This window comes from Ailuropoda melanoleuca, chromosome 11 (assembly GCF_002007445.2).
Source record: "Ailuropoda melanoleuca isolate Jingjing chromosome 11, ASM200744v2, whole genome shotgun sequence".
Taxonomy (NCBI): Eukaryota; Metazoa; Chordata; class Mammalia; order Carnivora; family Ursidae; genus Ailuropoda; species Ailuropoda melanoleuca.
Window position 1 is genome coordinate 55,519,159 of NC_048228.1, and position 121,705 is coordinate 55,640,863.

The 121,705-nt window shown below is 38.1% G+C and overlaps 3 protein-coding genes and 1 pseudogene across 4 annotated transcripts; 1 reads left to right on the top strand and 3 right to left on the bottom strand.

Annotated features, from left to right (window-relative positions):
* Nucleotides 1–10,048: 10,048 nt before the first annotated feature.
* LOC109489682 lies at nt 10,049–14,722 on the bottom strand (annotated as a pseudogene).
* An 8,065-nt stretch (nt 14,723–22,787) lies between these two features.
* On the top strand, nt 22,788–29,460 carry JCHAIN (joining chain of multimeric IgA and IgM). Its single transcript, XM_011225355.3, has 4 exons — nt 22,788–22,948; nt 26,524–26,650; nt 27,805–27,885; nt 28,549–29,460. Exons 1-4 carry the CDS (start codon nt 22,885–22,887, stop codon nt 28,751–28,753), a joined length of 477 nt encoding a protein of 158 aa, XP_011223657.1. The 5' UTR covers nt 22,788–22,884; the 3' UTR covers nt 28,754–29,460.
* A 10,920-nt stretch (nt 29,461–40,380) lies between these two features.
* On the bottom strand, nt 40,381–53,376 carry ENAM (enamelin). The gene is made up of 8 exons (XM_002919505.4): nt 53,323–53,376; nt 51,473–51,541; nt 51,306–51,350; nt 50,567–50,608; nt 48,731–49,003; nt 47,498–47,578; nt 46,002–46,052; nt 40,381–43,294 (listed from the first exon to the last, which is right to left on the bottom strand). The coding sequence occupies exons 1-8, from the start codon at nt 53,374–53,376 to the stop codon at nt 40,451–40,453; spliced, it is 3,459 nt and encodes a 1,152-aa protein (XP_002919551.2). The 3' UTR covers nt 40,381–40,450.
* A 19,059-nt stretch (nt 53,377–72,435) lies between these two features.
* AMBN (ameloblastin) lies at nt 72,436–85,100 on the bottom strand. Of its 2 annotated transcripts, none has more exons than XM_034671453.1 (11): nt 84,990–85,100; nt 83,747–83,815; nt 81,197–81,247; nt 79,643–79,690; nt 79,045–79,155; nt 77,420–77,611; nt 76,489–76,527; nt 76,199–76,258; nt 76,058–76,102; nt 75,601–75,645; nt 72,436–73,496 (listed from the first exon to the last, which is right to left on the bottom strand). In XM_034671453.1, the coding sequence occupies exons 1-11, from the start codon at nt 85,002–85,004 to the stop codon at nt 72,960–72,962; spliced, it is 1,212 nt and encodes a 403-aa protein (XP_034527344.1). In that variant the 5' UTR covers nt 85,005–85,100; the 3' UTR covers nt 72,436–72,959. The 2 variants fall into 2 exon arrangements, with proteins under 2 accessions (XP_034527344.1, XP_011223656.1); XM_011225354.3 differs by having other exon boundaries at nt 77,420–77,656.
* Nucleotides 85,101–121,705: the final 36,605 nt, after the last annotated feature.

The window sequence follows — 121,705 nt, forward strand, 5'->3', positions numbered from 1 at the left end:
AGTGCGTTATACTCTGGGAAAACAGTGGTGTGCAAAAGCACACGCCGTTCCTCAATTAAGGAACTTGTCTAGCGAGGGACACGCGTTAATCAAATCATCACACAAAACGTGCCAAATTTTAATTGGGATAAGTACTGTGAACATTTCTCCCATGTAACCCAGCCTTCGGCTGCAGAAAACACTCGTCGTGCCTTTTACATCGCTGCTTTTGTACACACCATCCCTTTTACTTAAGGGCTTAGTACTCCTACCCAAACTTGGGGAAATTTTTGCTGTATTGAAGAGAGCTTAAGCATTGTTTCTCTGATCTCTTTACTCAGTTCTTCTATATTACCTAGCAGATCTCTGCAAACACTGATATTGCAAGCACCCAGTACAGTGTCTGGCACAAAGTAAGTGTTCAAACAATATTCGTTTAATAAGTATTGAAATTACAGTATTTGATTACCTATCTCAGATGCTTCATAAAACTGAATGAATGATGCGTAAGGCTGCAAACATTCCTAGGGGCGATAATCTGGGCTGGAATGGATTTTAGGAATCATTAATTCTAACTACTTTCATTTTATACATGTGGAAACAGAGACTTGGGGAGGGAGATTACATTAGCATACCTGGCACAGAAACCAGGGACAGGGCTCCCACACCAGGCTTTCACACTGAGCTGTTAATCTGTCCTTTGCCTTGTCAGTGTAAATTAGTTTCAGACCTTTTCCAGAGGGTAGGTTTTGCTGGATGGATGCCAGAAATCAAGAGCATAAATTAAAATATTTGAAGGAGAGAGTGGTAATAGGGAAGAATTCATCAAACTTGTCTTTAGAAGTATTATTAAGGCTAGAGGTATGAAAGTACTGCCCTATAATCTTAGAATAATAGTTCAAGGTTTAAGTTTTCAGACATTACATATGATAGATTGAGAGTATCAATGACACCTTCGAATGTAGGGGCTTAGACTCTGAACTTTCAATATGATGCTAAAATTAAGGGTGACATTCAATTTATTTGCAGAACAAATAATGTCATTTAGAAAAATCATACAAATTTTTAGAAAAGTAATATTTTGAACTAAATATTTTTAAAATGCTAGAGGTTATCTTAAGCATTTTAAAACCTTTATAAGACTTTAGAAAATACAATTTAATGAATTAAAAAGGTGTGGGTAAAAGTCCTATGTTCTGATGGTAAGCGCAGAATTCATTTTTGAATGTAAATTTTAATTAATTTTATTTTTAAACAAATATTAACTGCTTATTAACTGTAGCACCATACTACATGCTGTAGTAGATCCAAAGGTGAATTAGCCAGAGTCTCTTCCCTCAAAGAGCTTATAATCGGATATAAAAGAAAACATGCCTACAGATTACTAAAATACAAAGCAGTGTGTGATGTAAACCCCGTGCTGTGAGAGATCAGAGGAGTGAGAGATTGCCTCTAGATTGTTATTCTGAAATAGTGCTTCAAAAATGTTGCATCTAAGTGGGACTGTAATTATATCCTTGCTTTAAATATATTAAATTTTCATTATACATAAAAATTAAGCTTTATTTAGGCCCGCAAATCCCAATTTTTCTGCTTAATTTTATTGCAAATTATTTGAGAATTTATGGCTATACTTCAGGACCAGAATGCATATATTTTTATAGAGAAGTTAGAAAAATATTTTTGATATTTCTAATGGGAATGATCACGTTGCTCTAATATTATTTATACTAAAGATTACATTTCCTAAGTATTTAGAAAAGAGTTGCAATATCCAATGTGTGTCGAGAGAGTGCTGTAGTCCAACATTCTCAGATCTTTTTGTTAAAGAACCATTCAGAAGCCAGTTTTTCAATTCCAGCAACTCTCATAGTCTGATCTTCCATGGCTTAATCTTAGAATTATTTACCATTTAGGCGAGGAAATTTTTTTCCTCAAAAATCTGTATTTCTGAAAAGACAGCTTAATAGTTTTGTTATGAGCCTATGCCGATTAAAGTGAAAAACAGGGTTCCTGGGTGGCTCAGTCAGTTATGCATCTGACTTGGTTTCAGCTCAGGTCATGATCTCAGGGTCAGGAGATAGCGTCTCACGTGCGTCTTGTGCTCAGTGCGGTGTCTGCTTGTCCCTCTCCCTCTGCTTGTCCCTCTCCCTCTGCTTCTCCCCCCACTCACACACACACACACACACTCTCTCTCTCTCTCTCTCTCTCTCTCAAATAAATTTAAAAAATCTTTAAAAAAAAATAAAGTGAAAAACAGTCCCCAGAGAAAATGAACAAATACTGAATAACATTTGACATTTAACTGTTATATTTGTGGCAACTATAATTTATCATCAACTTGAATATTTATTACATTACTGTGATGCCTGGCTTAGGTGTTAGCAAACTACACGTAATGAGGGCCAACAGGTTTTTGTTTGTTTGTTTGTTTTAGAACACCCTTTTGCCCTATTCTAGGACCTTTGGGGGATTTTCCTAATGTGGAAGGTAGGGGTTTGTGAATGACAGACTAGATGATATTAGGATACTTTATTCCGAGCATGAGTTCTGGGTGTTGAAGGTATTCTACCACCAAATTTGCTTAAATTGATCTCAATTATGGACTATGCAGCAATAGCAATAATAGTAGCAACAACAATAATAGCTAACATTGAGAGCAGTTATTATGTGCTAAGACTGTTATAAGCTTTTGACATTCAACTATATGCGGAAGGTACTATAATAATCTCTAGTGGAAGAAACTGAGATACATAGAACTTCAATGAGGTCATAAGGCTAGTAAGTAGTAGAACTAGATTGGAACCCAGATGGTCTGGCTTCAGAATCCACACTGTACTATAGCTAACTATTTAACTAGTACTGGCTTTCAAATATTCCCTTTATAAATCTCATTTCCAATCTCTGCTGTATATTTGATTCAGAATCATCAGATATAACCTCCTAGAATATCATTTCTATCATCCTACATCCTTGTTTAAAAACTTCCAGTGACTCTCAGTTACTATCAAGATAAAGTTCATAGCATATGGGACCCTTCTTCAGTTTTGCCAAAAAGTAACATTTCCAGCCATACCTTTGATCACTGTCCTACTAAAATGTTTTATTCTAACTTACGTGCTCTGCTACTCTATTTCCCTCCACTAAATCTATGACCCTATTAAGTCTTGATCCATGTAGTCATTTTTTAATTCCCCAGAATCTAGGTCAGTACTTGAGTAAATATGTTTCTATACTCAGTGTCTGCATATCAAAATGGTAGCCTTTAACAATGAATTGCAGTGTCTTTCGTGCTTCTCTAGTCATCAGCAGTTTTTTTTTTAATTTAAAAGTAACATTTGAAATATGAAATACTTATGATATGGCTTTGTGTACTTCAGCTAATAGGGTTAACTGTGTTTTTACTTTTAATGCCAGTGTCACAGACTAGGTTGTGATGACTGAAGTTTTCAAAAGTAGCTTGTTTGTTTGTTTGTTTTTAATGCTCAAAGTAGTAATGGTGAAAATAATTTTTATATGTTAGTAATACTGGGAAAACGCATCCTTGATGTTAATGCTGCCAACTTCTTTAGATAGTTTGATATAATCACAGAAACTCCTTGAACTATTTTTGGGTGCAGAAAAGAAAGAAGGATTATTTTTAACTGTAAAAAAGAAAATGGAAGAGATGAAATACAGTTGCCATCTGCTTTCATTTCTCTTAGAAACCACTTACCCTGAAACCAGTAGGTTGTAGATTCTTCTTGCAGCTAAGGTCTGTATCTATTTAAAGGCACAAAAATCCTAAAAGTGATCCGGAAGTAAAATATAGAACTTGTACTGAAATATGGGATAAACATATGAACATGTCTAAGCTTTTAACTGACGATGACTTGGTTTGGAGACCTCAATTACGAAATGAAGAATTTAATGAGATTGCAACACCACTTCCCCTTCCAAACTCTAATATAACTAAATACAGCATAATTGTTTTCCAAACATTATTTTAATCCTTTTTTATTTTTCTTTATCATGAGGATCTTTGTAGATACAATTATTTATATATTAGCTATTGATTCAATGAAAATTATAGCTTTCTTTGATGGCGAAGGTATCTGAAACATGGCTCAGATAAAATATTTTTCTGTAAGCCATTCCTGTTTCTCTGTAGAATAAAGGCCTTAGCTCTTAGCCTGATATTCAGGGTTTGCCTTTATCTGGCACAAACTTGTTTTTCCAGCTACTTTCCTACTATTTTTCTTGAAGAATTCTACAGTCCAGCCAAACTAAAATACTCATTGTTCTTTTTCTCTTTTTGAGATTTCTTTATCTTGGCCTTTGCTTATGCTGCCCTCTATCTCAATTCGTAGATGGCCTTCAAGGCCTACCTAAAATCATATTTTTTCCAGGCTGTATCCTCTGATATGTTTCCTTCCATTAGCATCTGATAGCCCTTTAACTCCTCCTATGCTGGGATTTTAAAACATTTTCTCCATTGTGTTAAGAATATTTATATACTTGTCTCATCTTTCCTCCCAGATATATCACTGTTAATCTCTAACCCTTACAATATCTAATACAATTACTGTTACTGTACATAGTAAGTACTGATAAATAGCTAATCAAATAATGAGAGTTAAATTGAGCTCTGTTAAATTTCAGTAACATGTTAGAAGTTATTAAAAACAACCTAAGAATTTAATAAGCTTCTGCAAATGGGACATTGATCTATATCTATTTGTGGTATTAAGAGGTAACTTAGACTCTATGCTAAGAGCAAAGGGAAACCATTGGAGGGTTTTAAATAGGGCAGAATTGATGGGAAGAGGTTAAGGTTATAGGCAGGATGTTTGTGCCAAGGTTGTTAGTCATTTAAGTGATGAATTTTAATGTCTAAACTAGGGCCCTGGGACTAAGGATATAAACAGTGGGCAGATTAAGAGCTATATGGGAGATGGTATTAGGGGATTTACTGTCTGATTAAATGTCAGGGGCAAGGAGTTACAGTGACTCCCAGGTTTTCTTGGGCAAAGAGTAGATGATAGTACCCCCCACTAAGATAGAAAACTTAGGAGGAAAGAGGTTAGCAGGGTGAAGGAAACAGGGGAAAATAAATTTTGGACTTCAAAACTGCTGCATTTGAGGTGTCTGTGAAGAAGTTCAAGTGTTTAATGTCTATTGACGGCAGAATATATGAGACTGAAGCTTAGGAGAAATATTTAAACTAGAAAAGACATTTGGGTGTCCTCAACATTCAGTTGGAACATGGAACTATATTTGATATTTAATTGAAAACAGGCAAAATAAGGTTTGATTGTTTTTACCTAAGTAGCTAGCACGCATGAACTAGACCAGAAGGAATATGCTATTTGCTTGCCACTACAGTTACAGGACTGTCTATCTATCTCTCATCACGTGTCAGACTTAAAAGGTTTAGGTTAATAAATGAGCTATAGGCAGTTAAATATATAATTTAAACCCATTAAAGTTTAAGACCTCTACATGTACCCTGTGAAACATACCACCACCACCACCACCAAGAAAATACATCTGAATAAACCTCCATGTGTGCTCAACTTGAATTTTTATCCTGTCCTACTGTTTTAATACTGGTCTGGGCTTTCTCCACGAGCTATTATCAGTAACATTGAATATTTTGGGAGATACTAATTATGTATCAGGCACTGCGTTAGGTATTTTAAGTACATTATCTTACTACAGTTTATCAACGAGAAGGGTACCATTATTATCATAATCTCTTTTCACGGATGAGGCTCAGAAATGTGAAGTAATTTGCCCAAGGTTAAACACAAGTCTGTCTCACACTGAAGCTTTTTTTTTTAAATCATTTTATTGTACTGGTCCCTAATCTATATTTTATCACTAATGAAAAACTTGTAGAACCCAGAGACCTATGCATTTCTGCTTCAATGTGTAATGAAAAACTTGGACCCTCAGATTTATACGCTAAGATTGCTCAGAGATATAGTATCAAATTCAACCAACATAATGGCAGAAAAATATGAGAATTAGGAGGCATCATCCATATTTCATCCCTCCAGTTTTGTTTTGGCATAAATAGAGTAGATGTGTTCAGAGTCTAGGCAAATATTCATACAACATAATAGAAGTTATTCAGGGATTGGTCTGCTGTTTCCTCATTGATTAATTTTGGGCAGATTTATTCTTTTTTTTCTTCTGTGATTTTGGTAAGATTGTTTATTTGCTGTAAATTATTTTCCTTCATCTTCTTTCTGTCTCTACACTGATTGCCATATCGGAGCATTACTTCACACTGTGACTACTAGCTACTACAATTAATGTTCTATACAATATTTAAAATAATAGTGAACACATTGTATAAATGTAAACAACTAATATTCTCATTATATTTGAAAACTCGTTTCATGTTGTTAAGGAACTGAAGATATTTAATAATCAAGTATGATATAATTGTCTATACAAAATCACTATAACCAAATCATACAATAATGCTAAATTTACATCCACGTAAAATATTTTGATTTTGTACAGCATACAACATTGTACTAGATACTTAAGGGAAGATATGTTGAAACATATAAAACACAGTCTCTGGATTTCTGTTGCCATATTGAACATTCATTTCCTTGAATAGCCACATTTTCTCTCAACTTCAAATGGTCAGTGTTATATTTTATCCTAAACCATATTCATCCCTTTTTTGCCTGACTTCTACTCATCTTTCAATCTCACCATAGACATGACCTCCTCTTGGAAGCTTTTCTTGACACTGCCTACCCTCTCCCACAACATCTGTGCTCCTATGGCATGTTGTACTTTGTCATCATGTAAATATATGTTATCATTACCCAATAGACTGTTTACCCATCTGATCGAAGGTCAAACTTTACTTGTTCCCTTGTATCCCTGCCATGTAGAGTAGATGTCAAGAGATTTGTTGAAAGAAAGAATCTTTTAAAAAATCTTTTTAAAAAGATTTTTATTTTTAAGTAATTTTATTTTTATTTTTATTTTTAAGTAATCTCTCCACCCAGTATGGGGCTCAAATTCACAACCCCAAGATCAAAAGTCACATGCTTCATTGATGGAGCCAGCCAGGTGCCTCTAAAGAGAAGTTTTTTTGAAAATAAAAATACATGGTTGCCTTAATTATACTAGGATATTATGAGCCAATATGATACCTATATTAATTTCTGATCGGTGCTATAGTAAATTACCACAAACTTAGTGGCTTGTAACAATAAACATTTATTATCCTTATGGTTCTGTAGGTTAGAATTCTGACATGGTTTCCTTGGGCCAAAATCAAGGTGTCAGCAGGGCTGTGTTCCTTCTGGAGGCTCTAGGGGAAAACTTTCCTTGCCTTTTCCAGCTTCTAGATGCTACCTGCATTCCCTGGCACATGGCTCTTTCCTTTAACTTCAAAGCCAGCAGTGCAGGATCTTCAATCCTCTCTTTCACTCTTTCTCTGACTGTCCTACCTTCCTCTTTCCCTTATAAGGACCCATGTGATTTCATTGGACCCACCTGGATAATCTAGGCTAGTCTCCTCATCTGAAGGTTAGCTGATTAGCAGCCAAAATTCCACCTGCAACTTATATTCCTCCTTGCTATGTAATGTAACATATTCATAGGTTCTGAGAATTAAGACATAGACATATCTTAGATGGGCCACTATTCTGCCAACCATTATACCTTAGTATTTATGTAATTCTGAAAGAAGATGCTATGTTTTCTCAATATAAAATAATAATAAAAATAGTTGCTAAAATAATTGAGTGTTTATATGTTGCAGGCATGTTCTAGGTGTTTTACAACCGTTGATTCTGTCAATCCCATGAAGTATGTACTACAGCTATGCCCATTTTTTAGATAAGTGGAGGAAAATCGAGGTTAAATAACTTACCAAAGTCCCATTTGAACCCAGGCAGTCTGACTCCAGAGTCTTTGCTTTGTTCAGTAGGAAGACGGTAGATAGAGTAGTGTATCTCTTAAAACATATGTTTACAGTGCAAAGTATTATGTTGTTTTAGGTATTATATAGATCATTAAAATTGAAACATTTATAATATTGCAAAATTGGTTGGGAAATAATCAGTTATTGCATACCTTTTGGGCCAAAGCAGCTTATTTGAAACTCTGAGAAATACAAAATATTACTATGATTGTCTTGAAAGAATGCATTAGGTATTTTAAAAATAGTTGACTTAATATTCTCCATCATGAATTTATGCTTCTTATTATTAAGGAAAACAGAATTAGTGTGGAACTTATATATGATGTAAAAACTTACTTTCTCATCCATTTTTCTAACAGATTCTTTATAATTCTTTTTCGGTGTTTCCTCATATCCTGTTCTTTGGTGCTACTGTTCTTTATGAACCCCCCCCTGCATCTAGAAAGCATTAATTTAGTATAAGAGGTAAATTATACACATATGAAGAGAAGTGATAAAAATGTAAAGTAATATACTAACTCATGTAAAATGATATAAAGAGATTTAAGATGAGCAATGAAGTACAGAGAGTAGTGGAGTGAGCAAAATGGGATGACATGATGGGGGAAGACTTATGAGAATTAATTTTGAAGATTTTAGGATATTTGAAAAGAACCGGCAGAAAAGAAGAAGAAATTTATGGTGAGGAAAATGACAGAGTAAAAAAGATTCTGAAACAGGAATTAGCAAATCATATATAGGAAAAGGAAGGCAGACATATTTGAATAGAGCAGAGGCCTCCTCTGAAAATAGATTAGAATTTCCTTAAAGCAGCAAGGGATCAGACCACTGGAATTCATGAATTGAAAGGAGCATTTTATTGTTTGAGGAGTTTCCTGGAAATTACCATGAAATATAAACTGTTGGCTTTTTTAAAAAATGGATTTTTGGAAATAGGCTGTTTATAAACTAGGACCTGCCCAGAAAGTAGTGTGGTAAGAGGAAAGAGCTCTGCATAATAGTCAAACGACTGACATGTAATATCCCAAATAGCAGTTCTATGAAAAGCCACTGCAGGTGCAAGTTTATTTAAAAACAGACCACAGCACAGGTGCAATTCTCCTTATAAACATTTAACCACAAAAGATTACCCTAAAGTCTCTGTGGAAAGCCGTTGGAAAAAAGAGAGTTCAGTTTTTTGTCTTAATTTTTATTTTAAAAAGAATTTGGGATGAAGTTTCTTCCTCATATTTTGTGTTCTTTTTAAACTTAGTTTTTGCCTCCTGATATCTAAATATAAATTTTACATATACGTGATTAGATATAGATCAATATTAAGAAATTCTGTATGCAGGAAGCAAAAATGTTTAGGATTAAAAAATGTCAATTAGAAGAAATTTCTCCATATAGATATGAAAAAAATAAGATCAATGACTTGTAGTTTTGTGGAAGGTGAGTTGGACTGGAAGTTAGGAGGCCCACAATCCACCTTTAGCTTTAGGATGACTTAATTCTAAGATTCAAAATAGAGTCTAAATTTATACAATTCAAATGGGAAAACATGTTACTCCTTATAAAGAAGTGCATGGTATCATCTACTGCAGTCCTCCCCTTCACTCTGCTACAGTTCTAGATACTTCCTCCCTGCTACTTAACCTGTCCAAGCTCTTTCCCTTCTTGGGCCTTTTACTTGCTGTTTCCTTTCTTTTTGGAGCAGTGTTTGTCTGCTTCTGTGGTAGGCAGAATAATGTCCCCCACAAACACCCCTGCAAGTGCGTGCCCTAATCCCTAGAACCTGTGAATATGTTAACTGTTACATAGCAAAAGAGATTTTGCAGTTGTGGCTAAGGGTATGGGCCTTAAAGTGGGGGAGTTTATCCTCAATTATCTGAATGGGCCCAATGTAATCACATGAGATCCTAAAAGCAGAGAACTTTCCCTAGCTGGAAGCAGGAGAGATGAGGCAAAAGCAGAGATCAAAGTAGGACTTGACCCACTATTGCTACCTTTAAAGATCAAGGAGGCCACTAGCCAGGGAATGCTGTCATCTTCTAGAAGCTGAAAACAACCTCCACTGACAGCAGGGAAGGGAATGGGGACATCACCTCTAAAGCTTAAGGGACTGAATTTCTGCCAAAAACCTGAATGAGCTTAGAAGTAGATTCTCTGCCAGAACCTCAAGATAAGAGTCAGGCTCTCTCTCTTGGCAATCTGTTCCCGGCGTTTTTCTTTGGCCTCCTTCATTGTCTTGGCCAAAAGTTTAGCATATTCTGCAGGCCCGTCCTTACTTTTCTTAGTACGCTCCTTCTTCAGAGCAATATGCCGATGTTTGTGTTGGAGGGCACGTGTAGTAACAAGACCCTGAATTTTGGGCGCTGTAGTTCTAGGTTTCTCATCTTCTTTGTTTAGGGGCTTTATCACAACATACTGGCGGACAGCATCTTTTTAAGAGATTGAAAAGTTTGTGGGTTCTTCTAGCTATTTTGGGCTCCAGGCAATGAGGCACAGTCATCTCAGTGAGTCTAGAAATACCCTTCTCCCCCTTTTTTACAATGATGAAGTTGAGAGCACTGAGACTGGCGTCCACAATGCAACCCCAAACAGATTTGCCCTTTCTTTCTCTAGTCCTCCTTGGTTTGTAGCAGGAATTCCCCTTACTCAGCTGCAGGTGGACACAGCCATGGGTCAGGACACCCTGCTTCATGGGGAAGCCTTGTTTGTCATTACCACCACCCACTCAGACCATGTAAGCCTTCCATTCTTCATCCAGAGTGTTAGCCCCAACTTCCGTGGCCATATCGCCTTGTAGTGGGTACAAAGCTTACATTCACTGTCCACTTCAATAAGTTTCTGACAGCCAGTGGCTGGGAAAGAGATGTTCAGCTTCAACCTAAAGTAGCCTACCACTTCCAATGCGCCATGAAAAAGAGCTGCTAATGGTTCTTGATAAGTTAACCTGCTCTTATGGAATTGAAGATCATTTTTTGTCAGCTTGTCTTGGCTGAAGTCCCTTCCTCTGGTGCTAATACGATCTTCTTTATGTTTCTGGGTGATTCAAAAGTTACTTTTGTATTGTCTAGTGTGCCAAAGGTCTAGAAAGGGGAGATATGGTACATATAGATAAAGTATAAAGGCTGTGTTCCTGATGACCCTGTGATGTGCTTGAAATGCTGTGCTTTTGGAGCTGATTTGGACAATACTATTCATTACCAAAATTTGTTTTTCATATATAAAGTTCAAGGACAAATGGGAACAATGATTTGTTACACTGAATGCAGAATTTAATCCATTAAAAGGAAAATAGAGTCCAGCTACATCTTGGATTTAAAGCCAAGAAGGCTATTAAAAAATATCATCATCCCTTTTAAGTGTTTAAATGGCAAGATGCCAGGATATCAAGGATCTTTTATATTATGAAAAACTTTCAAGGGGAGAAATCACATAATATTAACGATAGAGGCTAAGGAGAGATTGATTACTTAAGTATTCTTACTATCCTTATGGATGGCATGGAGAATTATAGTCTGTGTGATGGTATAGTATTATATGAATTAGCTTGAAATGAAGTGCTATACCCAAAATGTGCTTATTAATGGACTGGTGTTAGCTTAGAGGTGAGACTTCTGATGTATGCCAAAGAAGTCTGTCTTCAGAAGCCCTCAGTTTGTTTCCCAGAGTCCACAGTCTCTCATGGTTCATTCCCCCTTCTGTTTAGAGGGTGGGGGGTATTGGGATAGACCGGTGATGGGTATTAAGGAGAGCACATATTGCATGGTGCACTGGGTGTTATACGCAAATAATGAATCATGGAACATTGCATCAAAAACTGGGGATGTACTGTGTGGTGACTAATATAACAAAATAAAAATTATTAAAAAAAAAGAAGTCTGTCTTCAGCACCAGCCCATTTAAAGTTTTTCTGAACAACTTAAATAAGGATTGTGATGGCGTGTGTATCAAGTTTGTAGATGCTGTGAAGCTGAGAGAATTAACTAATGTGCTAGGTTTCAGAATCTGGACTTAAAAATAATCTAATAAGTTGTAATGTTGGTCTGAGTTTAGTAAGATAAATCTTAAGGACCAATGCTAAATCTCATACCCAAATCCCAACTGTTTAAGTATTAAATTTGGGGAAGTTATTACTTTATAGAAGCGCTTATTTTTTAAAAGGGGAATTTAGTTGACTATAAAGTTGTTAGAAGCCAATACTGTAACATAGCTGCCAAAAGTGAGATACTGTTATCTTAAGTGGCATTTATTGAAAAATATTACTGTTCTGCTGTTTTATACCTGGTCAGATAACACTTGGACTACGGTATGCCTATCTGGAAACAACACTTAAAAAAGCAATATAAAACCTGTTCAAAAAAGAGACTAACATTGCTGGGGACAGTTAAAATTAGAGACAGTTTTCAACTCCTTATGAAAATGTTCTCCATTCATCCTTTATTNAAAAAAAAAAAGTGAGATACTGTTATCTTAAGTGGCATTTATTGAAAAATATTACTGTTCTGCTGTTTTATACCTGGTCAGATAACACTTGGACTACGGTATGCCTATCTGGAAACAACACTTAAAAAAGCAATATAAAACCTGTTCAAAAAAGAGACTAACATTGCTGGGGACAGTTAAAATTAGAGACAGTTTTCAACTCCTTATGAAAATGTTCTCCATTCATCCTTTATTCAATCAATATATGTTAGGTATTCTTGTGCTTTGATCTTGGAAACCAGAAGTGAGCAACAAGACAATGCCGTTCTCAAGGAGCTTTTATTCTAATGAGGAGGATACAGATACTAAAACTAAATAAGAAATTCAAACTATGATAAATAGTATGAAGAAAATAAAAGGGTAATATGACAGTGACTGGTGATTGGTTAGGATGATTTGCAACCAGGGAAATTCTCTCTGAGGCAATGACCCTTAACTTGAGACTTGAATGATTATGAGGGACCAGCCATGCAAAGATATGAAAAGTGTTTCATTCAGAGGGACCAAAAAGTCCAAAGGCCCTGAGTAAGTAGCTGAAGAGTGATAAGTGAAGAAGAGAGTTACGGGAAATCAGGCAAGATAATGAGTTTGAATTTATTCTAAGTGTAGTGAGAAGCCAGTAGAGGTTTTGAATCAGATATAATCTAATTTATATTTTGAAAAGATCACCATCTGCTGGGTAGATGATGAGTAATGGGCGTAAGACTGGATGTAGAGAAGAGTTTGAAGCAGTGAATAGTTTAATGAGTTATAAACATGAAATCATTTTTTCTCCAAATTATTGCTTCCAAATTACCATGATTAAATTTTTCTTTGCCTTTCCTTGACAATGTCTTAAGAAGATTCAATAATTTTTGAAATTTTCTATCATTAAATGTCTAATTTATTTTCTATCATTAAATGTCTAATTTATTTTTTGAACCTAAAACAGGTCTAAAGAGTAGTCTATTAAAAAAAAAGTCTAGTTCAGTGTAAAAACTTATATCCCAAATTCACTTTTAATTTCAAATCTCCAATATTCAATTTGAAACAAGATGGAGTAATAGAGACCAGATTTACCCTCCCACCAGAAACAACTAAAAGAACCTGACAATCTTATGAAACAATGATTTTTAAGAGATTGGACATTAGGTAACAAAAGGTGTAATCCCTGAGAAACAGAAAAAAATGTGAAGATCTCTGCAATTGCCCCAGGTTCTTGGCTTGAGAGAGTTTCCAGGCCCTGGCTTCACTGGTGAAATCTGCCGCACTTTGAAAGAAAAAAATAATACTAATCTACACAAACTCCTCCAGCAAACTGGAGAGGAAAAGATACTTCTAAACTTAATCTATTTGGGTCAGGATTGTCTTGATAATAAAACCAGGCAAAGACATTATAAGAACAATTTCAGACCAATATCCTTTATGAGCATAAATGCAGAAATTCAAAGCAAAATTTTAATAAATTAAATCCATCAATATAAAAAGAATATTATATCATGAGTAAGTGGGGTTACCCCAGAAAGGCCAGGTAAATTTAACATTTAAAATAATTTTAATTCACTGTATTAACAAACTACAAAATGAAAATCATGTGGTCATTTCAATAATCAGAGAAAAGCCATTATAAAAAGTTCATTATCCATTTCTGAAAAAAAAAAAAAAACCCAACAAACTAGGAATAGGAAGGAACTTCCTGAACTTGATAAAGAACATTCAAAGAAAACCTAACATCATACTTAAAAACTGAATCCTGAAGATGTGAACTTTTAATAGCCTTATTGAGATGTAATAGATACACAATGAAATGCACACATTTAAACTGTACGATAAATTTTGACATGTATGTACAGTCAGAAATTTGTAACTACCATCAAGATAATGAACATATATATCCTCCCCAAAAGTTTCCTTAGGCACCCTTGTAATCCTTTTCCTCTCCTCTCTCCCTGTCCCTACTTTCCAAACAATCACTGATCTGCTTTCTGTCACTGTAGGTTTGTTTTCATTTTCTAGAATTATTTGTATTAAAACAATCATTTTTATTAAATTATAATTTTATTATAATTATTTAAATTAAATAATGTAATATATTATTTAATATAACACAAAATTTAATATAAATATATTAAGATATGATTTAAAATAATGTTTAAAATATACTACTATATATTTTTATAATATATATTCAAATTTTTTTCTTTCAAGATTTTATTTAAGTTCAGGTTAGTTAGCATAGTGCAGCATTTGTTTCAGGGGTAGAATTTTGTGATTCACTACATGCATATAACACCCACTGCTTATTACAAGTGCCCTCCTTAATCCCCATCACCTGTTTACTCCATACTCACCCATCGCCCCTTCAGCAATCCTCAGATTTTTCCCTATAATTAAGAGTCTCTTATGGTTTGCCTCCTTCTCTGTTTTTTTTGTCTTATTTTATTTTTCCTTCCCTTCCCCTATGTTCATCTGTTTTTCTTCTTAAATATCACGTATGAGTGAAATCATATGGTATTTGTCTTTCTCTGACTGACTTATTTTGCTTATCATAATACTCTCTAGCTCCATCCACGTCATTGCAAATGGCAAGATTTCATACTTTTTGATGGCCGAGTAATATTCTATTGTATATATACATCTTCTTTTTCCATTCATCTGTCAATGGACATTTGGGCTCTTTCCATAATTTGGCTACTGTGGATAGTGCTGCTATAAACATTGGGATGCATGTCCCCCCTCAAATCACTATTTTTGTGTCTTTCGGATAAATAACTAGTAGTGCAATTTCTGGGTCATAGGGTAGTTCTATTTTTAAATTTTGAGGAACCTCTGTACTGTTTTCCAGAGTGGCTGCACCAGCTTGCATTCCCACCAACAGTTTAAGAGGGTTCCCCTTTCTCTGCATCCTCACCAACATCTGTTGTTTCCTGACTTGCTAATTTTAGGCATTCTGACTGGTGTGAGGTGGTATCTCATTGTGGTTTTGATTTGTATTTCCCTGATGCCGAGTGATGTTGCACATTTTTTCATGTGTCAGTTAGCCATTTGTATATCTTCTTTGGGGAAATGTCTATTCATGCTTTTCTGCCCATTTCTTAACTGGATTTTTTATTTTTTGGGTGTTGAGTTTGCTAAGTTCTTTATAGATTTTGGGTACTAACTCTTTATCTGATATGTCATTTGCAAATACCTTCTCCCATTCTGTAGGCTGCTTTTTAGGATTTTTTAAAAAGATTTAATTAATTAATTAATTTAGAGAGCCTCGTGAGCAAAGGGAGGAACAGAGGGAGAGGGACAAGCAGGCTCTGTGCTCAGGCAGGAGCCTGATGTGGGGCTTGATTCCACAACCCTGAAATCAGGACCCGAGCGGAAACCAAGAGTCAGATGCCCAACCGAGTCACCCAGGTGCCCTGGCTGGCTTTTAGTTTTGCTGATTGTTTCCTTTGCTGTGCAGAAGCTTTTTATCTTGATGAAGTCCCTATATTCAAACTCTCTCTCTCTCTCTCTCTCTCTCTCTATATATATATATATATATATACATATATATATAATATATAGAATCATACAGTATGGATATTTAGGTTGCTTCCACTTTTAGGCTATTACAAATAAAGCTAACAGTCCTTCCAAGTTTAGTCTTCCTTCCCCAAGTTAGTAAAACTCTGGTTGTATTTTTCTTTTCCAGCTTTATTAAGAAATAATTGGCATGTAACTGTTTAAGGTGTAAAATGTGATGATTTGATACAAATATATTGTGAAATGGTTACCACAGGAAGGTTAGTTAACATATCCTTCACCTCACATAATTATCGTTGTTATTGTTGTTGTTATGGTAAGAACATTAAAGTTCTCTAATAGCTACTTTTAAGTATACAATACCGTATTATTAACTATGGTCACCATGCTATACCTTACAGCTCCAGAGCTTATTCATCTTATAACTGGAAGTTTGTTTTTGTTTTTAATTTAAATTCAACTAGCCAACATATAGAACATTATTAGTTTCAGATGTAGAGTTCAGTAATTCATCAGCTGCATATAACACCCAGTGCTCATCACATCATGTCCCCTCCTTAATGCCCATCACCCAGTTACCCCATCCCCCCACCTATCTCCCCTCCAGCAACCCTCAGTTTCTTTCCCATAGTCTCTCATGGTTTGTCTCACTCTGATTTCTTCCCATTCCATTTTTCCCTCCCTTCCCCATGATCCTCCGGGCTGTTTCTTATATTCCTCACATGAGTGAAACAATATGATAATTGTCTTTCTCTGATTGACTTATTTCGATCAGCATAATACCCTCCAGTTCCATCCAGTTCAATTTATAAATGGTAAGATTTCATCCTTTCTGTTGGCTGAGTAATATTCCATTATACACACACACACACACACACACACACACACACACACACACAACCATAGCTTCTTTATCCATTCATCCGCTGATGGACAGCTTGGCTCTTTCCATAGTTTGGCTATTGTGGACATTGCTGGTATAAACATTGGGGTGCAGGTGCCCCTTTGGATCACTGCATTTGTATCTTTGAGGTAAATACCTAGTAGTGCAATTGCTGGGTCATAGGGTAGCTCTGTGGGACTTCATCACAATAAAAAACTTTTGTACAACAAAAGAAACAGTCAACGAAACTGAAAGGCAACCTATGGAATGGGAGAAGAAATTTGCAAATGACATATCAGATAAAGGGCTAGTATCCAAGATCTATAAATAACTGGAAGTTTGTACCCTTTGCCCAATATCTTCTCATTTTTTCCACCCCACCACCCCTGGAAACCAGTAATTCTACTCTCTGCTTCTATGAGATCAATGTTTTTAAATTCCACATATAAGTGAAATCAGTAAATGTTTTTGTCTGTCTAACTTATTTCACTTAGCACAATGCCCTTAAGGTCCATCTGTGTTGTCATAAATGGCAGGATTTTCCTCTTTTTTATGGCCAAAAAATATTCCATCATATATATCACATTTTCTTGGTTCATTCCTGTGGTTATGGACACTTGGGTTATTTTCTTGTCTTGGCTATCACAAATAATGCTGTAATGAACTTGGTGTGCAGATATCTTTTTGAGATAGTGGTTTAATTTCCTTTGGTATTCTTTTGGATATTACCTAGAAGTGGGGTTGCTGGATCATATTGTAGTTATATTTTAAACTTTTTGAAGAACATTCATACTGTTTTCCATAGTGGCTATACCAATTAACATTCCTGCTGACAGTGCACAAGGGCTCCCTTTACTCCACATCCTCACCAGCATTTGTTATTTCTTGTCTTTTTGGTAATAGCTATTCCAACAGGTGTGAGGTAATATCTTATTGTGGTTTTGATTTGCATTTCCCTGATGATTAGTGATGTTGAGCACCTTTCATGTACATGTCAACCATTTGAATGTCTTCTTTGGAGAAATGTCTGTTCAAGTCCTCTGCCTATTTTTAAATTGGATTGTTTGGGTTTTTTGCTATGTGGTTGTATGAGTTCCTTGTATCTTCTATAATGTTAATTTCTTATCAGATATATGGTTTGCAAATATTTTCTCCCATTCTGTAAATTGCATTTTAATTTTATTCATTATTCCTTTTCCTGTGCAGAAGATTTTAGCTTGATGTAGTTCTAGTTGTTGATTTTTGCTTTTGTTGTTTATGCTTTTGGTGTCATATCCAAAAACTCATTGCCAAGGCTAATGTCAAGGAGCTTTTTCCACTATGCTTTTGTCTAGGAGTTTTATGGTTTCAGGTGTTATGCTTATGTCCTTAATCCATTTCAGTTTAATTTTTGTGAATGGTGGAAGATAGGGGTCCAGTTTCATTCTTTTGCATGTGAATATTCAGTTTTTTCAAAGAAATTTATTGAAAAGACTCCTTTTGACATTGAATATTCTCGTCTCCCTTGTCAAGTAATAATTAACCCTGTGTGTGTGAATTTATTTCTCAGCTCTAGATTCTGTTCCATTGGTCTATGTATTTGTTTTTGTTTGTTTGTTTATTTGTTTTTTATTTTATATGGGTCTGTTTTTATGCCAGTACCATACTGTTTTGGTTATAATAGCTTTTTTTTAGATGTTTTCATTCATACCTTATAAGGGTCATATAGCATGAACACATATCAGTTGCTATGTTCCTACATGCCCACAACCCAAGGAGAAATGTCCAGTTCTCCCATGAATGCTTTCCTCAAAGTAGACAGCTCCAGGTTGGGTTTGCATTTTCTGCAACTCAACAGGGAGTGACCAACATAATGATGATGGTTCTGATGATAATAATCACTACTAATGGAGTGCTTACCGTATGCCAAGATCTTTTCTAACTTCTTTATATGTCATAATACATGTTAAGCTCCACAACAATCTTAAGAAATATGTATTGTTATTGTCCCCATTTTACAGACAGAGGTTAAATGAGTGTTCAAGGTTTGCCCATTTCACAGAGCTAGTAAATGATGAATTGGGAAATAAGCTCAAGCAGTCAGACTCAGAATCCTTTCTCTTAACTATTACGCTCTATTGCTTCTCAATTTCCCTTTTTTTCAGGGTCCCTGATTTCTTCGAATTATTTTCTTGAATCTCTCCCTCACTTGAATTTGGGGAGAGAAAAGCAACCTGTCCTTCCCTCCCCAAGAGTAAAGGGGGAAAGTCTCTTGCCATAAACACTACTATTTCCACAAAGCCAAGAGCTCCAGGGTTGTCATTTCCCCTTTCCCTCCAAAGTCCTCTAAAGACTAGAGGAGAAAGCTCAGGAATGGGGGCGGGGAGTGGTTGATGGCCATAAGTTGAGTTCTGTTCTTCCTCCTGATAAGCCTTGTAGGAAATGTCTGACTCTCTTTAGAATTTGGGGTACTTAGCCATTCTTGTTTGTTAGTTGTGAGCCCTACTAGCCAATTCTGGGGCAAAAGAAAAATAACTTTATGACTGAGGCTATTGTAGTAATCTAGGCTAGAGGATAGAGACTTGGACCAGGTGGCAGTGAAAATGGAGAAAATCAGATAAATTTGGGATATATTCTTGAAATAAAACCAACAGGATATGGTGGTAAACTGAATATGGGGGAGAAGAAAAAAAAGGAATCAAAGAAGAGGATTTGGTTTGAACAACTAAGTGGATATACTGAGATAAGGAAGACTAGAGATAGGAAAAGATCAGATTGGAAGTGAGAGGGTGGCTTGATTGTCAAGAGTACTGTTTTGCCTGGTTAAGTTTTGGAAACCTGTTAAACAGACAAGTGGAGATATCAAATAGAAAGTTGGATGTAGGAGTTTGGAGCTCACCAGGCAAGGTAAAGTCTAGAATTTTGCACTTGAAAGTCACAGCATGTCCTGTAGTCAAAGCCATGGGATCAGATAAAATTAATTAAGATAAGGATGAGAGAAAAGAGAAGGTTGAGGATCAAACCTCAATATTCACGGGAAAATTCAGCAAGAGACTGAGGAGGAGTCACCAATGAGGTAGGAGCAAAACAAGGAGAGCATCTTTTGTGTCCCAAGAGAATAAAGTCTTTGTCATGATTTGAATATCCCAAGTATATAATAAGCTGTGTCCAGAGGAAGTGAAGCATTGACCTGTTTCAGGTGGTTTTTAAGCAAATGCTGAACTCAGACTGTCTGCTGTATAGGAAATTGAAACAAAACTTGAGTGGGAGTAAAGAAGGTGAGACTAAATTACCTTAGGATTTCTTTTATCCGGATGAGTCTATCACTGAAACTTTTACTGTAAGAATCTTATTATATATGAATGTAGAAAAATAAACCATTTGGGGAAGAATTTAGAACAATGTGGCTAAGCTCCCAGTAACTTAACTAACTTGCATAGTAGAAAGTGTTCTACTATTCACATTTTACAGTTTTTGGTGGGAAGAACATAACTAAAACTTGAGATGAAATGGTTTTAAAGGTTAAACCAGGACCTGTTATTTATATATAATTGATTAGTGCTAAAAAGATAATGAAACAATTTGCCTATAGCACAGAATTATAAAAATAGAAGCTTCAGCTAAGTTGTTTTCAATGTAAGCCTATTTATTTTTTAAAAATTACCTTTATTAACCTCTTGCTCTTCTGTAAATAGATAATACTGCTAGTTATCACCCTCCCCCCACCATGCTTCTAGTCTATGAATTTTCGAACTTTACTGCACATTAGACTCAACTGGAAGGCTTTCTATAAATACACGTTCCAAGGTCACGTCTGCAGAAATTCTGATTGGGTGTAGCCAGGAAATCCATATTTTGGCTAGTACTCCAGATGGTTCTAGGGAAAATAATCCCTGGACCACACTGGGCAATACACTGGTCCTGATCCTATATTGCAGGTATAGGTAACTCTCTTCTGGTGGCAAAGGTGCCACTTGGGTCTCTACCCCTTATTTTTATTGAGTAATCTATTTTATTTTATTTTATTTTATTTATTTATTTCTTTTAGATGCATAGTTTACATAATAGAAATACAAAACTGTAAGATTGAAAGGATAGAAACATCAAATATAGAGATTTTCTTTAGCTTAGTAATTACGAATCAACTTAATATTTGCTTTTATAAAAATTAAGCTTTGGGGGAAACTTCTTGTCCCCAAGGATTTATCCAACTTGCTTTGGGGAGGAAATCTAGACTTGAGTTTATTTTCAAGGAAATAATGACTTAAAAAAAAAAGTATCCAGAGGTGCCTGGGTGGCTCAGTTGTTAAGCGTCTGCCTTGGGCTCAGGGCGTGATCCCCGAGTCCTGGGATTGAGCCCCACATGGGGCTCCTTCGCTGGGAGCCTGCTTCTTCCTCTCCCACTCCCCCTGCTGTGTTCCCTCCTCGCTGGCTGTCTTTCTCTCTGTCAAATAAATAAATAAAATCTTAAAAAAAAAAAAGTATCCAGCTAACTTCTAATTACTGTTTTGGAGTGAATGAATAAATCAGTTATTTAGAAACTACAGTTAGAGGTGAGGAGCTCTTAAGTGTTGATACTTGTTTTGACATCCTGACCATACACTAAAATAATGTGTTTTCAGATTTGTTTTCTTTCCCCCAATAGATACAATTGTTCATGTGAATCTAGTATGTTTTTCTTTTTCTTTTTTTTTTAGATTTTATTTATTTATTTGACACAGAGAGAGAGACAGCCACCGAGAGAGGGAACACAAGCAGGGGGAGAGGGAGAGGAAGAAGCAGGCTCCCAGCGGAGCAGGGAGCCCGATGCCAGGCTCTATCCCAGGACCCTGGGATCACGCCCTGAGCCGAAGGCAGACGCTTAACGACTGAGCCACCCAGTCACCCCATCTAGAATGTTTTTCTTAACCCCAAGTAGTTTCTAAGTCCTATGATAGTAGAAATTAAAATGAGAGTAAAGTTTAATAGTACAGTAATATTATATGTTCTAGTGTCTGGCACTTTGTTCATGTTAGACATTCAGTTATGTGCCAGCCCTTAATAAATTAGTTTTCATTCTGCCCCCTTCTGCTGTTAGCTATGAAATCTGCTTGCCTACTTATGATCCTGAAGCATTTCTTTAGTGCCTCTCAAAATTCTAGGAGACCCTTAAAAAATTAGAGAACTGAGAACCAAAAGTAACATATTTGATGTTGTGTATATATATATATGTACACATGTTCTTGGAACCAACCCTGACTAAGAGACAGGAAATTCTAACATGTTGTGGCAGAGGGTAGGGGGATGCCCTGTCCAAAAGCTCAGGGTTTTGTTTACTTTTTTGTTTGTTTGTTTGCTTTTTGACACTAATTAATGACAAAAACTTACAGAAATACTGCAGTGATCCAGTTTTCTGTTGAGGCATCTCAAATAAAAATCATTTCATGGGTTTATAATTCCGAAAGCTGTTATAGATTATCAAACACAAGGTCTGCCTTAATGCTATCAAATTAAACCATGGCAACTTATACATCTAATCTCTGTCTGTTTCAAATTCCAATTTAATGTTTGAGTTTATAAAATAACTGAAAGCAATCGGATTATGTATATATTATGTATGTGATGTATAATATGTATATTTAAATCTGGTAACTTGGTTAATTAAGGACTAGGAGAAAAAGTTGACTTAAGGTACAGTTGGGACCTTGAAAGGCTTTAATTAATTTCTCTTCCTTCTCTTCCCTTTATTTACTGCTCTAGGCAAACAAATGTCACATATTTGATTTGAAAACTTTATTATCTAGGAAATAAAGTTGAGAACCCCTATTTAAACATTCTTAACGTACTCCTGACTTGAAGTTGTTTTTAATCTTCATGTTTAATTTTATAGAGTAAATGTAAAATACAGAGTTACTGCATCAAAGCATGGCTTTTGGGGGGATACTTTGGAGGAAAATACAGAAATCTGAGACATACATCTCTGTCCAGTGCAGCATTTAAATTTCTGACTCCAACCGCAGTTGTGATTGTTTTTAGTTTGTTAGCTGCCTGGAGTGTTATTTTAAGAAAGCAGAAGCACCATCATTTGCACACTCCTTACAGATCACACACCTTAACCCTGACTTTTTAGCTCCAGTTTCTCAAAAGACGTGAAGTCAAGATGAAGAACCATTTGCTTTTCTGGGGAGTCCTAGCCATTTTTGTTAAAGCTGTTCTTGTGACAGGTATGTGGTATCCTGAAAATTAACCCACGTAGAAGGAAAAATGTAATACAGATCTGCTCTTCAGATGTAAATGTTTATGTTTGTGCTTTGGTTAGCTAGTTAGCTGGCTACATTTTCTAACAGGCCTTAATCTTTATATGGGCAGTGATCTTTATGCAGAGAAAACTCGTTGTAATTCTTTTTATTCTTTTTTTTCCTCTTATTTGTTTGCATTCTATAACTTAGAGAATAAAAAAAAATATAATTTCTGGATAAGTATTGATAGCTATACTTATATAAATATAAATACTCATTTTGAATCTTGAAAATCAGTAATCCTCTCCTTGAGTATCTTAAATGAATAATCTGGAGAAATGAAGTAATAATTACTATAACTACAATATGGGATGCATTGGGATTTTACTTCCCCAGAGAGACTGATGTTAGTTCTAACGTTCCTGGATCTGAGCCTACAGATTTAGTATGACACTTTAACAATGTTTGATATTATACAGGTTGCCTATGACTTGATGGCATAACTTTGATTATTTTGTTTATTAACCTTTCAAACTACTGTAGAAAATGGAATACGCTCTGAATATAGATGTAATAATTTTCATCTAGAAGGGTAATGAGTTAGAAGTGATAGAATTTGGCCTGATGGTTTCTGACACTTACTGAGCTGCTGCTTATTTCAGAACAGGGTATGATGTAATTAAGAGTAGTCATTTTACATATACTTTTATACTAATTTAGCATTAGAAATAATGCATTTCTAATAATATTTAAACACAAAGATAGTAGTATTAAAACATGTACAGTATATGTATCTCTCTATATATAAATAGATATTTATGAACATGTTTATATACCTGTAAACATACATGAAAACATATATAAAAGATCTATCACTGAGTACATACTATTTTCCAGGCATTATGCTGACTGCTTTACGCATACTATTCCATTTAATTCTCACAGTAACCACTTGAGGATAGATACTATTAATACTTCTAACATATAGTTGAGTCCGCTGAGATTTAGAGAGGCAAAATAACTTACCTACAGTCACATAGCAAACCTGTAGAACCCAGGCCATCTGACCCTATACCCCACACTCCTCACTTCTCTTGTATTCTGCCAGTATTAGAGAATCACCTTTTAGTATACTCACTATGTCCATATCTAGTATGTGTTGTTAAGTATATTTTCTTATTTGTTTGAACTGAATTAAATTGAACAAATATTTATTAAGCACCTGCTATGTCTCAGGTATTCTTGGAATAAAGCAAGGCACAATCTATAACACAGGTTTATTTGGAAAAATATTACCTGTAAGTGAGAATGTTAGAAGCTTTTAAGTCTTGGTGAATTGCCTGTGTTTGTACATTTTCTGGTAGATATATTAGACTGCCTAATATTTTTATATAATAACAGTAAATGGTAATTAAAATTAATAGTTTTTTCCTAGGTTTCCAGTAAGAAAATAAATTATATACTATAAATAAAATATAGAAATTTTTTATTTAAGACTTTAATAGTCAAATCACTCAACTCAATCTGTATTTTTGATCAAGCATTACACATCCATTTGCATTCTATTTAGAAAAACATTTAATAAAATAAGACAAAATCAGAGAGGGAGACAAACCATAAGAGACTCTTAACTATAGGAAACAAACTGAAGGTTGCTGAAGGGGTGGTGGGTAGGGGGATGGGGTAACTGAGTGATGGGCGTTAAGGAGGGCACTTGAAGTAATGAACGCTGGGTGTTATAAGCAACTGATGAATCACGAAACTCTATCTCTGAAACTAATAATTCACTATATGTTAATTAATTGAATTTAAATTAAAAAAGAAAAAAGAAAGACATTTAAGAGTCATGAATATAGGAGCAGGGGAGAGGACACATTTAAGTCATCTTATTCTTTTCAAAATGTTAAGAAGAGTTATATTATTATCTTGAATTCATAATGTTTCTTCTCCAATACTATACAGACTTTTATCAGAAGATGTATTAAGAAGTTATGAATAATGTCATAATAATGCATTGTAAAGTACTTCTAACAATTAGAAGTACAAAACAATGGTCTCAAATGTTTTTGTAATGACTGTTATCATCAACACTAAAATACAATTATGTCCTCTCTGCTTTGGGACACCTCTGAAATAATTAGGCTTCCAGTTACAATTATATTTATCCTAACCATTTAACCTTTGTAACTTGAATTAATGTGCTAAATATTTTTTTCAAGTTGAGGCTTGATGGGAGGAAATTTTAAAGGTCATTAGTTAACATTATAGAAATAAAAACCATATTTAATGAGGTAATTTTATGGTAGTGGGTTATAAGTTTGTTTGTTTTAAGTACCCTACATTAAGTAAAAGCTAATACTGGTAAATTCTATCAAATTCGGTATTCTGGTTGGGAAATTGTACTATAGTTTTGCAGGATGTTACCACTGGGACAAACTGGGTAAAATGTACATGGATTCTCTCTCTAGTATTTATTATGACTGTATGTGAATTTATAATGATCTAAAAATGTTTAATTTAAAAACAAGACAAAACAAAAACATATCAAACATCATTATTATTTAATTAGCACTATTAAATAAAGTTGTTATTGATTCTTCAAATGCCTGTTAACTGACCTAAGTCCAGATAATAAGAAATTTTCTTTGTTTATTTCTTGCAACACTTACCAGACCTCTTTGTCCAATATTCAGATTAGACAATAAATGTTGATACTCAGAGTTAAGGCTTTAATGGTCATCTGTGTATCCATTCACTTACTATTTTTTCTATAAACGGTATATTATATTAAATAGAGCTTATATCTCACAATATTTTCTAAATTGTTTTTGCAAATTCATAGCATTTTACATCTATATATGCCATATCTTTTAAAATAATTCTTATAAGAATTTTAATAAATATAACACTTATTTTATTTGATTGAATCATATGCCATGATAACCTGATTGTTATAAGAAGAAGAATATAATTAAGTTTTTGAAAATTATAGTAGAGAATATTCAAAAGTCTCACAAAATAGGGTTATCTTGGGGAAAATGTGCCTGTTCTTAACTCTAATCCAATCTAAAGGAGAAAAAAATATATATAAATAGGTGTTCAGGAAGGATGTGACACTTCAAACCAGGACTTATAAAGCCCAATGTTATTTTTTGTTCACTTTTGAATAATTACTTTGGTCTGAGAGAAATCTAGTCTAGATTTTTGATTTCTGTATCATTTAGTCATTTGGCACTGATTTTTACAAGGCTACATTATTCAGAGAGCTGTGCCTCTATTAGTTTTCAATGAAAACTAGAGTTCTTTAGCCCAGGTTCCCACAGACTGGGCCGAGGGAAAAAGAAAACAATTTGGAATGCATTTGGATTTTGGATTTCCTTCACGATGCTGTGAGATTCCACTTAGCGTTTTAGACTAGGAAAGACGACAAAAATGGAGAAAGCTGAAACTGATCAACCATAAAACTTAGTTTTTCTACTGGAGAATAGATAAATTAACTCAATAAAAGTATAGAAACAGAATTTCCCCCCTTTCCTTCTTAATATGTTTTATCTTTCAAGCCCAAGATGAAGATGGAAGGACTGTTCTTGTTGACAACAAATGTCAGTGTGCCCGGATTACTTCCAGGATCATCCCTTCTCCAGAAGATCCTAATGAAGACATTGTGGAGAGAAACATCAGAATTATGTATGTGGCACTTTCAATTTCTTTTTTTTTTCATGTTGTAAGCAAAGATACTTTCTGATATTAGCCATTGTTTGAGTGTATTGACTGTAGTACCTATGTCTCTACTCCCATTTTTTTTTTTTAAGAGAGAGAGAGAGAGAGCAGGGTGCAGAGAGGGGCAGAGGGAGAGAGAGAATCTCCATGCTGGGCATGGAGCCTGATGCAGGGTTCTATCTCACAAACCTAAAATCATGACCTGAGCGGAAATCAAGAGTTGGTCACTTAACCAATGGAGCCACACAGCGCCCCCCCCCACTCCTCTTTTTGATGTGTAGCACTTACATGAATCTGTTTCCATAGATAATTATGTATGTATGTATATATACACATTGACTTTATGTGAGGATTAAATATGCTAAGTGGACAAAATTAAGTATGCTAATGGACAAAAGCATTTAAGATAGTGTTTGAAAACCCACAGTAGATACTCATACATGTTTATTATCTTTCTCATTATTTAAAGCTTTCTCTGATATTACTAGAGCCTTCACAATCTAATAAAGAATAGATTCATTCATTTGGCAAACATTTATTGAGGGCTACTAAATGCCATTGAGGACTGGAGCTGGAGATACAACAATTTATATAAGACACAGTCCATGCCATCAAATAATTTACAGTCTAGTAGGGAACTTTAAACTATTTAAAGGCAATTACAATACAGTATTGTAAATGCTGTGACAGGAATAAGCACAAGATGGGAAATGGTTTTGTTTTTTCTTTAATGATTTTTATTTATTTATTTGACAGAGACAGCCAGTGAGAGAGGGAACACAAGCAGGGGGAGTGGGAGAGGAAGAAGCAGGCTCCTCGTGGAGGAGCCTGATGTGGGGCTCGATCCCAGAACACTGGGATCACGCCCTGAGCCAAAGGCAGATGCTTAACGACTGAGCCACCCAGGCGCCCCAAGATGGGAAATGTTTAAAATATAGCAAATTACTGTGAAATCTGAGTGAAGAGTATTACTGTAGAGTGATTCTAGAGTGTTATAGAGTGCTAAATGTACTAAATTCCTGATGAAATAGTAAGTACCGTCCCAGCAATATGCCTATTACCAAAAATAGCAATATCTGCTAGTGTCATTATTTTGATTTATTTTCTTTCTTTTTTTTTAGTGTTCCTCTGAACAACCGGGAGAATATCTCTGATCCCACCTCACCAGTGAGAACCAAATTTGTGTACCATTTGTCTGACCTGTAAGAGATTTTCTTTCATGCTACTATAGATATGGAAGTTAATAACTTTAAACTTGTTAGTAGGAATGTTTCTGAAAATATGGGGTATAAATATTTACCAATATAATTTGAGCTTTTGAATACATTATTTTCTATGTTAGTTATTAGATATCATAAATTTATAAAACTTTATCACAGATAAAATTTAGCTATGAATTCATTTTAAATAAGAAATTACTACCATTAGTACAGAAGGGCCAATTTGTCTTAATGGTTAAATAATTGGATTTCAGACATACTAACATGGAGGTGTTTCTTTGGAAGCTATGGAATCCAACATCAAACAATCTCTTTTTCTTAAAAATACTCTGCCTTCCTTGTCACTATAAAGAACTTGTTTAATCCCAGTATAGAGGTGGGAATAAACCTAAGAGAGTAGAAGTTGCTGTATGGTATAGACAAAACAATCATATTATCATATCGTTAATTGTATTGTTCACTTTCAACTAATTTTTATATATTAAAGGTTGAAAAATCCCATTAACTATCCTGTATTGTAGAGTAGCTGAGGTCTGAAAGGAGTTACAAGCAAGAGCTAGCTAATTTTGGACAGAAACTAATAGTCACTCAGATTCTGAGACAATATTTGATGGGGATTGTCTAATGAATATATTTATTTTTCAGCTGTAAAAAATGTGATCCTGTAGAAGTGGAGCTGGGTAATCAAATAGTTATTGCCTCCCAGAGCAATCTCTGTGATGAAGACAGTGAGACCTGCTACACCTATGACAGAAACAAGTGCTATACAAATCGGGTGCCATTTACATATGGCGGTCAGACCAGAATGGTGGAAACAGCCTTGACCCCGGATTCCTGCTACCCCGACTAGTTAAGTCATTCCTGACTGCACAGCTCCTTTTCTTGAAAGGCTCTTCATTTTGATCCGGAAAGTTAATATATTTACTACCAATGAATTTGAAATAGTGATTTTTTTTGTTAATATAAAACTACCCACAAATAGAAATAGTAACATTATTTTTATTGAAATTATTTTTCAACTCTATGTTCTCAAAGTATTGAAATCTCTCCTAATCCTTGCCCGAAGGGGTATACTACCTTAAGAATACAATTCCTAGCATTTAAAAATAGACAAGAGGAGAAAATTTCACTTTTTTTTTTTTTTTGGTCTTGCCTTGGAGAGCCAGAGCTTTTGCACCTTCTGCCCTATTCTCTTTTTAAAAAGTATTACTGTGCAGAGAAAATTTATATGTAAACATAGGTCAGTTACATGTCTTCACTAGAAAATTGGAAAACATGTTTTGGAAATATTTGCAAAAATAATTTAAAATGGGATCTCCATTTATGAGACCAATGAGCCGAAAGTGACATAATTAAATGCATAATTGAAAAATATATTTTGACATAGTACAGATTTGGTGGCAGATGATACAGACTTTTTTTTTTTTTTGATAATCAAGATAGTGTAAGAAATGCCCATTGGAAATCATCTATGTTGTAACTGAATCTAATGAAATATGTATCCAAAATATGTATTCTCTAGCACAGCTTGTACAATTAAATAGATTCATAAGCATATACCTGTGTGAGATAATTTATTGAAAAGTTTACCCGTGTTAACTTTGCTGCATGTAAGGTAAAATATAATTTATTACTGATGAGTAGTTTATAAGTATGGTATAATTATGCATTAATTGCTGAATTCATACATGTACATATTTGAAATAGCTTTGTCATTTAAAGCTAAAATTAAATTAAGAGGCAAGGTCTCTCTTGACAAACATGATGTTTATCATGGCGCATAAAACTTCTTATGGCGGAAAGCCAAGGCCAACAGACATACATATCCAAGGGTTCTGTGGAAAGTACATGCTGACTCTGGATTTAAAACAATGGGAGGCTGATTAGTAAAAGTCAGTTTCCTGAAGAGGCATTTTTCTGTTTGTTTTTTTTTAATGGTAACAGTAATTTTTCATAACTTCCACAGTGTTCATACTGATTATTCAGTGTTGGTTTGTTGTTGTTGTTTTTTGTCAGAGGATAAAGCTGGGACATGCTCATGCTTCAGTAAGAATCAGTTTTGATGCACTAAAGACATATTATTCTTGACTAATCTAGTGCGTGGTTTTAGCCAAGTTTTTGAATTTTATCTAATCAGTAAACATTTATTAAATATTTATCACATGTGAGGAACTGTGCTACATTTGTTGGTGATTCAGCTGTGATAAGTGCCCTCAAAACAGTCAACACCACTCACTCCCTAGACATCTGGTCAGTTGTCATCTTCTCATGAAGCTCACCCCTGTTTTTAAAAAGTGCAAACTCTAGGGACACCTGGGTGGCTCAGTTGGTTAAGCGTCTGCCTTTGGCTCAGGTCATGCTGGATCAAGCCCCATGCCGGGCTCCTTGCTCAGTGGGGAGCCTGCTTCTCCCTCTGCCTCTGTCGCTCCCCCTGCTTGTGCTCTCTCTCTTTGCAAATAAATAAATTAAAATTAAAAAAAACCACTGCAAACTGTATTTCCTTATCCTGGTTCATTTCTCCTCGTGTACTTATCACCCTCTAGTAGACTATATAATTTACTTATTTATCATTCTATGGTTTCTCTCCCACACTATAGTATAAAGTCTACAAGGGCGGGCATTTTTATTTTGCCCAGTGATGTATCCCCAGCACCCAGAACAGTCCCGGGCACATTGAGGTGCTCAATTCATATTTGTTGAATGCATGAACATGAATCCGGCTTACTTGAGGAGACAAGACATATGCATAAATAATGACAATCATTTGACAGAATCTAATAAAAGCAAACAAATAGGGTCCAAAGTGTTACGAGAATTTATGGGGGACTTCCTGTTGGGGAACGTGATCAAAAAAGATGTGACCACTGATTGACCCATGAGCTGGACCTGGGCACTTAGAGGTTTCTCTCCCCCTCCCCTGTCTTTGGAATGTGGGTTCTGCTAGCCTTTCTCGCTCCTGGAGGCTGCTGTAAGGACATCTCCTTGAGATAGTGATGTGGTGTTGAAAACACCTGCATGGTATACATGCTTGAGCCCAGTTAAGGCCTCTTTATAAGATTTTAAGATTTGGTAGGCAGGTGCGGGGATCCATTTGTCCTGTTGCTGCCCAAGACAAGCCTCGTATGTAAGTTCCCTTTGCTATTATAAAAATTGCCACCTACCAGCATGGAGTGGCCTGCTTTTTTGGTCTCTCCCTGACCTCTCTGTCAAGGGGCTAGTTTCAGATTATACCAGGGAAGTTCCTAAGAGGCCTGTGAAACTACATTTCTGCCCTCCCCCGCCCCCAGTTCTATTGAGATATAATTGACATATAACACTGTATAAGTTAAGATGTACAGCGTAATGACTTTGCATATGTATCTATTGTGAAAAGATTACTACGACAAGTTTAGTTAACATCCGTCACCTCATACAGTCACAAAAATTTTTTTTCCTCTATGATGAGAACTTTTAGGGGAAGACTCTTTCTGAAGAGGGTCCTCTGCTCTTTCCGCATCCTTGCTTTAGTTTTTCTGCATACCCAATAGAGAACATTTTTGGGGGACACCGGGGTTGCTCAGTCGGTTAAGCATCTGTCTTATGCTCAGGTCATGATCCCAGGGTCATGGGATTGAGTCCTGCAATGGGCCCCTTCCTCAGCGGGGAGCCTGCTTCTCCCTCTGCCTGCCACTCCCCCTGCTTGTGCTCTCTCTTTCTTTCTGACAAATAAATAAATACAATCTTAAAAAAAAAAAAAGCAAGCATTTTTGGCTATTGTGGACATTGCTGCCATAAGAGACTCTTAACCAAAGGAAACAAACTGAGGGTTGCTGGAGGGGAGGGGAGGTGGGGGATGGGGGAACTGGGTGATGGGCGTTAAGAAGGGCACGTGATGTAATAAGTACTGGATGTTATGTAAGACTGATGAATGGCTGAACTCTACCTCTGAAACTAATGACAGACTATATGTCTATATGTTAATTAATTGAATTTAAGTAAAAAGAAAACATTTTTGTTATGTTGCAGACTCTTGTAAGAAAGACCCTTATTCCAGTGTTAGCCTCATTAAATGACAGCTGAAAGAGGACTGCAAACTTACAGTTCTGTAGGTCTTCATTCTTTCAGCAGTTCAGTTAAACTCTAAGACGCAGCATATTTTTTAATGTTTTTTTATTATATTATGTTAGTCACCATACAGTACATCCCTGGTTTTTGATGTAAAGTTCGATGATTCATTAGTTGCGTATAACACCCGGTGCACCATGTAATACATGCCCTCCTTACTACCCATCACCGGCCTATCCCATTCCCCCATCCCCCTTCCCTCTGAAGCCCTCAGTTTGTTTCTCAGAGTCCATAGTCTCTCATGCTTCATTCCCCCTTCTGATTACCCCCCCTTTCTTTATCCCTTTCTTCCCCTACCGATCTTCCTAGTTCTTATGTTCCATAGATGAGAGAAATCATATGATAATTGTCTTTCTCTGCTTGACTTATTTCACTTAGCATTATCTCCTCCAGTGCCGTCCATGTTGCAGCAAATGTTGAGAATTCGTTCTTTCTGATAGCTGAGTAATATTCCATTGTATATATGGACCACAGCTTCTTAATCCAGTCATCTGTTGAAGGGCATCTCGGCTCCTTCCATGATTTGGCTATTGTGGACAATGCAGCTATGAACATTGGGGTGCATATGGCCCTTCTCTTTACTACGTCTGTATCTTTGGGGTAAACACCCAGTAGTGCAATGGCTGGGTCATAGGGTAGTTCAATTTTTAACTTTTTAAGGGACCTCCACACTGTTTTCCAGAGTGGCTGTACCAACTTGCATTCCCACCAACAATGTAGGAGGGATCCCCTTTCTCCACATCCTCTCCAACAATTGTTGTGTCTTTCCTCGTCAATTTTTGCCATTCTAACTGGTGTAAGGTGGTATCTTAGTGTGGTTTTGATTTGAATTTCCCTGATGGCTAATGATTTTGAACATTTTTTCATGTGTCTGTTAGCCATTTGTATGTCTTCATTGGAAAAGTGTCTGTTCATATCTTCTGCCCATTTTATGATTTGTTTATTTGTTTCTCGTGTATTGAGTTTGAGAAGTTCTTTGTAGATCTTGGATACCAGTCCTTTATCTGTGGTGTCCTTTGCAAATATATTCTCCCATTCCGTGGGCTGTCTCTTAGTTTTTTTGACTGTTTCCTTGGCTGTGCAGAAGCTCTTTATCCTGATAAAGTCCCATAAGTTCATTTTATCTTTTATTTCTCTTGCCTTTGGAGATGTGTCGTGAAAAAGGTTGCTCTGGCCGATGTCATAGAAGTTGTTGCCTATGTTCTCCTCTAGAATTTTGATGGATTCCTGTCTCACATTGAGGTCTTTCATCCATTTGGAGTTTATTTTTGTGTATGGTGTGAGAGAGTGGTCAAGTTTCATTCTTTTGCATGTAGCTGTCCAATTTTCCCAGCACCATTTATTGAAGAGACTGTCTTTTTTCCACCGGATGTTTTTTCCTGCTTTATCAAAGATTAGTTGCCCAANAACATTAACTCATTCAGTATAAATACAGAGCAGCTGCTGGCTCTTAAATGAGAGTTGTTGAAGAAAGATTGAAATTCTTTCATACGTTTGCTTGTATCAGTGGACAATTTAGCAGGGGAACACTAAGGAATCAGCATAGGAGAGGCCGCTTGGAAAAGAAGACTCTTGGCTCTTTGCGGGAAGCTCATTTGACTGACGGCCCTAGTATGAATCGCTGTGTTTGTGCGAGAGGTCCAGGAGCTCCTGCTCCCAGCCAATAATGATCGAGTGTGGCAAGAATACCAAGACAGGCTCATTTCTGGGAGACACAGGACTCCCCTGTTGGGTGACTGACTTGGCTCCCCAATCAACTTCACTAAAGATTTCTTGGTACTGCACCACCATTAGCTATTACCTATACAACCTTCCTTCCTATCCTCTTTCCTCCACATGGGCCAGGCCTGCATCAGGGTCTGATAGTTCTCCCAGTCTTCCTGGGCTCCCACCCATATCCTCTTACAGGTGTTTTTCCTAATAAATCTCTTGCACCTTTAATCTCGGATTCTGCTTCTGCAGGGCCTAAATTAAATTAATAAAGCCAATTATGAGGTATCTGATTTAATGATGGTGATATTGAGCATTCTTCACGTGCCAGGCATTTCACCTATGCCATCTCATTTAATCCTCACAATAACGCTGTGGGTGTTACTTTTATATTGTAAAAGAGAAAACCAACGTCGTGGGTAATTAACGATTTGATCAGTTCATTAGTCTAGTAAATGGCAATGAAACTGAATCACTGCTATAGTCTTAACAAATATTAATAGAAGCTCTTTGGTGATCATTTATCCCTTCTATAACATTTCTCACAACTCATGAAGCATTTTGAGGTTAATGTGACCAACCTGTCAAAAAAGTCAATTATGTTTGTACTTTTTGTCCTTTCTTTTTAGTTTGAATTAAATAGATATTTTTACAAGACAGCCATAAGTGGGTATTGTTGGTGAGAATGTTTTCTTTCTGTAGAGTTCTTGACAAGTTGGCCATTTACCTAAGTGAGAACACTCAGCACCAGTAGAGAAAAATTATGTTAATTAACAGTGGGAGTAATGCTTTTTTGTACCAAGCCCTTAGAAACCAGTAGACCCAAGCCAAGTGTTCAGTTTTCACTTTAAGACTATTGTCATTTCTAATTGTTTTATATAACTTGATATTCAAAACGAATCATAATTACAGTACTGCATCATACATACACCAATGAATACACATTCATGGTCAGACGTGCGTGGACTCCCTAACCTAGAAGCAGTGGGATAGGAGAATTAACCTTTGATATATTTCCCAGGTCTTGGCTTTGGGGTGGCATTGTAGTATAGTGGGTAAATCCATGGCCCGGGTTGAAATGCAGGCTATACTTAGTGACTGAATGACAGGTCACTAATGGCAAGTTTGTTGAAGCTAAGATTGAAAAATGGGAGTAAAAATATCTATCTTAAAGCTTTTTAAATATGAAACCCCAATATACATAATGTATGTATATCACTTAGGTCGGCTGGGGTAGCATTCACTAACTTGTAAACTGCAGTGGTTTTTGTGTGTTAATTGTTTTTTGGTTCTTCTTTCTGCCCAGGCAACAAATCAGGGAAATATGTAAACATGTATTAGATCAGTGAGTCTCAAACTTTAGAATGCATGAGACTCACCTGGAGGACTCATTGTAACAGATTGCTGGACCCCACCCCAAGAGATTCTGATTAAGCAGTTCTGGGATGCATCAGGAGAAGTAGCACGTCTCAAAAAAAAATTCCCAGATGCAGCTGCTGTTTGGGAATCGCGTAGGAACCACAGCGTGAACATTCAGACTCTCCATTGCCCCCTGGTGGTTGATTTATGAAATACAACGCATATACATTTTAGTACATCTTTCGTTTAGTGCTCGAAACTGCCCTATGAAATAAGGGCTGCCTTCATTTTACAAATGACAAAACTGAGATACGAAGAGATGAAATAATCTTCTTAAGATTTTCATATAGTATATGGAAAAATTATAATTGGATCTAAGACTCTCAGACTCCAAAGCCAGTGCTCTCATTCATTATGTTATCCTGTCTAAAATACATTTTCAGACCATTTCCCTCAGTAATTCCACTTCTGAGGAAATAATAAAAAATATGAACAAAGAGGCATAAAGATATTTATCACAACGTTATTTATGATAATGAAAATTTATAAGAAACTTTACATCTAGCATCAAAGGGAATGATAGTATAGGTATATTTCTGAATATTTCACAGACAATGAAAATGAAGTGTTAAATATTTTTAATTGTATGGAAATTGCCTATATAATGTGAAGAGGGAAATGTAAGCTATTTCATAAAAGAATTACTTTAAGACTCCCATCCCCTATACACACATATGAAAGAAAATATGACAAAATGTTAACATTAGATGGGAGGACTATGTGTTATTTTTATTTGTTTCTTTTTACTTTTCATTAGTTGCCAAATATTAAACAGTAAGTGTGTATTTTGTAATTAGAAAAATATTAATCATTAATTTTTATTTTATATCAATTACATTAAAATTTGGGAAATTCTGAATTCCTATTCATTTATAACATGTATTTAAAGAATAAGCGATGTTTATTTAGCGTCCATTCTGTGCTCAACACAGTGCCAGGTGTTCTGAAACATATGCAAGAAGGTTGAGAACTGGGCCACACTTTTTAGGAGTTTTCTTTCCCCTTCTATAGGCAGAACTAACACAGGAAAAAAGCAATATTAAATATAAAAGATGATGTGCTGTGAGCCCTCAGGGAAGCTGGGGATGTTGGGGCTGGGGTAGTCTTGGAGGAATATTAATGAAATAGAATGGAAGTAGAACTTTCTAGAAATACAGGAGTCATGCAGAGACAGGATGAAGTATAACATAAATGTAGACTTGGCCTGCTCCTCTTTTGCTTTGTGTTCTCTATTTTAATTACATGCTTTATTTATGCAAATCCTTTCAAGTTGGTAATGTTCAGTTTTTTCAGTGGTCAAGACCTTTCTGTTCCTACCCTGGTGAGTGTGCAGTCGTCCCTTATTTATAGGAAATAGCTTAGCACTTCGCCACTCCGACTTTGGTCTGCCAATTGGCTAATTCATCATGACCAGGGGGTACGTTCATAAAACAGAATCAAAGGTCTCACTGCAGAAAACAAAATCAAAATCTGCATTTTAACAAGATTCAGGTGTACATTAAAGCTTGCGTAATGCTGGTACAGCATGTGACACTGTCAGAAAGAGCCCGAGTCCTCTGTTGGAGAGACAGCCGCCAGCGTGGTTTTATAGCTAAGGGACTGACAAGGTCCTACCCAAATAAAATTTCCTACCATTACCCTATTATCCTTCTGTAAATATGACATGATTAGCATCACTCTTCGAGGGTGTGCTGATTGATTTGGGAGGACTGCATATTAGTCAACATTTGGGAAGGAATCTTTTTGCCAAGTTAGCCACAGCCAACACCTGCTTTGTGCAGTGAAGAAAGGAATGAAGTACGGTTTTTTGGATAAGCTCAGAGGAAATTACTGTCCAAGTTCTGAGGAAGCACAGAAATGGAGGGTGCTGGGTCTTCAGGCAGAGGACCTTGTCCCAGCAGGTGACGGGGCACTGAGGCCCCCCCACTTCATCAATTTCACAATTTTGTCTCGATTGCGTCCCTCTCTATTTGAGGTGTTTTCCGCTGCCAGCATGGAATTTTGTTTGTTACCAGCTGAATCTTGTTTCTAAATGTCATTTGCTATGAATTTAAAGTGAGAGAAAAGGTTCAGTGGCTGTTATTATTGGGTTAAAGGTGAGGCGCAGAGGCAAGGAGGAACAGGTGGCCAAAACCAAAAGCTATATTCTGCTGTGAAGTGGTGATGACCTGCTTTCCATCAAGTGTTGTTTTCTTCTGAGTTTTCATTGGGAAGTTGGCCTGAGTCACAATGAAATCCTTGAGGTTTTGTGAAGGAGGGACAGAGCTGTTGATTTTAAGTCCAACATTTCTAGTTCCCCTTTTGGTTTTTAGAAACGAAGTTTGGTTTCCTGAGGGCAAGATGGACCTTCTTTAGGGTCTTTAGGGTCATGACTGAAAGAGAGGGGGCTAAGCAAAGGCAGAAATGTGCCAAACCCAGCAATAGAAGTAACTCAAAGGTCAGATCTTGTGAATTTTCTTTAAAAATGTATAAAGTTGAGACTCTGATAAGAGTCAAAAGTAAAACATGTTCAGGGGATCTGAAAACCAGAGGAAGAACCTCCATGCTGGTGGCTACTAGGCCAAGTTTTCAGAGGTAGCTGTCCCCACATTTCATCATCTTACTTTGCTTCCTATTTAACGTGAACAAGTGTAAGATCTCCCCCAGCCAACTGGATCTATGGCCAATATCTTCTAGAGAAATCTGTAGGCTGTGAGACAGAAAAGCTTATAAAACAGGTGTGTGTTAGTTTTGCTGGATTATCTTCCCTGTTTGCTATACTCAGGTATTATTTTCTCATTCTCTATTTACTTATTGACTAAAGACCACCAGGCTATATCCAGTCCCATTTTAGAACCAGCAGGTGATGGCCTCTAGACATAGGAACTCGCCATAGCGGTGGGGCTGTGGCGGTGGGGTGTGGGTACTGAGAAGGGGATCACACCCAGAGCCTTGCATCTTCACGTGTGCACCTTGACCTTAGAGCTTATTAATAACTTACCAACGGCACACAGAATAATCACTTTCCTGTAGGAACCTCAGGCCTGGTGTCCAGGATTGTACAAGGATACTCGAGCTGAAGAGACGGAGGGATTTTCTACAAGAACATCCCCCCTCCTTGTTTTCTCACTCTGTATCTCAAATTCAATAGATGTTTTTTTGTCCCACTCTGCTTTTACATTTTACATTATGAAGGTCTTAGTTGATAATTTATACATGGTACCTCATAGATGAAGATGTGTCAATATATCTGCCAAAACAAGTATAAGATTCACATATTTTATGAAATATTGAAGTGAATGCACATTTTACAATGAAAGTATTCATAACTAGATCAAAAATCATTTGGAAAGAAAGTGAAACAAAAATGTAGTTTTATTTTGATGAGGATAATTCTTAAGAGACAGTTTTGTATAGAAAAAGTTAATGACTTTTTAATGTGTGATTAAAATATAAAAGTGTGGGTGGGGGATTTTAGCAACTAGAGAATGGCCTAAATAATCTACCTCTAAGATCCCTTCTTACCCTGAGATTCTATGATCTGCAAATGTCACTGAGTATCTAAAGCTACAGAGTACGACACAGCTAATTCAGTATCCCATATGGCCTACCCACAGGAAAAGCACACCACAGGATTTTCACTGGAGCTTTGAAAGCCATTTTAAAATTGGTCAATCAATAAATATTTATTGGTTATCTACTATGTGCAAGACATTGTGCCAAGAACTTCAGAAGACTCAAAGGACAAGATTCCTTTCCTCTTGAAGTTTTCAACATTGTATATTCTCAAATTTCTGAGATCTTCTTATGAAATCTATCCCAGGAAACTTTCTCCTAAGAAACTCCCTAGAGTTAGAAGTAACTTTCTAGATACTTCCAAGAATTCTTCCCCTCTAGGAATGAATATAGAGATAGTAGGCCAACATACCATTATTAAAAAAAACAAAACAAAACCCCTGAATGTATTCTAGCAAGGCAATACAGAAATATCGACTTTACAAAATAATTTACATTATTTAATCAGGATACAAAGAAAGTATGTGTGCAAGTAATTCTACCAGGACGTGCAAAATAAGACTTTATGTTGGTAGTAGCATACGCTGGTAGAATCACTTATATTATACTATTAAGGAAAACTGACCATTGAGTGTTTCTCTTATTTGATTAGGATAGTGATTCCTAAAATGTACTCTTCAGATCCTGCAGACTATGAATTGGTGATGGGGTGTGGCAAGTCCCACATGTTTTTCCTGGATGCTCAGTTCCAGCCTGGCATTGTTTCCCTTCCCACATTCCTAAGCCTTGTCACCAGGCTGCTAGTTCTGGGTAACTAGCCTATCTTCCCCCACACTTCTTAATGTGTTCCTCTGGCTAAGCAGTATCTACCTGGTAAAGGCCATAAGAAAATTAAAAACAAAAGTAGATACCAGTTGTCTACTATTTCTGAAATATATTCTACAGTGATGGTCAGATCAGGTCAAAAAAACCAGCATAGGATTTGGAGAATAGATACAAAAAGGAAGAGAGATATGTAGTCTTAAGGTATGAAACTGGTGTAGCAGGGAAAAAGAAAAATTGAAGGGAAGAAAGTCAAAGAAAAGGATTGATTGATAAGTGATCCATTAAGAGGGAGAACAGAAAGGTGGGAAGAGCGGGAGACATAATGAAGAAGGTTGAGGTAAAAACAAGTGATGGTTGAAGATAACTTAGGATGTAAAAAGTGACAGAAAGTGGGAAAGATGGGGAAGAAAAAATAGGAAGCTAAATACAGAATAGCTGACAGAAAGAAAACATAGAAGGAAGCAAGGAAATGATAGAGTAAAGAGAGAAGTAGTGGAAGATAAAAGATGTCAAAAGAAAATTGGCTAGGAAAGAAAAAAAATGACAAGGACCAACACAAGAAAAAACTGTGCAATCATCTGGATTATACTGATGTATAGATCTCCATGCATAGAATGGAAAGTTCATCTGCCTTTCTCTCTGGCAAAACTAGAGAATTTTGCAAGTACAGAACTTCGAAAGCAAAGGAAGAATTAGCAAATAAAGGGAAACTAACCCAGACAAGTGGCTTGCAAGTCTCAAGGTGATGGAGGTCATAGCCTTTCTTCTTTTTAGGTCTGTGTTAATTAGTGACAGTACTGAATCTAGCAACCCCCAGAACCCCAACCTCAACAGCATCACCTGGGCCACTACTCCTATTGCTGGAATGGGGAAAAACTTAGGGATCACCAAGAGGATCAGATACTTAATTGAGTTTGGGGGGTGGAATGTTGGGGAACCACTGTGGGATATCAGGTATTTTCCTTCCCCAAAGAATATTTGGTTGCAATAATCCCTAGGCCTGAAGTAGTAAGCAGTCTTGCACATGGTCCTGTGGGTTGGTCCCTAATTGAAGAGAATCAAATGGAGTGTGTTCATCTGTATTAAGTGGGTCTACATTTATACTCTGAAACTCTGCCCCAGTAGCTAATCTAGACATTGAGTTTGGACTTTCAGTAGGCGTAATTGGATCTTCATCAAATGGGCCTTGCCTTCCAATGCTAGATGGAGTTCCTGTGCTGGAGGAGTGATACTTTGCTATTTTGGAGCCAAAGCATGGTAACTGTAGGATGCTTGATGGTCTTTGTTGCTGCCTTTCACCCTCATTTCCTTGCACTTCACTTTGGATTCCTTCTGGCTGTGGGCCTTCATCAGGTGTACCGATAACAAGCTGTTCGGGAGTAAGGTCAACAGTTCTTTCATTGAACTGGTTGTCGTCAAATATTTGTTCTAAAACATTGTTCCCATCTCCTCCAAGATCACTTGTGAGACAAGGCATATTCTTTGATTGAAGGGAAGTGGCTTCAGGAAAGGGCATAATTCCCCTCTGGCTCAGTTGATTCTTCATAGAACATGGTGTGTTCCTTCTCAGAGTGGACACATCATCTCTAAAAGGACTTGGGTTTTGACTTTCCCCAGGCAGTCTTTGCTCTGAGCTGTTTCTTTGGTCAGGCAGGTTGCTTGTAGGGGAGATGGTATGTCTTGCATGTTTAGTATGACTATCTTCTGTGTACAGAGGGCTGGTGTCTTGATTCTCCCCTGATGCAGGACCAAAGGATGGAGTATAGTCCTGGAGAGCAAGTGCATTGTCCTTGTGTCCTGTGGAGCCACCAGCACAGCAAGGGCCTCTCTGGCTAAGGTGAAATACATGTGCTTCTTTTTGACCTGCTGGGTAATTTGGAGGAATTAAGTCCGGGAAAGCCAAATGTTCTCCATCTGGTGAATTTAATCTGGTAATTTGCATGCCATAATTCAAATTCTCACCTTCATGCCATGTTGGATTTTTCTGAAGTCCAGCTGGGGAATTACTAGGATACGGCTGGTTCTCTTTCTGGTGCGGTGGACTAGGGGGTGCTTTGTGTAAAGTTGTAGGCTGATTCCAGAAATTTCTGTTAAAATATGGCTGCCTTTCATTCTGCCCTTGGGTTTGAATCCTGTGGTCCCAGGAGTTCCAAGAAGGAAACAGAGTGCTTTCTTCTTGTCCAACAGCATTATTAGCATAATAGCCCCTGCTCTCCACAGGTGGTGGTACAGTGGGAGCTGTATTATATGATGGAAAAATTTCATCTGGGTTCCAGGGGTAAAATTCACCATAAGGGAAATCCTCCCTGGGTTTTGATGGATTATCTAAGGAATAGGGAAGGTATTCCTTTGGTTGATTTGAGGTATATTGCTCCCCTTCATAGTGCCTAACTGTTGGACCTTCTTTAAAGCTTGTCTCCTCCATACCCCATCTACTTTGTCCTGGGAAAGATTCATCTCCAGTTGCATCAACTGGGTCCTGTTCATTATAAGGCACTGTTTCTTTCAGCTCTGGAGTATTTATAGGGTACAGCGAATTTTTGGGTTGCCCTATAGTATTGGGAGAATCATCTCTTTCATCCCACGTATTGCTTCTAGGGTATGGTGAGTTTTCCCTGGGATCGTAAGAGTTATGGTAGTAAGAGTCGGGGTAGTAAACACCTCCCCTAGAGCCATGAGAAGGATGAGGTAAGTGTTCCTCCTGCCTCCCAGGATCTTCCTTAAAAGATGGAGAGATTTCTTGGTGATTCCAAGTATTTCTTCCAGCAGGAAAATGTTCTCTTGCAGGGGAAGGAATTTCCTCTGGGTATACAGGTTGATATGTACTGTGCTTTAATTCCGGCTGATTAGTTTCTGATTCATATGGGTTTCTTCTTGGCTCCAAAATAATCCCTTTGGGCAAATTCTGGGTTTGGGTTTGTCCATCAGAATTTGGGGCTCTTCTGGAATCTCCTCTTGGGTAATAAGAGTTTTCATGTTGATCAATAGAATTAAAATTTGGGACTAGCATGTTACTCTCAGGGTGAGGCAGTTTATAGTTTGATTTGTTAACTCCATAATCTTGAGAGTTTCTCCAGGGGCCAGATGGATCCCTTGTAGGAATGACTATTCTTTCTTTTGGACCTACTGGTTTCTCTGCTGGATTTTGGATTTTTTCATTGTGGACAACAGTACCCTGTTTGGGACCCAGAGGAGCAACATTGGTTCCCATAGGGTGTTTATTTGGCCCCTGAGGCTTTCTTCTGAAATTGCCCAGATTTCCTGCATGATTGGGAGAATTCCCTCTTGCAGTAGAAGCATAAGCCTTGCGATAAATTGGATTTCCTGGACGAACTGCTTGTTTGCGTTCCAAAGCAAAGGAGTTCCACCGAGGACCCCGTTGAAACTGTTGATTTCGGTAAAAAGGCCCATTCTGTCTGTGCCCCATGATAGTACCAGTGGGACGCCATTGCCTCCCTACAGGAAAATTTCGGTTGTTAGGATTTGGATAATTTTCATGAATATTTGGCTGACTTGGTCCCCACGTGATTTGAGTTCTTGGTACTCCCTGACCTGAAACATTAATGGTAGGGGGTGAGTTAACCCCGTTTTGAGCCATGTTTGGGCCTGTTGGGCTAGTGTCATTTCCACCCTGACTTCCTCCAGGGTTGGGTGCATTTGATTGAGTAGAATTAGTCTCAGGACCTGTAGAATTACCCGAGGGCTCAGCGGCTGGACTCTCTTTTTTAGGAGGATCTTCCTCTTTGGGCTTTTCAAAATCTTGTTCAAACATCTCTTCTGAATAATAAGGAGGACGACCCCCAAATCCCTGATATCCAAAATATCCAAAGTAAGGATTCTGTAGGGAAGAAGATGGAAATCAGTAATTACTCTTTGTTTCCCACCACGCCGTTGCTCGGAATCTTCTAATGTAATAGGGAAATTAGCCACATGCTTCTTTTAAAACTATTAGCTATGCTTTCTTTCTTGAAAGTTAATTCTGCCTTGGTTTCCTTGACCCTACTCCCTTCTGGTTCTCTCTTCGGGTATTCTTTCTGACTGTTACTTCTCAGTTTTCTCTTCCTAGACCTGGATCCTAAATCTGAGGGGTTTTTTTGTTTGTTTTTGTTTTTAAAGGATTCCATTTTCTATCCTTCTCATTCTTCTGTTCTCATTTCACACACTTACCTTGAGCAATCTATTGCAGGCCAATTTTTTCAATACAGATATACACCAGTGACTCCCAAAGCCAAAAGTCTGGCCCATGACACTCTCTCCTGAGGCTGAGGCAGCAAGACTTTGTCACTAAAAATCTCATAGGCACCTCCAACTGCATGTAAATTGGACCTATCACCCCCAAAACTTCCTTCTCCAATATTCTATATCTAAGTAACATTCACTGCTACCTACCCAGTTTTCCAGGTTTCTACTCTCCTCTATTTCCCCTGGACAATCAATAACCAAGTCCGATAAAACCTAAACTTCCATCCTGTCCCTCCTCCTCTGTCCCCAGTACCCTTGAACTATTGCAATAGTTTTCTTACTGGTTACTCTGCTTGTAATTTAACTTTCCTCTAATCTTGTCTCTCCACTCTTCAGAACAGTAGAGATTAGGGGTGGGGGTTGGTAGAACTTCTGTCACTTTCCTCTTTAAATATTATTTAAAGTTGCCCTTACCTTACAGGATAAAACTCTAAACCCCGTAGCATCACATAAAAAGCAAGTCTAAAGAGTGGAGCTCTACACAGATATGGGTTAAAAATCCCTGTTTCATCAGTACTAATACTGTAACTCTGGGCTAACCTCGATTTATGATAACCTCAGTTATTTGTAAACTCAAGATAATAAAATAATACCTACCTTATAGGTTGTCATGAGGGTCAAAAGAGATAACATCTGTGAAGCTCAGTGCCCAGTACTTAGTAAGCACCTAACAAATGTTGTACATTATATAACACTACCACCACCACCACTAATAATTTTTTTATAATCATCTGGCCCATAACTATTCCATCCAGCCTCATTTCCTCCCTCTTGTACTTAATGCAGTTGCAAACCAAAACTACCACTTGCAGCACTGTTCACAATAGAACCTAAATGTCTATCAACAGATGAATGGAAAAGGCAGATGTGGTAAAGACATACCATGGAATATTATTTAGCCTTAAGAAAGAAGGAAACTTCAATATGTGACAGGATAGATGAACCTTGAGGACATTATTCTAAGTGACATCCCAGGAGGAGGAAAACAGACTTTTTCATGCCATGCTAACTGGCCCATTCTGCTTTATTTTCTCATACTATCGTTTTGAAAATTCAAAGTGCCTGTTTTTCGGTTGCATACAATTATCTGAATCATTTTTATCTGGTAATTTCAATCTCAAATGCATATTTTTATTTAATTTTTTAAACTTTTTACATTTTAAAGCATTTTATGTAAGTAATGTCTACATCCAACGTGGGGCTCAGACTCATGACCTTGAGACCAAGAGTTGCATGCTCTTTTGACTGAGCCAGCCAGGCCCACCTTTTTAAAAGCACCTTATGCCATTACTGACATAGTAATTTCCAATGTCATTATTTTTACTCCCTCCTTGCTCCCTTTCCCATCCTCTCATCCCCCTGAGCCGTTTCACTGAGGACATATATATTTAGGGTAAAAAAGGAAGTAAGCTCCTGGCGTGGAGTTCCATACCAGAATCACTGTAATGACTTTTTTGATGACACAGGGTGCTAGAATATTTTCACAGTGTATCACTCTGCAACATGCATTTGGTTCTTCTTTTTCTTTTTTTTTCTTTAAAAACTTTATTTATTTATTCGACAGAGACAGAGACAGCCAGCAAGAGAGGGAACACAAGCAAGGGGAGTGGGAGAGGAAGAAGCAGGCTCACAGCAGAGGAGCCTGATGTGGGGCTCGATACCACAACGCTGGGATCACGCCTGGAGCCGAAGGGCAGACGCGCTTAACCGCTGTGCCACCCAGGCGCCCCGCATTTGGCTCTTCTAGTGTGGTGTGGTAAAGAAGCCATTTGACAGGGTGTCAGAAGAGCTCTAGGTCCAGTTTATCCACTAACTCAGTGATTGAAATTGAATAGTAATGTATCTTTGGGCTTCAGTTTATTTGTACAATGAAGGAGTTAGATGATTACTTAATTCTGCTCTGGGGATAACTTTCTAGGATGCATTTCCTTCCTTCTCTGCTTTTTAGTTGCTCCATCACTGTCCAGAGTCCAGACTCTGGAGCAAATGTTATTAGGTTAGTCTTCTTAGAGAGAGACAGAGAAAAAAAGAGAAAAAGAGGGAGGGAGAGAAGGGAGGGGGAGGGAGGAAGAGAGAGAGAGAGAGAGGGAAGGAGGGAAGGAGGGAGGGAGAGAGTTCAGTAAATGTAAAGGAGAAATGATATATCACATTTATTTTTGTTACTGGCTTTTTTTCTTATATAATGGGCACTTGAACTACAAATTCATGTGTTGAATTTTAACCTTTTTATTAGCTAGTAATCAAAAAGTAGAGGTTAATGGATTGTGATTCCTAATGGGGAATGTAGCTTTGCTTGTACTCACCCCGCCTTCTTCATTGCTGCCTGGTGGACGTCCATAACCTGGTGGTACCCTCTGAAATGTGAAAAGCATAATGAACACAAGGGAAAAACCACGTTCTAGGCTGCCATTTGTTTGCACGACTCACGGCGTCTTAAAATAGTTCAAGTCAATGATTGGGTGTTAGCATTGTTCGTTTTTAGTTTCTGAGTCATTAGCTCTCACAATCTATTAGTTATAATTATTATAGTTATAATCCATCAGTGAATACTGGTAAATACAAAGGCTTCAGCTGGATTCTAGATTATCCTACTCAGAATACCATGTATGGCTGCGTCTCCTAGCATCACCCCCATCACCTCCCCCCCCCCCCCCACACAGAGAGAGAGAGAGAGAGAGAGAGAGAGAGAGAGAGAGAGGGAGATCTGAGTGCTTTAGGATCTAAACATCCTTATTAGAACATAAAATAATGGAGTTGAAATAATGATGCTATTTTTAGAGAGTCTATGTCACGTTTAGGATTACAAACTGACAATTTCTCTTGGATTATTACTATAACTTTTTTATTTGAGCAAGGTTTATTTTCCTAATCAAACTTGGAGGCTGAGTGTTTGCTCAGGGGAGGGTTTAGAAAATTGCTCCAACTCTCACAGACCTTCAGGAAGTTCTATGTGGATGAGTTGAACATGAGAATCATGCTTATCTGCTTTTTGAATCTCCACATGGTACTGCCTTAGTTTCCTGAGTTCAGAACGGCCAGTGAAAGGAAGTCATTCTTTTAAAGAAAAAAAAAGTAAGGGACTCTTACTCCTTGAGTGAATTGTTCCTTATTGATAAGATGGCTTCTTGGTTATAGAGTTATAGCTAAGAAAAACCAATGCCGTAGCTGAATAAAAGGTCATCAAATATTTGCTGCTTCTGTTAGTTTAACAGCAATTGGCCTTTAAACTTTTATTTAGTTCAGATAGTTTATTTTGTGATCCATGTTTTTAATGCCTGTGATGCAATTTCAATAGTATGTTTTATTTTAATGATTTTAAACTTTAAACGATTCTCATAAATATTACTTTGCAAGACTCTTTATAATGAAACATCTGTGGCTAGAAATAATGAGATATCATGGGAAGATCTTAGTCTAATCATAGCTTATCTTATGATTTTCAAACTCCATTTTGTCTCAATTTCCCCATTACATTAAATGAAGATAATCTTTGTATTTTCTAATCTCTTAGGAAAGCACGGAATAGTTGCAAAGTAGCACAGTCCTTTAAAATCAATTCATTAACTAAGTTATTAGTGGTTGTTTAGCAATTTGGACCATTCATGTCACCACTTTGTCCAAGTAAAAAACTCATTAAACCATTTTTTTCCCCTACATGATTCTGATATGATGATTTTTTTTTACATACTCTCCACTGATTGGCATATGGCATTCCATTTAGAGAGTATGAACTCATACTAGTTTGAGACATAACGTGTTAATATTATTTTTCACTTCTAGTATGAAGAAGAAAACTCACATGTGGAACTTGCCAGGGTGGCTGTTGATAGAGCCCATTGCTGAATGGTGGGAATAGCCCATTGCCGAATGGTGGGAATGCCTAAAGAGAAAGAAAGAATCACAGTGGTGTGGAAGTGAGAAGGATAAATGGAAAACAAAACAAACCTATTAAATACAACTGTTTGATACTTAGGAGTCTGCATCTCCCTTTGCATTAAACTGTGATTTCCTTTTTTTAGGGCTGAGATGATAACAACAACAACAACAACAACTGGTGTTAGTATCATTGAACACTTATGTTCTAGGTATTGTGCTGTGCATTTTATTGTAGTAAACTGATTGAATCCTCATCTGAACACAGAAGACATGTGCCAAAGACATTATTTCCTTTTCACAGAAGATTCTGAGGTTCAGAGAAGTTGAGTCATTTGCCCTCAATCTCTTGGCTGGTAAATGATCCAGGAGTGTCTTTTTTTCAATTTCGTATTCTCTACATCTGTAAAGGTGTCTGATAATAAATAAATAGTGTCTGTTAACTGATGAAGAGACAGCATTTTAGAAGCTCTGCACTGGATAATATCTTGAGAAATCATTTGCACATCTTCTTGCTTTAAGTCAGGACTATTTACGCCACATAGAAGTACTGGAAGCAGTGTTACCTTTCAAGTATTTTGGGTCATCAAAGCATAGATCTGGAAGGGACTTAGAGATTGTTTCTTTACTCCTGGGGAACCTGGAGCCCAGAAAGGTAAGGTTACTGCTCAAGATCATTCAACTAATAAGGGCTGGGGATAGAACTTGAATCTCTGTTCCCTGAGTCTTCTGTTAGTGCTCGTGTTACAATACCGTGTTGTCTCAGCATTTTAAAAGGAGCCTCTCTAAGGCAACAGTATTTTGGTAATTTTTTTTTAATAAAAAAGTTTTTTTAAGTAATCTGTACATCGAATGTGGGACTCAAACTCATGATTGTGAGATCAAGAGTCACATGCTCTACCGACTGAGCCAGCCTGGCACCCCTATTTTGGTAATTTTTAATCACACAAAGGCTGGAGGTAACTTGCAAGGCAATTTTCAGTAGGCGGTGCAGCATCACCTGAGAAGAACGTAAAAACTAAAGATTCTATTTCATACATAGCAGTACCTGTACTGAGAAACATTGGAGAAAGTGTGTATGTGGGGATGGTATGGCTCTCCAAATCCCTCTGAGGCCATTTATTCACTCTGGTTTGGAATCTTGCTGGGCAAGCCTTACCTGAGGTGGCTGGGTTTCCTCTTCTGGCTGTGCTGGGGTAGGTGGTGGTTGCTTTAAAGGCTGCTTTGGTGGTGGCTTTTTTGGTTGAGGTTGGTTGGGATTCTGAGTCTCTGGGACTTGATCAGTCTTGCTCTTTTGGCGTTTGGGTGCTGAAGGAGTTGAGGGTTTCTGTGGGTGGCCCATGTTGGGTGGCGGTTGAGGCCACATGGGCATCTGGTACTGTGGGAAGACTGGAGGCATACCATTCCCATACAAGGGGCCCAGCTGTGCCATCTGCAAGGGTAGCAAATAACAGTCAAATAGGAGGAGGGCCAAGATTCCAGTTTTCCTCATCCACTAATGTAAGTCTCTAAACTCAGCCAAGGATCTTAAAAATTCTATGAAACTTAACCATGGAAACCTCAAGATCTTTAGCATTTCTTTAAATGTAGTCTTACAGAAAAATGAATTTCAGTCTTTTAGAAAACCAACTAACCAAACAAAGCAAAAGACAGGATTAGGTGAGAAATTTCATTTTAAGAATCTAGCCGATAATTTTCTAACTCTGAAGCACTGACTCACATAAGAAGTGTATGAGTCAGGTTACAGAGGAGTTGGCATCAAATTTGAAACTCCTATGGCTTGTTACAGGCTGGAAAAGGAGAAAAAGCAACAAAAGGATAAAGGAAGTGAGAGTGACAAATGGGGGGAAAAACAATAAAAGAAAGAGAGAATAAAAATTCCCTTTGTGAACTTCTCTATATGGTGCCTATGGTTTTTGGTTGCTGGTGAATTTTCATTAATTCCGTCTTCATTATCAGAGTCTCCACAATTTCAAGGTTGGCAGGGAAGCAAAAGTAGTTATAATCTGAAGAAGCTAACTTATCAATTGATCTCCTGCAATGTCAGTTCCCATTCAAAAATTCCTGCTCTGGTTTAACACCAGTCTCTATCCCCAGTCTTCATTAATCAGTCTCTCGCTTTCTCTTGGGCGATACACACAAATACAGAACAATTGCCATGTGGATTAATGGAAGGTGAAATTGTGAATCTTGCATTATGATGCAGAATTTCATGACCATTAGCTTGGTGAAAATTTCAAATCACAGGCAAAGTCACTAAAAGCGAGAATGAGAGTTTGAAAGAGTTGAGCCAATCAATAGTTGAAGAGAAAATTGACAAGGAGCATGATGGTAGGTGAGAAGCTTTCAAAGAGAATAACTTGAATAAAGGATTAAGAGAAAATTGAAGTCCTTGATCTTTCCTCACAATGGTTTTTACGATCATCACAAAAGTCAAAAGTGACATATAGTATTGCTGTACCGTCATGTAATTTTGTCAGAAAAATTATGCCAAAAGATCCAACTGATACATGTTTCATTATTAGTTGCTTCTAAGAACTGGCACTAGTGGTAGTCATAACCTGAATTTATTTAAATAAGATAAAGCTTTATTTCATAATTTTAGTGTTATCTTCCAAGATAATCCAAATAAAATTTACTCCCCCCCACACACATACAACTGGAGTATTTACTATGCTATTTTTTGTCCTCATTATTTGTGAATGTATGTTGTGTGATCTTTTCCCAGAACCAATTTCTCTTGCATATAAAGAATGTTAGTAATTAATAAGTTATTTTTATTTGCATAAGAGAACAACAGTATAGAATAAGAAGGAAATTTGGGGTAAGGAGACAGGTGAAATGATTTTTCCCCCTTGAAACTCTTATAATGATTACATTGTAATTAAAACACGTGGATAGCTATTGGTATCTTTACTAGCTATGACGAGCATTATAATGTAATTATCTGTATATAAACAAGAAATTTTCAGAAATAATACAAAGCAGAACTTACATGTGGGGAGTTCATAAAGTTGAATTGACCATATCGCATCATCTGTGACCGAAGGAATCCAAAGATACAAAGTGAAAACTTTTTGTCTAATCAATCTACAAATCACCAGAAATAAGTTGAATTTCTGATTTTAAAATACAACAGTCAAAATGTCTTTTACAAGTTATGCGTGAATTTGAAATAAGTATGCAATTAAAACCTTATGTCACTTTAATTTTTAAGTCAGAATTTTATTTTGAGAAGAATCAATATAGGATAGCAGAAAATAAAAATCTTGTCTTCTTTGAAGTTTTTGAATGTTCTCAATTTTTTTGAAGTTCGGGATTTGAGGATGTGATAATTCTATGAAAAGATGATTCTCCTTTCTGATGTATATTGAATTTGGCTAATGATCTTGGCCATGAGTCATGTAGAAGATACTATATGCTTATGTGTCTACCTTCTAAAAACCCTTGGTACAAATGTCTACCTTTGCTAGCTTGAAAACTTAGCAAAGAAGCTAACATTAACTATATTTGAACCCAAATTCACATTTCCCTTGGAAAAGAATATTGAAGTATGTAAGTGGTATGATACTGGGGAAATTACTACTTTGTCTTGATTTGAGAGTTTAAGTCTTTCAAATTTCCCTCCATCTCTTTCATAAGAAATTTTATATATCATAGAGTTTTCCTTTTTTTAAATGGACTCTCAGGATAAGGCTTAGGAAAACTTCCCCCCAGAGACTTGATATACATACCTCCTCACTTTTACTGCTAAATCCAGGCATTCGGGGCATTTGCATCTGGAAGTGAGAGAATATTGGTGACAACTTCAGAACATCACTTGAAATAAACCCAATAATTATCTCCAAGCTATGCAACAATAAAACACAAAGAAAAGTCTTAAAAAATTTTTGATACTCACTGGCATAGCAACAGAATTACCAAGCAGACCTAGAAAGACCAGGAGAATCTTCATTTTTCCACTTGGTACCTGGAATACAAAACTGGATTTTATTTTTGGACTATGAAATAATTCTGCTGGCGACCCTCTGCCCAGCTGTCTGTCAAGGAGAGCACAGAAATAGACCATGATGGGGGCCTCGGCCTCCATTTTTGCTTTATGTTAAGAAACTACTAGTTATTATCTGGTACTGTTCTAAACTGTGAAAAGGGGTCAGATTAAACAGGAAAGATAAAAGTGAGAGAGAGAGAAGATTGATACTTGAGAAGATGGTAGATTGTTTATAGCAACGGAATATGACATTAGAAACTAGGAGTTTACCTGAACAATATGAATATGGATGATTTTGAGGTGCTGGTTGCTAGGCTGGTTAGGACAGCCTAGTAAAGTCCCATTATAATCGCCATTCAGAATAATCTCAGTTTCAGTGAGGGTGCAATCCAAAGTCAGCCCTTTGAGCTACTTTCTAAGGTGCAGCAGGCAACATTCCATTATATAGAAGCTAATTCAATAAGCTAGAATATTCCATAATCCTACCCTTTTATTCTTTCCTCTATTGTTTTTATTATTATTATTGCTTTTATTATTATTTTATCTTTAAAATATCACCTCTGCTCAAGGGCTGGTCAGAGAAATAGAAAAATGTAGGCAAAGGTATATTTATCTCTTTTTTAGGCACTTTGATTAAACATACAGAGGAAAAGATTGAAGACTGCAGACTTACATGCAAAGTTTGAGAATGTTTTCATGGATTTCATTTATCCCACTCTAGTTAATTATGCAAGCCTTGTGTAATTAAGGCTTGTAGTTACATCTTTGAACAAGGTTTTTTTCCTGAAACATTTACTTGTGTAATTCCTTAAGAAAACTCTGTTCAATTTGTGTATACAATACAGGAAAATGAAGGTTTTAGTCAGAATGAATTATTTTCATGGTACATCAGATACAACACAATTCCTAGCCTTGTAACCAGCATGTAGACACCAGTGGTTGCTCAGTCTTTTTTGTTCCTCTTTCCTTTTTCTGGGCATGAAATGCACCTAGAAGTATTTTGAGCCAATCCCCACCCTTTTGTTTGCTTCCCGTAGGAGCAGTATTATTAAAGGACACTTCAGCATTTTCCTAAATTATAGGTGTAATCAATCACCTTTTATATATCAGAGGAATCAGGAGAGTTTAATTAAACAAACGAAGCAGTAATATATAAATGTCTTTCTTGTTAAAGATTTTCAGAATCATGACATTTAGAAAATTAAATATAGCAACTGAAGCTTGTGTCTTTAGTATAGGCTCATAAGAACACACGAAGCTAATAAAGAGAAAATTGGTGGATGTTTTCCTTTTTAAATCTAGTTTCTAAGATTATGGCCCAAGATTTTGGGGAACTGTTGGATGTTTAATGTCTCTCTTACCTAATCATCCGTTTAATCTCTGTGGCACCTGTCACTGAGATGCTTGATAATGTTACACACTTAAATAAGAAGATGTAGCCTTTTGTTTTGCCAATACAAAATGTCACTCATTTTCTCTTTTGTAAAGTTAATATATTATATTGGATGACTGATAGTTTCCTTCCATTTCTAAATGTTCATGATTGGATGAAAGTCTATGATTAGTTTTTTTTTTAACTGAAAATAACACACGTAATATTTGCTATGGAGTACAAAGACTATGCAAGTTCTTAGTTCTTCATCCCATCCTTGTTTCTTCTGACATATTTAATAGTGTTTTACCCTCTCAAGTGTACTTCTGACTATATTTAGTTGATATGTGACCTTTATGTATTATAAAAAATGAATGAAAATACTCACCAAGTTATCTAGCTTAGGAAGAGAGGCTCCATGCCTGTACTGAAGCAGCAACATTTTTTCACCAAAATTTTGAAAAATACAGATTTGGCATGAGAAGAAACTCAAATATAGAAATGAAACAAATAAATGAAATGAATAGCAAAACTTCAGCTCTAAGGCAGCGCATGTCATGTTAATTATTTTCTCCAATCATAGCCTTATTAGAGGGACTTCAAAATCAAGCCGAGTCTTCTGTAGCTTTAAGAGAAGGATAAAAGCTAAATCAGAGAGAAAATGACCCAGGAACCGTATTTTGAGATATTTCTAATGCAGTGTTGATAAAAATGGACTGCTCAAAGCATAGTATTAAATGAGATCTAAGTAGGTTGGAAGAAAAGTCAGAAGAAAAACAATCCACCAAATAAACTTAGTTTAAAGTTTTATCAGAAGATCAGTATGCAAACAATGACTATATAACCAATATCAAAGAATGCAATAAGGAAGTCAACCAATATCTATGGATTAAGTTCATTTTTTTGCACTATATTATTTATACTGATAATCTCTAATACTTACCCAATGCCAGTTAGTAGCTCCAATATATAACAAATAACTTTCACTTGAACTTTGTTAGCCTGTCTTTGAAATATATTCTTACTGGTCTACAGTGGAAATAACTACAAGATGCTGAAGCCAAGGAGATCTCAAGGAACAAGACAGTTTATTTCTTAATAATAAAACAAAATCCTTCACGAAGATGTCATGTTGTATAACAAAAAGGCTTAAAATAAAAAAATTCCTCCTGTAAGAAAGCTTGGGATAGCAAGGTCACATTTAAGCTCTGTTATAGACCTGCACAACCAATCAGCTTTGAGAAAAATGGTTTTGCCATCACAAGAGTTTAAGGTAAAAAAACACATCCAATGTGAATTTATAATGTGTTATTATAGGAGCTGTCAAATCAAGTCTCTTATTATGTATAATAACAATCCAGGAAAATGAGCTTACAGCTGTAAGTTTTGGAAGATGCTTTCCTTGATGAATTTGGGGTTTTTCAAGTATAGAAACTTGGTTTTTGCAAAGATATTTAGGGAACAAAAGTGAATATTAACTATATCCTACCGTGATAAATCACGGACTATCATCAAAATGCAGGCCAACATATACTATCATTTAATACATTTAATTAATATTTATTTAATACACAATTAAAATGAGCTATAATGTTCTCTCCATGGACAACACAGTGACTTCATTTGATGTGTATTACATAAGGCTATGAGGACACAGTGTTCTTTTTGAAGTCAAATATAGTTGAGTCACTTGGGATTCAGAGTTTGGAACACATAGGCAAAATGATAAATGAACTCTCAGCTATTGGTGATGATACAACCCCATGAAGGTATGAGTTGAGGAATTTACTGAAGGGGTTATATGATGGATGTTTTTTGAAATCTGACTTTTTATAATAAAGATTTCACTTCTAAATGAACGGGAAATTTTTACTTTTCATTCCTAAGAGCAACTTTGCTCTCTTTGCTGTCTTTGGACTCCCCTGTTCTCTTATGGCTCCACAAGAGAAAAAAAATTGTTGTGGTGATCTTTGCTTATGTTCATGTTGGCATTTCAAAATTAAGAATGTTTGAGTTTGATGCCCCAAACTGGCTCCTACTCTCTATGATTGTGCACATCATTTCATCCAGTGGTTCCACGGGGCGCCGCTGTTCTTCCAAGGCACCAGGGGTGCCGTGTCCCTCTTTTGGGCCAGATAACCCTGCATTCCTGAGCATCCCCTTCCCCCCCCACCATCTCCCTGAATTTAGTACCACAAAGAAAAAAATTGCACCAGAATATTTGACTTTCAATTAAATTCTAAAATCTGTCTGTCTCCAAGATGTACAAAGGTCTATCTGCAACAAGTGCCTGTCTGCCTTTGATTTTGTAGGCAATGAGTGCAGCTGTAATGCTCTTTGTATTGTGTGGACATTGAGATGAATTTGCAAGTGGTAGGACACCGAAGGGACAGTGTATTCATGTAGGTGAAACAAGGATCGTGAAGCTGGATGACACTGACCTCTGCCTGGACCCTTCACAGAGAGACTGGAGTTTTGATGTTGGCCTGAGCCATTTAGGTTATTTCGAGTTGCCACTAAACTTCACTTTTTTTTAAAGTAAACTCTAGGCCCAGTGTCGTGTTTGAACTCATGACCCTGAGATCGGGAGTCACATGCTCCCCCCATTGAGCCAGGCAGGTGCCCCTACTTTTGACTGCTTTCTTTATTTACCGTTGTTCCCTCTGCCACAAGGTTGGTTAGTGGTCATGAGGTAACTCATGTTTTAAATATCTAGCTGAGCTACTGAATGGGTAAATTCTTAGTAGTGGTGGGTAGTAGGATCGAGGAAACAATCAAGTCTCTATTTTTCTTTCAAAACACTGAAGAAGTACTTAACTTGATAAAATATTTTGAGACCAGTCCTTTGTGACCCCTCCCTTTGACTCCAGTCATCTCTGCTGATTTTATAAATTTTTTTTTTCTCTCCAATTACTACTACTAGTGACCATATTAAAGATTTGGCTTTTAAAAAAATTTAAGTGTTTCTCCTTTCTTTTTTCCCTGCGTTCCCCCTCTTGTCCATAAGACAAGTCTTCTTAACCTCTTAACTGGGATCTGTAAATGTATGAAATTGTATATAAGAATTTGTGTGTTTGGGTGTAAACGCATTTTTTCCCCTGAGGGAGAGCCCATATCCTTCAATGGTATCTGACCTCCCCTTCCTTTTTTTTTTTGCCTCCAATTATTAAGATTCTCTCATTGTCCTAGATGTGAAGAAGCCATTAGGAACAGAAAAGTCTTTTGGTTTCTTACTGTAGATATGGTGGAAAGAGGCCAGTCTTTGGAGTTGGTAGGCCTGAGTTTCAACCTTCCTCAAATATTCAGTTGTTTGTTTTTCCATTTGGTAAAATGGGGATAATATGTTTCTTCTAAGAAGTAGATTAAATAATGCATGCAAAGGGCCTAGTACCTAGTAGGCATGGAGCGATGATCAGTGACTGATCAGTACATGGTTCCACATTACACCTTGTAATGCTTTATTTTATTTTTATTAATTTTATTTTAATTCTATTATCATTAACATTATTCCTTGTAACGATTTACTAAGGACTTAGGGAATAAAGGCGGTCATAGTTCTCAGAGCACCTAGAGCCTCCTCTAAGTACAACTGTGGAGCTGAAGTTCTATGGATGGCTATTAGTACTATTAGGACACTCTCACACTGCAGGATTACTGAATGAAACACTTGAGATGAGTAGTGCCTTAGGAATTCCTTACTGGTGGCCACGTCATTTCTAAGTCCCCATAACCCTGACTTCTCTCTGGAACCATTCATATAGCATATCCGCAGGCTCTAAACCTGAGACACTCTTCTGTCTTCAAAGAAGAGAAGTAGCTGTTGAACTCTCCAAGATTAAATGGTTGATAGTTTTTTATTCTACAAACACTTCCTGAGTGGCCTCTTCATGTGAAGCCCCAGCTTAGGTGCCCAGTCATCCTGCACGAGATATCAGGAAGGAAGTTTTCTGAGTCAGAACTCAGCGTTGATTTCAAACCTCCTAACTTCCATGACTTTCTTGTCTTAAAAACTTGGTCAAGTGAATTAATCTTTTTAAGCCTCAGTTTCTTCATTTGTAAAGTGGAGGATAATAATAGTATTTCTTCATTGATTTGTTAAGAATTCAATGAGATAATTCATTTAAAGTTCATAGCATAGGGGTACCTGGTTGGCTCAGTCATTAAGCATCTGCCTTGGGCTCAGGTCGTGATCCCAGGGTCCTGGGATCGAGCCCACATTGGGCTCCCTGCTCAGAGGGAAGCCTGCTTCTCCCTCTCACACTCCCCCTGCTTGTGTTCCTTCTTTCACTGTCTCTCTGTCAAATAAATTAAAAAAAAATCTTTAAAGTTCATAGCATATAGCTCAAATCTTATTAGTAAATAGATATATGGATATTACCCATGATTATGATTAGAGCTTGCTTAATAACTGCTTTAATACTGACCACTGATATATTTCCTGAAGACTTTTTGAGAAATGTTTCACCTCATTATGCTTATTCATTAAAAAACAAAACAAAGCAAAAATGGGAAACAAATATACCCCCCCTACCCCCACTGCCCCCAGAGCAACCAAATGTACATAAATAGAATATAGAAAGAAAAGAAGAGGGATGATAAAGTTGATCAGATTTATCCAGTTTAAGTCCAGCTTTTGGCCCACAAACACAAAAGTTATTCTGTGATGTCAGAGACTTCCTGCTGGTGTGCGGTTAGTTATTCGGACCACCCTCAGAGCTAGTGTTTACTTCTTGGAGCTCTGAGTCATAACTCTCTTGTATGTACTCAAGATCAGTTCTCAAATGATGCAGAATCTAGGGAAGACTATCTTGTTCTCCATCTTCCCTCTTCACCCAGAGAAGAAAATGTAACCCAGTGGCTAAGAACACAGGCCTTGGGGTTCAAAATACTGAGTAATGTCTACACTGTGCTTAAGAATAGCACCTGACTCCTGCTAAGTCCTTCGTGTGGGTTAAATGTTTTTCTACTTCTTATACCTCATATAAGCTCGTTGTGATTTCATCTCGTTGTAGAAATAATATCTTTGTTGACCATTTGCTGTGTATATTGAGAGCTGTTTTAAGCACCTTTTATGGATTAACTCATTTATTCCTCACCACAGCCCTATGAGATAGCTTCTATTATTACACACATTTTACTATAAGGAAACCAACACGCAGAAGGATTAAATAGTTTGTTCATGGTTCAGAGCCAGCAGATGGCTAAAGCCACATAGTCTGGCTCCCCCTGTTCTGTCCTCCACTCCATGCTGCCTTGGCCTGAATTGAAGCAATAATGGGAAGATAGAGCTTTTCTAGTTTTTCCTTTCAAAACAATAGTTGCCATTGTCCCTATTTAGGTGGCTCGATGTTAACTGGGAGAAAAGTCACAGGAAGTCAGACTATCTAGCTTCTAATTCTTGATTGATGACTCACCAACCCTGGGACTTTGGGAATGTCATTAGACTTCACAGTGTTTCAGTTTCTTTTACAAAAACCTGTCTATTTGTTTTCCCAAGCATATGACATTGTCAGTAGAGTAGAATATTAGTGGGCTGGAATTTGGGTCTAAGAGAATCATAAAATATTTGCAGTCCAGTTCTGATGAACTGTCTGATTGAGGAAAGTGGTTTTGGAAAAAGGACTATTAAGCCTCCTGGAAATTCCACGATCTGTCCCTGGATCAATCATACTATTGGTAGCCCATACTTTTAGATTAGCTTAGCTCCTTTAAAAAATCACCTTCATTAAGTTTGCACTTACTAAAGCTCACAAATGAGAGATAGAAATAGGAAACCTGCCTTTATTAAGTGTCCGTGTATGTTGGGCACAGTGCAAGTGAGTGGTGTTAGAATGTTGAACACCGTAGATACCTGTGCCATCAAAGAGCCGTTTATCCAACAGTGGATCTAGACATTGCAATATGAGGTGGAATGCTGTGTAGTAAGAAATAAAACTGGAGATGTTCAGAGCACGTAGGAGTGATTTTATGAAAAGCATCCCAGAGGAAGGGAGATATAAGCTATTATCTGATTCTGAGTTGAAGGTAGCCAGAAGAGCATAGAAAAGGATTCAAGGCAGAGAACAGCATTGGTGAAGTCTGGAGGAAGAATGAGAGAGGTGAATCTCAGCAACTTAGAAATATCTAGACTGGCTGGAAAAGAACTCCAGGGCTGAGAGTGGTGAGAGCCAAGGCTGGAGGAGGTAATCGGGGCTGGTCAAACTGATCTCAAGCCTAGCGAAGGATTTTTTCGTAAGATAATGGTGAAAGCCGCACTAAGTCACTTAATACGCATTATATAAAACTCTACAGAGGAAATTTCTTCTACAATTTTATTTCATGAAAAACCTTGCTGTCCTTGATATCTATATTATTTTTCTGGAGTCACATTGCTACTGGGAGAATCCAGACCAGTGACCTTCCATTCCATAGCTTTTTTGACAAACATTGATTTCTTGTCTGACAACTATCATGGTGATTTTTTCCTCTCTTGCCATAATTGTAAGTATGTAATATTCTGGTTACTAGGAAACTCAGGGCTGAATTTGATGTTTAGTTAATGGTGGATCCCAATTATAGGAGACCTAAGCTAGTATAATCTTGGGGGCTTTCTGTGAGGAAAAAGCCCATAAAATTTAGGTAAGAAAGTAAAATGTGTTTAGATAAGAAAAGAAATTGCAACAAATTTCAGATTTTAAAACAGTGACAAATAGTACAAACATCACAAAACCTGGAAACTAACTGCCTGGCCTCTATCATAGCATCTGTATGTTTCAAGACCTGTTTCTCCTTCTCTACATACATATTTCTAGTGTCAGCTGCCAGGGACATATTCCTATCACAATATATTTCTGGTCCTGCATGTTTGGGTCACAGTCAGAATGAGTGGGCATAAGAGGCATGGGAAGTAGAAACATTTCTAGAAGTCATTTCTACGTGAGGGTGGCTAGCAATATTTTAAGTATAAATGAGAGTTGACTGTGGATCACATCTATATGCTGTATAAACCCAGACTAAATATCTCCCTGTCACAAATTTCCCCAAATGTCCATGGCTATTCCAATGCTATTTGAATTCAGGAGAAACATAATTGAGGGACCACAGCAGTCAAAAGAAACACCAGTTTTAGCTAATTATGGACAAATTTTACAAAAACTCATGGTCATATGAACACATGGGCCCCTCTAAGGGGCGGAAGGGTTCTGTGCTTCATAAATGTAATGGTGAATACACCTCGGACCCTATATTGAGCCTGTCTGTACTCCCTTTCTTCTTGTGCCTATACCTTCTAATATTGCTAGCCTTCTTACTATTTCTTGCTGTGTCTGAAGTACCTTTTGAGAAGAGATAGTTATAAAAATTTAACTAATGAAATAAAATAGAGATCATAAACCCTGCCTAGTTACCATTCCTTTATAGTAATAGAACCTTGAAATACAGATAACAGTAATAACTTCACATATTATGTGCTGGGCACTGTGCTAAGTGCTTTAGATGATTTTTCTTTTCACAAAAACCCTATGGGATAGCAACTATGCTCCCCCCCAAAGGTTTACCATTGAAAACATGAAATCTTAATGAAATCAAATAACGGGCCCAAGACTAAGTGTTAGAATGGGGATTTGAACCCGAGTCTGCCTATGGTTAGCCCTGTCACTCTAAATAGTGTAGACTTACACAGTATGCACGTTTCCACCCGTGGTGTCAAGACACTAGGACCAAGATTTTATAAAGGACTTGTCTGCAAAAATTAAGTGGGATGTGAACTTAAATGAAATGGGTTTGTGAAGTTTCATTTCCAAATACCAACACAAATTATGGCTTTTTAAAGTTCAATTGCATGGAAAGTAAAAAAAAAAAATCTTCCTTCTCTTGAAAGCAAGAGGCTGTCTCTTCATTTTGGGACTGTAGTGCATAATGGGCAAGATGAATCAGCTTTTAAATGAACAGTTAGAGCAGACTAGATAATTGAGTAAGTCGAAGCTTGTTGAGTTTATCACATCATTTCTTACCAGACATCATCTAATTACTTTTTCCAGAAAATGCTAGCATGTACACTGACACAGCTACATTAAGACAGTGCACACATTTCAAACTCTTCTCCGTAAACTGGCCCGTGTAACGTGGTGAAGCCCTCTGCTTATGGCTTTTGTATAGCGTGGGTTCCCTTTCCCACCCATCAGCACCCACATTCACCCACCTATTCACAGCCAATGAAATCTCATAAGCCCACCCTCAGGATGTTAGATTAGCTCCTTGGAGTCCAAGGGGCTGCCACCCATTTGTTTAGCATGTGACTTGGGGATAAAGTCATGCACTTCAGATAGATTGTTTTCTGCTCAAACTCTGAGTGGTAGATATTTAAAAATTGTGGGGACTGAGGCACAGGGTGAGTAAGTAACAAACATGGGCTGAGGCTCCACAGACAGAGCGTGGGTTTGCAAGGAGGTCTGTCTGTCCCCGTTTTCCATTTGCCACAAACCATCATCACAGGGCTGGGCAAAGAGCGGCACAAGGGGCACCGCTTGACAGGGGCCACCAGAGTTAGTAAGTGTCCCCTGCAGGCAATTTCCCCATTTCTGGCCTTAGATCCATCTTGGTTCTTTTACTTTCCTCTGCTGATGAGATCATTCTGGGCCCAGCAGCAATTCAATACTTGCCTTATCTACAAGAAATGTAGGGACCCAGCATCATGTAGTGTTCAAAAGATAAGTAACTGGAAAAGATTGGGGTTTTAAACAATGGACATTTTTCTTTCATTATTTTTAAAAAAAGGTTTTGTCATAGACTTTTTTTTATTGTAAAGCTTTCTGGAGAGAAAATGATTTAAAAGAGATATCATATATTCTCAATTTTTTAAGAACTAGTTTCTAATTGAGTAGAAGTTTCCACCACAGAAAAAAGAGAAGAAGCTTCTTCAAATCATAGGGTTTCAGAGTCAGAAGGCACTTTAGAATTAACTGAAGGGATGTGTCTGCACCTTCCTCGTTTCACAGACCTACAACCTTGGGGCCATCTTTGATCCTTCTCCGATTCCTGGACAAATCCCGTCAGCTCTACCTCTAAGATAGATCCAGAATCAGACATTTTGCCCTGCCTGCATCCGCTGTGGTCCAATCTCACCACCTTAGCAGTTGCTCTGCTTCTTCTCCTCTTCAGTTTATTCTCTAATCAACAGCCAGAGTGATACATTCCATATGTAAGTCAGATCTTGACTCTCCTCATCTCGGCCTGCATTAAAGACAGTTCTTACATGGTTACAAGGCCTATGTGTTCTGATCTCACCTGATGTCCATCTCTTCCAGCCTCCTATCCTTCCTCTGTTGCAGCCATGCTGGTCTTGTTACTTTATCATGACACCAGGTGTGCTTCTGCCTCAGGACCTTTGCACTGGCAGTGCCCTTTGGTTGGAATGCTTTTTCCCAGGGTAGACATGGCTCACCGTCTTGCTTCCTTTAGGGCTTCACTCAAATGTTACCTTCTCAGTGATGCTTAACCTAATGAAAATTGTCACCCCATCATCTTCCCTAATTCCCTTTCTGCTTTATTTTTTTCTGTTGCACTTATCATCAATTCACACATATTTTCCTAACTTAAATTTTGTTGTCTGTCCTTCCTTTACAATAAAGGCAGGATTTTTTTCTGTCTTTCCATTATTAAATCCCTAGCACCTAGAATATAGCAGGCACTCAGTAAATACTCGTGGAATTAAATAAAATCTAGTAATTCATCCCCTTTATTGGGCAGATGAGGGAACTAAGGCTGAGAGAGATTAGGTGATTTTTCCAGGGTTTCGTTGCTAGTTGGGCTCGGTGTTTGGGTGAATTGACTTTCAATTTAGTGCCCATTTCACCACATGATATTTTGTTTTGAGCAATTCCTGGCAACTGATACTATATTCTGTGTTTGAGCCTCAATACATCAAATAATGGCAGTGCGAGAGACAAAGAGAGAGATGGGGAGGGAGTTAGAGAGGGAGAGAGAGAATGAGAGAGAGAAAGCAGAGAGCCAAAGAGAGAAAGAGGCAAAGAGAGGTATACACCCCAGGTTTGTACACACACACACACACACACACACACACACAAAGTACACACACACAAGTACACACACACAAGTACACAACCACACAAGCACACATTAGGAAGACAGAGAGACCAGAGATAGGAAGAAAGACTCAGAGGACAGAGACACCCCTAACTGGATTCATGCCTCCAACCATGCCCCATCCAAGGACACCCTCCAGCCCACCATACTGCTATTAGGGTTAATGTGGCTCAAGCCTGTTCCTGTCATATAACCCCCTTCTCTGGGAGCTACAGAACAAAATATAAACTCCTTAGCTTGGCATGAAAGTCACCATCTGCCTTTTCCTGTTTTTCCTAACATAGCACTGCAGAATATTTCCTGACATCATGACACTTCTTACCATATTGTTCTATTTCCCCTCCACAGATTCTCCAGATCTTTCCACAGATTTACCCATCTGCACATGTGCTTTCCAGAGCCTAGAGCTCCCGCTTTCCTTCTTCCACTTGGAAAACTGTATCTTTCCAAAGGCAGCTCAAAAATCCCCTCCTCTGTGAAACTTCCCTCTTCTCTCCCAGCAGAGTCAGCTCTTCTGTCCTTTGAGTCCTTATCTAGATAGGAGCATTTGCCGCAGCATCTGAATGACCTATTCGTCTTGGTGCCGTTGTATCTCTAGGGGTAGACACAGTGCCAGGGCCTAGCAGGTGCTCCAAACATGTGAGCTGAACAGATTTAGAACATTGCAGTGCTTAACTAAGCTTGCTTCTTATGATAAGTGGTTATGGGGAGTGCGAAGTAGGGCCACGCAGACGAAGCTGCTTATGTAAAGTAAAGCCAGGCTACGGCTTACTTGAAGCCCTCTCTTGTGACAACAAATAGCAAGTTCTACATTAAAGCCTCATTAAGTCGGAGTGGGATTTGGCAGTTTTACTGGCAAAAGTCTCATCAGCTTTACTTCCTTTCCAATGACTGTGGTAATTATGCATTTTAAACTCATTAATTTATTCAGTATATGCTTACTGAACACATTCTGAGTGAGGTACTGTTCTAGGGTCTGGGAACACTGAGGGAAACAAGACAAATATAGTCCTGCCATCAGAGAGCTTATCTAGCAGAGAGCTAGCCGGGGAGGCAGATCTTAAACAAAGAGGAAACCCAGAATTAATTGCTATAGTAGTTATGATAGATGATACTATGAACATCAGCAGTTCTAAAAAGCACAGCAATGCCTGGTATTTATTGAGTTCTTAATATGAAAGTCGTTACCTTTTTTAACCTTGAGTGTTTTATTTTGTTTTCAGATAAGGAAGTTGTGGCACAGAGAGGTTCAGTAACCGGGTCACAGCCAGGAAGGACAGATTTGGGATTTAAACTGCTATAGTATTTGTGTAAGAAATAATGTTTCAAGTTCTAATGAAACCCAGGCATAGAGGTAGGGTTAAGTTATGTGTTTTCTTTCATCTGTATAACACCAAAACTAGAAGGTGCCTCAGACTGTGGTAGAAGGTAGCAGAGAACACCAGACTAGAAATGCCTCCTTCAGCCTGGCTTCCAGCTGTGGGTCCCATATTCTTCTCTGTGTCACCTCGAGTAAGTTACTCAACTTATTTGGCATTCAATGTTCTATTTTTAAAAATTTAAAAGTGTGTATATGACTAGTTTTTCTCTAAGGACATTTCAGTTTTGAAACCACTGCATTCAAATGTCACCTCCTCAGGGAGCACTCCCTGACCGCCTTGTGGTCCCTTCTTCCTCTTTCTTCCCTCACCCTGCTCTGACGTTCATCGTTCATCGCAGGGCTTATCATGTTTGACCTTCAGTTCACTGCTGTTTTTCTAATGCCTAGAACAGTGCTTAACGTATGGTGTTCACTTGAATCCTTGTTGAACAAACGTGTTTTCCAGGAGACTGGCATAGGTAATAGTCCTCAGACCCGCCGTGGTATTGTCCACAGAAATGTATGCTTTGTGCTAACGTTTCTAAAACTTGGGGGGGGGGAGACAAATACTGGGTTTTTAAGAATCTGCTGTTAAAGGGAAAACTACATTTCATAAACTTGGCTTGAAAGTTGCTCACTCGGCGTATTTGTGCACTGGGTAGATAAGAAAGAAAGCCTTGGAAATCCAAGACAGAGAGACAATCTCAGTCAGGATTTCTTCTTCCCTCCCTTCCTCCATTCCTTTCCTCCTTTCCTTCTTCTTTCCTTTCCTCCTTCCTTCCTTCCCTCCTTCCTCCCTCCCTCCCTCTCTCCCTTTTTCCTTCCTTTCCCTTTCCTTCCTTCCATCCTTCCTCCCTTATTTCCTTCCTTCTTCCCTCCCTTTTTCCTTCCTTCCCTCTTCCTTCCATCCCTCTTCTTTCTTTCTTTCTTTTCTTTCTTTCTTTCCTTTTTTCTTTCTTTCTTTCTTTCTTTCTTTCTTTCTTTCTTTCTTTCTTTCTTCTTTCTTCTTTCTTCTTTCCCTCTTTCTTTCTTCCTTCGATTTTTGCCAAGGCTCTCTCCTGCAGAGCTGCCGTAGCTTTGGTTCTCTGGTACTCGACCCTCCTAGCTGCACAGAGACAGCATAGTCCTAGACAGTCATATTGAATGATGTTCAACGTGTGCTAGACACTTAACTCTAGGGTTGACCTTTTTTTATGTCAGTTTTTCCAAACCCATCTTTAAATATCACCTGCACATTTCTAGTTTGTGAATAAATTAGAATGTAAATCCCCATCCACTCTGGGAAACCCACAGTCATTTCCTTCCCTGTGCTCACTGCAGCTAATCTTTAAGTCATTATCAAGCCGGTTGTTAGGTGGGTCTCTGGGTAGAAAGCTGCTGAAGCCTGGGGAAAGATGAAAGTGCAGGGGAGAGCTGAAGGCATCAGCAAAGGTGTTATGACCAACGGCCCCATAATGACCATTTCTCAATGCTGGGGATTGTGTTTCTAATGTCTAGCGTCAGTGCCCTGTGGTTGTGTGCGGTACTTCTGGTCTCTCTCCAGTCTCTAATGCTTATGGAAGAAAGGAATTGTCTAAACTTCTGGTTTGGGCTCCTGCTTTGCCAAATGCAGCACCATCTGTGTTGACCTCATTTGGCTGGTTGCCCCACATCGTCTGCATGAGTTAACACTTTAGTGCTGAGCAGTTTCGGGTGAAAGTGGAATATGCTTAGGGATTCAAAGCTTTTATGCGTTTGAGACTTATTTTCCTAAAGAGAAGTATATTCAAGTTCTAATGACATTCAGATTGTGAGTCTGGGTCGGTGGGAATATTTGCTTCAGCTCCTGCACTACCATGCACTGGTGGGTATTTGAATGATTACACTTTAGACCATCTGAGTAATCACTGAATTTTTTTGGCAGAATTTTATGCATTCTCTCCATTTACTTTTTTTTTTTTAAAGGAAAGATGACTCATAGCTTTTGTTAGATTCTCAAATGAATGCTCAACTGCTCTGAGGGGTTGTGTGGGAGAGTACCGAATAGGACACCCGAGGCCCTGGGTTCTTCAGCCTCTAACTGCAACTAGAAATTGAAAGGAAAACTTTACTCTTCTGGGCATTGAGTCTTCTCATCCATAAATGAGAAAATTGAGTTAAATCAGTGTTTTCCCAACTTTATTCATGTACATAGTCATTTACGTACTGCCTCTGAGATTATCTCATTAAAATCTGTACTATTTACTTAATATTTTTATTTGAACACTGAAAAAGATTTTTTTTAAAGGAACCTCATTTTTGCCTCTGTAAATGGGAAATGAGCATCACTTGATATAAGTAAAGATAAAGTTATTTATGTACTACATAAAAATTATTGTCTTTAGGCCATTGGCAGGTGTAAGACACATGGTCATAATGGATCTGTTATGTTTACCACTCCAGATGAGCTCTCCCCTCTTTTCTTCCCAGGAAGGCCCAGAAAACACTTCCTTCACTAAGGCATAACGAAGACCTCTGTGGGTTTTATCCTCTGCAGGGCAGATATGATAATGGGAGATGCTGCTTTGGAGTCTCAATGAGAAATATAGGATTCTGTGATAGGAGAGGCCAGGTGGTGGTTATTCCTCAGAAAAGGAGGTTGTGATTATCACAACAGGCCATGGGATGGAATGGTAATCAGGGTTCTTTGGTCAACAGGGATCTGTAATGATGACTAGTAGATCATGGGTTTCTACATAAAAATAGATGGATAGTCTGTTAAAATGCTGCTTGACATGAAAAGACAAAACAATTCTATTCACTGAGCCTAACTCAAGTCACCTAGTGGGATTCACAGTGTCTTATCTAGTTCCCAGACCTACAACCCCCCAGTTGAGGGGATAACAGGTCCCTGTGAGAAAAGACTACATATGTATGGCATGGAAGTTTCCCTAAGCTTTCTCCAGAGGAACCTGAAGCAGTTTCCTAGGGTGTGTGGGTTGGAGTGGGAGAAGGGAAAATACCCAAACTGCCAACAGGTTATTCAATGGTAGTTCTGAACCTGCAAAACCTTCATAGTTTATCAATTCAAGCTTAAAGAAGTCAGATAACAGATGGAATCTTAGTTCATGTCCCTCTGACAGTGGATCCAATGGATCTATCTTGTAATTATTTTTCCAGTCCCAGAATGTATAGTGAGAATAGGTGTATGTAAGAATTGGCAGAACCTACATAGATTCCTACATCAATGGAATGAAATCTATAATGGTAGGAAAGAAGCTCCTGGAACTGTACCCCTTCTTGCAATGCCCTCAACAAGATAGTAAGTCCTGTAGGGGGAATTGCAGAGATTAGTATTACAACTGAAGACTTGAGGGATACAGGGAAGGCATCTTTCCATATCCTCATTTTACTCACTTGTTTGGCTGTTGCAAAAGGTAGATGGGTCATTGGTAATCATGGTAGATTATTGTAAACTCAGTAATGATGCCAATTATAGCTGGCTGTAGATATGGCACTATCTTTGGAGCAAATCAGCATAATCCATGGCACTAGTATGTAGTTACTGATCCAGCAGTTGCTTTCTTTCTATTCTAATCAGTAAGAAAAATCAGAAGCAGTTTGTTTTTAAAAGGCAGGGACAATATCATAAAAGCCATATACAAACAGCCAACAGAGAATATCATTCTCAATGGGGAAAAACTGAGAACATTTCCCCTAAGGTCAGGAACACAACAGGGATGTCCACTCTCACCACTGTTGTTCAGCATAGTACTAGAAGTCCTAGCCTCAGTGATCAGACAACAAAAAGAAATAAAAGACATCTGAATAGGCAAAGAAGAAGTCAAACTCTCACTCTTCGCAGGTGACATGACACTCTGTGTGGAAAACCCAAAAGACTGCACCCCCAAATTGCTAGAACTCATAGAATTCAGCAAAGTGGCAGGATATAAAATCAATGTACAGAAATCAGTTGCATTTCTATACACTGAGACAGAAGAAAGAGAAATTAAGGAGTCAAACTCATTTACAATTGCACCAAAAACCATAAGACACCTAGGAATAAACCCAACCAAGAGGCAAAGGATCTGTACTCAGAAAACTATAGAGTACTCATGAAAGAATTTGAGGAAGACACAAGGAAATGGAAAAATGTTCCATGCTCATGGATTGGAAGAACAAATATTGTTAAAATGTCTCTGCCTATACCTAGAGCAATCTATGCATTCAGTGCAATCCCTATCAAAATACCATCAACTTTTTTCACAGAGCTGGAACAAATAATCCTCAAATTTGTATGGAACCATAAAAGACCCCAAATAGCCAAAGGAATGTTGAAAAAGAAAACCAAAGCTGGTGGCATCATAATTTTGGACTTCAGGTTCTATTACAAAGTTGTAATCATCAGGACAGTATGGTACTGGCACAAAAACAGACACATTGATCAATAGAACAGAATAGAGAACCCAGAAATGTACTCTCAACTTTATGGTCAACTAATCTTCAACAAAGCAAGAAAGAATATCCAATGGAAAAGAGGCAGTCTCTTCAACAAATGGTGATGGGAAAACTGGACAGCTACATGCAGAAGAATGAAATTAGACCATTTACTTACACCATACACAAAAATAGTCTCAAAATGGATGAAAGACCTAAATGTGAGACAGGATTCCATCAAAATCCTAGAGGAGAACAGAGGCAACAGCAACTTGTTTGACCTCAGCCACAGCAATTTCTTGTTAGGCACATGTCCAAAGGTGAGGGAAGCAAAGGTAAAAATGAACTATTGGGACTTCATCAAGATAAAAAGCTTTTGCACAACAAAGGAAACAGTTGACAAAAACCAGAAGAGAACCGACAGAATGAGAGAAGATATTTGCAAATGACACATCAGATAAAGGGCAGGTATCCAAAATCTATAAAGAACTTATCAAACTCAACACCCAAAGAACAAATAATCTGATCAAGAAATGGGCAGAAGACATGGACAGACATTTCTCCAAAAAAGACATCCAAATGGCCAACAGACACGTGAAAAAGTGCTCAACATCACTTGGCATCAGAGAAATACAAATCAAAACCACAATGAGATACCACCTCACACCAGTCAAAATGGCTAAAATTAACAATTAAGGAAATGACAGATGTTGGCGAGGATTTGGAGAAAGGGGAAACCTCTTACATTGTTGGTGGGAATGCAAGCTGGTGTAGCCACTCTGGAAAACAGTATGGAGTGTCCTTAAAAAGTTGACAATAGAACTACCCTATGACACAGCAATTGTACTACTGGGTATTTACCCCAAAGATACGAACATAGCGATTGGAAGGGACACCTGCACCCCAATGTTTATAGCAGCAATGTCCACAATAGCCAAACTGTGGAAAGAACCCAGATGTCCATCAACAGATGAATAGATAAAGAAAATGTGGTATATATATACAATGGAATACTACTCAGCCATCAAAAAAATGAAATCTTGCCATCTGCAACAATGTGGATGGAACTAGAGGGCATTATGCTAAGTGAAATAAGTTAGAGAAAGACAAATACCACATGATCTCATCATATGTGGAATTTAAGAGACAAAACAGAGGATCATGGGGAAAGGGATTGAAAAATAAAACAAGGCAAAGTTAGAGAGGGAGACAAGCCATAAGAGACTCTTAATCATAGGAAGCAAACTGAAGGCTGCTGGAGGGGAGTTTGGTGGGGGGATGGGTTAACCAGGAGATGGACATTAAAGAGGGCACTTGATGTAATGAGTCCTGGGTGTTACATAAGTCTGATAAATCACTGAACTCTACCTCTGAAACTAGTAATACACTACATGTTAATCAATTGAATTTAAATTTAAAAAATTATACATTTACAAAGCCAAAAAAATGGCAGGGAAAATACGAATTTCTACTGTATTCACTCAGGACTGTGTCACTTTTCTTACAGTCTGTCATAACACAGTCCTAAGGGCGCTGGATCATCTTCACATCCCATAGGAACCATGCCAGTCCCTTACACTGCAGGCACAGTTCATCAGGTTTTGGTTGGCATAAATAGCAAGCCAGAAGGTGGAAGACAAACACGACCCAAGTTCGCGGGGATGCTGACATTTCTAGAGGTCTGGTAGTCTGGAGTATGTCAGGAGAGCTAAAGTGAACGGCAATCTCTGGCTGCTTCACCACCGTGCAAGAAGAGAAAAGCAGGTGCTTGTTGGACTTCTTTGTGTTTTGAAGATAACACATATCACTGCATCACTTGACAGGCTGCTGGTTTTGAGTGGAACTGAGGGCAAGATAGGGGTCTATGCTGTAGCATAAGCTTGGCCACCCCATCGATGACCAGTTAATGAAGAGGAAATAATGTGTCCCTGGTTCACGGATTTCCGTATGGGATCAGCAGGAAGTGCACAGTCAGGACACTACAATCCCACTCAGTGGGCAGGATGTTGAAACTTATGTCTGGTTGTCTATTTTGTTTAGAAGGAGAGATGGCCTGAGATACAGATTTATGCTGACTCAGCATCAGTACCAGATTGGTCAGCTGGTTAGGGACTTGAAAAGAATAAAGTTGGAAAATTGATAATAAGGAGGTCTAGAAGGCAGCCTATCTGCATAGGCCTCCCAGGATGGGATGTACTGTGAAGATACTTTTTCTCATGTAATGGCCAATGGAGGGAAGGCATGGTGGAGGAATTGTCAGTAACTAAGGTGGCTCTTCCTGTGGGTGACACTTAGCCTCTTTCCCTGGCCACCTTGGTGTTTGTTCACTGGACCTGTGTCTGAGGTAGACATGGTGGCAGGGAGAGAGGTTATTCAAAGGCTCAACAACACAGTATCCTGCCTTGTCAAAGTTGGTCTACCTATTAACGCTGTGCAGTGCCCAGCCTGCCAATAGGGAGGAGGCCTTTGAGCTCTTGCTATGACAACATTCACCAGGGAAACCAGCATGTGTGATCTCACAAACGCACGCTCTCAAATGTAAAGAAGAAGCCGAAAGGCAGTGTGTGGAGTGTAAATGGAAAAGCACAATTCATCAGATAAGGGGAACAATTGCATTCTCTTCTCATTGCTGCTGTTTTTCTGGGTTCTCTTTATGAAAAGGATCAGCAGGAAAAGGAGGAAACTGCTGGGACTCAGCGATTTTCTCTGAGAACTTTATGTTCTTCCCACAACAATCTTGGGAGGTGGGTTGGGTTGTAGCTCCATTATAGAAATGAAAACACAGGATCTGAGAGATTAAGTCTCACTTCCAAAGACTCATGGATGAAGGTTGAACCCAGATCGGTCCGTACGTCTTTTACCGTACTGCTTGGTAGGATACCGTCTGGCTGGCTAAGGGGCATCTCAGTGGGCATCTGCTGGATGGCGTGGAGCTCATTCTCCTGCCCTTGCTCTTCTGCCAGAGCCACTACAGGACACACACTGAATTGTAGTCTCCTGCAGGTCTCCTTGGCTCTGGCCACAGAGTGGAGGTGATCAGAGCTCTGCCTGAAAAGAGGGAGACAACAGAGGGTGGCCGCATGCTCCTGTTAGACTCCTGAAGTACCCATGGTCTGGAGGCGTCAGAGCTCCTTTCTTGGGCTGCATCCCCAGAATCTCCATAAGGGATGGAGGGGAGTCTGGTTCCATAGAGTCTGAAAGCTGGCCAGGCAACTGGGGAGGATGTGGACAGAATGGGGCAGGAGGCTACTTTCCACAGGCGACCAGACCTTGTCTCAGAACCTCTTCATTTAGGTGCATAGTCCTGACTGACACATACCTAGCTTTGGTGACAAGTAATGATCATTTTCTGGTTCCCTTTTTACCCAGGGTAGTTCACAAGAATGAGCTAATTTTCATGTGGCACCCACATGACTCTTCTTGGGTTTCTACCTCTTGGAGGCCTTGTGTATGCTTTCAATACAGTTCTGAGAAAACCCTTCTGATCCCTCCCAGACCCTCCAGTGCCTCTTGGGCTGGGTGAGGTGCCTTTTCCCTGTGGCTTCGGGGGACCCGTGTAAGGAATGAGTATGCCTTTCTTAACCATTTGAATATATGTAAATAATGAACATATAATTACTGATATTTTCAATGAGAAAAATTCTTTATTTAAATTAGGCTAAGTGTTTTTACTAGATTAAATAAAATACTCTACAAATGAGAATTTTAAATCCAACATACCAAACCCAGTAATACCAGTCAGGGATTGCTCACCAATCCCTGTTCAATAATGTTTGAATGATATATCTCATAATTCTGAGAATATGTGCCTTTGCTTAGAGAAACATTTCCAAAGCAATGTCACATTTCCTGGATATAACAGTGTCATGCTAGTTAGAGAAATTCTATAATGCCTAAGACAGCTGAGAAACAGTGATTTTCCAATGCAGAGACCCTTAGATTTGCTCTGATGTCATTAATAGTATTTCTAAATCACAGAGACAGTCGACACATTTGATTTCAATAAGAGAGTGAAAACAAGAAGGGGACCTACACTATTTCTAGCCACTTGTATTTATTAATATATGCTTAGCATTTTCAAAGCCTTTGCTGCAGAAGGGTAGTAAGTGTGTTAGCAAAAAGATACACTATGGGGACAAAGCTGGGGAGCTTGTGCATACAGAAGGTAGCTGATAATCTCCAGGCTCTCAGGGCTCTTTGAAATGCCACACATCGTGCATGATCTGGGGCTGCTGAGCCTTGCTTTCTGGCATCAATGTTTGCTGAGTGTCTGGGACCGCTGTGGTATCTGTGGGCGTTTCTTCCAGGGGAGTGGTCACATCAGCACCGTAGGTCTCATAAATATCAGCTAATCCAGGGGTCATCAGTGGGTCAGCGTCTGCTGGGGTGACCCTGGGGGGTCCCCCACTCTGCCCCGCAGGGCCTCTTGCCAGGCCGGGTTCATCGTCCTCTGGATGAGCAAGAAGCCCTCCCAGGGCACCAGGTGCTACCCCTGGAAGGAGATCTGGGTTTTCCAGATTGGCTGGGTCGCCATCGGGCGTAGGGGAGCCTTGTGCACCTCCTTCTCCCTTCTCAGGGCCTTTGGTTCCAGCAACTGGGGAGTCAAATTCCAGAGTAAAGTCCCCACCCATGGCTGGATTGTGGGGCATCCCTCCAAGTTTAGGCCTCATGCCTCCAAATCCTGGGAACATGGCTCCATAGGCCATAGGGCCTCCTCTGCCTCCCTGGAAGAAAAAGCCATTGACAAGAGATACCATTATCATGTATTAGTAAGTGTATCATGCAGTCATACCTGGTCAGGTTCACCAAGAAGCCATAAAAACGGATAGGGAACAAGGAGTTGACTGACAGCTTTGTGTAAGCACATTTCTCACTAAACTTGCTTTGAAATAGGAGAGGATTCTGCACTTTTCTGGTTGCTCACTTTTGTGAAAGACAGATGCAGACCCTTTGCCTTGTCTGGATGAAAGCGTGGGAATGAGAGAGGTGGGGAAGCAGGGCAGAAGCAAGGCTACAGGCAAAAGGTAGTTTGAATTTAATTTTAAGAAAACAATAAACAAAATAGGCAATACCATCATAAAACAGACAAACAAAAACGGATACTTTGCTGAGTTTGTTGAGCAGTGTTTTAAAGAACTAGGTCAACATCATTTCTCAAATGAGTAAAGACCTGCATAAAATTTTCTTTTTCTTCCTCCCCATCCCTCCCTCCCTCCTTCCTTCCTTCCTTCCTTCCTTCCTTCCTTCCTTCCTTCCTTCCTTCCTTCCTTCTCTCTTTCTTTTAGAACATGTGTAAGAAAAAGAAGCTTGATTTCTCTGGAGGAATGGAGATGTTTTCTTTCCGTGGACTGTTAGAATTGTAGAACTGACCATGTTTCCTTTTTCTGCCTTTGCTGTCAAAAATGCCCAACCCAATATCTTGGACTCTTTACAGCGATTGTACAGAGTCTTGTAACTTGCATATTTGTAATCTCATTTAATTAATTAATCTCTTATAATTTTAACTCATTTTGAATTCTATCTTCATTTTTTTGGTTACATTTACTGTGGGCTTTTCATAAGCTACAGCAAAATTTTTTGAGCATGAGGCAGACTATAAAGTAATTAAAATGGTAAGATGATAATTAACACTTGCTTGAATTTTCAGGCAGTTGTGCTGATGGCATGTGGATCCAGTATCATTTTCTCTTACCTTCCCCTGGCTCTCCACTCTCTAAATCTCCCCTTCTCATATCATCTCCTCAAGGGAGGGCACTTGAGCCCCTAGGCTGGGCTAACTTCCTTTTCCCCCTTCCCTCTCTCATAGCTCTGTTGCCCTTTATCACATCATTTTGACACTATCTGCTCTTGTATCTATCTTTTCCATTGATGAGACAGTAAACTTCTTGAAAACAGAAACCTTACCTAATTTATTTTGCCTCTGTAGTGTCTCTATGCATCTAGCTCACAGAAGGCACTCAAGCACTTTGGGATGTGAGTTTTCCATCAGTGAGAGCATGTATATATATTTATTAATTTGATAGGATCTGTCGTTGATAATGATTTAATTAGTGTCGTGTTTGTTTTATTTTGTGCTGTAACAGATGTAACAGGTAGAAATTGCTGAGGGAGAATATAAAATTGTGCAAGTCTATCGGTCTCAAATTTTATAAAGTTGTCATATGCATGGATAATAGAAAAAGAATATGCTCAAATCAACTCATTCATGCACTTTGAATTTTATACTAATCACATTTTAAACTTGGTTAGTTTTCTTTTTTTTTTTTTTTAAATCTGAATATAGTTGACACCCCATGTCACATTGGTTTCATGTGTACAGCGTTGTAAAGTGTTGTATGGTGACAGATGGTGGCTACACTTGTGTTGAACACGACATAATATATAGACTCGTTTGTTTTCTTTTTCTTTTTGATCTCTCAATTTTGAGGTCTAAATTACTTGCAACACTGTTGAATTTGTTGTTTCGAGGGGTTAATAGTCCAGGAAGAAGCAGGAATTCTGTACAAATCACGTGTATCGTTTTTGGTTTGAAGCATATGCTATTCAATGATAATGGTTCTTCAAGAGAGGTTTCTCCCCTGCTCATATTCAAGAAATGGGGCAAAATCCTATGTTCTAGAATGGTCATTACTCAGAAATGATGACACGGGAAACATGGGGAAATCTTTGCATGTAGCATAAGAATCAAGTTTTGATTTTAGAGTAGAACCATCTGAGTCCTGTGCAGGATAGTCAGTGACATTCATGGCCAATGCCTCTTGCAGGAAGTCATCTGTGACTGCTCTCCCTGGACCACTATTTTAATAAGAGTTTGAAGACATTACTCACCGCCATTTCTTCTGAACTCATGATACCAAGTCTGCCAGGAGTGTCCTGTTCAAAAAGAAACAGTACATCTTATTACAGCAATTTCCTATTATCCTATTCACTACTCAAGACAAAGTTAAAAGTTACTTAGTTTTGCCTAAAGACTTAATATTAATGCTGTGCCCAGAAGCAAAGTAGAGAGATGAGTCATTATTGGATAAATGTAGCCAATTTGGGTAATTCAGATAGAAAATGTACCTTTTCTTTAATGCCTCTGTGTGTGTGTGTGTGTGTGTGTGTGTGTGTGTGTGTCTGGCCAGAGTCACTCAAATAGAAAGTGTGCTTCCTTGCCATTTCTATTGCTAACTTAGGCATTGAGAAAATATGGACTCTTTTGTGTAAGGCCTAGATTTTATAATTTTAGCTCTTAAGATAACATTTAATTTAAAATGATACTTTTTGTAGGATACAGACTTACCAACTGATTTGCTCCATAGGACATGTAAAATATTCCCGGATAAAGCTAAATATAAATACAATAATCATTATAAAATGCATTTTCCAAGATAAAATTTTAAGTAAATTGTATGTAGGCAGAGACATATTTTAAATAACTTACTGGTGATGGTTTATTTTGTGGCATTGGTCCCTGAGATATCAAACGGGCTATTTGGAACACCTTCAAGTGGTAGAAACCAGAATCAGTAATTCATTTTTGGTATAACTTAGGCAAACCTCCCATGACAGCATTTCTAAGAGTTACAGGAAATAGCATTTTCAGGTGGATTAGCATAACAAATACGTATTTAATACTTAAGAAAGCAAAGGGGCAATGAAAATTTTTCACTCTTCTTCCTTGAAGTATAGATATTTTTCCCAAGAAAGTATCTCCCTGAGATCTGTACTTACTGATGGACCTTCTGGATCAGCAAAATCCATTCCCGGTAGCTGCATCACAGATAAACGTGAAAATTACTAAGCCATAAAAATAGAACTGGACACACTCTTACCTTATTTATGACTATGATAAAACTATCTAAAATGAGTTTCCTGATTTTCACTTTCCTTCAGTCTTGGGCAGTACACCCAAGAGATAACAACTGCCTTTTACTGGCACATCTCAAGTGCATGGGCAGGGAGACGGGCATGTGTACCACGAATTTGCTTTGTTTTGCAGAGTAGAAAGTAATGAGTTTGGGGATCAGAGCATGCCAGGTTGGTTTGAATCCTGGCTTTGCCACTTAATTATTTGGTAATACTGGGAAATTTTGATAATCTGTCAGTCTGTCTTCTTTTTAAAAAGGATGATAATAATCTATTTTTATAAGAATGTCATCAGGATGATATGGGGGACTGTGAAATGCCTGCCACATACTTGTTGCTTGGTACCTTCCTTTCTTCCCACCACTCTTGTCTCTATGTTATTACATGATTGTCTTCTCTCTACCAGACAGAGAAATGATAATCCAAAGTACTATGTGCAATGCTGTGGGCCCAATCACTCTTCTCAGTCTTTCCAACACTGAAAAATATCCTGATGATAGGAAGCGCGGGCTTCTCTGGGCTGTCCTATTTCCTCTGACAGCTTCCATCTTTCTGCAACTAAGGAGCTAAATGTTATAGGCACAGGAGCTTTTAGAATCCATGCCTTGTCTCTGATGGCAAAGGACAGGAATAGATATTTATGTTCTACTCCCAGATATGTCAGCTTCTTAAAAACATATTTGTATTGTCGTCTATTATGTCTGAAAGTTCTGATCATTTAAATGTGCTCTGCAAATCCGTTTTCCTTCCCTGAGTTAGTGGGTAGTCCTGATTTGGCTTCCGAGAAAGAAATTACCTCGGCCTTTGGTGGCTTATCTGATGGTGCCACTTGCTGTTCAAGCATCGGCCCCTCTTTCTGCTGCAAGGGCGGTTGTCCCTGGTAAACTGGAGGCTGAGGTCCTCCCTTCGGGGCTGTGTTCTGGATGTTGGTTACAATAGCAGACTGGAGGAAAGGTTTCTGTCCTGGCTGTTGCGGCTGCAGGGACGGCTGCGATGGGAGAGGTGGGGGGTGCACAGGCAAAGAGTATTCATACTGCAGAGAAATTTGAAAGGAGTGATAAATCACTGAGCTCTGGTATCTGCAAGTTCTAAAGCAAAAGGGCTTGAGAAACTTTCTACTTGCAAGAGAATCTAGGGGAATTGTCTTGAAGCTATGTTTATGGAGGAAGAGCCAATTTAGGTACAGTCAGTGTTATCTGGGCCAGTCTGGTGTGTCTCCCTTATTTCCTTTGGGACTACCTGTGCTCAAGACTATGGAAAACTATTGGCCTTCCTGGTAGAATCGTCATTTCCTCCTCCAAGTTCCCATAGGTATGCCTATTTTACCACCTTCTCCCTGGATTACAATGACTTGTTAGGTATCTTTGCCTCCAGTCCACTGAGATACAAGAATCCGTCTTCCTTGTCTTTATAGCTCTAGGACTTAACATAATTTGTAACAAGCGCCTGGCACATGATAAATGATATATATATTTTTGAGTTAATGAAAGGGGAACAGACCATTAAATAAAATACCAAATTCCTGCATCATGGAGTCCGTTTTGGAAATAATCAAGTGGAGAAAAAGTCACTATTAACATAATTTGTTGTCCCATGAAAAATGGATTGGTGAATAATGCTACTTGTCGTAGAAGGCCGCCTGGAAACAAAGGTTCCTGTTAAAACAACTGCGTGTAATTGCTCCTTTTTGAAATTAACTGTGCCAAAGGGCTCCCTGTTATTTTAAAATAATTTGCAAGCTCCTCAGAGTGGCTTGGAAGTCTCACTATAATCTAGCTCTGCTGTGCCTCTTCAACTACTGAGCTTCTCTAAATTCCTATGGCTTTTATTATTTATACCTCACAGTTTAGCACCTTGTAATATGTTGTCTTGTCTTATCTCCCAATCAGATGTGAAACAACGAACCTTGGAGCCATTCTTAAATGTTTTCACTTTCACTCCCAATCTACAATTTGGCTTACTCATTTCTTAGACACCTAATAAATACTGGTGAACTGATTGATGTATTTATTGATTCCTGTAGGGTTCATGATTTATTTTAACCACGGCTTTGCCATCATTTCAAATATGAGATTTTGAATAATTATTTTGGGAATCTTGACTAAAAAGAGAATTGTCCAGGGCATCATCTGCTTCCATTTTGAAGATAGTTTATCTATTGTTATTCTCATGCCTCTTATAGTTTGGAGGTCATATCTTCCTATGTGAAATAAATATATAAACAGTTTGAAAATTTGGACCAGTGTATTTTAAAGTTTCCTAAGTACTAAAAACAATTATAGGTTTGACTGGTGAATATTTGGATCATTTTTTTTTCATTAGTATTATCTGTCTGTAGCTGGTTTATGACAATTTAAAGAAGAAAAACAGGGGAATATTTTTAAGCTTGAAGTTTCAAACACATTGATACAATTAACCTACCTGTTGAGTTTCATGTTCCCTTGGTCTCATCCATGGGAAAGAAGAATGTGGTGGGAGGAGGCCATGCATCCACAAAGAATTAAATGATTTTCCAAAACCAAATCTTGAATACTAAAGACATGCAGGGGGAAAAAAAGCACGCTTTTATTTCAGTATTGGCTTAAACTTGGTTTTCATTTTCTATAAAATCCATAGAAGGTGCAGAGATAGCAAAAGTAAGTGTGACATTCATGAATTTAATATGGGTGGGTAAATACTTTCTTCCAACAGACTGTAACATTCTAGCCAGACTGTAACATTCCCATAAACTTACTTGAGAGTTAGCTTTTTAAGTCCTCATATTTTGGGCTATTTAATAAACTTGATAGCATAAAACAGGATTTTTTTCTTACTCAAGAAAATTCAATATTGTTTTACCTACTATCCCGTCCCAGGAACTTACTTTGTTTTAGGTTATTTCAATTAGTCATTTTTTCTTCCAATATTTAGGATAATGTCTATTCACAAACACATTTTATGAATTATGATATTACTGTTAATACCACTACCATCACCACCATTCATTTTGGTAATAAGAAATATTTGAAACTAAGGTTACCTGAGAAAGCATGTTTAATCCCTGCAAACTTCCCAGCTGTCTCATTGTCTATCAAAAAAAAAAGTGGGTTAGTTTTTGCCACATATATTCCTTTTCTGTATGATACAGCTGTTTTCTCAACATATGGTATTATTAGCACAAAGTTTGTTGTGGGTCAGTTTGAATAAAATAAAAATAGACGCAAATCATTATTGAAAGGTGGAAATGTTAAATAGGGTTGTGCCATTGTGTTATTGCTATTAAATTAGTGAGCTTGCTTTTTAACCCACTAATCAAATAAGTGAAAAAGTATCATTTAAGTGGAGATCACATTGAAACATTGGATAATAGCTCATTCAATTGAAATAGAAATTTAATTGTGAGAATATTGTTTCATTGACTTCCATCCCCCTTAATTTACTTTGCCTTTCATAAATCCAGTCCCCAAACAGGCAAACAAAACAGAACAAGACAAAACAAAACAAACCCTACCTCCTTTCCAAATAAAAAAGGCCTCAAAATAATAAATATAAAAATATTGGGAAAATGGTGACTATCTGGATAGATGGCCAAGAATGTTGCCAATTCAACAAAAAGTCAATTTCAATTTAATGGGAAGAGGTTTAGAATGCTTTGAGTTGATTTTAAGCTAGAAAGTGAGAAAAAAATAACTCAGTAAAATTAACTTCCTTTCAAAATAAGCTTTTAGCCTATTCAAATATTGATTCCCCCAGATTGTCATGATAAGAAGAAACTTTGCAAGGTCTTATGAAAAATTTATGATCTCAAATATTTTTTTAAAGATTTTATTTATTTATTCGACAGAGATAGAGACAGCCAGCAAGAGAGGGAACACAAGCAGAGGGGGTGGGAGAGGAAGAAGCAGGCTCATAACGGAGGAGCCTGATGTGGGGCTCGATCCCATAACGCCGGGATCACGCCCTGAGCCGAAGGCAGACGCTTAACCGCTGTGCCACCCAGGTGCCCCTAAAATATTTTTCTGTTCAGAACTGTCAATATTTTCTATTGATGTGGTCAAATATTTCTATTGTGCTGAGATTTTCTAAACTGTACTATTAGTTATGAGAACTGCAGGAAGACAGACATAATGTATGCAACAGATACCATAGAACAAGATTAATGTAATTTACAGGAGTGCTTATAAACAACTGCATTTTGTAAGGTAAATTTTCTTCATGGGAACATTGTCATGTAAGATACTATAAGGTGATGGAATTAAATATAAACCATTTGTGGCTTCAGAACAATGTGTTTTAATTAATGGAGTAATTATATTAATATAGTAATTATATTTAGGTATAATATATATTAGGTATTAAATATTAACATTGATCTAATTCACACACAGATGACATTCTAACGACTAAAATACCTGAGGGTTTAAAACTGCAGTAAAATGATAAGATGAGGCTCTAATAAATGTCACACACTTCTCTGGAGCTTCTCTAGACAGCATCTGGCTTCAGTTAAGAAAACAGAACAAGCCATGGTGTTTCTTTCTTACTAGGACCATATAGTGTAAAGCTTATATGTAAATACTCTGATAATACATACCTCCAGGCTCAAACTAGCCATGCCCGGAGTCCCAGGTTGCCGAGGAAACACCTAGACGGAAATAAGAAAAATTTTGAGATCTCTGCTGAGAACCTTCCTTCAATGCACACTGGAAATAGAAAGCTAACCCGGTGCATAAAGGCCAGCTGAGGGCTTTTGATGTGAGCTTTTAAGCAGAAGAAAGAAGAATTTAAATCAATTGGGGGAATTCACATCATATTTAATAATTTTGCTTCCACATGAACCATCTACCCTGTGTCTGTATCTTAATGCAGCAAGATTTGATTTAGTTGGAGGTTACATTGAAAACAAATAAGAAGTAAAACAAAGCTACAAAATAGAATACCAGGAGTACTTTGTATTCTAGAAAATTGTCCCATAGAAAAGTAAAAGGACAAACTTAAGCTCAATTTTCTTGTGCTTTTGGCAAACCTACATGCTTCTGGTTAATGGAATTGGCATGGGATCACGCCATTCAACAAAACCAAATGCAAAACCTAACTTGCACCCATTCAAGGGGCTTCAACAAATGTCTGTCATCTTTTGTGAAAGATTATTTTATGTATAAACATATTGATCTGTGTTTATATTTTTTGGATCATATCCAAGACATAATTTTTTAAAATAAAAAAACATTCTAGCATCAACTATCATTATCCTTAATGTGTTTATTTAAAAGTTGTTAAAAATACAGTCATACACACTTTTTAAAGTGCGAGATATTTTTCTTTCTAAAGCAATCCTTATTAATAGGCACAAATACCAGTAGAAAAACATGGAGAATGGAAGAGTAAGAATTAGAGTACATTTTGAAGGTCTCTGGTTCTTTGGAAATCCTTATTATTGAGAGTCACAGGTCCTTAACGCCTTCCTTCCTTCATTTATACCACAAATATTGACAGAGGGTCCACTAAATATATTGGGATTATTAATTTTTTATGGGTAAGAAGTTCAGAGATAGTTTTCTGCATATGTTATCTACCCTCCACCTTCTGTTTTTTTATACAGGTAAAATCTCAGCCCCTGAATCATGGTGCAAACTTCTCCAAATAATTCAGTTTTAGCAATGGATAGCGGGAAAGGAATTATAAATGTGTAACAAATACTCCAAACAGAGGAAAAGATTAGTTGTGTGGACAGGAAGAGTGATGTGTGTGTGTATGGGGGGGATGTGAGCAGGTTGTTCAGCATTTGAGGGGACTGTGAGAGTAAAACCATCCTTTTTTCCATTGGCCAGTACACAAATCGGGTATCTTGGACAGATCCAGCTATGGGACAAAGCCTACTTTGCTTCCCATTTGCTCCAAGTCATGATTTAAGCAATATTTACATGAATGCAAATGGACAGAGGATACATTTCCAACAAGGAAGTAAAAGCAGAACATCTAATTTGACAGGCAGTCAGTTGGCAATCCTAAGCAATTGTGTCCCACGGGGGTGAACCTGATTGACACAGGTGTGGACCAGCATAGGCTCCAAGAATGTCAAAGTATTACACAGATAGTGGATGACTGAGCCTGACCCCAATGTCATTATCATACAAAAGTAAGCTAGGGTGGCAACTTCAATTTTTCTTTCACTTAAAGTTCATGTTGGGTAATGGAATAGAACTCTTTTTATTTGTAGAACTGAGATTTTCATCCTTGTAACCAGTTTTATCCCTTTTCCTCCCAAACATTTAACTTTAAGAAACCCAAGTAGGTAAACTTTTTTCTCAGGGAACTGAAATATTTTAAAGTTCATTTGAGTCCAACTATGAGTTCCTCAAGACAGGAGACCTTGTCATATTTACCTTCATGCCTCCAATGCCCAGCACATCGCTGGATATATGGCAGGTGCTCAATCAATATTTGCCAAATGCATATAGAAGCTGAATGAAGTCTTCATGAAAACAGGAACACATACTTTTGGCTGGAGTAGTTCAGTACTTAGAGGATTGTATTCATATGAGATCAGATCAGTATGTGATAGAGTGAACTGGGTGTAGGACTATAACATACAATTAGCCCCAGTGCCATGGGATGTTTTGATTTAAGAAGCTTTAGCTCTCAGTCACACTGTATCTCCCCTATAAGACAAATCTGTTGGTTAATTACTAGCTTCAAATGCAACTACCTAGCTCTGTTTTGTGATCATTATAACTTGACTACTATTCTTTTAAAAATGAAGAAAATATACTTCACTTTTGTGGAGAAATTTCTTCTCCATTTCAATTACATGAAAGTAGCAAGTAGTTGATAATAAAATTGTGCCATGGCATTGCGGAGGTTATGTAAGTCCTTTATCTTTGAATGAATGGAATAAGACTTCAAAATTGCCTTTGGAATATTTTAATATATTTTTGAATAGGAAAATTATATATTTGACTTACTGCTTTTGGATGGTAAGACTAATGTCTGGGCAACTATGACCTTGACTCAGTAAGAAGTCTACCACTGGATTAATTCAAATGAGTCCATGCATGGACTTCAGCCCACGTCCTTCAGTACTGTTCAGTATCCAACAATGTCCCTCTGGAGGGAGGGCACAATCTAGAAAACTCTGACTCACCGGCACTGCAGAACTCATTCCCAGGAGGCATAAGATCAGTATTAGGTCCTTCATTTTGGAAAGTGGGATCTGAAACAAAGTTAGGTTGGAGAATTAAATCAGATGAATTTTTATTTCAGAGTGGTTGAAAGACAATATTTCAAATGAGCCACATCTCTGTTCTTCCAAAATGATTAGTCTCAAAAAACAAAAACAAAACACAACTAAATGTTTCTAAACAAGTTGTTTGCATTTGCTAGTTTTTGGAATGAATTGATAATCAATTAAAAAAATATCTAAGCACTTTTTTAAAAAAATGGAGCTGCAACCTAAATGAACACATAGGGACAACTTCTGTGCTGTGTTCTTTAAATGTTATTTCGTAAAATGAATATGAATTTGAAAACTCTTTCCACTATGTGAAATTTTGATCTACTAAATATCTTTCACATACATTCTCTCCAGAGTAAATTTTAAAATGCATTAGAAATATAATACAACCAACACTTATTTTACAGCAAACTTTTATTTGCAGGTATGTTAGAACATATGACTCTAGGTTTCAGTTACCCAGATAACCATGCCAAAGCCTATCTTTTTAAAAACAAGAATGAACTGAATATTTTAATTGCCTTTGATATTAGTGGGAAATATGTCTCAAAATTGAGTTTTCCTCTTTCTTTTCATTTTTCATTTTTCAAGAAGATTTTACTTATTTGAGAGAGAGAGCGCGCGTGCGAGCAAAAGAGAGAAAGCACAAGCAAGGGAGGGGCAGGGGGAGAATCAGGCTCCTGGCTGAGCAGGGACCCCAATGCAGGGCTCAATCCCAGGACCCTGGGATCATGACCTGAGCCAAAGGCAGATGCTTAACCAACTGAGCCACCCAGGCACCCTGAGTTTCCCTCTTTCTAAAATGAATGATCTCTTTAAGTTTATTTTGTAAGTTGAAAAGCCTCTTTACACTTACACGAACAGAAATCTGAAGAGCCAAGAGGTTTGCTCATTCTTTTAACACCTTTCTAAATTAGGCACTGTCACTAAAAATAACAAATAGTAAAAAAAAAAAAAAAAGTCTATAGATTAGTTTTGTTTTCCTTAGCTGATAGGTATTAGCCATGTCTTCTCTGGAACATTCTAATGGTTTACGATAAACTATTATTCAGCTTCTGGTGACAAATAAAAATCCCGTTTATAAAAGCTACCTGGAGATAGAAAAAAAAGAACTTATAGGAATCACATGGAAATCATAAAAATCACATTTTACCTTCAATGCTGACATGCACTGTGTTCTCAGGGCCTGGTGATGCCAACCAAGACAGTTCTAAGAAAAGAAGATTAAATTTTTTTCTGGACTGTGCCTAGGACTCGCTCTGTATCTCTCATTCAGGGAAGACCAGAAACCTTTATTTAAAGTGCCAATCCACCAATCAAAGTGAAGCAAAACGGGGAAAAAACCAAACTCTGCTCCTGTAATTAGCCCACACCCTTTTATTGCATGCAAGGACATTGGCCCTGCAGAGGCTCGTTATTTTTAATTGTAAACCAACCCTTGTATTTATTCAGAGAACTCAATTGCAGGGAAGACAGTAAAGGAATAATGGACGTAAGTTCTGAAGACAATCATTTTGGTGAGCTGAAGGAAATATATATAAAATAGGTGTAAAATTAACCATGATCTGTTTTGTGCAGGCTTTTATCTGCAGATAAAGCTAGTGACCCAGTGCCTGTTTTCAAGATGTTCACCCTCATATTTGTTGTCTTAAAAATATTTCCCCTCCCTTACCCTAACACACACACAGTCTAGAGGGGAACATAAAATAACGTTCTGAGCTTGAAAGAGAAAATGAAAGTATTAGAGGAATAATGATTATGTTATGATTTTTTTCTTCAGATTTTCCTAGATAGTTTTATATCTGGAGATAATAGAGTTAGCCAGGCTTTTGTAAGAAATTTTCACTGGACCCTCTGAGAGGATCATTTCAGGTAAAACTTTGGTGCATGTTCTTTGTGGGGAGAGGGGTATAACTGCAAACAGTCCCCATGAACCAATCAAATCAATGGGCACTAGCCTCATCTCACTCTTCAGACAGACCCACTTTCACCCGCCCACCCAGGTTAGTCATATTCGTGTCACTTAAAAGGCTAACATCAACATGGATGGGTTTTTCTCCATCAACAGATAAGAATGTCTTGGATGTGGATTAACTTTAACTGCTTTTGTTCTCTGCCCCTCCCGATCTTTCCAAAGCTGTGATTTCAGATGTGGTAGGGATAAGAATTTAAGATTAGTTTCTTTTTTTTAAATTTTTTTTATTATATTATGTTAGTCACCATACAGTACATCCCTGGTTTTTGATGTAAAGTTCGATGATTCATTAGTTGCGTATAACACCCAGTGCACCATGCAATACGTGCCCTCCTTACTACCCATCACCAGCCTATCCCATTCCCCCACCCCCTCCCCTCTGAAGCCCTCAGTTTGTTTCTCAGAGTCCATAGTCTCAGTTTCTTAAGAAGGGATGAGTCAGTATACTCTTTAGGGAAGTAGGGATGTTGCCAATTACAGGGAACACCGAGGAAGCTGGTATTTTGGGAGAAAGATGTCTTCATACCTAAGTGTAGGCCTAACATCTTCAAATAACATTATCCAAGAAATTGTCCCTGAAAAACTCCATTTCCTATTGATAACAGAATTATTTTTAGGATGCAAAGAAATAAGGAATGTGAATATGTTTTGTAATCAGCAAAATGTTATTGAAATAATAAAAGTATTATTTTTGACCCCACCCTCCCATTTCTCTTTATTCCAGTTCTGGTGCTTAATCGAGTCCTTCTATCTCTCTGAGCCTAGTTTCTTCCTTGATAATATAAGGGTGATCATTTACTACCATAGGTTTGTTTTGAAGACTTGGTGACGTCATAAAGATATAGTAGTTGCCATACAGTGGGTGCTCAGGAAATGGGTGATTGTCCTTTGCATGGGAGAAGCTACATGAAACATGGGACCACAAAGACACGTGTGTGTGTGTGTGTGTGTGTGTGTGTGTGTGTGTGTGTGTTAAAGGAGAAGGAGCAGTGGCAGTTAGGTCTATGAGTTCCTAGGAGAGCAGAGAAGGGACCTGATGGAAGGCATTTCCTCTGCATAGAAGTTAGTGCTGAATCCTTCGGATTAAGCTTCCTAGTTTTCGGTTAACCAGGGAAATGGGATGTGTGTGTATGTGTCTTTTACAGTTTATGAACATGATCATGACATGCTAATAATGATGTTTTGGTAGAATTCATATATTCTGCCTTTCTCTTAAGCCAAGTATCTGATATATTAAAAATGATATTGCTTTTACCTTTTAAAAATGACCTCACACTCAGGCCTGGATTATTGTCTTGCAGATGTTTACCTGTTAGTTTCTTTCTCCTCTAATTTCCTGTATACCTAATTTATCTTCCTAAAATTTTGGTTCAGCATTTCACAGTTCCACTCAAAAACTTTTTAAAGATCCCTAAAGCTATAATGTAAAGCTCGCCCTCTATAACTAGACAGTCAAATTAACATTTCAATTCACTTTTCCAATCTTATCTCCCATTTTATGTGAGACTGTATGTTGGTATAGTCATCGTGATTCTTGTAATCAGTTGAAGTTGGTTTCATTTTGCATCTAGTAAACAGTTTTTTATTTTTGATTTATGTTACTGGTAAAGCTAGCAAATATAAAATACAATCCTAATACATCCTTGAAAAATGTTTTAATTACAAAGAAATATGGAAATTATTTTCAGCATATGAGTGAGTGACAGTATTCTAGACATTAAGGAAGTACTGTAGCTGACAGAAGCTATGTTATGCTGATCAAAACCATACCTTTATAAAGAAAATTTAAAAAATGCTGTGTCCAGCATATACAAAAGTAAGAAAGCTCAGAATGACAGAAGATCTGAGATACATGTACCACAGAAAAAGTTATAAAGCAAAAGCTAGAGAAAGAAGATTCTGTGGGAAATGTCAGGACAGTAGCTGCCGCACAGCTTTTAAAACCTATGTCTGTGACATTGGTCATGTGACATTGGGTGAGCTACTCAACTTGGATACATACAGTATTATTTTAATAATAACTTTTTATTATGTTATGTTAGTCACCATACAGTATATCCTTAGTTTTTGATGTAATGTTCCATGATTCGTTATTTGTGAATAACACCCAGTGCACCATGCAATACATGCCCTCCTTAATACCCATCACCGGCCTCTTTGAGTGCCCCACCCCCCTCCCCTCTGAAGCCCTCAGTTTGTTTCCCAGCGTCCATAGTCTCTCATGGTTCATTCCCCCTTCTATTTACCCCCCCTTCATTCTTCCCTTCCTTCTCCTACTGATCTTCCCGCTATTTCTTATGTTCCATAAATGAGTGAAACCATATGATAAGTACAGTATTTTCATATAATTATTTAATCTTGAAATACCATAGGATGGCATTAATTTAATTTAGTTTATTTAAGTTAGCATACTAATGAATTAAAGGGCTCAGCACAGTATGTGGTATGGAGAAAATATTCAGTGATCATGAGTTGTTATTGTTCTTGTTGAAATGAAGAAACATATGCTGCAAATATGCCTCATATCGGGCTATGGGCTTTGGCCATGACTATTCAGCCACCATGGCGACTATAACGACTAACTAAAATGTGTTAAGAAAGATATTGATTGTTAATGAGCATGTTGATTGCATGGGACAAAATATGGACTTTGAATTTTGCTTTGTTCTCACATATGGTCCTATTTTTTCTTTTTAAAAAAATCTAAATTCAATTAATCAACATATAGTGTATTATTAGTTTCAGAGATAGAGTTCAGTGATTCATCAGTTGCATATAAGTCCCAATGCTCATTACATCAAGTGCCCTCCTTTATGTCCATCACCCAGTTACCCCATTCCCCCACCCCCTCCACTCCAGCAGCCCTCAGTTTGTTTCTTATTAGTTAAGAATTTCTTAATGTTGTCTCCCTCTCTGATTTCATTTTATTTTATTTTTCCCTCCCTTCCCCTATGTTCATCTGTTTTGTTTCTTAAATTCCACATATGAGCAAGATCATATGATAATTGTCTTTCTTTGATGGACTTATTTCGCTTAGCATAATACCCTCTAGTTCTATCCATGTCATTGCAAATGGCAAGATTTCATTTTCTGTGGCTGTGTTATACTCCATTTTTTATATATACCACATCTTTATCCACTCATCCATTGATGCACATCTGCACTCTTTCCATAGTTTGGCTATTGTGGACATTGCTGCTATACACATTGGGGTACAGATGTCCCTGTGGATCACTACATTTGTATCTTTGGGGTAAATACCCAGTAGTACAATTGCTGGATGGTAGGGTAGCTCTGTTGTCAACTTTTTGAGGAACCTCCAAACTGTTTTCCAGAGTGGCTGCACCAGTTTGCATTCTCACCAACAGTGTAAGAGAGTTCCCCTTTCTCCACATCCTCGCCAACACCTGTTGTTTCCTGACTTGTTAATTTTAGCCCTTTTGACTGGCGTGAGGTGGTATCTCATTGTGGTTTTGATTTGTATTTCTCTGATGCCAAGTGATGTGGAGCATTTTTTTCAATACATGGTCGTTTTCAACCTTCTACTCCAGCCAGACTTGTTTACTCACTCTGTCCAGAATATGCCTTGGTTTTTCTCTTCTTGAGATTTTGATTGAATCTCTCTCTCTTCTAAACTCTTTTCTTACCTCTTCACAGCTTATTTTTCAAAGTTCCAGTCAAATTTTACCTCTTTTGTGACTCCCACCCCCCCCATTCCACGCCACTGTGATTTTCCCTTCTCTGATTCTGAATATTTTGTCAGTCATTTGGTATCCTTTGATGTTATATGTACATTATAATATGTAATATTTGGGTAGTATTTACTGTGGGAAGGCATTACTTTAGTGTTTTACATATATTAATTTATGTATTCCTCACAATGGATTTATGAAGAAGGTACTATACATGATAAAACTGATCTATAGACACAGTCCAGATTGGAGGTTAAGATGGCGGAGGAGTAGGGGACCCCTTTTTCAGCCGGTCCCCTGAGTTGAGCTGGATAGGTACCAGACCAGCAGGAATATCCACGGAATCAGCCTGAGACGCAGGAAGATACATCAGGATCTCTACAAATGAACATCTCCAGCGCTGAGTATTGAGGTATGAAGCGGGGAGCTGTGAAACCGCGCACAGATATCGGAAGCTAAACAGAAGGGGGAGGGAGCCGCCGTGTTAGGGCGCCGGGAAGCGGTAGCCACCTACAAGGGGGAGCGGACAGACCGCGGACCTGCACGCTTGAGACAGCAGGCTGAGAAGGGAGCTCCGGGAGCCACGTGGGACGGCTGGCAGTTGGCGGGCCACCTGCACGGGGGAGCAGGCGGACTCGCGGATGGCACCCGCGAGACAGCAGACTTAGAACGCGAGCTCCAGGAGCGCGCACGCAGGACGGCTGGTGGGCCACCTGCACCGGGGAGCGGGCGGACCGCAGACCCGCACTCTGGAAACAGCAGACGGAGTCCGTGAGCCGGGAGCGTGCGCCACCAAGCATCTCACGGAGCTCCGGAGCTCCGGTGTGCTCACTGGATCGAGGCTGAGACCGGGAGCTCCGGGAGCGTCCGCGGGGCGGCTGGCGGCTGGAGGGCCACCTGCACGGGGGAGCAGGCGGACTCGCGGTCAGCACCCGTGAGACACCAGACTGAGACGGGGAGCTCCGGGAGCCCGCGCGGGGCGGCTGGCGGCTGGCGGGGTTGGAAACACAAAGGACAGAGACGTGCCGGCCCTGGAAGTGAGGGCTGGGACGCCGGGTGTGGGGCGCACAGCCCGGGATGCTGCAGGGTTGAGCAGCACCAACAGAAACAGAGTTAAAGTGGCCAGAACATCAGTGGAGAACGATCCGCGATCCCTCTGTTCTGAGACAGAGGCTGAATTTCAGCCGCTGCTGCTCTCTCAGAAGAGGCATAGCAAACCGCCAGGGAAAGCCGCCAGAGAACAAAAGCCCGGAAATACCGGCTCACAGGGTGCCCATCCCCATCCCCCCTCGCAAGGGACACAGAGACTCTACCCAAACAGGGTTTTCTGAGTACCGGCAGGCAGGCCCCTCCCCCAGAAGGCAGGCTGAAAAATCAAGAAGCCCACAACCCGGAGCGCCTGAGTGGCGCAGTCACCAAGCACCTGTCTTCGGATTAGGGTGTGATCACAACGCTCCGTAAGGAGTCCCTCATCGGGCTTCTCCACCGGGAACCTGCTTCTTCCTCTCCCACTCCTCTGCTTGGGTTCCCTTTCTTGCTGACTGTCTCTCTCTCTCTCAAATAAATAAATAAACTCTTTAAGGAAGAAGCCCACATCCCTAAGATCTCTATAAAACAAGGGCGCACGGCCTGGGTCCCAGTCAACACTTGGGCTCTGGACAACCCTGCAATCTCTCTTCATCAGAATGACGAGAAGGAGAAGTCCCCCCCAGCAAAGAAAAGATAATGAGTCTGTGGCCTCTGCCACAGAATTGGCCTCGGCCACAGAATTAATACATATGGATGTATCCCAATTATCAGAAATGGAATTCAGAGCAACAATGGTCAAGATGATGAGTAAACTTGAAAAAAGCATCAGAGAAAGCGTTGCTGAGAATATAGAATCCCTAAGGGCAGAAATGAGAGCGAATCTGACAGAAATTAAAAATTCTATGGGCCAAATACAGTCAAAACTAGAGGCTCTGACGGCCAGGGTCACCGAGGCAGAGGAACGCGTTAGCGAATTGGAGGATGGGTTAGTAGAAGAAAAAACGAAAATAGAAGCTGGTCTTAAAAAAATCCACGCCCACGAATGTAGATTACGGGAGATTACTGACTCTATGAAACGATCCAATGTCAGAATCATCGGCATCCCTGAAGGGGTGGAGAAAAACAGAGGTCTAGAAGAGATATTTGAACAAATTGTAGCTGAAAACTTCCCTAATCTAGCAAGGGAAACAAGCATTCGTGTCCAAGAGGCAGAGAGGACCCCATCCAAGCTCAACCAGGACAAACCTACGCCACGGCATGTCATAGTGCAATTCGCAAATATTAGATCCAAGGATACAGTATTGAAAGCGGCCAGGGCAAAGAAATTTCTCACGTACCAAGGCAAAGGTATCAGGATTACGTCAGACCTGTCTACAGAGACCTGGAATGAGAGAAAGGCTTGGGGGGGCATTTTTAAAGCTCTTTCAGAGAAAAACATGCAGCCAAGGATCCTTTATCCAGCAAAGCTGTCATTCAGAATTGATGGAGAAATAAAGACGTTCCAAAATCGCCAATCATTAACCAATTTCGTAACCACGAAACCAGCCCTACAGGAGATATTAAGGGGGGCTCTATAAAGGTAAAAAGGCCCCAAGAGTGATACAGAGCAGCAAGTCACAACCGATACAAAGACTTTAAAGAGAAATGGCATCATTAAAATCATATCTGTCAATAATCTCTATCAATCTAAATGGCTTAAACTCTCCCATAAAACGCCACAGGGTTGCAGATTGGATAAAAAGACATGACCCATCCATTTGCTGTCTACAAGAGACTCATTTTGAACCCAAAGATGCATTCAGACTTAGAGTAAGGGGATGGAGTACCATCTTCCACGCAAATGGACCTCAAAAGAAAGCTGGAGTAGCAATTCTCATATCAGATAGACTGGATTTTAAACTAGAGGCCATAGAGAGAGATACAGAAGGGCACTATATTATTCTTAAAGGAAGTATTCAACAAGTGGATATGACAATTATTAATATATATGCCCCCAACAGGGGAGCAGCAAGATACACAAGCCAACTCTTAACCAAAATAAAGAGACATATAGATAAGAACACAGTAATAGTAGGGGACCTCAACACCCCACTATCAGAAATAGACAGAACACCCTGGCAAAAACTAAGCAAAGAATCAAAGGCTTTGAATGCCATACTCGACGAGTTGGACCTCATAGATATATATAGAACACTACACCCCAGAACCAAAGAATACTCATTCTATTCAAATGCCCATGGAACATTCTCAAGAATAGATCATGCTCTGGGACACAAAACAGGTCTCAGCCAATACCAAAAGATTGAAATTATCCCCTGCATATTCTCAGACCACAACGCTCTGAAATTGGAACTCAACCACAAGGAAAAACCTGGAAGAAACTCAAACACTTGGAGGCTAAGAACCATCCTGCTCAAGAATGACTCGATAAACCAGGAAATCAAAAAACAAATTAAACAATTTATGGAGACCAACGAGAATGAATACACAACGGTCCAAAACCTATGGGATACTGCAAAGGCAGTCCTAAGGGGGAAATACATAGCCATCCAAGCCTCACTCAAAAGAATAGAAAAATCTAAAATGCAGTTTCTATATTCTCACCTCAAGAAACTGGAACAGCAACAGAGGGACAGGCCTAACCCACTGACAAGGAAGGAGTTGACCAAGATTAGAGCAGAAATCAATGAATTAGAGACCAGAACCACAGTAGAGCAGATCAACAGGACTAGAAGCTGGTTCTTTGAGAGAATCCATAAAATTGATAGACCACTGGCAAAACTTGTCCAAAAACAAAGAGAAAGGACTGAGATTATTAAAATTATGACTGAAAAGGGAGAGGTCACGACCAGCACCATTGAAATTGCAAGGATTATTAGAAACTTTTATCAACAGCTATATGCCAAAAAACTAAACAATCTGGAAGAGATGGAGGCCTTCCTGGAAACCTATAAACTACCAAGACTGAAACAGGAAGAAATAGATTTCTTAAATAGGCCAATTAACTATGAAGAAATTGAGTCAGTGATAAACAACCTTCCAAATAATAAAACTCCAGGCCCAGACGGTTTTCCTGGGGAATTCTACCAAACATTCAAAGAAGAAATAATACCTATTCTCCTAAAGCTATTTCAAAAAATAGAAACAGAAGGAAAGCTACCAAACTCATTCTATGAGGCTAATATTACCTTGATCCCCAAACCAGGCAAAGACCCCCTCAAAAAGGAGAATTACAGACCGATTTCTCTAATGAATATGGATGCCAAAATCCTCAACAAGATCCTTGCTAATAGAATCCAACAGTACATTAAAAGGATTATCCATCATGACCAAGTGGGATTCATACCTGGGATGCAAGCATGGTTCAACACTCGCAAATCAATCAATGTGATACATCATATCAACAAGAAAAGACTCAAGAACCATATGATCCTCTCAATTGATGCAGAAAAAGCATTTGACAAAATACAGCATCCTTTCCTGATTAAAACCCTTCAGAGTGTAGGAATAGAGGGTACATTTCTCAATCTCATAAAAGCCATCTATGAAAAGCCTACTGCAAGCATTATTCTCAATGGGGAAAAGCTGGAAGCCTTTCCCTTAAGATCAGGAACACGACAAGGATGCCCACTCTCGCCACTATTATTCAACATAGTACTAGAAGTCCTTGCAACAGCAATCAGAAGACAAAAAGGGATCAAAGGTATCCAAATCGGCAAAGAAGAAGTCAAACTGTCTCTCTTTGCAGATGACATGATACTCTATATGGAAAACCCAAAGGAATCCACTCCCAAACTATTAGAAGTTATAGAACAATTCAGTAAGGTGGCAGGATACAAAATCAATGCCCAGAAATCAGTTGCATTTCTATACACGAATAACGAGACTGAAGAAAGAGAAATTAGGGAATCCATCCCATTTACAATAACACCAAAAACCATGCGTTACCTTGGAATTAACTTAACCAGAGACGTAAAGGACCTATATGCTAGAAACTATAGATCACTTTTGAAAGATATTGAGGAAGACATAAAAAGATGGAAAAATATTCCATGCTCATGGATTGGAAGAATTAACATAGTTAAAATGTCCATACTACCCAGAGCAATCTACACTTTCAATGCTATCCCGATCAAAATACCGAGGACATTTTTCAAAGAACTGGAACAAATAGTCCTTAAATTTGTATGGAACCAGAAAAGGCCCCGAATCTCCAAGGAACTGTTGAAAAGGAAAAACAAAGCTGGGGGCATCACAATGCCGGATTTCGAGCTGTACTACAAAGCTGTGATCACAAAGACAGCATGGTACTGGCACAAAAACAGACACATCGACCAATGGAACAGAATAGAGAACCCAGAAATGGACCCTCGGCTCTTTGGGCAACTAATCTTTGATAAAGCAGGAAAAAACATCCGGTGGAAAAAAGACAGTCTCTTCAATAAATGGTGCTGGGAAAATTGGACAGCTACATGCAAAAGAATGAAACTTGACCACTCTCTCACACCATACACAAAAATAAACTCCAAATGGATGAAAGACCTCAATGTGAGACAGGAATCCATCAAAATTCTAGAGGAGAACATAGGCAACAACTTCTATGACATCGGCCAGAGCAACCTTTTTCACGACACATCTCCAAAGGCAAGAGAAATAAAAGATAAAATGAACTTATGGGACTTTATCAGGATAAAGAGCTTCTGCACAGCCAAGGAAACAGTCAAAAAAACTAAGAGACAGCCCACGGAATGGGAGAATATATTTGCAAAGGACACCACAGATAAAGGACTGGTATCCAAGATCTACAAAGAACTTCTCAAACTCAATACACGAGAAACAAATAAACAAATCATAAAATGGGCAGAAGATATGAACAGACACTTTTCCAATGAAGACATACAAATGGCTAACAGACACATGAAAAAATGTTCAAAATCATTAGCCATCAGGGAAATTCAAATCAAAACCACACTGAGATACCACCTTACGCCAGTTAGAATGGCAAAGATAGACAAGGCAAGAAACAACAATTGTTGGAGAGGATGTGGAGAAAGGGGATCCCTCCTACATTGTTGGTGGGAATGCAAGTTGGTACAGCCACTCTGGAAAACAGTGTGGAGGTCCCTTAAAAAGTTAAAAATTGAACTACCCTATGACCCAGCCATTGCACTACTGGGTGTTTACCCCAAAGATACAGACGTAGTAAAGAGAAGGGCCATATGCACCCCAATGTTCATAGCTGCATTGTCCACAATAGCCAAATCATGGAAGGAGCCGAGATGCCCTTCAACAGATGACTGGATTAAGAAGCTGTGGTCCATATATACAATGGAATATTACTCAGCTATCAGAAAGAACGAATTCTCAACATTTGCTGCAACATGGACGGCACTGGAGGAGATAATGCTAAGTGAAATAAGTCAAGCAGAGAAAGACAATTATCATATGATTTCTCTCATCTATGGAACATAAGAACTAGGATGATCGGTAGGGGAAGAAAGGGATAAAGAAAAGGGGGGTAATCAGAAGGGGGAATGAAACATGAGAGACTATGGACTATGAGAAACAAACTGAAGACTTCAGAGGGGGGGGGGTGGGGGAATGGGATAGACTGGTGATGGGTAGTAAGGAGGGCACGTATTGCATGGTGCACTGGGTGTTATACGCAACTAATGAAGCATCAAACTTTACATCGGAATCTGGGGATGTACTGTATGGTGATTAACATAATATAATAAAATTAAATTAAAAAAAAACTGATCTATAGAGATATGAACTAATTTGCCCAAAGTGACAGTCAGTGAGTGGTGGGACCAGAATTTAGACACGGCATCTCACTCTTATGTTCCATGTAAAAATGAATTAGTCATCCAATAGCAGATGACATTGACCAATCAATCAATCATTGGCAGATACAAAAAGTATAAACAGTGTGCCTCTCTGTAGGGAATTTATCAGTTATTTACTCAAAGAAGAGAGATACACAAAAATAGTTAATATGGCAAACCAGTAATAATTTAATTAAAAAACATATATAATATCAAAAAGCATAATCCTACATGGATTAACTGCTAAAATAAGAATGCTACAGAGCAGTGATTCTAAATCAGGGATGATTTTGCCCCAACAGGGAACATTTAGAAATGTCTGGGGGATAAAAGGATATTACTGGGTCTCCCAGTTGGTTGGCAGGGAAGAGAGGGAGGGATTTGCTACTGGCATCTAGTGAGTAGAGACCAGGGATGCCACTAAAAATCCTATGATGTACAAGATAGTCCCTCACAAAAACAAGTATGCAGCCTGAAGCGACATTAATGATGAGGTTGGGAAACTCGGCTATAAAAGAATGCTACAAAATTTTTGAGGTTGGAGAAGTCCTTTGGGGCTTTGGGGGTCAGGCATGAGGGGCATAGGTTCATGTTGAGCCTTGAAGGAAGGATATTTGTCAAAGTGCTCAGTCAATAGCTGATGACTGGGTGAATTGATAAGTGTTAAGTTTTCCAGGGAAAGAATCTGATGGAGTGTCATGCATTAAGCTTTACTGGAATGGGACAAGGGCAGAGAGTATGGTCATCCAGGGAAGGCCAATTTTTAAAGATGATTTTTGTATGTTAGAATAGTAAAGGTTTCATGGATCTTATGCTAAAGCCTACAATGTATAATGTTAATAGCTTATTTTATTGGCCACTTACCATGTGCCACATGGTGTGCTTTACATTTCTTCTCTTAGTTCATCTTCATGAACTACCTCATGCGATAAGTACTGAGAAAACTGGGATTTAGGAAAGGTACTATGTCCTTCAGAGCTAGTAGCACAGCTGGGAGTCCATCTCCAAAGACCATTCACCTGACGTGAGACCACCACACTGACGGTTGTTCCTCAGTGTTTGGTAGAGCCCATTATCATGTTGGTTTGGGCTAATGTTTATATCTGACCTTTAGTCTCACAAAATATGGATAATAGGGCTTTTTAAAAAAAGATTTTATTTATTTATCCAACAGAGAGAGAGAGAGAGAGAAGGAGAAGCAGAGTCCCACTAAGCAAGGAGCCTGATGTGGGACTCAATCCCAGGACCTCAGGATCATGACCTGAGCCAAAGGCAGATGCTTAGTCAAGTGAACAACCCAGGTGCCCCAGATAATACAGTTTTGTGAAATCTATTGATACTTTGTTACATGTAGTCTTATAGCATAGGAGTCACATTTGAATTATTTTTGCCTGTAGTCAAAGTTATTTTGAAAACTGCAGACAATATTAGAGATTCGTATTTTTATTGGCTTCTATTTATTTCATAATCAAGAACAATAACCAGAAAAATAACATGACGATGGTAATAATTATATGAAAAAAAAAAGAAAGACAGATAGGATTTGACTACACCAACTGATTTCATTTTTTTCTCTGACCATAGTTATACATATTGGACTCATATTTAGCATAGTTATGATTATAGTGTAAGTACAGTTTTATATCAGGCTTTATGCTCTATAAAGCCTAATTAGTTACAGGGATAGATCTTATATTTTAATTGTCTGAGTAATAACTCTTCAAACTGATGCTCGAGACTCCTGTTTTTTGATATTTGATTGTTTCTAATTTTCCACCATAAGTATTTTAATTAGTAGATATATTTAAAAACTGTATTTTGAATTAATTTCTTAGTATAATTTACCATGAATATGGTTCCTTGTTAAACGCATGCATATTTGTATGAACCTTGGTAAGTATTGTTGAATTATCCACGTTGATATACTACCAATGATTTATGTAGAGCAGTTCACTTGTCAGAACTTGTTCATCTAATTAATTTTTTCCCATAATTTAATAGGTGTAATACAGTGTTTTTGTTTTTGTTTTTTTCTTGTGCTTTTTTTGTTGTTGATTGAGGTATAATTGACATTATATTAGTTTCGAGGGACATTATATTAGTTTATTATATTAGTTTCAGGTATAATATGTAATGTTTTGACATTGCAAATGATCACAATAAGTTTAGTTAGCATCTGTCACCATAGTTACACAATTTTTTCTTGTGATGATGACTTGGTGTTTTAATTTATATTTCTTTGATCACTACCAAGTTTAAATATTTTCTTCACATATTTACTACTGTATTTCCACTTTTAATGTTGCTCATGTTTTTGCGTATTAGCCAGAGGAAAATTCATATTCTTATTAACTTGTATGTGTTTCTATATATCATTGAACATTTACTATAAAACAATTTATATAACATACAAATTAATCTCTTGCCATGTTTTTTTAAATTAAAAAATATTTTATGTATTTATTTGACAGAGAGAGCACACAAGTAGGGGGAGCAGCAGAGGGAGAGGGAGAAGCAGGGTCCCCGCTGAGCAGGGAGCCTGATGCGGGGCTCCATTCCAGGACCCTGGGATCATGACCTGGGCAGAAGGCAGACGCTTAACCGACTGAGCCACCCAGGCGTCCCTTGCCATGTTTGACATAAATTTTTTGATAGACATTTGAAAAATACATAATTAAAATGCCTTCCATATAAAGGCTTTATATTTCACAGTAATTTCTCACTAGTTTATTTCATATATACTTACTAGAGTCAAGTTGAGCTCATTTTCCATTCCTTTTGCCTTCTTTGCATAGTGGATTCCAAAGTCACATACCTAGGAACTCTGACAGTGAATAAATTTGGCATTGGTCCTTTGCAAACAAGGGAGTTTAAAGCAGAAATATGTGTAATGGCCGCAGTAGTTCTTGGCAGCTTGCCAAGTAACACACCTGCCTGCTTTGTATAGTAGAATGAGGATTCATTTGTTTCTCTTCTGGATTATTACCTGCCAGTTGACAGCCATTATAAAACCACTTCAGAAGGACTTTTGGAAGAATGAGAGACTTGACCACAAGCCAATACAGAATGACTTCAGGTCTTCAAACTTGACCCTGCATGATGACATCAGAGTCAGTTTTACAGGAGAAATGGCAATTTTTTACCCTGATTGAATAAGTCTCTGGTATAGATCATTGGAAAGCAAGTCAGGAAACATGTTCTGCACCAGTCACTTAGTTGCTGAGTTTGTTAAAGAACATTTATTAAAGGCTCACCCTGAACAGACTGTCATATTAAATTTAACGACAATAAAGAGACACCCAAATCTCCCGTTCCTCAAAAATTGTTATACTCTAGTTAAAGAGACCATACTTGACATTAATACATGAATTAGCATGAGCCTTATTATGAAAAGTCTTATCATGTAGGAGAAGATAAGTTACAAAGTGCTTAATTGCAAAGAATGTGGGCTCTGTGGTTGGAGTGGTCTGGCTGGGATGGAGCTTCATGATTCTCTAGCTGCGTGTCTTGGGCAAGTTACTTCAGCATTTTAAGCCCTAGTTTCCTCATCTGTAAAAGAGTGGCAGTAAAGGAAATGACACAGGAACAAGTGAACAGCATCTGGTGCATTGCAAGCATGCAATTAATGCAAATTATTCCTGATGTAGCATAAATGTTAAAGGGATGTCATATAAGGAGGTTATTGGAATGGGAGAGACTTAATTAAAAAGCATTCTTGCAGAGTAAAAATCCGATATTTGGATACACACATGAAAAAATTAATGTATATGAAAATAATAGATTATATTTATTAAGTCTTCTATGTTCAAGGTCCTGGATATTTATTTCATTTGTACTTTCAACAACTCCATGAGCCAAGTGCTATTATTGTCAACATTTTGTAGATGAAGAAACCGAGTTGAGTGGGATTAAGTAATTTGCCCAAAATCGCACAGCTAGTAAGTGGCAGTTTGGATTCAATCTAAATCTGTCTGACACCGGAGCCAAATTGCACCAAAACTTTTAAAATTTCTCAATGAAAAGGAGCTGAATATAAAATTATTATTCATTGGATGTTTGAATTCCATTGCAACTTACATGAGAGGTTGAAATTGCTCACTTGCACATTCAACAACTGAGCATCTAATGTGTACCATGCATTGTTCTAGGCACAAAGTGACCAAATCACAACAAAAACCCCTCACGGAGCTCACCCGCTAAGGGGTCAATAACATAATCCGGTAAGTGCCAAGCAGAAAGAATGAAGCATTAAGCAGGAAAGGAGCGTAGGAATTGCTAGGAGTGTGTTGAAATTTTAGGTAGGGTGGCCATGGAAGGTTTCAGTGAGAAGAGGCCATCCGAGAAAGAAATGAGGGAGCAGTCATTCCAGGCAGAGGAATAGCCTGTGCACAGAGCTGTTGCCCCGGGTATGTTTAAAGACTGGTGACGGAGGCCAATGTTGGTTGGAAAGGACTGAATGAGAACGAGTTGTAAGAGAGGAAATCATGTAGGATCTCACAGGTCATGGGCTTTGGCTTTTACTCTGAGTGAAGCAGGAAACCAGCGGGAGGTTCGGAGCGGAGGAAGGGCATGACCTGCCTTGGGAATGGGACTATTCTGGCCAGGTTCAGTAGATGGAAGGGGCCAAGGCGGAGGCACAGAGAGAGGGTAGGAGAGACTGCAATAACCCAGGCAAGAGATGGTGGTGGTTTGGGTCACAAAAGTAGCTGTGAAAGTGGTGAAACATGGCTAGCCTCTGGATATTTTTCAAGCTAAACCTTACAGAATTTACTGATAGAGTGTATGTAGGGTGTGAGAGAATGAAAGGAATCAAGCGAAGGGCACCATAATATTTATCCAGTAGATTCATACCTCACTAATTCAAGTGTCACTTACCTTTAAACGCAGCTATCTATAACATATTCAAGAACTCCGAAATAACTAAAAACTTCTTCAAAGCCACCACAACAGAGAGCACGTGGTGCTAAAGTCCATGTACTTACAAGAGATTTTGTTAGTTCCTTTTAATCCTAATTTGAGTTACAGTTCAAATACATGTCATCATTTGATCATGTTCAGATCATAAGAAAATCGGGAGGGATGGAGAGATATTTCTAGTTTTAGAGACACTTATAGTGACCAGAAATAATAGCTGAGACCAAGAACGAAGATAAAAAACAAATGAAACAAAAACATAAAAATACAACCCAGGGACACTTGATTCAGAATCTACGGCTTCTTCATGCTTGAAAAGCCCCTGATAAAACAGGAACGTGTGTTTGTAATGATCAGTGTGCCTCACAATTAGGTTAGATGGTGTTTTTATCTTTTAGTCTAGGAAGCAGAGAGGTAGAATTATAGATGTTTTGCCTCTAAAATAATGGAATGTGTTGGAGTTCTTTATCCTTATCAACTTTGAGGGTGACCACACGAGCAACATTCTGGTGGATAAAAAGAGCTCTGGCCTCCAATTACGATCTTTTTTCCATCCTTGGCTGACTTCACAAACCAGAAGAAAGTTATGAGACTCTTTTTACTCTCCCTTCCTTTAAAATTGGAAGCTAGAGGAAGTGTTATCAGTGAATTCCGTCTTTTCTTTGTTCTGAGTCCCTTATTGACACATTCTGAAGGCCTACACATGCCCCAGAGACTCCTAGGACCAAATTCTTTAAAGTCTTTCAATTTTAGGTCAATAACTATAAACTAAAATGTCACAAAAATTTCCAGCTCATATCAGAAAGAACGAATTCTCAACATTTGCTGCAACATGGACGGCACTGGAGGAGATAATGCTAAGTGAAATAAGTCAAGCAGAGAAAGACAATTATCATATGATTTCTCTCATCTATGGAACATAAGAACTAGGATGATCAGTAGGGGAAGAAAGGGATAAAGAAAAGGGGGGTAATCAGAAGGGGGAATGAAACATGAGAGACTATGGACTATGAGAAACAAACTGAAGACTTCAGAGGGGAGGGGGTGGGGGAATGGGATAGACTGGTGATGGGTAGTAAGGAGGGCACGTATTGCATGGTGCACTGGGTATTATACGCAACTAATGAAGCATCAAACTTTACATCGGAATCTGGGGATGTACTGTATGGTGATTAACATAATATAATAAAATTAAAAAAAAATTTCCAGCTCAAAACACCTCTACTTGCAGCCTATCTACACCGCCCTGAATTCGAAATGTGGAAGTTTGCCCGTCCTTCCCCATTTCTCCATTTTACTCTCCGTTTTCTAGAACTCATTTCTAAATAAGTTGACATAAGTGGAGTAGGAAGTGGGTCCACTGTAAACTTCATTTATTTGAAAATTCACTCAGGTGAAATAGCTCATTCTCTGATAAGCCCAAGGAATGGAGCATTACTGATTATATGATGTATATGAGAACTTGTGTTTCACATAATTACTTACTTCAGATTTAATTTAAATTTAAATTAAAGAGATGTAAATTTCTGAGAAGTGATTTCAATTATTTCTAGACAGACATGGATTACAGTAGTGATTCAGACATCTTATCTGACTCTGAGACACTGTATTTCATAGCACAAATGAAATGTCGGGTTAAACGTCATTAGAAATTTTTAACCGTAGGAATCCCAGGGATGAAGAGTTTGGAGGATTTTATTGAATTTCAGGTAGAGCAAGGTAATGTTCAGTTGATATTGGAAAAATATTGGACTCGAAACCGATTGACCTGCAAGCGTAAGAACGACTTTTTCCAGAAAGCAGCCAGGATTTCGTGTTCAGACAAGACAAAGATCCTGTTGCTTTCCTTCTGTTGTCTCAGCATTTCTGGCTGAAACACAGAAGTGCAGAGAAATACAAAACTGCGAGCAAAAATAATAGAGGAAGTACATATGATGAATCACATGTATTTGCTTCTTAAGCCAGCAGGATGTATTTATCCCTGACTGGTTGCTCTGTGCTTTCCAGGACGTAGGGAAGTCTAGCGTCGAATGAGGGGGGCAGGGAAGACTACCTATTAGATTCTGCTTTTTACTCTGTGCCCGTACTTTCCCTGTATTATTATATTTGTTCTTCGCGAGAACCCCAGGAGACAGGTAGTGTTATGATCCCTGTTTATAGAAAGAAGCATCAAGGAGCTCAAGGTCATGCAGGTAAATTGTAGAATCAAATTTCCAATTTAGTCTGGGTCCAAAGCCCACAGCTCTCCCACTGTAGACATGTAGGCCCACTTAATAAGGCTTGATATTTGTTAAATAAGTGACTTAGCGAATAAATAAACTAGTATCTGGTCACTCTGGTCACTACAGACAGATCTGCCTCAGATGAAGGGCCAACAAGGCATAAAGGTGAAGATCCTTCATCTTCAGTATCGTGTCTAAGGACATTCAAGTCACTTCTTATGTCTTCTCCTATCTGTGTGAGACCGGGTTGATCCTTGCCTTGCGCTGGGAGAAGATGGGATGGAAACAAGAAAAAGTACCATTTGTCAAATGTCTGCTCAATGGTAGACAGTGGACAGGTGCTTTCCTAGGTTATTTCATGTAATTTTCGTATCAGCTTTATACATTAAGCCTTATTGTCTCATCCTTACAGAAGATAACACGGGCACTGAGAGGTTAAGGCACCAAAGATACGTGTCTGTTAAGCATGTCAGAATTCGAATCCAGGTCAGGCTGACTCTGAAATTCATACGTGCTGTTATCACTGTGTTCCTACATCACTCTGTTGCTCCATAGGAAACTGGACCTCAATGGGTTATATTAATGCAGCATTATTTATGTTGAGACTTTAATGTGCTTTGGATATATTGTATATGAATTCATAATGTTAATTCACAGTGTGAATTCATACTAGTTACTAAAACGGGAGGAAGCTTAGGCACTTGACTGAATTACTTTCATTTTGGTAATGGGATCCTCCTTTTTTTTTTTTGTTTTAAAGAAAACAAGACAAAAGCAGGCAGTTTCTGCCACACTAACGAGTGCAGCTGCATGCGATGGCATAGAGGTCGGCACGTGTGTGTGCTGTGTTGTCGAACTGCTCTTACAAGTACTGTCTCCTTGCGTATTTCTTAGCTAAACTTCATCATTTGTACCAGTCCTTCAGAGGCAGGAAAACGTACTGGTTTGTTTTGGAAGAGCTGGTCAGAACCGGCAGTTTCTGATTAAAGGCCTAGACCAACTTGGAGCACATCACATTATGCTCAATCCACATTTCTGTCTGATAGGCAATGTCTGAAGGTGTCTCTGGAGTAATTACCCAGAGAAAACATAGGCTAGAAAAACCAAGAAATGGGTAGGCCATCTTTCCCCAAAAAACCAAAGAAATGATCATTAACAGAGAGTAAACCAGTAGAGTCAGCGTACCTTAAATTTTAGGGTTCTTGTGATTCAGTTAAGACACCAGTTAAAACAGGAGCAGCATTTCTCAAAGAGCATGACCTAAAAATATTTATGAGATAAATATACATTAAAGAATTCAAAAATGTAAGTTTGCCAAGTAGTTTCATTTTTCCAGATGATTCCCAGAGAAGTATGGCAGCTGGTAATGATTATAAAGGACATAAAACAATAATAATGACTATTAATGAGGTCTTGCAATGTGCTAGGCGGACATGGATTGTTGGAAGTTCTAGCAAATAGTGTCTATCATTCTGGATGATAACTGTGACCCAGGCTGGGGCGCAACAGGGCAAGCACCGTCCTGTTTTGTCTTACACCTGACTGGCTTCACTCGTGTATGTTACCGGCCTTGCCTGAGAAGGTGTCGTGATTTTTGACGCCTGCTCTAAATCTTAAGAGCTTTTCGTGGCAGCATCAGGGATAACTGTAGCTAAGTTGTCTTTCTACTCTATCACAGAGCTTAATGTGGCTTGTACCATTATAAACTGTAAGAGCAAAATATGCTTCTCAATTAATGAGAACAAAATAGGAACAGATGCGCTTTCAGGGTTCACGGGGATGAGGTGTCATCCTATACCCTGTCCTCACTCTGGCATCTGTTGGCAGCTTCAAGACTGTGGGCACTCTAGCTTTTTCTTCTAGTGGCAGTCACACGTAGGGAGACAGAGCTATGGTCCGTGCTGCTCGGAATGATCTGGCTGCTACCAACCCCCTCTCCCGAAGTCTGCAGTTGAGATTTCCAGAAAGGACCTGATTCAATTAGTCATCTCTCCATATAGGAGGTCTGCATTGGGCAGAACTTTTGACTCAGTTCACCTCCATAGACTCCTGGCCAAAAAAAGTACCCATCCCTAGTCTGATCAGTGGTATCCAGGGAGGCAGGGTGAGAGGTGTAGAGTCTGATTAAGGAGACTTTTAGAAGGAGACGTAGGCCTGGCAGGCGTTTTGAAGCTCCCAGAAGGGGTTAGGACTGCCAGAATAAACTTGTTCAGACGTTTAGGATTATTATTATTATTTTAAAACATTTATTTATTTATTTGAGAAAGAGAGAGAGCACAGGGGGAGGGGCAATGGGAAAGGGAGAGAATCTCAAGCAGAGTCCCCGCTGAACTTGGAGCCCCACGCAGGGCTTGATCCCAGGACCCCGAGATCACGACCTGAGCTGAAACCAAGAGCCAGAAGCTCAACTGCCTGAGGCACCCAGCGACCCTTAGGATTATTTTTAACACTACAAAATTCAGTTTGACAAAAACTTTACAAAATACATCCTTCTCATATTCAAATGAGGATAAAAGCTTTCCTTTTTTTTTTGTTTGACCTCTATTTTCTTTCAGATTTCTTTCAAAGAATTCCCTTGTAGAGACCACTTCTGCAGAGGAAAGGATTGAAAATTAGGCATGATATCATGACAAAAGGATACTGAATCAAGAAGTAAAATTCTGGGAAACTCCATTCTAGGGTTTCCTCTGTGGCAGTGACCTTCACTGCATTCATTCCCATTCAGCTGTTCCACACAATCTACAGTCACACTGGACTCTGTTTCATGGATTTAATGAACGCGTCCGTCTGGTCATTCGCAAGCACTCACTGGATGATTTCTATGAACTAGTCAGTGTGTTCTGATGCTGAGATGACAAAGGTGACAAATCATGGCCCCTTTCCTCAAGGAGCTAACAATTTGTGAGAGTCAAACATAAAGAACTAATTTGGTCTGGTAAGCGTTATAGCAGAGGGATGTGTCAAAAGCTATGCTACCATGTACAGTTTCGAAGTTGGTTTATTTACCCAACCAGAGTTTATTGAGCTCCAACTTTGTGCAAAATATAGTGCTTGGAGGTGTAGGGAATTAAATAATTTTGCCTTCTAGAAGCTAGCGGTCTAGTTGGAGAGGTAATAATGCACACAGATACACACACCAATGATCAGCAGTGGGCGTTCAAGGCAGTGTGAGACTAAGGTCTAACTATTTACGGAAAATAGGGCCAAAGTATTTCAGAGAAGAGGTCTTCACAGGCAACAGCAGTTTCAAAAACCTAACTTCAATCGCCTGAAGAACACATAGGACCACAGGACAGAGAGGAGGGATAAGTGTCTAAAGGTCAGGGATGGCAAAGTGTATACACGTTGTTCTCTTCAGACCCGAAGCCCTCTTCTTATAATAAATATTCCCTTTTCTGAAATTAAATTAATTCCATAACCTACATGCACACACAATTTAAAAATGAAAGTACATTAAATACAATGTTCTTACTGTAATTTAAAGAAGAAAGAAAATTATAATAAGGGGTATGCACTTCAATGTAGCATCCTTAAGCACGACTACACAAGTAGCCAAAATGAAGTACCCAGAGGTTTGTAACCACTTGTAATGACTAAGACAGAAGGTAGGAGAAGCAAAATTAGAAGCCATGCTGAACAAGAAGTGGAGGCAAATGAAAGAGCAGAGGTAGAGTGAACACAGGATAAAAACTAGCTCTAGGGCAGATAATGACAGACTAGACTTGTCTCTATATGATAAGAGAAAGAGGGAAGAACCTTAATTGTAGCAGGGATAGCACGTCAGGACAAGTTACAGATTGTTGATGCGAGAAAATGAGGAAGTATGGTACTCGTGCAAACGAGCTGGACCTTATTTATAAGTGTGTGTCAAAATAACTCCCTGTGTTGCATGGGATAGAGGCAAGACAGAATCTTGAAGTAAATAAATTCTATCATGAGACCACATGTGGAGGTGTTCATTCCGTCTTGAATATCTAAAGGGATCACAGAGACCAGATGTTTTGATAGTCAATAGGAAATTAGAGATCTATTAAAAAAAGAAATAGCAGTTCAGAGGACAATCTAGGTGTGCTATGGCAGGTCTCTGGGGCTGTAAGGTTGAAAAGAAAGTGAGATTGAAGAACAACAAGCAATTTCAGGAAATTTCAAGTTGCAATTTTCGTAGCATATGTAACAAGAAACCGTTATGTCACAAAATTAAAGAAATAGAATTATTAATAAAATGTGGTGAGATCTTTACATTTCACATATTTCAATTAATGTTAATACTTGTCTCAAATCTTCCCTGTAAAACATTTGCAAGCCCCAGCTACAAATGCATATGGTACAAGTGTGGACCATGGGTTCAAATGCCATGAGTGGTGTTTGCATTTAGGGACAAGATTTCCCACAGTGGTTAGCAACTTTGGGACAAATTTGAACAAAACCAAAGTATGCTATTTGCATGCCTACAGGGAAGGTGCTGGCCTAAAATATGCTGTGTATGTTAACATCGTGCAAAAAATACATTGTGTTACGTATCACAAAGTGTTGACTCCTAGGCTCAGATATACAAATTGTTTTATTTACTTCCATGAAAATCTGGTGGGAGGTTTGAAAGTCCTGCAGTCTGTGAACCAAATCTTCCTTGTTCAGCACGTCCCCACGTACTGTAGAACGTTTAGCAGGACTGCTCCTTGACACTGCCCAGCAAGAGCAGTCTCAATCCCGGGACAGTGAGAAATGTCTGCAAAAACTGCCAAAGTACCCCGATATTTCCCATCTCCATTATAAGATTCTGTTACTATACAATGAAAAAGGCTTAGGCTGAGTTACGTTATACTTAAAACTAATGTGGTACAGTGGGTTTGAAGGAGAACGAGAAGGCCTTCTGTTGGGTAGAGCCAACTGGCAGAGACTTTTAAACACAAGGTTAAAGATTTTATTCAATAAGTCTTGAGAAGTTATTGGAATGTTCTAATGCCTTAAGTTAGTTTAAAATTCATTCACCCGTAGTTTTTCATGTTTTTGTAATTATTATATGATCACAGCTCCAAAGGACAAACTCCTTGGATAAAAAACAGTGAGTTTGCAAGTTGTATTGACTCGCTAATCGATGTTTAAGCAGAGTTCAACACCCAGCTGTCTGCCATGGGCATCTGTGGCTAAAACATCAGTTGCAGGGAATGTTCATTTCAGGAATGTCATTCCTAGAATTCCATGTCTGCTCACTGCATCAAATTGATAGCTACCAGTCATGTAATGAAGGGGTTATGAATAGAGTGCTAGAATTTTCATTTTGTGAAATTTTATAGCTTTGCAACCATGCAAATCTTGATGTCTGAGTTCAGGAAAAAAGAACATACCCAGTTTTTCTTGGGGTAACTGAGCACATTTTTACCCCAGTCTTCCATGGTTTGGGATCCCTTCCTTTAGTGTCTAGGTCTCTTACTTCATGCTTACTGCTATCGTTTAGGGAAATCGAAGCTTCAATATTTCAGTACTTTCTAGAGGGTATTATAGAAGGGTGTCCCTGATTTGCAGAGATGTAAGTTATTTTCATAGCCCAGCATGAATACATACCAATTATCCTTTCTAAGCAGAGAGTGGATGCTTTTTCTTGAGTCTATGCACAAGAAATCTTCTGGGATTGATAATTTCCATATAGGAGGGTTTCAAGGACAGGGATCGTAACTTATTTCTTTTATTTTTCCAGCACCTACCTGGTATGTAGCAGGCATTCAATCAGTGTCTTTGGATTGAGAGAATGAGGGAGAAAGCTGTGGGGTGGTTCCTGCGCTTTGTGATTTTCCAGGTTTGTTCTCAGTCTTCTCTGACGCCATCTGGCCAGCAGAGGGAGTCCAAGATCCATGCCAAGATCAGAATAAAATGGGGAAGGGAGGGCATTTCTAGTCATAGAAAAACAACAGTCAAAAAAAGGAAGCATGGGTTTGAAATTGCCAAGAGGGATTAATTTAAGTCTTTCAATAATATATCCCTCTTAGAGTGCTAAATAGTCTTGATACCATGTGGATAATATATTAGAGGAAAATACCTATTTTTTTATCTGATTTTGAAACATGAAGCTACCTGAAAGTTTAAAGGAGAAAATAAAGATTACTTACAACTAATTTTGACTCACATTTAGCTGTCTCTACTTTTATCTTTGTATACATACTATATAGAATGTAGGCTTCTTAAAGAAAGGGATTTTTGTATTATTTACTGAATTATTCCAAGTACCTATTAGAATATTCCAAGTACCTGGCACATATAGGCATTAAATGATTAAACTGTTGGATTAATTAACCAATAATTAAAATTGTACTATAATATAGTTGGTATTAAATTGTCCATCAATAGATGGATGAATAAAGAAGATGTGAGATGCACACACACAATGGAATATTATTCAGCCATGAAAAAGAAGGTAATCCTTCTTTCTTTACATTTGCAACAACATGGATGAACTGGAGGGCATTATGCTAAGTGAAATAAGCCAGACAGAGAAAGACATGGTATCACTTACATGTGGAGTCTTAAAAAAAAGTCAAACTCATAGAAATAGAGGGTAGAAAAGTAGTTGCCAGGGGCTAGGGGTAGGGGGAAATAGGAGAGCTTGGTAAAAGTGTTCAAGTTTCCAGCTGTAAGATGGATAAAGTCTGATGATCTAATGTAAAACATGGTGATTATAGTTAATGACACTGTATTGCATAGTTGAAATTTCCTAAGAGAATAAAACTTAACTGTTCACAACAAAAAAAGAAAGAAAGAAAAAGATAAATATGTGAGGTGATGGATGTGTTAATTAACTAGCTGGGAGAATTCTTTCACAATGTATATGTCCACTAAATCATCACAGTGTGTGCTTTAAATATCTTACAATTCTATAGGTTAATTCACCTCCATAAAGATGAAAAAATTCAGTATTATAGGGTAAATATTATATTTCCTACATTATGTTTTCATCACTTACATGTATTTCATTAATTATCCATATAATCACAATTTTTATCAATTCAGTAAAGTATTCATTATATTTTGACTGAAAATACTCATTACTGAGGCACCTGGGTGGCTCAGTCAGTTAAGCTTCTGACTCTTGATTTTGTCTCAGGTTGTAATCTCAGTGTTGTGGGATCCAGCCCCACATTGGGCTCCCCGCTCAGCAGGGAGTCCACTTGAAGATTCTCTCCCTCTGCCCCTCCCCCCACTCACACACGCAGCATGCGTGCTCCCTCTCTGTGTCAAATACATAAATAAACCTTAAGGAAAAAAAAGGAAAGAAAGAAAATACTCACTGCTAGACCCCAATTAAAGAGATTTTGATTTAATTAGTCTGGAATGGGACCAGGGCATAGTTTGTAAAGTTCACCAGGAAATTTTACTTATTATTTATTATTTATTTTATTTTATTTTTAAAGATTTTATTTATTTATCTGAGAGATGGAGAGAGTGAGCGAGAGCACATGCTAGGAGGAGAGACAGAAGGAGAAGCAGACTCCTCATGGAGCAGGGAGCCTGATGTAGGGCTTAATCCCAGGACCCTGGGATTATGACCCAAGCTGAAGGCAGACACTTAACCAACTGAGTCACCCAGGTGCCCCTCGCCAGGAAATTTTAATGTACAGCTAGGAACTGGGAAGATTGCTGTAAGTTACATAGCCAAACTACTTTCCAAAAAGGTTGTACTGATTTACAACAGAATCAGATACTTTCACCAATCCTCATCATTATGTTTGGAGATTGCCTGAGAGTTCAAAGTGTGGTCCCCAGGTTCAGCAACATTGGCATCACTTGGAGGTAATGAGAAGTGCAGACTCTCTGGCTCTTTCTTTGCCCCAGTGAATCAGGATGTAAATTTTAACAAGACCCTCTGGTGATGGGAACACACATTAAAGTTTGAGATGCACTGAGGTAATACATTTTCTTAATCCGATAAGGCAAAAAAGTAGCTTGTTTTTATTTGAACCTGCAAAAGTTCAACTTTTGAGGTTAAGCTTTCTTTTTCGTATATTTATTGTCCATTTCTAGATCATCTTTTTAAATTGTCCATTTTCATCTTTTGCCTCTTTTTAAATGAGGGCTGTTTTCTCAGATGTTTGAATTTATGAAAAAACTGATGGTTTAATGAGAGACATGAATGAATTATGAAGTGGAGATCTATTGGCATTGAAATTTAAATCTATCTAGAAGCAAATGACACCAAAGACACACAGGGGAGAATGTTCTGAGTGAGGGAAGAATACTTAAACTAATCCTTATTGAGGACTCTTAGCATTTATGCCTCTCGTTTTAGCATTCATCAAGTACCCAGTCATCCATTCATTTAATACATTTTTGGGTTGTCTTTATACAGTATACTCTACTAGTGCTATGAGTCTATATGGCCATAAGGAAATCTGTTTGCTCATCTTGGGCCTTCCAATCTATTTGGTCTGCTTACATGTATATAAAATTAACTAATGATAAAAAGTTTTGTTCATTCCGGCTGATTGAGTGCTAATTGGATGATTCAGACATTGGGGTCATCTGGGCATTCATTAAACAATGGGTGGTGGAAGGAAGGGAATTCCCATCCACTGTGTGCTTATCATATTCCTTCTTATTCAGTTCTCATGATAACTCTGTAAGGTGGTCAGGACATTTGGGTCATAAAACATGTGAAGAGTTGAAGGATGATTGTTCTTGGTGACAAATCAAATAAAGTTCATTTGGGGGAGAAAAAAGACAACTTTCCCTTATGTAAGAATTCCAGTTAAAAAATGGAGAACATATGAGGGAAAGAGAAATTCACCATTAGAATCTTACAGTAATCATTGCTATAGGAAAGATCCACAGAGAATGCTGAAATTAGTAGTCAAAATTTTAAGGAGAAATAGAATATTTGGATAGCCTAAAATCATCTCCCCAAATATTTAGTAAGGGAAAAATAGTAAATTTATGGTGGAGAAACCTAACAGACACCAGTTCAACATCACATAAGACTATTGATATCATTTTTCCCCTAAATAATGCAAAGAGAGGGGCATATCACCTCTGTGGTATTCTTCCTCACAATTATAACCTCAATCTGATTCCTCAAGAAATCAAAAATAGAATTACCATATGATCCAGTAATTCCACTATTGGGTATTTATCCAAAGAATACAAAAACACTAATTTGGAAAGATATATTGCAGCATTGTTTACAGTAGCCAAAATATGGAAGCAGCCCAAATGTCCATCAATAGATGAATGGATAAAGAAAAAAATATATATATAATGAAATATTATTCAGCCATAAAAGAGAATGAAATTTTGCCATTTGCAACAACCTGGATGGATCTAGAGGGTATAATGCTAAGTGAAATATGTCAGAGAAAGAAATACCATATGATTTCACTCATACCTGGGATTTAAGAAACATTATAAATGAACAAAGAAAAAAAAGAGGCAAACAAAACAACAGAGTCTTAAATATAGAGAACAAACTGATGGTTACAGAGGAGAGGTGAGTGGGGGATTGGTGAAATAGGAGAAGGGGGTTAAAGAGTGCACTTACAGTGATGAAAACCAGGTAATGTATAGAATTGTTGGATCACTAGAATGTTCACCTGAAACTAGTATAATGCTGCATGTTAATTATACTAGAATTACCAAAAATAAATTTAAAAAATTATAAGTTCAATCTAATCATGAGAAAACAACAGAAAACTCAGCTGAAGGATAGTCTACAGAATACCTCTCCATATACTTCAAAAGATCTTTAAAGGGGCTTAGGATAAGGAGAGGCTGAAGAATTGTCACCTATAGGAAGAAGTTAAGGAAACCTGGCAACTAAATGAAATGTGGGATTTGAATTGGATAAGAATGTTAGTGGAAAAACTGGTGAAACCCCAATAAAGTCTGTAGTTTAGTTAATAATAGTGTACTGATGTTAATTTCTTAGTTTTTATAATCGTACCATAGTGATGTAAGGTGTTATAAGGAACTGGTCAAAGAGTATATGGAAACTCACTCTGTGATACCTCTGTAAGTCTAAAATTATTTCTAAAAAAATTTACAACATAAGAAACTGTTTATATAACAAAAGAAAAAGTTTAACTGTGCCTTGATTCAGTTCTCAAAATATGACTGCAACCATAACCGTCTGTATAAAAAAGAAGAAATTAAAAAAATAAATGTGATTAGGTTTTCCTGTTGTGAAAAGTCATCATTTCTATTATAGAACACAGAGGACTTGACTGTATACAGGCTGTCCTTCATGGTCAGGTCTGCAAAGCACTGTTCCTGGAGAATGAAAGTTATATAATTTACTGAATTTCTCTCGGCATAGGCATTTCTGGAACATCTCTTCACAATCAACAGAGTCGCATCTGTAACAGCACATAGACCAGCCTGCTTATTTTCATTTTATAGTTTGAAAAGAGGATGGAAATAACAGTACATGTTTATATATTACCTTTTATTTTGAAAAAGGTTTATATTTATATCTCACTTTGTATGCACCAACTGTAAGGGATAAGATAATCACCATTAGCATCCCTGTTTTATAGATTTCAAAAATAGAGGCTCTGGGATGTTTGCTGAGTTCTAAGGCCACCGTTAGTTGTTCCTGGCTGGCACTCTTTTCTACCTGATTGAAGCTTTCGTGTACTCTCCAAAAGTGAAAATGGAGAGTCAAATTCTCTTGCCCTTACAGGTCAGAAAACAGGGTAATCGTTATGCAGTCATCACCATCATCATCATCATCATCCAGCCTTTTATTGAATTCTTTTTAAAAATCATTTATTTATTTATTTAGAGAGCACGTGCAAAGAGAGTGGCAGAGGCAGAGGGAGAAAGAGAATCCCAAGCAGACTTGGGCTGAGCGTGGAGCTTGACGCAGGGCTCTTGATCTCACAACCCTGAGATCATGACTTGAACAGAAATCAAGAGTCAGATGTTCAACCAACCAAGCCACCCACGCTAGAGAGTTTGTCGAATGTTTTCTAAATAGGTAATCTCATGTAATCTTCTTCATGATTTTACAAGCAGGTGGAGGCAGACATGTAGAGGATTAGCACCTGATTGGATGTGATTGGCAGGGGAAAAGGGAAACATAAAGGGTCAGAATGGTTATCAGCTTTGGTGGTCTGGAGTATGGTGGTACCATTAACAAAAATAGAGGGTGCAAGAAAGAGGAATATGAAGTAAGATGATTTCTTTTTTGTATATGCTGTGTGTGTACTCTGAACTCTACAGTGTACCCTTATTTGACTTCTTTAAAACACTCAGACTAATTTGTTATGATTTAAAAAAAATTTAAATGTGCACACCATTGTAATGGTTCAGAGATTTGATCAGATAAGAGAATGTAAGCTCATACCTTCCAGCAGACCCATCTAGTAGCCACTTGCCTGGCATGGTTTGAGAGCTTCCCTAAGCATGTTTCTGAGGATTGCACTGCTGCAACTAGCTTCAATTAGTCTGGTGAGGCATCCCTTTGAGAAGCAGATCAGACTGCAGTTACAGTGTGTGGGGCAGACGGGGCGTGGAGGGGGGAAATGATTGATAATTAACTAGGAGAAGCTTGCTGACACAAAGTCTGATTTGAGCAATGATAAAGAAGCTTGTCTATAGTTATTATAGAATATGAGTTTTCTCTCTCTGCAAAGCCATGACTACATCCCTCAGAGTGGGAGAGGGTGGGGAGAGACAGTATGTTACTGAGCGATCTGACATCAGGTGATTAAGCACACACACAGTGTCCACAAGAACGTACAGGACAGTCCCTTCAGGTCCGAGTCGAGTCCTACAATACACACACCTGCACGAGGGCCATGGGTGCAGTCAACCCTATCTATTGCTCACAGACAAGAGTCCCTCCGTATTCATGGAAATAACTGTTTATGATTCCATATTGCTTTATAATTTGTAGGAGAAAAAACAAACCTTCCATTTGGACTTAAATCTTTCCTATGGCCTCTAAATTCCTTTAATCCAGGGTTCTACCTTTTTTTGTCCGAAGTTTGCAGAGCCATTTGTTAGTTCCATCTGATTCCCCACTGGATGGAGCTAATTGAGGGGGATCTCTCCCCATGGTGAGGGGCTATGAGCCAGTCAGGCCTTTTACACTGCCAAAAAGGACCACGTCTTTGTCTTTGATGATTTCTTGTCTCACATTTATGTCTTTCATCCATTTTGAATTCATTTTTGTGTATGGCATAAGAAAGTGGTCTAGTTTCATTCTTCTGCAATGTTGCTGTCCAGTTTTCCCAACACCATGTGTTGAAGAGACTTTTTTCCATTGGATATTTTTTCTTGTCTTGTTGAAGATTGGTTGACCATGTAATTGTGGGTGCATTTCTGTGTTCTCTGTTCTGTTCCATTGATCTATGTGTCTGTTTTTGTGCCAGTACCATGCTGTCTTGATGATTACAGCTTTGTAATATAGCTTGAAGTTCAGAGTCATGATGCCTCCAGCTTTGCTTTTCTTTTTCGGGATTGCTTTGGCTATTCAGGGTCGTTTGTGGTTCCATACAAATTTTAGGATTGTTTGTTCCAGCTCTGTGAAAAATGCTGGTGGTATTTTGATAGGGATTGCATTAAATGTGTAGATGAACACTATACACATTTTGATTGTTAGTAAATCTCCCCCCTGCTGAAGATACTGTGGGATGGGTTAGAAATAAAGATTGGGAATGGATTTCTGGTTTCAGTAATGGTAGATTAAATCTTTTGGACAGATTCTCTCTGCTTGAGAAAACTAAAAACATGAATGATATATTGAAAAAATTTAAACCATCTAAGAGTTAATCACAGAGTGAGGAATTACTTGGCCAAGATCCAGGAGAGGGATGGAAATCTAGAGAGGGGAGTCCAGTATTTGGAGCCATTTTGTCCTGGGGGTGGTGGCCAATTTGGAAGTGGCTGACCTGCATGTTCATTAGACAGGCTAGGCAAAATGGATAGCAGTTAAAGTCTAGGGCCCACCAAAGGTGGAAGCCCTGGAGAGCTACTATCTGCTGTTGTTAGGGCCCAGTCAGGGTGAACTAGAAGGAAGCAAGTCATGGAGGAGTTGCAGCCACGCTTTCTATTATTTGGGTGGACCAGAAAAAACCCCAAACTCTAAAACTGAATGACGATGCTCCAAATTGATGTTCCCCTGGGCTCCTGGCAGAAACAAACAAAAATATTCTCTGGCCTTGTTTCTATAACGATTTTTAGAAACAACATTTGACATGCCATCACAGATAACTTGATTCAATAGGAGGCAAGTTCACATGAGTGAGAAAAATTAGAGAGACCAAATTAGAATCACGATAACTAGGATTGTATTTTGCTTTGAAAAAATTAAGACTATATTCAAAGAGTTAAAAGCAAAGCTTGAAAAACTTGTCAGGGAACAAGAAACTATAAAAATGGTATAGCAGATTTTAAAAAAGAGCCAAACAGAAATTCTAGAATTGAAAATGCCAGTAAACAAAATTAGAAAACAATAGACAGGTTCAGCTGCGGATTAGATACAGCTGGGGAAAACAAAAACGTAATAAACGAAACATAGGCCAGAGGGTTAGAATGTAGGGTGACATTAAGTTTTTGGAACTACATATTGCCATTCAGGAAGTTGCCCTCAGGGTACTAAGGCTCCAACTTGCGACATGAATGTGTCCACCCAAGCCAGTGGTGCTATCCACCTGGAATGGTGGTGGGAAGGGGAGTGTGATTATCTGCACAGAAGGTGATCTTGTATAGGCTGACTTCCTTCCATGACTGTCTTCTATGACTTTTCAAATTGTCCTATTCTCAGATGCACAGGGACACTAACATAAAATGGTATAGGCTCTTTAGTTTCTAAAAATGTTTAGTAGATTCCAGAAGGGACATAAGTACACAACTTGTTGAGATGTTCTTATATGTGATGTTTTCTTGTGGTTATAAATTTAAAGGAAGTTTAATTCAAGCTAGTTGTTATTTTCTTTCTTTAATTAAAAATTTTTTTGAAGTTTTCTTTAAATTCCAGTTATTTACCATACATGTAATATTAGTTTCAGATGTATAAAATAGTGATTCAACACTTAACTTACGACACCTGGTGCTCATCGCAAGTGCACTCCTTAATCCCCTTCACCTATTTTGCCCAACCCTCACCCACCTCCCCCCTGGCAACCATCAGTTTGTTCTCTATAGTTAAGGGTCTGTTTCTTGGTTTGTTTCTCTCTCTTAAATTTTATTCTGAAATGAATACTTGTAATTATTTGTCCTACGTGTTGGTCTAAAATCTATCACACTTTCATTTCATGCTAGGTATATAGTTTTAGTTTTACAAATTTAGTTTTAATTATATGAATAATTATGTTTATAGTTTATAATAATTTATACTATAATTATGTAATTAATTATTATGTATAATTAATTAATAATTAATTTATAATAATTAATAGCTCTGCTTAGTTCTGTTAAGTTTCCTGAATGTGGTTTCTAACATCTTAGATTAGATGTTTACTGGTGAGGTCTGCCAATATTCCGTTGGATAATGAGCTTGCATTTTTATGGCTCCTCTAGTGTAATTTCTTTCCTGACCTGCAGGGGTCTTCCTACCCAAAGGATACTTAGCTGGAGTTAGGAAGTTTTGTTTCCTTTTTTCCAGGTCATCGCATGGTATATGGCATCAATCACTTATTTTGCTCATATACTTACTCTCTGTTTTTCCTTAGATGTTGTCCTTCCTCAACCTTCTTCCTGACTATGTGAGTTCTAACTTGGATTTTATGAATGGCCATCCAATTAGAGACTAAATTTGTTTCTAAAAGTGTCTTGTTCCCCTAAAAGGGCTATTGCTTGCCTCTCTCTAGTATGTTCGCTGCACTTACAGTTTTTCTGTCTCAGGACCACTAGGGGGAAGTATTTTCTATCTCTTGGCTGGATCATTTCTAGCAAACCATACCACTTTGCAAATCTTGTGGGCTAATATTTTAAAATACCAGGAAATGTTTTTTTGGTATCTTTGAAAAATTGATAGACCTTTTTTTTTTTTTTAAAAAAGTGGGAGGTTCATGGAAAAATTGAGCAGAAAATACAGAAATTTCCCATTTGTCCTCTTTCCCCCTCTCCAACCGTTAATCTTATTACTAGTATCTTACATTGGTGGGTGTGTGTGTTGCAAATAATGATCTAATACTGATACTTTTTAAAAAAGATTTATTTATGTATTTCTGAGAGAGAAAGAAAGTATGAGGGGCAGAGGGAGAGGGAGAGAATCTCAAGCAGACTTCCTGCTGGGCACAGAGCCCAGTGTGGGACTTAATCTCATGACCCTGAGATTAAGACCTGAGCTGAAATCAAGAGTTGGGTACTTGACTGACTGAGCCACCCAGACCCTCCCTAATACTGATACATTTTATTAACTATACTCCATAGTTTACATTAGGGTTCACTTTTTATGTTGTAAATTCCGTGGGTTTTGACAAATGCCTGATGACTTGTATCTACCATCTGTCATGATAAAGAATAGGTTAATTGCCCTAAAAATCCTCTGTGCTCCACCTAGTAATCCCTCTCTCCCTCTAAACCTCTACAGCCCTGATGTTTTCACTGTCTCCATCGTTCTGCCTGTTTCAAAATGTCATCTAGCAGGAATCATATGGTATCTATTCTCAGGTTGGCTTCCTTCACTTAGCAATATGCATTTAAGTTTCCTTCAAAAGGTTAACTTTTCACGGCTTAATAGCTGAATAATACTTCATTATATGGATGGTCCACAGTTTATCAGTCCTCTACTGATGGACATCTTGGTTGCTTCCAAGTTTGGCAATTATGAGTAAAGCTGTTATAAACATTTGTATGAAGATTCTTAAGTTTTCAGCTCATTTAAGTAAATACCAAGGAGTGCAATTTCTGGATCATTTAAGAGCATGTTAGGTTTTGGAAGAAACAACTAACCTGTCTTCCAAGGTGGCTATGCCATTTTGCACTCCCACCAGCAATGAATAAGAGTTCTGGTTGCTTCACATACTTGTCAGCATTTGGTATTATCTGTGTTGCGGATTTTAGCCTTTCTAATAGGCACGTATTTTACTGTTTTTTGAATTTGTAATTTCATGCATATGATGTTGAGCTTTTTCTTTTTCATATATTTATTTGCCATGTGTATACCTTCTTTGGTGAGATACCTGTTCAAATTTTTGTCCATTAAAAAATTGGATTGTTGTCTTATTGTTGAATGTTAAAAGTAGTTTGTATATTTTGGATAACAGTCCTCTATCAATTTTGTTACTATTTTCTCCCAGTCTATGACTTGTCTTTTCATTCTCCTAACATTGTTTTTTGAAGAGCAGAAAATTTTAATTTTTTTTTTTAAAGATTTTTTATTTATTTATAAGACAGAGATAGAGACAGCCACCGAGAGAGGGAACACAAGCAGGGGGAGTGGGAGAGGAAGAAGCAGGCTCATAGCAGAGGAGCCTGACGTGGGGCTCGATCCCACAACGCCGGGATCACGCCCTGAGCCGAAGGCAGACGCTTAACCGCTCTGCCACCCAGGCGCCCCGGGGAGAAAATTTTAATTTTAATGACAGTTCAGCTTACTGGTTTTTCTCTCATATAGCCCTTTGGGTGTTGTATCTAAAAAGTCATCACCATACCCAATGTCACCTAGATTTTCTGCTGTTATGTTCTGGGAATTTTATAGTTTTGGATTTTGTCTAAATTCTATTTTTCCCCCTGCATATGGATATCTTAGTTGTTCCTGCCCCATTTTTTGAAAAGATCATCCTTATTTACTTCTGACGTTTTTTTGGTCTTTTATGTGATAGTGATTTTATAGTAACTTTTTTTTGTGGAGAGAATAGAAAAATGATTTCGTCTTTCCTCTAGCATTATTGATTAAATTTTATTTTTGGGAATTTAAAAAAGTTTCTTTCAACTTTATAACTTATTATGCAAACCCAAGTTCAAATGCCATCTCCACCAAGGTCACCATCTTCTGTGCCCTTGGGCATGTGACTTAAGCCAAGTTTTAGATTTCCCATCAGTCAAATGGGAGTTCTACTTTCAAAACCTGTGGCTCTTCCCTTAAATCTAGACTTGCACTGTCCAATATGGTAGCCACTCACTACATGTGGTACTGAGCACTTGAAATGTAACTAGTTTAAACTGAGCTGTAAATGGAAATACTTATCTGATTATAAAGATTTAGAATCCCCCAAAAGAATCTAAAACAGATAATTAATTTTTTATATTTCATGTATGTCAAATTATAATATTTATATGCACTGCATTAAATAAAATGTATTATCAAAATTAATTTCACCTACTTCTTTTTTTTTTTTTTTAAAGATTTTATTTATTTATTTGACAGAGATAGAGACAGCCAGTGAGAGAGGGAACACAAGCAGGGGGAGTGGAAGAGGAAGAAGCAGGCTCATAGCGGAGGAGCCTGACATGGGGCTCGATCCCATAACGCCGGGATCACGCCCTGAGCCGAAGGGAGACGCTTAACCGCTGTGCCACCCAGATGCCCCTCACCTACTTCTTTTTACCTCTTTCATGTGGCTACTAGAAAATTTAAAATTATATATATGGCTCATGTGGTATTTTTATCGGATGGTATTTCTTTAGACTTTGGTATCCATTATCATGTCAAGAGTAAATTAGAATTCAATTTTCTAAAAATATTTTGTACTTTTCACATAGAATGCCCTCAGTATGTATTATTTTGCCCTCCTTTGTGCTTTAAGAAGAAATTGTCACCTAGAACAAGATAGGTATTATTATGACATTTTGCCTTTTAACAAGGGCATAAATGGGATTAATGTAAAAATAACACAAAATACAGGGGAAAGAGGGGCAAAGACTGTGTCTAGATCTGGGTTGAGGTGGGGAGGCAGAGATGGATTTGTGATGAAGGTAATGAAGTTTAAGTTTAAGCCTTAGTGCTCTTCACTTATATGGCTTCCTTCCAAGGCCCTAAGAGGATGCTAGTAATGGGTTCACAGGGTCTTATGTTTTGCAGCTCTTGAAATAGCAAGATATTTTAACCACAACCAGTGATAACATCTGACTGTCTACACCATGACTCCTTTCATCTCACTCTGTCTTGTGTCAAATGGCATTGGGGTGATCACAGGCAATTTTGGGAACTGCCTAAGAAAGGTTGATTGGGGGATACTTGAATTTGGGTTTAGTGGGGTCTATTTATCTGGTTTGTGAATAATGAAGTGGCTCTGGTTGTTTCATTTCAGAAATGGCTCTTGGGAAAACTCCTA

Coding starts and splice junctions, on each gene's coding strand:
- JCHAIN (XM_011225355.3), top strand. CDS start 22,885: ATGAAGAACCATTTGCTTTTCTGGGGAGTCCTAGCCATTTTTGTTAAA. Junction 26,651..27,804: donor GAGAGAAACATCAGAATTAT/GTATGTGGCACT, acceptor CTTTTTTTTTAG/TGTTCCTCTGAACAACCGGG. Junction 27,886..28,548: donor GTGTACCATTTGTCTGACCT/GTAAGAGATTTT, acceptor TTTATTTTTCAG/CTGTAAAAAATGTGATCCTG.
- ENAM (XM_002919505.4), bottom strand. CDS start 53,376: ATGTTGCTGCTTCAGTACAGGCATGGAGCCTCTCTTCCTAAGCTAGAT. Junction 51,351..51,472: donor GTAATTCTGTTGCTATGCCA/GTGAGTATCAAA, acceptor TCTCACTTCCAG/ATGCAAATGCCCCGAATGCC. Junction 49,004..50,566: donor ACTTTATGAACTCCCCACAT/GTAAGTTCTGCT, acceptor CTACCCTTGCAG/ATGGCACAGCTGGGCCCCTT.
- AMBN (XM_011225354.3), bottom strand. Junction 77,657..79,044: donor GGGAACATGAAACTCAACAG/GTAGGTTAATTG, acceptor ATTTCTCTGCAG/TATGAATACTCTTTGCCTGT. Junction 76,103..76,198: donor CACAAAATAAACCATCACCA/GTAAGTTATTTA, acceptor ATTTATATTTAG/CTTTATCCGGGAATATTTTA.